The 144,179-nt window shown below is 46.6% G+C and overlaps 1 protein-coding gene across 1 annotated transcript; it reads right to left on the reverse strand.

The window, feature by feature from the left end:
• Positions 1-38,759: 38,759 nt before the first annotated feature.
• Positions 38,760-100,117, reverse strand: LRRC3C (leucine rich repeat containing 3C). Its single transcript, XM_078641458.1, has 2 exons — positions 98,372-100,117; positions 38,760-40,015 (listed from the first exon to the last, which is right to left on the reverse strand). Exon 2 carries the CDS (start codon positions 39,925-39,927, stop codon positions 39,145-39,147), a length of 783 nt encoding a protein of 260 aa, XP_078497584.1. The 5' UTR covers positions 39,928-40,015; positions 98,372-100,117; the 3' UTR covers positions 38,760-39,144.
• Between the last annotated feature and the right edge of the window lie 44,062 nt (positions 100,118-144,179).

Raw genomic sequence — 144,179 nt, forward strand, 5'->3', positions numbered from 1 at the left:
AACTGGATCCGCAGCTTCAAAGTCGTCCGATCTGGCCGTTAAGCCACACCCTCTTGAGGCATAGCCGGGCCACTCCTAGTAGTTGAGCACCGTATATTCAGCCCTTGTATTTTTGCACGCCAGTGACCTTTTTACTCTAGCTGCATGGGTTCGAATCCCACCTCAGCCACTTATTATTATTTTTTGTTGTTGCAGTTTTTATACTGCTTGACCTCGACCCCAAGATATCGGAGCGCTTTACATGAGCGCCAGTTGCATTATGGAAAGACACATTCATGTGTTTTTTAGGCACGGGTAGATTAAGTGGTTTGCCCAGAATCACACTGATGTTGAGCCTCTAGCCAGACTCGAACCTGGATCCGCAGCTTCAAAGTCGGCCGATCTGGCCGTTAAGCCACACCCTCTTGAGGCATAGCCGGGCCACTCCTAGTAGCTGAGCACCGTATATTCAGCCCTTGTATTTTTGCACGCCAGTGACCTTTTTACTCTAGCTGCATGGGTTCGAATCCCACCTCAGCCACTTATTATCTTTTTTTGTTGTTGCAGTTTTTATACTGCTTGAACTCGACCCCAAGATATCGGAGCGCTTTACATGAGCGCCAGTTGCATTATGGAGGGACACATTCATGTGTTTTTTAGGCACGGGTAGAATAAGTGGTTTGCCCAGAATCACACTGATGTTGAGCCTCTAGCCAGACTCGAACCTGGATCCGCAGCTTCCAAGTCGGCCGATCTGACCGTTAAGCCACACCCTCTTGAGGCATAGCCGGGCCACTCCTAGTAGTTGAGCACCGTATATTCAGCCCTTGTATTTTTGCACGCCAGTGACCTTTTTACTCTAGCTGCATGGGTTCGAATCCCACCTCAGCCACTTATTATCTTTTTTTGTTGTTGCAGTTTTTATACTGCTTGAACTCGACCCCAAGATATCGGAGCGCTTTACATGAGCGCCAGTTGCATTATGGAGGGACACATTCATGTGTTTTTTAGGCACGGCTAGAATAAGTGGTTTGCCCAGAATCACACTGATGTTGAGCCTCTAGCCAGACTCGAACCTGGATCCGCAGCTTCCAAGTCGGCCGATCTGACCGTTAAGCCACACCCTCTTGAGGCATAGCCGGGCCACTCCTAGTAGTTGAGCACCGTATATTCAGCCCTTGTATTTTTGCACGCCAGTGACCTTTTTACTCTAGCTGCATGGGTTCGAAACCCACCTCAGCCACTTATTATCTTTTTTTGTTTTTGCAGTTTTTATACTGCTTGAACTCGACCCCAAGATATCGGAGCGCTTTACATGAGCGCCAGTTGCATTATGGAAAGACACATTCATGTGTTTTTTAGGCACGGGTAGAGTATTTTGTGGTCGCCTTTACATAGTGCATTACACAGTGAGTTACAGCCCTCAGTTCACGACAGGCGACACTGTTTCAAGCTGTTTTCAAGCTTTCAAGCTTCATTACAAATCACAAAAAATATGTTAATATTTCACTTCTGTTCTTGGATTTTCGTCACAATAAAAAACACTGAATATAATCTTCACAAAAGTTATTTACAAAAGTTTAAGCAATTGCCATTACAAATTAAATAAATTATTTAACAATTAATTTAACAAAAAAAATAAAAGCCATTGTTATTTGTAATATTAATACATCTAAGTCACGTAAATAAAAAACATGTTGCATTACAAATGCTATAGGTGTCACATTTGCGAAAGTTATAACTATTGGCACTGTAAATGACAGAGCTATTAATTTAGCTATTTTAACAAACATAAATAAATAAAAAATTAATTTATAAGACCAATAGCTCAAACTTTCCTAATGCGAGACCTATTGCATTTCCAATGCTTGTTTATATTTTTCGTGGGATTGGAACTGGTCTTCGTGTTGTTTTTTGGTGCCTTTGACAGATCAAGATTTGTAGGCGTTGTGTTGTTCCCAGATAGCTGTTGACAAAAGGATTTGAGTTTGCTCTGAAGAGCAGGGTCCTTTTGTTCTTCGTATTTAGTGGTGGCTGGTTTTCCCAAGCACACACGTGTATGTCCCCTTTTGCTGGAAGTTTGATTTGATGTTATTTCTTCCCCTGGGATTTTGGGTGTTCTTGTCTCTCCCCCAGATTGGGGGGTAGTTTGCTTTGCCGCAATAACTTGCCCAAAAAGTTGTGTAAATCCTTCAAATTTTGAGCAAAGTTTATATTTCCTGCCTTTGCGTTTTTTTGCTCGCCTCTGTTTGGCGTTCATTTTTAGATCTGTATTGTCTTCGTTCCCAGTGTCCGTGAGTAAAGGGACCGTTGGTCCAATTTCGTTGGCCTCGATCCTTTTTGATAAGTCATTATTTTTTTTAGGATGACATTGTGTGCCTGTGCCCGGCAGTTCAGTGTTTCTTGCGGTTTCTAGTTCTACGCCAGATGTTCCTATTTCGATAACCTCAGTTTGTTTGGAGGGAATGGTATTTGTGTTGTTTGTTTTTAGATTTCCTTGTGTGTACACGCCTGGCATACGGCTTTGCTGAGCGGGTTTTTTGAGCTGTGTGCTCAGGCCCGTCAGTAATGTCGGAACGGTAGATAATTTATCAACAATTGGGCCACATCCGCATCCACTGTTGGTGATCTTGTTTACGTCTTGAAGATGATCAAATTTGCTTTGGAGAAGCGTGTTTAGTGTGCCCAGCTTCCCATCTATGGCAACCACAAACACTGCTAGTGTATCTAATAGCGTTAATTGAACATCCATTTTCTCCGATTGGTAGTGAAGGGCTTCCACCAGGAGTTGTACTGTGTTTAGGAGGCTAGGCCAGGCGCTCTCCTGCCTGGTAGGTTTTAGGGTTTTTTCTTGACTTTCTGGTGGACCCTTGCAGTTTTGTTCTCCTCTAGTGTGACTGCTTCCTCTGGATGTTCCTTGCGGCCATCAGTTGTCGTGGTCCGTATGTCTGAGGCCGTCCTACTTCTACTTTGGTCCTGGGAATATGCAGCGATGAGGTCTTCCCATTCCTCCTTCCCCAGATAAGAGGATATTTCTATCACCTCTGAAACTGGGCTTGCTTGCCTGACTGTTTTATTTTCAATCTTCGCCGTCCACTTTTCTTCTTTCTCTTGTTCTATGTCAGAAGTGCCAATGGTTACCAGGGATAGATCCTTATTTTCTTCACCCTCCTTGTTATTGGTTTCTCTGGGACAACCTGTGGCCTCAGGGCTTCTTTCTTTAATCATGCTATTGTTCTCGGCGTAGTCGCAGGTTTTGTTGTTACTAACGTCTAGTGTTCCTGATAGCATATCTTTTGCATTGTTTGGCCAATGTACTTGGATTAGATTGGTTTCAACAATCAATTTCCTTCCGGCTGTGGATCCTGCCGATGCAATAGTTTCCCCTGTCCGGCAATTTTTGCTCTGGGGAGTTGATGTTGTTTGAGGTGAGATTTTAGATATAGAGCTGGGGTTTGCATTGCTGTTATCATTAGCCTTTGAGGGCTGTGTGCCGCTGAACTGATAAGGCTGTGAGAGTTGAAATGGTTCGAGGGGTGATTGTAGGGAGAGGTGTGGCGCCGCGGCCAGGGCGACTGACGCTGGAATCTGGGGATCAGGGTTCGATCCCCGGCTCCGGCGGCAGGTTAGCCCAGCACCATGTGACTCTGGGCAATAGCTCGCTTAATCTTCCCGACGGCCCCCGGCGCCTAGAGACCCTTACGGGTGATTGTGCGCTTTACAAAATGTGGATTATTATTATTGTAAACCCAATACTTCTTTGATCTTTGAGAATAGGGTATCCCCCGCGTTTTTTAGGAAGCAGAACTTTATATAGATTTTAGGTTGAAACGAGGTTTGGCAGGTTTTTGTTTTATTGCACCTTTCTGTTTTGGCCATATTGTGTGAGTTGTTTGGAGCGGATTTGTCCAATGATGTGTTGATTAGAGAGCTCTGTGTCGTAAGCTTGAGTCTAGCTGGCGTAACCTCTTTACTTTCCTCAAGCGGCTTTGCTGTTTGTTTGCGTTTTTTTTATTCCTCCTTTGCTCGTTGGGCCTCCTCTGACCCGTCCTGACCTCATTTTGAGCCCGTCAGGCCCTGAGTTTGCAAGGTTTGGAGGATTGACGAGAGGATGGCAAGCGAAATTGAATGGACTACGGCCTTAATTACCTTAATGCGAACTATTAGCGCTGTTAGCGCAGTTTCCCAGCTGTGATCCCTGTGGTCCCCGTGTGACTGGCAATGCAGGCAGTCGCACGGTCACACAGAAGGTACGGCTGGGGTGGGACTGATGAGTGGTCCTTGTAGCTGTTTCCCTTGACACAACAATAGGCCCCCGTAGAGAGGAGAGATGCCTCAGCTTGCCTTCCGGGCTTGGGTGTCGCCACAAGGGGTTACAGATAGCTATTATAGCTCAAAGTTTCCTCTAATGCATTAATGCGTTGGTACTTTAATGGTCTCCGTCCCCTGGCTTGCCGGATGCCCAGCTCCCCAGCCTGTCTGCCCTCTCCCCTTCCTCTCCCCGCCCTGCCCTTCCCAGCTCACAAGCGCCGGGAGAACGCCAGGAGCCCCCCTGCCGCCAGCGCGTAGTGCCGCAGCAGTTGGAACAGGGCAGCAAGGCGGGCAGCGAGCAGGCAAGGCGGGCAAGTGGATGGGAGCAGTGACAGCAGCCGTCAGGGGGTTAGCCGGTTAACAAGCGGTTAAAGCGGAATGATGGCGGAGACAAGATCCAGGTGTCAGCAGTGGATTCTGCGATAGGCTCTACAGTAATTGAGCTCACCTCAGGCTGGCTGGCTGGCGATGAAGATGATGAAGACGATGCAGGCTGTTAGCTCTCAGCCCCTCTCAGGCCCCACTCCCCGCTGTTGTACTCCGCGGGTGCTGTGCTGCAAGTCAGAGGCGGGGTCATGGGCGAGCTTCTTTACAACTCTGGCTGCTTTGCCGCTTTGTTCCCCGCTTCCTAGCCCAGCCGCTTGTCTTCCCGGTTGCGCCACAACCTGTTTCCGCTGAGCGGGGAGATGGCTAACGAGATGGTTTTCAGCGGTCTCGGCGGCAGCGGGCGGCGGGCGGGCGGCGGCGGCTCGCGGATCAACTGACCAGCAGGCTCTCGGCGATAGGCAAAACACGAAACGGACCTCTCCTTCTGTTCTGGAGGCTGTCGACAATACCAGAGCGAGATAAGAATAGCATAATACGTATTGCAGTCCAGAATTATACAAAAAAGTGATGAATGGACTGCTTGAATAAATTTCAGTCACTGGTAATTACTCGGGCCGCATCCTAAACCATCATTATATTGCATGCAAGCCACCTTAGCTTGAACCCAGCTACATGCAAATCAGTCTTGACCTTGCTCCAATGAGCACAGTCCAGCCCAAAACGCTAGGCCAGGTCCTCCTTGAACCTGAATACAAGCAACCCAGGACCAGTTTCGCTCCAGTTAGGCCTCATCGGCCAGGTATAGCTTGTTTCAATTGACAGTGTGCACGGGAACCTCGTTTGGGTATACCCGTCCCACTTAGGGTGATACTAAAGTATACAAAAAAGTGATGGATGGAGTGCTTGAATTCATCTCAGTCACTGGTAATTATTCAGGCACTTCCCACTCCATCTTTATTTTGTACAACATGCCAGCTCAGTGTGAACCCAGCCATATGCAAGTTCAAGTTCAAGTTCGGAAATTTGTATAGCGCGCGACTCACCCAGAGGGTCTCAAGGCGCTTGAGGGAGGGGGGGTGCTTTACTTATCGAATCAGACTTGACACCGCTCAAATGGGAGATGTCCAGCCTGAATTGCCAGGCCAGGTACACAAGTCCACAGGAGGCTTTTAGCTTTCCAGGCAATAGTTATATTTCTGCACCATAGACTGTGCCCTTATCAGGAGGTTAAATGTGCCAAACTTGATTCAAGCCAATTTGACATGTTTTAGGCGTCAGTGCACATACACTGGGCACTCGATAGCAGTGTCTCAATTTTGGAGTTCAAGATTACCGGTAGGTGAATCCCAAAAAAATGAAGAACTGAGGGTGTCTATGCAAAATGTGGTCAGTTTGCAACATACCTCCCACCCACACAGATTAAAGCTGATGAGCAACTAGACAACACCTTGGTAGTTCTGATCATCTTAGCGGAAAAACCTGGAAAGGCCATTTGTAATGGCGTGCTCATTCCCAAGCCTGTGTTCCACTCTGAAGTCTATACCCTGTGGGGTAAAGGACCACCTCAACAATTTTGGGTTCTTTCCGTTCATTTATATTAGCCACCTAAGAGGTCTGTGGTCAGTCTGAACAAAGAAATGAGTCCCAAACAAGTGACCACAACAAAGGCCTCCGTGTCAATGGTACTATAGCTTTGCTCTTTGGGAATGAAGTGTCGGCCAATAAATGCGACTGGTTGATCATGACCCTCTTCATTCAGCTGTGACTGGACAGTCCCTAGACAATGCTCTGAAACACAGCCACGACCGGTAGTGGGAGTAACGACTGGGTGGTGACGTGGGGAGGGGGAGGGGCAGGGTGGGGGGTAGTAATGTATGGATTACGGACTTTAAAAGGTCAGTAAACCTAAAAATAAATAAAACGAATTTCGTTGCACACACTGGTAGTGTGTGCAACGAAATTCATTTTATTTATTTTTAGGTTTACTGACCTTTTAAAGTCCGTAATCCATACATTATCACCCCCCACTCTGCCCCTCCCCCTCCCCACATCACCACCCGGCCGGTACGCCCACTACCGGCCGCGGCTGCTGAAACTGAAGTAGTTCAGTTTAGTTCATTAAACTTTATTCTGTTTTTGATAAAATCATAAAAGTATACATCTGATCTAGCTGCAGCAATGTATCAAAATAAGTAATCATCAGTTAAAACACACTGAATAAAAGTTTAGATAAAATTAAAAATATGATAAATACTAAAACTACAATCTTAATCCTTGAAGAGCTGGTTCCTAACATTTCATCTATCTGGAGTAGAAACTCTTTGCTGAAATCTGGTGCCTTGAGTACTGGTTCTGTGCACAATGCCTCTTCCAGGACATCAATGGTCTTTTAGGCTCTAGGTCCATATGAACGTTTTGTGCTCCTTCCTGGATGTTATCTCAGTCAAGGGGTTGACTATGCTGCCATATCTCTTGACAAACCTATGATATCCTGTGAAGTCTAAGGCCCTCAAGCTGAGTCTGAGTCTTAAGATGCTCTCAGGCAATAGTGGTTTGGATTTTGGGCTGGAGAAGCTGCACATGTCCCCTATTAACGTGGTGCCCCAGGTACACAACAAAAGCTTGCCTATCTGGCAATTACCTGGTTTGATAGTCAGACCTGCTTGCTACACTTCATGCAGGCGAGTCAGGTGGTCTTGCAAGGAGGAGCTAAAGACAGCAATATCATCAAGCTATTTTGCACTAAAATTCTGAGAGGTCACGGTTGACCTACCTTTGAAAGGGAGCAGGTACATTCCTAAGGCCAACGACCATCATAGTATACTGAAAATGGCCCTTTAGCATGGAGAATGCTGAAATCTTCTTAGTCACCACAGTTAAGGCAATTAGCCAGTAATCTGACATCAAGTCATAATTCATATACTTGGCAGCCCCCAACTGATCAATTAGCTCATCTGCTCTAGACATGGGGGGTGCATCAATTTTCAGGACAGCACTGAGCCCCTTGTAGTCCACACAAAACCTTGTTTCTGGTGTCCCACCCTGTGGAGTGGCTTTGGGGACTGGCACCACAGGACTGGCCCATGAGTTGCTGGAAGGTTTAATCACTCCAGAAATATCATCTTGCAAACCTCAATCTTGATGCAGGACCTCACCTTATCTGACAGTAAGAGTATATTTCACTCTTGATAGGCAAGTTATCACCAGTGTCTATGCCATGGGCACACCACTAAATTAACCCAGGTGTCAGAGAAAAGAGCCCTGGAAACTGTCCTAGTACCTTGCCACAGGCCCTCAGCTGCTGGTCTGTCAGTGTAGGGGAGAGCACTGCTCCCTCTACCAAGCCATGTTGGGCTTTGTGGGCCAGGAGGTCTGGAAGGGGCTCATTCTCTTCCTCCTTGCCTCCATCAGTCACCATCAACATGATCATGTCAGCCCAGTCATAATGAGGTTTCAGTAAGTTTACATGATTCAGCCGGTAGAGGGATCGGGGTGTACCAAGGTGTACCAAGTAGGTGACCTCTCCCATCCATTTCATGTATGGGATATGACCTAGTCCACTTGTCCTGGAGGGGCCTGGGTACCACATACTCAAGCACCCAATTTTTCTGGTGCTTGACCAGGGTTGTCTTCAGATCATATCACTTTTTTACCAGTTCCTGGCTGAACTCCGCAAGTTTTGTTGGTCTTCTTCATGTACTCTGCCACCCAGGAGTGAAGGGCTACCACATAATCAAAAATGCCCTGTTCAGGTTCCTTTAAAGGTTTCTCCAACCTTCCTGGACCAGACTCAATGGACCTCTCACAGCATGCCCATACAGACATTCAAAGCATCTGAAGCCCACTCCCTTCTGTGGTACTTCCTTGGACAAGACATCCCACTTCTGTCTGAGCATCTCATTGAAGCATGTGATCATTCCTTTTAAAATCTTGTTGAATCTCTGCAACTAAAGCAGTGGTTGTTGACCTGTAGTACGTGGTCAGTGAAGCCTACTCAGGGGGCTTAGAAAATGTGATAGAATTATCAGATTAATGAAGTGTATAAAAATAATGTAGAAAATGTACAATTAAAAAACTTTCTATAAATGTAAAGGAATTTAAAATTGGGTGATATAAATTAAATTAGCATCCTCAGATCAATTCGTGGGAGCACATGCATCAAATAGAATATAGTATAGATGATTAGTGCCCTAAATCGAAAAGCTCCAACCTTCCTATTAAAATTAAAATGTAGATCTTTTAAATATTTGGCTGTGAATTAAATCAAATGTTTCAACATTTGTCTATTTGTTTGATGAATGCCTATTTCTGGATTCTTTGCATATTCATTTGCAGTTCAAATAGTCGAAAATGCTTAGGGTGGGGCCTCCAGCTTACAGTAACGACTCTGTGGCGGTCCCCAGATTCCAATAAAGATTCAGTGAGGGTCCCCTAGTTGTGTATATTATGTATGCGTAAATGGATGTCTTGGATTACTTGGGGCTGTACTGAGTTCTGGATTGGGTCTCCAAAATCCCCTCTGGACAGATGTAACGAAACAGATGCCTTGCAGGAGGGGTGTGGGCACTCACTTCCCGTCATGTTCAGTTTTATGGAGGTGACTCTCTTCCCAGGAGCTACGTTTTTTGGTGAGCTCATTCAGTGGTGCCTGACAGAAGTGGATGTCCTCGTCCCTGAGACCTCCTTTGCCATAATAAAACTCCTTACCCCACCCCGAGCTCCAGTGTGACACCTTGGTGTTATGCTGTTATGTTGTAAGAACTCCCTCAGGGGGGATTAGTAAGTGCTTCCATTTCTTTTGCGCAATACCCAAGACCCGTTAGCCTTCAAGAAACTTTTAAAAACCTACCTCTTCCCCTAGTGACAGTTAGGTAAACCCTCTAGGACCCGCGCCGGGACATTCCTTGGAGTAGCTGTGCGCGTTATAAGAGTATGTAACATAACAACATTGTATGGGCTTCCCCCAGGTTATAACTCAACCTGCCAGAGAGGGGGGGGTCTCTTGGCGGAGAGAGGACCAAGGCAACCCTATCTTGAATTCCATTTAATCTCCATGAGGTAGGGCTGTCTGAGCTGGGGCTGTAAATCGTGCTCGGTTTTGTACTACAATGTATCCTTACTTGATTTAGTATTCACTATCAAGTGTCTTGAACTCGTGTTGGGTTTAGAAATATAGAGTATTTGCTTCCAGAGACCTGTTGTCCGTGTTTATCCTGCATTTGTTGATCCTGGGCCAGTTTAAGGGAAACTCCCTTGGCAGTGGGTGTCTGGTCAGTGGTGTAGCATGGATGCAATGGTTCCTTGCACAAGCAAGGACAATAGGTCCCCTGTCTCCTGGTTTGATAGTAAAACAATTAGAGTGAGGTGGGTGCCTCAGACCCTTGGGGCCTAGTGCCACTGCACCTGCTGCACTAAGGATAGCTCTGCCCGGTGATTTCAATGGCTGGTTTCGTAGAGCATTTCTCATGGGTGTCTGCGTCACAATGTCCTTATGGCATCATTTATGAAAAGTGTTGCATCGCTGCGAGAAAACAGTGATGCAACACTTTTCAGTGCACCCTCCTTGTGACACCTTGGATGCACTGTATTTACTGTACAAAAAACACAGTTGATGGACAGAATGTAGAACAATGTCATACATTCACCCCAGTACAAGGATCTGGGCCTAAATCCATCGTTTTTTTGCACTCCACACCACCCTGGGTTAGACACTGGCTATATGCAAATCAGCTCTGACCCTGTGCCTCATGGGAACAGTCCAGTCCGAACTACCAAGCCATGTCTTTCCCAGACCGGAATCAAGCATCCAAGGACCGGTTTCTGGCTATCAGCCTTCATCAGCCTGGATAGCTTGACTCCAGTGGTGTGGAGAGCCTGGGACTCACGTCTGAGCATACCCAGCCCACTCGGGGTGAAAATTGCAAAAAACACAGTTGATGGACAGAATGTAGAACAATGTCATACATTCACCCCAGTACAAGGATCTGGGCCTAAATCCATCGTTTTTTTGCACTCCACACCACCCTGGGTTAGACACTGGCTATATGCAAATCAGCTCTGACCCTGTGCCTCATGGGAACAGTCCAGTCCGAACTACCAAGCCATGTCTTTCCCAGACCGGAATCAAGCATCCAAGGACCGGTTTCTGGCTATCAGCCTTCATCAGCCTGGATAGCTTGACTCCAGTGGTGTGGAGAGCCTGGGACTCACGTCTGAGCATACCCAGCCCACTCGGGGTGAAAATTGCAAAAAACACAGTTGATGGACAGAATGTAGAACAATGTCATACATTCACCCCAGTACAAGGATCTGGGCCTAAATCCATCGTTTTTTTGCACTCCACACCACCCTGGGTTAGACACTGGCTATATGCAAATCAGCTCTGACCCTGTGCCTCATGGGAACAGTCCAGTCCGAACTACCAAGCCATGTCTATCCCAGACCGGAATCAAGCATCCAAGGACCGGTTTCTGGCTATCAGCCTTCATCAGCCTGGATAGCTTGACTCCAGTGGTGTGGAGAGCCTGGGACTCACGTCTGAGCATACCCAGCCCACTCGGGGTGAAAATTGCAAAATACACAGTTGATGGACAGAATGTAGAACAATGTCATACATTCACCCCAGTACAAGGATCTGGGCCTAAAACCATCGTTTTTTTGCACTCCACACCACCCTGGGTTAGACACTGGCTATATGCAAATCAGTTCTGACCCTGTGCCTCATGGGAACAGTCCAGTCCGAACTACCAAGCCATGTCTTTCCCAGACCGGAATCAAGCATCCAAGGACCGGTTTCTGGCTATCAGCCTTCATCAGCCTGGATAGCTTGACTCCAGTGGTGTGGAGAGCCTGGGACTCACGTCTGAGCATACCCAGCCCACTCGGGGTGAAAATTGCAAAAAACACAGTTGATGGACAGAATGTAGAACAATGTCATACATTCACCCCAGTACAAGGATCTGGGCCTAAATCCATCGTTTTTTTGCACTCCACACCACCCTGGGTTAGACACTGGCTATATGCAAATCAGCTCTGACCCTGTGCCTCATGGGAACAGTCCAGTCCGAACTACCAAGCCATGTCTTTCCCAGACCGGAATCAAGCATCCAAGGACCGGTTTCTGGCTATCAGCCTTCATCAGCCTGGATAGCTTGACTCCAGTGGTGTGGAGAGCCTGGGACTCACGTCTGAGCATACCCAGCCCACTCGAGGTGAAAATTGCAAAAAACACAGTAGTAGTGGGTGTAGCCCGACCATCGGCAGTCCCCTTGGAGGCCATTCAAGAGGCCACGGCTCAAGATGCCATTCTCCAGAAAGTAGTACGCCAACTGTGCACACATCGTTGGAGGCATGATAGTGAGGATGAAAAGAGTGATCCTCAAAGTCGGCAGGAAATGCAAGCTTTCAAGCATGTAAGTGAAGAGCTATCTGCCACCTCAGAGGGGCTCCTACTGAGGGACCATTGGATTGTCATCCCGAGGCAGTTACGTCAAGGTGTCATCAACTTAGCACATGAGGGTCATCGGGGAGTTGTGGCAACAAAAAGAGCGCTCCGGGAGCGTGTATGGTTTCCATTACTTGATCAAATGGTGGAATTAACTTTGAAAGATTGCCCCCAATGTCAACTGGTGAGGTCAGGGGATCCTCCAGCTCCCCTTCAAATGACCAAACTGCCCAGTGGGGTGTGGCAGGAAATTGCCATGGACTTTTATGGACCTCTTCAGTCAGGCAAATATGTGGTGGCTATCATGGATGAGTATTCAAGGTTCCCAATAGCTCAGTTTGTGTCTTCCACAAATGCGTCCAGCACGATCGCCGTATTGGATGAGGTGTTTGCTGCCTGGGGCGTTCCCAAGGAGCTTAAAACAGACAATGGTCCTCCTTTCAACGGACATGAATTCAGTGAATTTGCAAAACATCTGAACTTTCGACATCGTAAAGTCTCACCTTTATGGCCACAAGCAAATGGCACCATTGACCGGTTTATGGCCACTCTAAAGCGGACATTTCAACAAGCCACTGTGGAGAAAAAAGACTTCCAAGTGGCTCTCAATGAGGTCCTAAGGGCCTATCGGACAACACCCCATGCCACTACTGGAAAGTGCCCTGCCACACTCATGCTAGAGCGACCCATCCGGACAAGGATCCCGACCTGGGAAGGGGTGCTACGACCGGTGTCTCCAACACGCATCCATCAGGAACTAGTGGCGACTGATCAGGCTAGCAAGAACAAAATGAAGGTGTATGCAGACGCTAGACGGAGAGCAAAGTCTCCCTCTCTGGAAACTGGAGACTGTGTAGTAGTCAAACAAGAACAATCAAAGAAGACAGACTGCAGATTTAAAGATGAACCTTTAACTGTCACTCAACAGAAAGGTACCATGATTACCGCAGAATCTGAGAATCGACGAGTCACTCGGAACGTATCCCATTTTCAGAAATGTACCCCAGCTATGAAAGAGGCTCTTGACAGAGTCCCTGATCAACAAAATGCAGAAGGGTTTGGCCAAGTGGAAACAATACAGAAACCTGATCACCAACAGGCAGTTGTGGTTGCAGACAGTGGAGTGGATCTCCGACCCCGAAGAGACATCCGCAAGCCTAAAAGACTAATTGAAGAAGTATAAACATTCTAGTTGCGTTGTTTTGTTAACAAAGGGGGAGATGTAGGAATGTGAGCAGTCTAGTAGATGGGATGGGCGGAGTCGGGGGGTTGGAGGAAGGGGAATGGCCAGGACAGGAAGGGGGCAGTTAGAGTAGGGACAGAGACCAGATAAGACATAGTAAATAAAGCTCCTGATTATACACATACTCGTGTCTGTCATTATTCGAATTGAGACACGACACAGTGCAATTACTGTTTCTGGTTCCCCTGGTTCCGAAAGAGAAGGGGGATTGACCAAGCGTCTCTCTTACATTGTGAGGGGCAGATTTACAAGCCCCTTGCGCCACTTTTGCGTCACTTTTCACATGAAAAAAGTGAAGCAAAAGTGGCGCAAGGGGCTTGTAAATCTGCCCCAGAGTCTTTGCTCTTGAAGTAGTCTCCAATGTATTCTTATTGCTTCCGTAAAGCAGACGTTAAGTGCCGTTCACTATGCGCAACTGTAGGTGCCGTTTATCTCCACCAATCAGACTTAAATGCAGCGCGCCTCTCTAGACTAAATTACGGTAACACCGTCTCCCTGGCCCCTGCAGATAAAATTCTTCCGTGCTTCCGGTTTGAACAGAATGCAGCCCCCACCTGCCAGGCAGGTGCTACAGAGCAGCAGAAAATCACTGTATTCGTTATCCATTCGACAGTCATTATTAAATATATAGGGGCAGATTTATGTTGCCTGACGCATCTCTGCAAATCGGCAGAGATGCACCAGGAAAGATACGGCATGCAAGTTTATCCTTGTGCCACCCATGATGTGCCGCATTTACAATGCACCATGGCGCAGGAATAAACAGATGCGTGTCGCATCTAGGGCATGAAGTTAGCGCAGTGCTGAAGTTGTGTTGCGTGCGGCACACAACTCCAGCACTATTCCAACTTGCCCTATCTCTAACGTGGTGCGTCAAGCCTTACACATACTTCAAGCAGGCGCAGGGTTTTGACGCATCACGTTGAGAAAGTGACTCAGTGAAATCTTGTAGATTTCACTGAGTCACTTTTCAGGGGCGTTTCTGCGACGGAACGCCCCCCCTGCGTGGAAACGCCCACATGAAACCTGATGCAGGTTTCATGTGGCGCAGGGCTTTACACCGTGACGCATCTCCATAGATGCGTCACAATGTAAGTATGTCGCAACGTGGCGCAGGGTTTACGCCGCCGCTGCATCACAGAAGTGCCGCAACGGCGGCGCAAAAGTGCCGCAAGCCCGACATAAATCTGCCCCATATTATCCAACGAACTATAAACACACTCTAGCCATGTTGTCTCGAAATTCCAGTGGTACAAACCTGTCAGAATCAGATATTTGCAATTTACAAACCAGTTTACCTACAAGTTCCCAAATCCAAACGTTCTACCTTTAGTGACAGAGCGTTTTTGGAGTGGCTGCACCGCGAATGTGGAATATCTTCCTTTGCCTTTACATTCAGAACTTGGCCTTCTGGTGTTTGGGAAAATGCTGAAAGCCTGATTTTGAATGAACAATAATTTTAGTTCGTTTCGGCCAGTCCACTTTATCCCCACAGCAGAGTCTAAAGTCTGACTTGTTAGTTGGTCCTATAGCGCCACGAGGCACTGCTCACAGCTGGCACGGACATGGTAGGTGCATTGCTCAGTCTCTGCCCAGTGCAGTAGCTGAAGCTTCATCTTAAATCCAGCAACATGCTTTGTGTGGACGGATTTACACGACCCATCTGGAGGACATGAGGATCTGTAACTGCAGCCAGGTAAAGTTGAGCTACTTCCGGCTGTTCCAGCTGCACGCCAACATGGATGTCTCTCTGATTCCCTAGCTCCGGGTGGTGAGCGCAGCCCTACAGAAGTTTATTTCCAATTCGATACTCAGATGCACTGGGTAGAGGAGCACGCTGAAATATAGACTAGACTGGAAAGCATCTTTTGCAACATCATAGACTCCAAAACATAGGATAAATGTTGACCATAAGCATCTCCTTACACAGATAGTGACACAGCCCTCTGTGGCTATCAGGCACTACCCCCAGGTGCGCCACTGTGGAGATAGAATAGTCATTCAAGAGTTCTGGGATATCTGACATTTTCCTGTTAGAGCCAGATTAGCTGCCATGACGCAACGATGCCCCCACTCTGGTCTCTCCCTCCTGCAGTGTAGGCCTGGCTTTATCATTTTTGTCAGGGATGATTGGGGTTTCTAGTCTGTGCCTGTATGTGGAAAGTGTGTTTGGGCGGATTTAAGAAGGAAATACAGGTTGAAGTTTTTGCAGGAAGAAGGTGGTTTGGAAATATATATTTTGACATCTATAGGTCTTATTTAGAATTTGACTGAGAGGATACGTACCTAGTCTGTCAGACTCCCGGTTCTCCCGCTTTATTTAAAGTCCAGCAATCCATTATGTTTCATTGGAGGATCCCCTGCATGCTATGCCAGTGGAAACCTATGCCCAACAGTCTGACTAGCATCAGACCAATTGTCAAAGTCCCTCAAATTAATCCTGGGCGTAGCGGGGCTATGCGCAGGTCCACAGAGTTGCGAACAAACTCCGTGGAACTCCGCTTCACTCCGCACCGTCACCCGCCTTCACCCCCTATTAACAATTAATTCTACATTTAATTAAAAGTAAATTAAAAACCACTCCTGTGAATCGACCGACTGTTGCCGAGGGCTTTGACTGACCCGTTTTTGCATTACACCTTGCGGTACCCGCTTCGCGGGTCCCGCTGCGCACCTTCATCGCCCAGGAAGCTTGGACTCTGCTGCGTGTGCTGGACCAGGGCTGCGAGCGAGCGGGGCCGGACTTCAAAGACCAGAAGCCGCGGCTACCCGCGCCTCACGCCACCTGGCCGCTCTCCCTGTCCACCACGCCCCGCCTGCACTCCTGAAAAGGCTTGGGAAGAGAAAACGCCGTGGGACACTCCTGTGAATCGACCGACTGTTGCCGAGGGCTTTGACTGACCTGTTTTTGCATTACACCTTGCGGTACCCGCTTCGCGGGTCCCGCTGCGCACCTTCATCGCCCAGGAAGCTTGGACTCTGCTGCGTGTGCTGGACCAGGGCTGCGAGCGAGCGGGGCCGGACTTCAAAGACCAGAAGCCTCGGCTACCCGCGCCTCACGCCACCTGGCCGCTCTCCCTGTCCACCACGCCCCGCCTGCACTCCTGAAAAGGCTTGGGAAGAGAAAACGCCGTGGGACACTCCTGTGAATCGACCGACTGTTGCCGAGGGCTTTGACTGACCCGTTTTTGCATTACACCTTGCGGTACCCGCTTCGCGGGTCCCGCTGCGCACCTTCATCACCCAGGAACGCCTGAGCAAGAACCCTCCCACCAGCACAACCAACCCCAGCCAAGCAGCCACCAACCTCACGAAATGGATCAGCGACTGCGCAGACGACCTCGCCCCGCTGAAGACCCCGCCGAGCAGACCCGGCAGCAAGAAAGCCCCATGGTTTAACGACGAACTCAAGAGCTCCAAGAAGAACTGCAGAGCACTTGAGAAAACCTGGCGCAGAGACCCAACACCGGACAACATGACTGCCCTCAAGCTCGCCACCCGAAAACACCACCAGCTGATCCACGCCACCAAGAAACCCGTATTCAAGGAACGACTGGACAACAACGCACACAACAGCAAGGAACTCTTCAACATCGTGAAAGAGCTCTCCAACCCCAACGCCGGAAACAACGACATCACCCCGTCGCAAGACCTCTGCAACTCCCTCGCCTCCTACTTCCACAACAAGATCGCGGACATACACAACAGCTTCAGCACTCAACCGACGCACGCCACGACCGAACCACCGCCCCCCACCACCACCCTCCGCGCCTGGACCCCGATCAGCACCGAAGACACCATCCGCACGATGAACTCCATCCACTCCGGATCTCCGACAGACCCCTGCCCTCACCACGTCTTCAACAAGGCCGACGCTGTCATCGCACCCCACCTGCGGGACATCATCAACACCTCCTTCGACATCGCCACCTTCCCGGAGAGCTGGAAGCACGCCGAACTCAGCGCTCTACTCAAGAAACCATCAGCAGACCCAACCGACCTCAAGAACTACCGCCCCACCTCGCTGCTCCCGTTTCCGGCAAAAGTAATCGAGAAGACCGTCAACAAGCAACTGGCCGCCTTCCTCGAGACGAACGGCTCCCTCGACCTCTCGCAGTCTGGCTACCGGGCCAACCACAGCAACGAGACCGCCCTGATCGCAGCTACCGATGACATCCGAGCCCTGCTTGACAATGGAGAAACAGCGGCCCTCATCCTCCTGGACCTCTCCGCGGCCTTCGACACTGTCTGCCACCGTACCCTAGTACAGCGCCTCAGCAACGTCGGAATCCAGGAGAAGGCACTGGAGTGGATCACCTCCTTCCTCGCCGGAAGGACACAGAGAGTCCGCCTCCCCCCGTTCAGATCGGAGGCCACCAAAGTCATCTGCGGCGTTCCTCAAGGCTCCTCGCTCAGCCCAACACTCTTCAACGTATACATGAGCCCCCTCGCAGCCATCGCACGCCAGCACAACCTGAACATCATCTCCTACGCCGACGACACCCAGCTGATCCTCTCCCTCACTAACGACCCCGCCACCGCCAGAGCCAACCTGCACGAAGGGATGACAGACGTAGCCACATGGATGTCGACCAGCCGCCTGAAACTGAACTCGGACAAGACGAAAGTCCTCATCCTGGGATCCTCACCCTCCGCCTGGGACGACTCCTGGTGGCCCCCCGCCCTGGGCAGCGCACCCAAACTAACAGACCACGCACGCAACCTGGGCTTCATCCTGGACTCCTCCCTCTCCATGACCAGACAAGTCAACGCCATCTCCTCGTCGTGCTTCAACATCCTGCGCATGCTACGTAAGATCTTCCGATGGATCCCCACCGAGACCAGGAAGACGGTCACCCAGGCCCTCGTCACCAGCCGTCTGGACTATGGCAACTCCCTCTACGCCGGAACCACCGCCAAACTCCAGAAGAGACTCCAGCGGATCCATAACACCTCAGCACGACTCATCCTGGACATCCCCCGCCGCAGCCACATCTCCGGACACCTGAGAGACCTGCACTGGCTCCCGGTCAACAAGAGAATCACCTTCCGGCTCCTCACCCACGCACACAAAGCCCTACACAACCAAGGACCAGGATACCTCAACAGCCGCCTCAACTTCTACGCTCCCAAACGCCAGCTTCGATCGACCAGCCACGCCCTCGCCGCCGTCCCCCGCATCCGAAGAGCCACCACAGGAGGAAGGTCCTTCTCCTACCTGGCCGCCAAGACTTGGAACTCCCTTCCTACCCACCTCCGCCTGACCCAGGACCACCTCGCCTTCAGGAAGCAGCTCAAGACCTGGCTGTTCGAGCAGTAGCGGACCCCCTCCCCCCAGCGCCTTGAGACCCTCCGGGTGAGTAGTGCTCTATATAAATGCATTGATTGATTGATTGATTGAGGAAGCTTGGACTCTGCTGCGTGTGCTGGACCAGGGCTGCGAGCGGGTCCGGACTTCAAAGACCAGAAGCCTCGGCTACCCGCGCCTCACGCCACCTGGCCGCTCTCCCTGTCCACCACGCCCCGCCTGCACTCCTGAAAAGGCTTGGGAAGAGAAAACGCCGTGGGACACTCCTGTGAATCGACCGATTGTTGCCGAGGGCTTTGACTGACCCGTTTTTGCATTACACCTTGCGGTACCCGCTTCGCGGGTCCCGCTGCGCGGGTCCCGCTGCGCACCTTCATCGCCCAGGAAGCTTGGACTCTGCTGCGTGTGCTGGACCAGGGCTGCGAGCGAGCGGGGCCGGACTTCAAAGACCAGAAGCCTCGGCTACCCGCGCCTCACGCCACCTGGCCGCTCTCCCTGTCCACCACGCCCCGCCTGCACTCCTGAAAAGGCTTGGGAAGAGAAAACGCGGTGGGACACTCCTGTGAATCGACCGACTGTTGCCGAGGGCTTTGACTGACCCGTTTTTGCATTACATCTTGCGGTATCCGCTTCGCGGGTCCCGCTGCGCACCTTCATCGCCCAGGAAGCTTGGACTCTGCTGCGTGTGCTGGACCAGGGCTGCGAGCGAGCGGGGCCGGACTTCAAAGACCAGAAGCCTCGGCTACCCGCGCCTCACGCCACCTGGCCGCTCTCCCTGTCCACCACGCCCCGCCTGCACTCCTGAAAAGGCTTGGGAAGAGAAAACGCCGTGGGACACTCCTGTGAATCGACCGACTGTTGCCGTGGGCTTTGACTGACCCGTTTTTGCATTACACCTTGCGGTACCCGCTTCGCGGGTCCCGCTGCGCACCTTCATCGCCCAGGAAGCTTGGACTCTGCTGCGTGTGCTGGACCAGGGCTGCGAGCGAGCGGGGCCGGACTTCAAAGACCAGAAGCCTCGGCTACCCGCGCCTCACGCCACCTGGCCGCTCTCACTGTCCACCACGCCCCGCCTGCAAACCTTGGGTCCACCTATTTAAGTGGAGGTCTCCGCCCGCGGCGCGGGAGCGTCCCGGGAGAAGCCCGGGACAAGGGCGGGACCGTCTGTGGCCGTCAGGGGCCGAGGGAGGCCGGGCTGGTCCCACCCTCTTTCGGCCGCACTTTCTTGACTGCAGTTGGACTACGGAATAGGATACGGTCATGCCCTTACCAGCCCTATGTGAAACTCCAGTAAGGGCGGGGGGAGGCAACACTGGGACTTTGGACAATTACTTCAAATCGGCTAAGGGTGAAGGGGGAAAGGAAAGCTCCTTAGAGAAGCGCAGGGTAGAGCGTCGTCGCTCCATAGAAATTATGAAAAACAGACCTCTTAGCGAGAATTCCTTATCCCATCTCTCAAGAGGAAAGCACCCTTAACGGCAGTCAGGATCTATCAACCCAAGAAGGGGTCCCCCTACTATTACGGGATAGCATTCTCAACCCCGGCACGTTGCCCGAGCAGACTATGGAGGCTACCCCACTCCCAATCCCCACCAGTTTGTCTGTTGATTTGATTACCCAAACACCCCCGTAGCCAAAGCCAAGAAAAATAAGGCCAAGCAAATTGTTGTGGTGGAGGTGCATGGCCCTCCACCCAACAAGCGCAGAAGGAAGACGAGGGGGGGGCAAGGGAAAACCAAGATACCCCACTCAGACTTTGGCAAAAATCACAAGCCTGTACTCATCCCCGATAGGTCCAGAGAGAATGAGCACACCGCCACTCCCCCTAAGGGTATGAACACTATTACCGCTGCTGCCAACAGTGATCTAGGGGTTAAACCGCTTAACACAGCACCCCCTGTTACATCTCTGGGGAACATAGAATTCCTACTCAGATCATTACTGCTGCCCATCAGTGAGAGTCTGAAAAAAGTAGAGATCAGGCTTACCATCTTAGAGGCAACCCTAACCTGTCTGAACACCATGGCTAGTAAGCAGACAAGAACAATCGGACCCAATCCAGCTACAGGAACCCTCCCCAACATACAAAACCCTCCCTTTAATGCAGGAGCCTTACAGGGCGCCGCTGCTGTTCCCCCTTTGCAGCCACTCATGGCTAATCCAGTCACAATTCCACCCAATATTCCAAACATCATGCCTCCCCAGTTAGTAGCCCCAGCTCACCGTTCAGTTCCAGCCATAAATCTCGGGGACCCAGCCAATGCTAGTATTCCTTTTCCTCCCTCCGGCAAGCCCGCTCCGAGACCACGGAGACCGGACTTGCCACCGGAAGCTAATAGCCTTATGGTGGTGCTGGCAGGTGCCCCCCCTCTTGAAATGGGTGAAAATGAAAATGTCCAATCTCTCAAGAGGAAAGTCATCAAATGGCTGAATTGGAACAGACCTTTACCACCCTATTTTAATAATGAGATCATTATGGTCAGAAGGGTGCCATGGTTGGGGAAGACGAGGAAAACAATAATAGGGGACTGCATTATGGTGACTTTCCGAGACCCCGCTACTGTCTTACACATTTGCGCCGGGGCAAATAGATCATTGGACTCCACCATACAGACTCTGCCAGTCTCCTTCTTCTTTCCACCCATCCGTATGCATCATGACCCGCCACAAGGCAACTGGACAAGGGTAGAACGGAGACCCAGACAGAAGGAATATGTTGCACGCCCACTTTACCAACCACCTGATACACCCTATTTCCACTACAATCGTTTTAACTGTTTGAGCGGGCTGGATGGGGTTGATTGACTGTTCTCAAACAACCCTGCGACCTCGGACAATGGTCCCTGTGATCTCCCTGAGCCAACTGGATTTACCGCTGATAGCGTTCTCGATGTAGCAGTGGGTGTAGTATCTGGCATTGTCTCCCCCCAAACCTCTAACTCTGTAACCCCTCCTACTGAGCACTTGAGACTAATCTGGTGGAATGTGGCCGGACTAGCTAATAAGTTGGTCACTCAAGACTGGGTAACTTACATTGAGACTGGGGACGTTTGTATGTTCCAGGAGACCTGGGCAAGGGAAGAACATAGGCACCAGGGTTACCCGTCATTTTCCATCCCGGCCAGGTGGGAGGGCAAAGGTCGCCCCTCAGGTGGACTCACTACCTGGGTGGCATCCCACCTAGGTTGCGAGGCGTTACGTTTAAAGGTGCCATCTGACGATATCCTTGTGGTTCTACTGACCTGGCCGAATCAAGCGAAACTCGCCCTGATAAACATCTACTCCAGGCCAGTGGGAGTCGCTAGGGAATCGCCCACCATAGATGAACTTTCAGACTACTTAGCTGAAATACCAAGAGATCTACCCTATGTAGTGGGAGGGGATCTAAACTCCCATTTTGAGCCACTGCCCGGCCTTCTAGAAGGCTTCTCAATGGAAGAAGAGGTCAGGTGGTCAGTACCTTCGGTAGAAGCTCCTCCCCCAAAGGCATGGACTCCCGTAGCATTGCAGATCACAGCTCTCACCCTAAAATTTGGAATCAGAGCCTGTAATGGGCGCATTAATTCCGATGTACCTAGCAGAACCACCTATAACAGAGCGGGAAGAGAATCTCGCTTGGACTATGTCTTGGTACAGATAATGAACTGGCCAGCTATCCAGGATTTTAGGGTTACTGAAAGACTAGATAGCGATCACAATGCCCTTGAACTTGATTTCATTCACCCCGGCGTTCAAACCTCTATAACACCTGGGGAGGAGAACAAACCTGAACTTCTACTGGGTAACAACAGGAGAAGAATCAGGTGGGAAAAACTGGCCTCGAGCCAAGAGAAACTCCCGAGGCTTTATGCAGGGCTAATCCCTATTTTGGAGACTGTGGGAGATCTAGCCATTGGGGTGGGCAATAATGATTCCCATGACAAATTATACCAGGCCCATGAGGACCTCATAAAGGGTGCTGCCCCCAACCTTTTTAGTAATGTAAAGAATTCAAGGAGAGGGCAGCAATACAAATCCCCATGGTATAATACAGCCTGCAGAAAGGAAAAGGGAGAACTTCTTAGAAACATCAAGGAGGGCCTAGGTGGAGAGAAGCTAAGAGAAAGCAGACGGGCATACAAAAAACTAATTGCCCACGCCAAAATTTAATGGGAGGAGAACCAATGGGAGGAGCTCACTAATTCCCTCGCAGTAAGAGATCACCGAATGTTCTGGAGAGTAGTAAACGGGGGGTCGGGGAGTCTCCACTCGGCAATTGAGCCTAACATCGCAGCAGGGGTGTGGCAGGTACACTTTCAATCCCTTTATAGCTCAGAGTTGGGAGAAACCACGAATGACACTGGTATTGGTTGGCCTGATTATGAGGGGGATCTAATAACAGTGGGGGAGGTTAAGGCTGCAATAGCAGGACTCACATCGGGAAAGGCGCCAGGATTGGATGGCCTACCCGGGGACCTGTTTAAACAGGAACCAGACGTCTGGGCCCCCTACCTTGCTGTTCTGTTTAATGGAGTTTTGAGCGGCATGGAAATCCCGAGTACTTGGCTGGGTGCGGAGGTGGTTCCCATATTTAAAAAGGGTTCGCCCCTCCTCCCAGCCAACTACAGACCAATTAGTCTGATTGATGTGTCACAGAAGCTGTTCGTCGGATATTGTTGAACCGGCTTCAGGACTGGGTAGAAGAGATGGGTGTCCTCAGTCCGTACCAGGCGGGCTTTAGGAAGGGAGTTTCTACAGTGGATCAGGTCTTTCGATTGAATATCATCTATTGGAGGGCAGCGATATTCGAAGGCGGCAGCTTATACACAATATTTGTGGACCTGAGGGCCGCCTTCGACCTGGTGCCCAGAGGGAAACTCTGGAGTGTTCTGGCCGAGATGGGCGTCCCCCCGGATATCCTGATAATCCTACAGAGATTGCACCATAACAACTATGCTCGAGTGAGGTGCGGGAAACTTGTGGCACTGACGGACAGATTCCCCGTTGACAGGGGGGTTAGACAGGGTTGTGTGTTGGCACCGACCCTGTTCTGCCTCTTTGTCAACGGGGTAATCGCCCACCTAAATGCCACTGAATATACTGACGCCCCAGGCGGCAGGGTGCCTGCAATCATGTTTGCAGACGACACCCTGCTGCTGTCCAAAACCCCTATCCAAATCCAGAGGATCCTTGACTCATTTGTGGCCTTTTGCACTGACAGGGGATTAGAAATCAACGCTGCAAAAACCAAGTTTATGGTCCTGAACCCAAGTCAAAAACTGCGTCCAAACCCACTACTGGGAGGGTCACGGCTAGAGAGAGTTTCAACCTTCGAATATCTTGGTGTAACCCTTAATGAAACCATGCTCTGGGGACCACACCAGACCAGGGCCAACCTCAAACTAGTACAGATCACAGGGGGTATCGCTCGGATGATGAAGGGCTCCACATACCGTCCGTTGTGGCCGCTCATCCAGATCTATAAGGCACAGGCTAGGGGTGCCACCATGTATGGGGCGGAATTGTGGGGCCATACATCTTCCCGTAGCCTGTCTATAACTGAGAACAACTTTATTAGACAGAAAGTTGCACTTCCGCCCAACACCCCGCTCCTTCCCCTGAGGATGGATCTGGGTCTGAGACCAATAGCTGACGAACTAGGTCTCAGACCCATAGTCTTCTGGCGAAGGCTATGGAGTAGCGAAGAACTTTCTGCCTACAGGGCGGAACTGAGGGAGCTTTTGACCCATCCTAAAGCGTTACAGATCCCCTGGATAAAATATATACAAAAATCCTGTGCGAGACTGGGGTTCCCTGATCTCTGGTCCGATCCTGCTAATGCCTCATTAAATATCTCACGGAGAGCTTTGGCCAATGTCTATCACGAACAGAAACTAGCCATGGCCTTGGATTCCCAGGGTGAGGGGTCACTTACATCTGTATTTGCGAAAAGCAAGGACTCATATAGGCTGGAGAGGGTTTTGGACACTATGTCCCCTGTGCTGGCCAGGAAGCTGTTTCTCCAATGGAGATATGGCACATTGCCTTTGCGATCTTTTACCAGCTCCTGGTCAACACCGCCCTCCACCAAGCTGTGCCCGGCCTGTACTGGTGCTGAGGAAAGCGATCTACATGTGGTCCTGTTTTGCCCAATTTACAAGGCAGCGAGGAAATATTGGCTCCTTCCACTTATTAGAAACCTTGGTTGTAGGGAGTATCTCCCGATGTACAGAATCTTAAAAACCGATGTTTCAAGCCCAATTGTGTTTGCACTAGCAAAATTTCTTACCAATGTCTGGCACACTCGCACCCGTATTCTGAAGTTGCAGGTTCCCATCTAATTTTAAGTCTACAATTTCAAATGCAAATCTATTAGCATGAAATTCCTAGAATGGAACGATTTCATATTGTATAAGTATGTATTGATTGTTTACCAGGATGATTTTATTATGGTTGTATATGTTTTTACTGTATATCTTTTATGGCCATACGGCCGAAATAAAGATTGATAATAAAAAAAACACTTACCTGTACTGCGGCGTCCCCAGGCTGCCCTCCTCTTCCTCGCCGTCTCTGGTGATCCTTGAGAAAACAGCACATGCGCCAGTGCACACGCGTTTTTTGTGAGAAATGAGCGGGCGCGCACACGCGCAGTTTTCGCAATGATTACCCAGACCTCGAAGAAGAGGAGGAGGTCAGCCTGGGGATGCAGCAGTACAGGTAAGTGGTTTTTAATTTACTTTTAATTAATGTAGACTTAATTGTTAATAGGTGGAGGCGGGGGCTGGCCAACTCCGCTCCGCTGCTGAGTGTGCAGAGATTTGCCTTCTCTGTAGAACAAATCTCCACACACTCCGTGGGTGGACCGGAGTTCTCTGCCCCGACGCTACCTCAAACCATCCGCCCCATTTAAGGTGCACATTCTGAATTTTTTTTCTCATGTTTGTAAGAACAGCAAACTAATGCCCCCCACATTGGGACCAAATTCTCAGCGAATCAGAGACATTTGTGTTTTGTTTTTCAAAAACAACTTCCTGCTTTGGGAGTTTATTTTGTAAAGCCTTGCTGTGTGCAGGCCCGAACTTGCTCCAGCACCGCAAAGCTTCAGTGCCTTCTGAGGTACTGCTGTGCAGCGGCTTCTCTGGAGAAACAGAGATCCCCCCCCCCTTCCCAGCCCGCCAAGGGATACACAGGGCCGGCTTTAAGGCACTGCGACTAGCAAGGCCACACTGGCCGCTGACCTGGGGAGGGGGCGATGACCTGCGGGGGATGGAGGGGGGGAGGGCACTGTGTTAAGCAATAACTTACCATTTAAAACCACTGTCAGCAGAGTTCTTTGTGCATCCAGTGTTCAGGCAGCAATAAAAATGTCAAGATAACGCTTGTGATTAATATTCCTGCTAGAGCAAAAGATCAGAGCTTTGTCTAGGGGCAGTTTTTTGACTCACAATAAAGTAGTAGAGAGGGTTATTATGCCTGCCGTGTACGTGCAGGTCACGGATCTGTATTTTATGTGGATAGCAGAGTGAATTACTGCTTTTGTCACAGACATCCTTTTGTTACCGCAGTTCATAAGATACAACCCTGATATAAAACAATAACTGCTAAGAGCTGTCAGCAAAGAGCTGCATGCAAACTGAATACAATAGGTTAGAACGTTATGTTTTTTCCCAGTCTTTCATTATCTATTCCTATTGTTGCTTAAAAGGGTTTGCTTGGGTAGATATACATTCTTATTACTAAAGCCAGCCTTTACCATTTCTTTAAAATAAATTAATAATCCACATTCACTCCTAAGGGTCTCTGGCGCTGGGGGCTGTCAGGAAGATTAAGCAAGCTATTGCCCAGAGTCACATGGTGCTGGGCTAATCTGCCGCCGGTGCCAGGGATCGAACAGTGATCCCCCAGATTCCGGAGTCAGTCGCCCTAGCCACGGCGCCACACCTCTCAATGTATGTGCAAGAGGGCCTATGGTATGGAGAGATGAGGGGCACTTTTGCCTGGTGGCAGGGCCGGCCTAAGGCATGTGCAAGCTGTGCACCTGCACAGGGCCACCAAACCCCAGGGGCCACCACACCAATATATATCCTTAGATACATATTTGCGTGGCGGCCCCTGGCAGGGATTTGGCGGCCTCGGGCCCCCTACCTACACTCCCTGCTCAGGGTCTCCGTGAGCCTAGAGCCGGCCCTGCTGGTGGAGGAGGAGGTCACGGGTTGGGCGAAAATAATTGTCACACTAGGCGTCAACAGGTCTAAAGGCGGCCCTGATTAATCCCCTATGTTTTTGCAGAGTGGGTTTCTGTAGCCTAGTCTTTCCCATGAAACCTCGGGGTGTCTCGTTGATCCCAGGGCGCCCTCCGGGTACCAGCACAGACCGGAACCTCGGTGCAGTCCGAGCAGCATCCTTCAAGAAGAGGTCGTCCACCAGCCTCCTCCTCCACCCGCACCTGCCCCCACCCCTGTCCGACCCCCAGCCCTTCCACAGCTCCAGTTCCCAAATGAAACGTGTAACCCGAGGCAGAACTGCAGGGCCTGTTCTTGGTAAAGTACACACGGTGCCACAGCGCCGCGAGGACAATACCGATGCGATTGTGTTACAGGCGCTTTGTGTTCCGGAGGCTGTCCTGTCAGACGATCCCTCGCCTCTTCCGCTGCAGGGATCTATAATTTATCTACAGAAGGGATCCCGGAGGCTTTCCTTACCAGGTCACTGTAGGCCGCGGGCTGTATTTCAGTAAGATAGACGAGGGCTGCCCCGTGGTTGGCCATGCCAGGCTTTCTCTGAGCTGTTCCTCGTGCCCTTTAAGACACACGATCCCTTTAACCACAAATTGACAGCCAGCTCCTCTGCCGATTAAAATGCAGAACCGAGATTCAGCAACTTTGCCAAGGTCACTGCGTGTGATCTTGGTACAGTCACGTTCGCTCCTTTACCATATATGAACAGAGTCAGGCATTCTAGCACCCTCCGAAGGGCCAGCTTGAAAGGGGCAGTGTCCTAGCCTGGAGGACCAACAATAATGGTCCCGGACACTGCGGGGCAGATTTACAATAACTGACGCATCCCTGGACATCAGCAGGGATGCGCCAGTTATTGTGCGCCGCGGTTCCGCCACCATGGATGTGCCGCATTGTGGGCAAAAACGGCACAGATGCGTGACGCATCTGTGCCGTAAAGGCGGCGCATTGCTGGAGTTGCGTCGCAAGAGCAGCACAGCTCCTGCAATGCTCTAGGGGGTCTTATCTGTACAATGCTGCGTCAATCCTTACGCCTGCTTCAAGCAGGCGCAGGGTTTTGACACAGCATGGACTCAAAAGTGACTAGGTGAAATCTTGTAGATTTCACTCAGTCACTTTTAGGAGGCGTTCCTGCGCCGGAACGCCCCCGCACAGGAACGCCTACTTCTGGCGCAGGGCTTTACAACGTGACACATCTCCCAGATGCGTCACATTGTAAATACCCTGCACCATGGTGCTTCTTTTGCGCAGCCGCTGCGTTACAAAAGTGATGCAACGGCAGCGTAAAAGAGGCGCAAGGGGCTTGTAAATCTACCCCAGCATCTTTCAAGCTGGCCCCTCTGGTAGAACTAGAGTGACCCACAGGACAGACAAGCACTGTATATATGGGCAGAGGTGCGCTTTTGAAACTGAATTCTCCCAAGAGGCTTTCCAACGGTTAGTACCTGGTTTTGCAGAGACTGTGTCCAGGGCCTCTGAACAGCATTATAGCCTCCACCGCAAATCAGTGCATTGGGCCCTGCCTACACAACCACTCACAGGAATAAAAATTTAAATTATCAATAAAAGAAACTTATATTTATTGGTACTGCCAACAAAATCAGTGGTTCTGGTCCGTGCATAGATTAGCATGGCAACTGCCCTGCGTGCCCATGCGTTAAGACGACACTGGCTGTGTCCCCTCAATCTCTGCCAGGTACAGCTGGACCAAAGTCCCCCCTCTATGAGTCACGGCACTGGCTGCAGTTTTTGGAGATTGCAAGCCCTTGATTCAGACGCTCAGTGCCTGGAGCAGCTTCAAACCTCTCCTCTGCCCCTTTCATGCAAAACCCACTGCATTTCATACTGTGGCAAGATCAGTCGAGCATTGGCAGCACGTGCCGGGCGCACTCCTGCTTCTGAACTTACTCTACCCTTTGGTGGGAGCAACAAGCAGAGGCTTAATGTTAAGAGTGCTGCGCGTGACGGCTCTGTGTTACTGTATACATCAGTGGTCTTCAAACTTTTTAATACCACGGCCCCAGTAAAAAAACAAATTGGGGCCTCCCCCATAATTTTACACATGCCACTGGAGTCAAGCTATCCCGGCTGAAGAGGGGTGAAACCCTGAAACCGGTCCTAGGATGCTTGTTTCCAGTCCAAGGAGGACCTGGCCTGGCAGTTCGGGCTGGACTGTTCCCATTGGGCACAGGGTCAAGACAGATTTGCATATGGCTGGGTCCAAACTGGAATGGCATGGTGAACAAAAAAACTATGGATTTAGGCCCAGATCTCTGTACTGGGGGGAATGTATGACATTGTTCTGCATTCTGTCCATCAATTTTTTTTTTTTGTGCATTTGTCACCCCGATTGGGATGGGTATGCCCAGACGTGGATCCTGTGCTCTCCATGCCACTGGAGTCAAGTTATCCTGGCTGAAGAGGGGCAAAACCGCGAAACCTATCCTAGGATGCTTGTTTCTAGTCCATGGAGGCCCTGGCCTCGCAGTTTGGGCTGGACTGTTCCCATTGGGCACAGGGTCAAGACTGATTTGCATATGGCTGGGTCCAAACTGGAATGGCATGGTGAGCAAAAAAACAATGGATTTAGGCCCAGATCTCTGTACTGGGGCGGTCCTAGGATGCTTGTTTCCAGTCCAGGGAGCACCTTGCCTGGCAGTTCGGGCTGGACTGTTCCCACATAGGGTGCAGGGTCAAGACTGATTTGCATATGTCTGGGTCTAAACTGGAATGGCATGGTGAGCAAAAAAACGATGGTTTTAGGCCCAGGTCTTTGTACTGGGGTGAATGTATGACATTGTTTTGCATTCTGGCTATCAATTGTTCTTTTTGCATTTGTGCCCCAAGTGGACCCGTGCTCTCTATGCCATTGGAGTCAAGCTATGCTGGCTGAAGAGGGGTGTAACCCCGAAACCGGTCCTAGGATGCTTGTTTCTAGTCCAGGGAGAACCTGGCCTGACAGTTCGGGCTGGACTATTCCCATTGGGCACAGGGTCAAGACTGATTTGCATATGGCGGGGTCCAAACTGGAATGGCATGGTGAACAAAAAAAATGATGGATTAAGGCCCAGATCTCTGTACTGGGGTGAATATATGACATTGTTCTGCATCCTGTCCATCAATTGTTCTTTTTGCGAATGTTGCAGGAAAGCATGTCGTGCTTGCAGTAGGAGAAACTCATTAAAGAAAATATTACGTACAGACTAAAAAAATACATACAGAGTAACAACTGAAGTAAATGTACGAGTCCTCATGGAAAGTTACAAATGAAGAGAAGGCGGTACTAAGGAGACTAACAAGCCTTTTAACAAATCAGAAGCCAGCATTTACGAAGGACAATGACACAAGCCAATGACAAATATGGGCAGAGAGTGGGCGGGGCTTCTATTCCATACTGCAATACAGCAGGCCACAGAGCAGCGCATGCACTGCTCAGGCTCGACCTAAAATGGAACCAGGGTTGGCTAGGCCTGCAAAATGGCCTTTTGCCTACAAAAGTGTCTACTCAGGCCACTGTGGTTTTCCATGTACCTTTTACCGATCTCAGTATTAGTGGCCTAGGAGGAGCGAAATAGTATCAATCCAGCCTTAACAATACAAGAGCCTGAGTGACCTGTAAAGATTGCACAAGTAGTGTCTATGGGCAGTTTCAGCTTCGCAAAACATACAGCAGTGATTGCTGGATGTTCAGACATGGGTGTGGAGGGCACCAAATAAGACTCATAAGGACAAGGGAACATGCGGGCGGGTTTCAGGGTGGGGGAAGTGAAGAGAGGAATCTGTTAGTAAAAAGAGCTGGAAGCTTTCTACTAGGTAGTCTGCTTTCTCTATCCATCATTAGAAACCCAATTGTATGTTATTGAGACATGCCCAGTGACAGGACACCCACCATCAGGGGCTCTTATAAAGACGGTCCATCTGGGATGGCCAGAAACTTGTTACAGTTTGTGTGTCGAGCTGAGATATCCATGTTTCTGCAATTAAGCAGGGTGGTGATACACTTCCGTTTCTCTGATTTGGGAGTGAGCCCGGTAACATGCTTGTTTCTTGATCAACAGAGTACGCCTTAGTTGTTTTGGAGTGAGGGAGTGTCCTTTGTTCCCCTTTCAAGTTTCTTTGTCTGGCACTATGGCCCTGCTCCATCCCTTCTTCCTGCTGCCGGACCTTAATAAGCACTGGAGATGGCTGAGTCATTGTGGGATACACAACAACTCAGGAACAGCCTCAAACCAGCTCCAGAGAGGGCTCTGATTGGTGGAAACAAACAACCACTGGCCAGTTCAAGAATGGAAACTGGGCAGAAGCTCTGCTCAGGGTGGCAGGGGTTCTCCCGACCAGGGATAGGAGACACACAACATTGCGTTAAAAAAATCAACTAGGTGCCAGAGCCAGTGTCTTTGATTCCGGTCTCTCTTCCAAGTTGGTACCAAACATTGCATAAGTGACCTTCAAGGAGGATTGTGGACTGCCTGGAGAAAGGAGTGCTAACAGCTGAGGAATAGGGATTGCTTTTTTATTTTATTTTTAAAGTTTTGTATAGCGCTAGCTAGACCCGTAGGTATCAGAGCGCTTCACATACATATTGTGCAAAGCCGGAGGGCCTTACATTACCTAGAAGGCTGACAGTAAGTAAGCAAACCACGGATAAAGAATACAGTATGAGCAATAAGTAACTGTGCAGCGGAGGGGGAGGGGAAGAAAAAAAGAAAAACAAGATTAGCATAGTCCGTTCACCAACAATCTTTAAATGGGAGTCAACTCGGGGTATTGAGGTCTAGGTTAGTTGACGTTATTCAGGAAAGTATTTGTTAATGAGATGGAGTTTGAGGTCTCTTTTGAAACAGGGGAAGGAGGGGTTGCATCTGACGACTCCCGGGAGAGCGTTCCATATCCTGGGAGCGTTGCCGGAAAACGATCGGTATTGGGTGGTTTTCTTTTTCATTTTTGGAGGAATGAGAAGGAGTGAGTTGGAGCTTCTCAGTGTTCTGGTTTGACCTGCTCTTACCAGTTTGTTGTTCAGGTAGATGGGAGCCGGAGAGTGGAAGGTTTTGTGTGTGATGCAGGCCAGCTTGTAAATACATCTCCCTTCCATGGGAAGCCATTTGTGGGAGTTGAGAGCTGGAGTGATGTGAGCAAATCTTTTTACTCCAGATACAAGTCGAGCGGCCATGTTCAGCACTGCCCTTAGAGGGGCTAGGTGAGCTTTTGGAGTTCCTGTAAGGATGGCGTTCCCGTAGTCGATTTTAGAGAGAACCAGGGATTGAACTACTGTCTTGAGGTCATCATGGGGAAGAAAAGGTTTCAATTTCTTGAGGTGTTTTAGAGAGAAAAGAGCACTTTTAGCAGAGTTTCTGATGTGGGCCTCCATTGACAGGTTCTTGTCCAGGGTGATGCCTAGAGACTTAACTGAGTCGGATAGAACGAGGGGGCAGTTTAGGGCAACCAGATTCTTGAGCCACTCTTGGATAGGACGATGGTTACTTTTTGGAGAGAATAGGATCAGTTCCGTTTTATCTGGGTTGAGCTTTAAATGATTGCGTTGAACCAAGTTTGGATCTCCGTTAGAGTGGTATTGAGGTGTTGGATGTCATCGGGGGACTTTATTTTGAAATAGATTTGGGTGTCGTCCGCATAAAGGTGGTAACTCACTCCAGCTTTTTTCAAGATGATTGTGAAGGGCTCCATGAAGAGATTGAAGAAGGACGGGGAGAGGATTGAGCCTTGTGGCACCCCAAGTGTGACTTTTGTCGGCTTCGATAGACAGGATTTGATTTTAATTTGTTGCGAGCGATGCTGGAGGAAAGAGGTGAACCATTTGAGTACAGTACCATTTATGCCGGAGTGCTTCGACAAGGTCTCTAGAAGAGCTGGATGATGAACTGTGTCGAATGGCGCAGATAGGTCAATAAGGATGAGTAGGCAGGCATCACCATCATCTAGGGTTTTGCGAATGTCGTCCGAGACGTTGAGTATGGCTCTTTCAGTGCTACAGCCTTTCCTGAATCCTGATTGAAAGGTGTCAAGGAGGTTGAACTCATTAATGTGTTTATTAAGTTGGTGGAGAACCCATGACTCCAATGTTTTTGCAAGGAATGGGAGGTGTGAGATAGGTCTGAGGTTGTTCAGATCATTAGGGTCGGCCCCTGGTTTCTTGAGAATGGGTGTGATTTGTCCTAGGTGAAGGGAGTCTGGGACACAGCCTGAGGTGAGAGAGGCGATGATGATTTTTGTCCAGAAAGGGGAAATGGTGTGGTTGAGTTCTTTTATGATTGTGGAAGGGAGGGGGTCCATGGTGTGGGAGAAAGGTTTTAGATTAGAAATTATCTTGAAGACCTCGTTTTCGGCCATTTGCTCAAAGTCTGACCAGTGCGGATTGTTTTTTAGCTGGAGGCCAGTCTGATTGTCCTTGTACAGAACTCATTCTGTGTTGTCGGGGGAAGTAGAAGGGGGGCAGGTAATGAGGGAAGGAGTGTTTGCGGTTTGAATGAAGGATTGATCAATTTTCAAGACTTTATTGGTGAAAAAGGTGGCAATTTCTTCACATCGCTCATTTGTGGCTTCGATATCTTGAGAGGGGTGCCGTTAGTTTGGCTTTTGACATGCTGAAGAGTTCTCTCGGTCTGTTTTTCGCCAGATCTAGTTGGCTGCGGAAAAAGGACGCCTTTTCCCTGAAAATGTGTTTTTTGTATGCCTGCCAAGCAGATCTAAGTTCTGTTAGGTGTAAGGTCGAGGGGTTAAGCCTACAGGCCCTTTCCGTTTGTCTGAGTTGGTGCCGTTCATCGTTTAGCTCCACGTTGAACGAGGGTTTCGATTTGTTTTGCCTCTGTTGTTTGAATTTGAGGGGAGCGACTTGGTTTAAAGCCTCTGTCATTTTTGAGTTGAAGTGTGTAGTGAGGTCATCAGCCGTCCATGATGAGGGGTGGAGTTGGAGATGAGGATGAATCATGGATTCAAGTTCGGATAAAGGGATTTTTTTGATGTTTCTGGTCAAGAGTTTAGGTTTTACGTCACAAATAGGTTGGTGGCTGACAGGTGTGTCAATCCTGAATAGAATGAGGTGGTGGTCGGACCAGTCAATGGGAGAAATCTCTCTCAGAGAGACCAGTTCGTTGTTGGTAATGATCGCATCGAGTGTTGCACCTTTGATGTGTGTTGGCTTATTGCAGAGTTGTTTGAGGTTATGATAGGTTCAGGACAGTGGAGTCTTTTGGGTCGTTCCAGTGGATATTGAGGTCACCCAGGATCACGTCTTTGGTATCTGTCAAGGAGAACCGTGTTATTAGGTCTGTTAGTTCTTCAGGAAAAAGAGTACATTCTCCAGGCGGATGGTAGATGGTGTGGAATTTGATGGATGAGGTGCCCTTAATGGTGAGTTCGACACCCAGGTATTCAAACGATAGGTATTCTGCAGGTTTGTTTTATGGAGTTACTAGCCTAGCTGCCCCTTGACTAAGACACTGTACAAGGGAACCCTGGAGCCTGCTGGGCAGGGATGTTGGAAGAATGCCTATACAGAAGGAAGATGTCTAGAAAAAAAAACACTGTTGTGCAGAAGGGCACAGAACTGTACAACCTATCCTCTATATACTCTGTGCCACTGAGGTGGAGGATCAGCTCTACAAAACAACCCTGTGAGGAGTCCCCTCTGCCGCCTAGCGTCATTGTGCGCCCCAATGGACTCCAACAGGACCTCACCCTCTCTGCTGGCCTTGAGTTATTAGGTGTGGCTGTGATGAAGACATTCCCACAAAATGTATGACAATCAGTGGAGCGATATTGAGTTATAGTGAGATATTCTTCTTTGAACCTCTGACTTGTTTTGAGTCCCTTCTGCCCCCAACTCTGTGGGTCCCGGGTTTGTGGGTAAAATCAAGCAGCTCAAGCGATCTCCATTTTAAAAAGTTACCGCCATTATAACAGTTGTAACACAGGGTTCCTAGTGCACAGCCACAGGTAGCATCTCTAATACCTAAACGACTCCCCTTCAGGTCCCCTTATGGTGTCCTGGTCACTCTATGCGGAGGTTTAGCTGGGGCGGGCTTCTATACTCTGGGAACTCAGCCACTCATGGTGCCTGTGCAGTCTCTTCAGAAAGACCATGCAACAGGATTATCATACCACCTGCCTCTGTCAGTTGTGGCTGAAAGGAAAAAAAATGTCTAGTCAAGTGAATGAATCATGGGAAGGCGAGGTATACGTATATGGCCTCTCTCCCAAGGGCAAAGTACGCCATGAATCACAGAACATCACCTACACCACCCAGTAGGGGAAGGTTTTTTTTCTCTACCCGCCTATCATGTTAAAACCCCCAGTATCTAATTTATTGTACATGACAACATTAAAGTCCTCTCCTGCGATTGTCACCTTGGCCGAGCCTCAGTGAGGAATCCCATAAGGCTTGTTAGGAGTGGGTGAGACATTGATCATTATACAGAACCCCCCACCCCCCATCAGCCTGATACCACCACAAATCACCCAAGCTTATCTTTGTGTACCTTGGAGACCAAGTAGGAAGTATTTATGAAGCATAATAACCACTTGTAATCCTCTCATGACTACCAAATGGACGACACAAAAGTATCCATAGCATCCCAGGAAACTAGAGTTTGTGCCCATTCCAATGGATGCATTCTACAAAGGAACTCGGCCTTCTGGCTCATTCCTCTATATGGTCATGGAACTCCGTGGAAACCTAAAATATCCTTATAATATACGTCAGTGGGTACTTTATCCCACATGTATTTTAGGCTTTGAGGTTATTTTTATTTGTAGGAAAAGCCTTCCAAAACCCCTCTTAATAATATATATATATATATATATATATATATTCACGCTCCAAGGTTGTCCACCTTATGAGTAGCACGCGAGCAGCAGCTTTATTTATGTGTAGGTGAGGACGGGGATCCACTTGGGGAGTCCATACAGGACTTGATTGTGTGCTTTCCGTACTACACTTCCCAGAAATCTCACTGGAGCCTCCCATCGACGGGCGAGTTATATAATTGGAGAAGTGTAGCGGGTGCGCACACCGCTTCCGTTAAAGCCCCTGAAGAGAAGCAGATGGAGCTTCGAAACGCGTCGGGCAGATCCATTACGGAGCGGCGTCTACAAGCGGATCCCCGTCCTCACCTACACATAAATAAAGCTGCTGCTCGCGTGCTACTCACATGGTGGACAACCTTGGAGCGTGAATCTATATGCGGCAGTCCAGCCGCAGAGTATGCACCACCCCGTTAACGTGGGGGTCACGGCAGTGAAGTAGCAGCCGTACATGGAATCGAGGACGGGCCCACTTGTGGAGTCCATACAGGACTTGATTGTGTGCTTTCCGTACTACACTTCCCAGAAGTCTCACTGGAGCCTCCCATCGACGGGCGAGTTATATAATTGGAGAAGTGTAGCGGGTGCGCACACCGCTTCCGTTAAAGCCCCTGAAGAGAAGCAGATGGAGCTTCGAAACGCGTCGGGCAGATCCATTACGGAGCGGCGTCTACAAGCGGATCCCCGTCCTCACCTACACATAAATAAAGCTGCTGCTCGCGTGCTACTCACATGGTGGACAACCTTGGAGCGTGAATATATATATATATATATATATATATATATATACGAGTTGTTTTTTAGGTGTTATATCCCCAACCCCTCTTTCGTTGTATGTTTATACTGCATATCCCTTCTCTCTCTCGCTACACACACACACACTCTGACATCCACTGCAGCAACCTTCATGAGGTAAAAGCCGGATCGGCAGGTGGATCCAGTTTATAGCATGCTGGACGCGTTTTGTGCTCATTGCACTCTTCAGCGGCACGACAGTCATTTCCGAGTGGTGCATCTCCGCGGCTGGGAGGCCACGTATAAATCAAAGCTCCAAGGTTCCCACCTGTTGGAGACGCACTCTGACATCCACTGTTTCATTGAATCGAAGATGTTTTGGGACAACAATGTTATTGTAAAAGATATTTCTGAAAATTAATTTTGCAAAAGATATTTTGGAAAATTATGTTATTGCATCCTATCGCCCTGCGCACCCTACAAATCATTCCACTTTCTAGGAACATTTGACTGGAACGCCCTTCCATTGACCATTAGGACCAGGACAAAAGTACAATACTAAAACGCACCTCATCAGACTTCAAGGTAGTGGAGGTTAACTTGCACATATACTGCCTGTCTATCAGTCACTATGCCAGGTGTAGTGTATGTACTTTGTGTTTTACTGTATTTAGAGGCTTGTCATTGCTGTTCGTGCTCCCATACAACAGCTTACTTAAAGCGTACCAATTACAACTATGCAACCTTACCTGTGCAGTGTCCTAATGTACAACATCTCTGATTGAAATATGCTGCTACAATTTCCCAAAATAAACAAAATAAGGTGCTTTATGTATTTAGGCTTACGTGTTTATAGTTTCAACCTACCTGGACAGCAACATAGAGCTGAACAAGGGAATGAGTCCTGGGTGATGAACCATTACAATGAAACAGGATGTTCGCGAGTGGTGAATCCTACCATATGGAGGTGTAGTGCTCTACGCAGAACTGGCTCTCTAGGTCTAAAATAACTGAAAAGTTGGATGATCTTGTAATTGTTATTTAGAAGGTGGAGGTGGTGTATTCCTGTGGGAGTTTTCAGATTTTTCCACATTGTGGATTGCCTGTTTGAGGGCCACGGGGACCAGTTGCGTGTTTCACTACAGTGCACATAGGGCCAGTTGTAGGCTGCCTTGCTTTCTGGGTGCCTAGAATGGGGAAATGAGTCATGCAACCTTCAGGAGCACAGGTGTGGAGTTGGTTGGTTATGCGGGTATGTTGGTTAATGGAGTGGTATTCAACCGTTATAACGAAAACCCTATATGGTGAATGCCAGACTTACAAAAGTAGGCTGACAAAGCTCTGTTTTGGACTAGTGTTCCAAGAAAATGCAAAAATGTTTGTGGCAAAGTTGTAACCGGGCCACATCTGAATTCTCGATTCAGTATATACAATATTATACATATTCAGACAAGTCTTAAGATTATAAGAACTGGAGGAATAAATATATGAAAAAAGAGAGGTAAAAAAGAAAATGTGTAAAACACAAATGAAAGGCACGGTGGGCAACTGAGTGAGGGGAAGGAGGAGGAAAAAGCTCGGGTTAAAAAGCGGAGCGAGGCAAAAACAAAAAAAAAAAGAAAAGTTTGGGCCAGAAAGTGAAAAAAAAAAATATTGGTTAAAATATTTTCACAAAGAAAGAAATTCACCAAGTTGGTTTCATCAGGTGAAAAATTCTTGGAAACAGGTTTGACAGAAAAAGATCCTCTTTTTTATCAGAAACGCAGCGAACCAATGGGACAGAGACAGACTACATGGCCCCTAAGGACATGGATTCCTCTACCAGTGAGATTAGAAGGTGGTTGAGTCAACTGACGGCCTTGTGTGAAATTCGCTGGATCTGGAAAGTTAAGGTAAGCATTCGTTTGGAGTTGTGGCTCTTAGAATGGACGGGCAAGGCAGGAGCAGGTGTAGCCCTTGCTGTGCCTTTTAGGGCTTGAGCTGTAAATAAACTGCTGACTGGTGAAGTAGGCAAATCGAGCAGAGTAGTGTGGATTAAAAAAACATTTGAACTACTGTGATGTCTTGTTCTTGAAACCATCTGGTGAGCGAGAGGTGTCAACATCAGTACACGGAGCTGTGCACAAACCTAGAGTGCCCTTACCATAGGACTTGCCAAGTTCTGGCAAAACTCATTCAGCAGTCGGAGCCCTCCTTTGTGAGTTTGATTCTGTTTTCATTAGCCAAGAATCATAACATAAATAGATAAGTGTGAATTGACTTTTAAACCCACAAGGAGAGTCAACAACATATTTATCTGTGCAAGTAAAAAAGTCAAACTCACAACTCGCGCATCACCCAAATCACAAATGTAGGAAAGAAACACTCATGTACTTCGTTTTCAAGCAGAACCAGTATAATTTTCATATAAAAAAGTAACAGCTGATCCAGTCAGACAGGGCTCTTCTAGGAGCTCCTTGAGGTGAAAGCTCCCTGAGGCCTTTACCTCAAGGAGTTTGATGAGATGAGTTCACCTGAAAGGAGAGCCATAAACAAACCTCCCTGAGGCCTTCACCTCCACGTGTTTGCCATGGAACCTCTCCAAGGCCTTCGGCTTGAGGAGTTTAACAGGGAGAGGTTGCCTAAGATGCAAGTTTCCTGGGTGCAACCCCCTGAGGGCTTCACCTTGAGCGCGTAAACTGATAGTTTCCCTGCAATGGACGCCCCAGCAGCGCCACTTCGGTTTGCACCTGATCCTTCAGACGGAGGTTCTTCGGCATCACACTACAGTACTAATAGTAGACGACTCCTCTGACCTGCTCTGTTTACTGGGCAGAGACTTAAGGTACTCCAAGTGCCGCCGAGCATCCTCCTGATTCTGTCGGACGTAGTGGATGAGGTACGAGATCACCATGGCGAACCAGCCAAACATGGTGACCAGCATGGCCACGTCCGTGGTCTTCTTGTAGAGGTTGCACAAGTCCACATCTTTCACAACCTGCAGGAAAGGCTTGTTGGCGTACTCCTCCTGAACGGCAGTATTGCACACAATCCCACTCGAGGAGGCGGGGTCCAGCTCCACCTGCCGGATCAGCTCCTGCAGCATGCAGTCACAGAGCCAGGGGTTGCCTGAAAGGTTCATGCGGGCCTTTAGGCTACTGAAGACCTCCGAGTTGACGGTCACCAGCCTGTTGGAGGACAAGTCCAAGGAATGCAAGCTTTCAGACAGGCTCTGGAAGGCACCAATCTCTATTCTGGCGATGGCGTTGTGCGACAGGTCCAGCTCCATTAAGGCAGGCAGGCTGCGGAAGGCATCACTGGGGATGAAGGTGATCTGGTTAAAGTCTAGGAAGAGCTTGTTTGTGTCGTTGGGGATATCTTTGGGGATCTCGGTGAGCTGCGCACTGCTGCAGCGGAAGGTTTTGTAGCCGTCCTCCTCGGCATGGTAGCATCCTTTGGGGAAAGTGGTGGCCGAGTGGAAACACAGGGCTATCAGCACAAAGCTGTGCAGCAGCAGCCACATAGCAATGGAGTGGCGCAGGAACCAGTTCGCGAGAGGCATGATGCGTCGCAGGCATGCTCATGTGCTCATCAGAAGTCCTCGCTGCTGTCATGCAGACTCCCAGGTCCTGGCGAAAATCACAGCGAGTCTGTAAAGAAGAGAAAGAGGAAGACAGGCATCAAAAGAGGATCCAACAATGTCTACATGGCTTTGGTGGTAGTGCGGTACAGGACACACTATTAGAAGCCTCCCTAATGCACAGAAACATGCACAGCAGAGTCTTACACATTGAGCACCTTGCTTGTCAACAGTTGTCCACTTTTGAAGACATTGCTCCAGAAAAACCCTCACTGAGCACCTTGAGACCCTCACGGGTAAATAGTGCGCTTTACAAATACTGTAATTGATTGATTGATTGACTGAGGTTATTCTGATTAATATAATACAGTGTCTACTATAGATTTTTAATGAACCAGAGGTACAGCCTAAATTCCCATTCATCACATGAGCACCCATGCAAACTTCAGTGACTGATAGCCTAGATGTAAGGGGCTAGAAAATGTGTCTGATGAGAGCCTGGCTCGCTTACACCACATGCTTCAGCCACAAGATGGCCGTGGTTATATTGGATGTATCACCTCCAAAGCCCTCTCCAACAAACAACCGGTCTATCTTCAATGCAGACGCAACAGTTTGAGGGGGATCTCATCTCACAAGAAAATAAGGTGCACTCACCCTGGAGTTAAAAATAGGAGTAGGTCAGTCATTCTCTGAGTTTGTCTCAACACTTTGGAACTCTAGCCTGGAGGCAGTCATCCCTCCTTCTCCAAGGACACCTACTTCCAATGTTAACACTACTTAGTTCTCGTTCTGTAGTTGTGAGTTTGTTATACCGTATAACAAGGATGTCTAATGTTGGTCCAAGAGGGCTAGATTAATGACATACTTCCGGGATGGTCACTGAGTTTTGTAAATGCTGGTATTTAGTGAACGCAGATTTAGCCTGTGTAGACAACCCCCTTGGACTTAAATCGGGTATACAGCTGAATACGGCGCCAGTTTGTCCTTTTGCCTCTGTGGTGTGGTAGGCACTACAGAAATCATAAGAGCGAATAGATAAATCTTTGGGGCGGGCCCAATAGACTTAAAGAACAAATAAAACGCTATGCTTCTAGCAGACCACTGAGATGGCTCTTTTTAGGTCGAAGCCTACCAGACAGCACTGCTGTCTGGTTGCAAAGACATATTGAGGACATGCGGAAAGCTTCACACTCTATGCCACTCCACAATACTCTACTCCACTGCACTCTACAACACTCTACTCCATGACGCTCTACTCTACTCCACTCGACATCAGTCGACTCGACGCCTCTTCATTCTATACACTCTACTTCATGAAACTCTCCTCTACGCCACTCCACTTCACTCTATAACACTCTACTTCACTCCACTCTACAACCCCACTCTGACACTCTATCACACTCCACTCCACAACACTCTCCTCTGCGCCACTAACTTTTAGACTTGCTGAACAGCAGTTACGCTGTTGTACAACATGGCTAAAATACATTGGCAAAGCTGGTAGCGCTCGCATAGACGAGACCTATTGGCTTTGCCACTGATTGTTTGTGAATTAGCCAATGTGAAAAAATAACCTCATGCTCTCAGTGGACCCAAATCTAGACAGCCCAGAAGAATATGTATCTGCATTTGCAGCTTAGGAATTTTATTAACGATATCCGGTTCATGAGGCGAATGTGTCACTAACAAAGCTCTCCTTTGGAGCAGATAAGTGCTGTGACCTTGAAAGCCCCAATCTCTCTTTCCTTCTACATTACTCCGGCTTCCAGGTAAATGTACCGATTGAGAAGAGAGAGGAGAGACAAGAAAAGCAGTTGTGCACACACTCATGAGAAAGAGAAGACGTCAATGCCATCCCTTCCTACCACGCCCCACCCCAATTTCTACCAGGAATGGTTTGTCTCTCATTAATTGTCTTTAACTCTCAATATCTCACTGGCATCCACTGCATTCTCACTCAGCTCCTGCCCTGCTGGCGAGGTCTACTCAGTGCCAGTCAAAGAGTTGCGTTTAGGTAACAGTCACCAACAGAATATCTATTACCGGCCCAGTGACCTGTACTTACTACCAACATGTTCATTTCTTATACACTTCATGGCTGTTCCCTTGTATCCTTCCAGCACCCTTCTCCTGTGCCACGCATTTTATTTCTGTCCACATTTTTGTTCTCATGTCTCTTCCCACCTCAATGGGCTCTCCAAGATCCCCTATTCATTAGGTTCTCTCTCCCGGTCTATGCATTGGAAGTCTCCTCTTCCCTGTTCTCCTGTGTCTCCAATCTTTACTTCTGCCACCGTTCTCAGTGTGCACTGCAATGGTCTCTGGATAATGTACTTTGCGACCAACATGACCCAGGTTACTGACATTCCCCTTCTAGTTCAATCAGTACAATCAACCCAAAAGAGTGTGTATTGTACCTGAACACCTGCTCGCTCCCATCAGCCTCTGCAGAAGACAGATCCCAGCTTAATGCCCCAATCACTACAGAGGAAATCCACTCGGCCATTAAATCCCTTGTGCCAGGTAAGGTTCCAGGCCGTGATGGGTACTCAGTGACTTTCTACTAAACATTCCTCACTCTACTATCAAAACCTCTACTAGCCCAGTTCCACTTGTATGCTTCCACAGGCTGTGTCACTGCCTCGGCCTCTAACGCAACAATAGTTGTAATACCGAAAGAAGGCATGGATGTATTGGACGTCAAAAACTACCAGCAGATATCTTTAATCAATATTGACTGTAAAATATACGCTAAAATCTTGGCAGAAAGACTAGAGAAAGTGACACTAAAACTCGGCGCCCCAACCCAAACTGGAGTTTTGAAAGGTAGGCTAGCCGCTGACAACATTGCGTCTTCTGCCATGCTCTCGAAAAAGCTCAGTCTTATCCCTCTCCCACCGCAGTGATGGCTCTTGAAGCAGAAAAAGCCTTTGACAAGCTCTCCTGAACCTTCCTGTACCAGGCACTGCACAAATTCCAACTAGGCGAGATCTTCATTTGAATGGTGATGGCTCTCTACGCAGCACCAGTGGCGAAGGTCAGGATAAATGGCTGCTTGTCCAACTCATTCCCATTATCCCAAGGCACCAGAAAGGGATACCCCCTCTCTCCACTCATATTCCTATTAGTTATTGAACCCCTCTTATGCTCCCTAATAGCGAACGATGACATCAAAGGCGTCCAATTCCAATAAGGCAGCCAACTTGTTGCAGCTTACATGGACGACATTCTAATTTTCACTGAAGATGCAGGCAAAGCTATTCCCACATTATATCCAAAATCATTAACTCCTCTAATCCCTTCCGTGCTCTCGTCAGCCAACAGCCGTCGCGAGCACTACCTGGCTAGTGCTGCGCACGTCAGTTGGCTGATGCGGCCCCGCCCACTCATTGAAACCGCCGCACCGCTGCGGAATTCACACAGCAATTAAGCGGGTAAGGTATCTGGCTACACCCTTAACCGCACCAAAACGAAGATCTTCCCCATGAATATTCACTGCACCCCCACAATTCTCGGCGACTCGGTCCTGAAATGGCAACCTGCGGGCGCTCAAATATTTAGGCATCTTGTTTGTGAAATACCTTCATGCCTGCATCTCAATCAATGAAAGTAAAAACACTTTCCAAAATTAAAGACCTATTAAACCGCTGGTCTCCCAAACACCCAACATGGTGGGGCAGGGCTGACACAATGAAAATGATTATAGCGCCCCTAGTCAATTTTCTCTCCAGCATGCTTCCCATAAACCTCTCCAATCTCTTCTTTAACGCAGTGGACAAGGCTATCTCGAATTTCATATGGAAGGGTAAGAGAGTTAGGATCCCTGGTCCCACCCAAAAAAAACTCAGCAAATTCAGGCAGGCCTAAACATACCTGACTTCCATAGATACCAAAAGGGGTTCCTGGCCGCCTAGAGTGGTGGGTGTTTTAATAAGACCACTGACCTCCCCTCCCACATGGCTCAAAATGTAATTCCAGCTACTCTCCCATGTCTTGCTCAACTCCACTCTGACCATTCACAGCCTCCAAAAACTACCCGTGGTCCATTCATTTCCCATAAGAGCAGAGGAGGTATCAGCCCTTCTACATGTTAAAACACTGACCAACCATCTCGCCGACTCTACCATGGCTTCTCTATGGCATAGCCACAAAATTAAACTAGGAGGCAGAACCCTATTCTGGAAAAAATGGGCAGAAAGAGGTGTTAACTCATTTAGAGACATAGGCACAACACTAAACCCCATCCCATTTGATGACTTGAGCTCACAACATGACCTCACCCGATTAGATTCTACAACTTCTTAAAACTCAACAGAACCATTAGGAGGTTCCCAAAGCAACACAATCCTGACCTTCTCGGCGTTCTGAAAAAACTCAACAGAATAGGTCATGCCACATCTCACTTCTTCAAGCTATTAGACCCTCCTAGGCTACACTGCCTCAAAAACCTAAAAAAGAAATGGTCTTCTCATATTCCAGAAGACCTAGTCTCACACTTCTCAGACATTGCCTGGCATAGAATCTATACTCTCCTTTCCTGGCTAAAACTACATCTGCATTCACACAATCCAGATTTTGGTTGATACATAAATCCTATTAGACTCCATCCAGGCTACACAAACTGGGGATACTACATTCAGACAAATGCTGACGCTGTGAGAAAACTCTTGGCTCACTTGAACATATGTTCTTCCATGGCAAATTGGTCTAACCGCTATGGTCCAAAATACAACAAACCATTGAAGAAATCTCTCAAATTAAATTCACTTCAACTCTTCTGACCTCTACACTTGGCCTCACGGCACACCATCCTACCATCAACCTAGCCACGCATGACTTGCTTCTACTCAACCTTATGCTAGCCCCAGAAACAAAAATAGTTCTACTAGAATGGAAATCCACTACAAAAACCCCTTTAAGAAATGCTGAAACATTTTACGTGCCACCGATGACTTTATGTACAAAAAAGTATGCATGCGTGGCCTATGGAATGCACTCGGACTATAGCTTCGAAAACCGCATCCTCCAAAGCCTCAAATCTCAGTCTGACAATCATGTCCACTCACCTTACACCTTGTCGACCTGCCTTAACCACACAACAGTGGACCTTACCCTCCTCCCTATCTCCACCCCTGTATTTTCTCTTTTTCTATCGCTCCTATCTTTCTCTTCTTTCTTTTCTGCCTCAACTTCATGCACACGCAGAAATTTCAATTCCTGCCCCATATAGGGTGGATTTGCTTTCCTTTTCTTCACCATTGGGGTAACCCAGCTGGGTTCTACCACATTTGCTCCCTCTTCCCATTTGCTACTGGCAACCCCGAAATCATCTCTCCTCTCATTGTATACTCCTTCCAACATACTACACTTTGTTTATTTCATAACTGCCTAGCAACAGAGTTATATGTTGTTCTATATCACAGTGTGAATATGCTTTCCACTATGTAACAGCTTTTTCTATGCTAATAAAAAAAATGGTTGAACAAACAAAACAAAAAAAAGATCATTGCCAAAGTGCTGACCACCCGCTTGCTTGGAGTGACTGGATCACCGGTGCACCCGGACCAATGCAGCTTTATTGCAGGTCGCTCCACGCCTCACAATATCGAGTGCCTGCAAAAGACCCTGGCTTTCTTGAGTCAACTAGAGGGTACTCTGGCTCTCTTACTGGTGAACACTGGCTCTCTTACTGGTGAACCTTGAGAATGTGTTTGACTTGTTAAGAGTGGGACTACTTCTTTGAGTTATTGGAGAATCTCTACTTTGGGCCCATATTCCTAGGTTATGTTTGTCTCTTCTACACAGATTTCGTTACAGTCGGGTTACATAAGGGAACTAGATAGGGGTGCCTACTATACCTGGTACTTTTCTCAACTAGTACTGAGCCCGATGGTGAATTGGATCTAAATTGACACTCTCCTGCGGGGATGTGAATGGGCTCCTGGCGTGGTAAACATGATCTCTTTCAATTCAGAAGGATTCCTACTGTTCCTTCAGAAGCCAGATAGACTAGGGTTTGCACCTAACCTTGGCAGCAACCATTGAGACTGGAGACACCAAACCACCAGTGACAGCTGGCTTGACGATTGCCTCAGAGGGGTCTGATATCTGGATGTTCACATTGCCAGCAACGAAACTTGGGCACAGGAGCACAATCTGGTTCCCCTGATTGTGAGGCCACAGAGTGCCTAGGCCTTTTGGTCGCCACTTCTGCTATAATTGATGGGACGTGCTACCATGTTTAAAATAGGTGACTTACTACAGCTGCAGAACTACTAATACGGTTAGCCAAGCCCCTTCTTTAACCATATCAGCACAATGGTCCGATTCTTCTTGTGGGCGGGAAAGCCTCCACACATCGCTCTGTCCAAATGCTATAAGTCATTCTATGATGGTGGCTTAGGGGCATCCGATGTAATGACATAGTATCATGCAGAACATTGTAACCGAATGGCCGTGCTACGTGCTGGAGATACGTACCCCTTACACATACTAGGGAGAAGATATTACATTTACCACCCACCACAACCACTATTATTAACCTATGGCGAGGAGGCTGAGAGATATATCGTGGCACATCCGACTCACCAAAGAAACGCAGCTTTGGGTGGGAACAGTCCTTGGAGATGTCAGCGTCCTTGAGGGGTTTCATGGTTTGGACGATACTGGCATATCGGTATTGGAGGTTGTCATAAAATGCAGGATGCAATGTGCTCCTTCGCGTACCTTCAATCCACATACAACGTGCAAAAACACCAATTTTATAAAAACCTTCAATTAACATGAAGGATCTTATGTGCTGGTTCATGCACCTTCAATGCACATACAACATGCACAAACACCAATTCTATAAATACCCACAAATAAGACACGCCTTGTTTCCACACATTTAAGACATGATGGACCTCTCAACTTTAAACCACTGGAAGCAAAGCTCCTATTGGGAGACATGGGTGCACATAAGATATCCCAGCTGTACCACTCATTGGTAAACCATGCCTGACATCTTTGACCCCATTAGGCTGGTATGGGAAAAGATGTTGGTGCAGTCTCTGATGAGGACTGTTAGAAGGCCAGTATGGCATCAAGTGGAGTAGCGAATGCCACCTAATACTGGATGATTCAGCTGAAGCACAGGGGTTATCACTTGTCAAAAGATTGTGGTAGAAAATTGGAAATAATGATATTGCACAACAGTGGCAGAACAACGGTTCCCCATCGCAGAGGTTTGGCATAATGATTTGGATCCCAAGCAACCCATCACATGGCTCCCAGCAGAAACATGAAAAGGTTTGGGGGGCACTGAATGGATCTAATCATCACACTTTACATTTGCTATCAAATAAATACAGAAAGAAATAATGCGTAAACTCTTTCTTTTACACATGAAGCTTTTTTTTTAAATGTTGCACTGAGGACTTAGGACTTAATATGCTAGCCAGAGCTATTGGTTTTTACTAATGCTTGTTTAAAACCAGATTTCTCTCTTAACTAATTTTTCTACATGGAAATAAATATATATTGGTATTTCTTCAAAAACTTCTTCTGCATTCCAACTCAGATCCTTATGCTAGGCCTAACTACCAGAAAGCTAGCAAGCTGGTTACTCGAGGACTTGGGTCCTTCGGGATGGATGGGACAATGCTTCCCTGTCTCCAGTCTTCCCTACATGCTTTGTAATCAGCCTCCTTGTGTTTGCTTTGCTTGCCCTAAGTTGGCAGGGTATGCCCAGATATGGGTCCCCTGCTCACTTTGCCACTGGATTCAAGCTAGCCTGGCTGATGAAGGGTGTTACCCAGAAACTGGTCCCAGAATGCTTGTTTCCTGTTCAGGGAAGACCTGGCTTGGCAGTTCGGGCTGGACTGTTCCCATGAGGCACAGGGTCAAAAATTATTTGCTTATAGCTGGGTCAGAACTGAGGTGGTGAAGTGAGCTAAAGAATGATGATGGATTCAATCCAGGTCTGTGACTGGGGGTGAGTGTCTGAAAGCTCTCAGCGCTCCGTCCATCATCTTCTTGTGTTTGCTTTGTTCGCCCTAAGTTGGCAGGGTATGCTCAGACGTGGGTCACTTGCTCACTTTGCCAGTGGATTCAAGCTAGCCTGGCTGATGAAGGGTGTTACCCAGAAACAGTCCCAGAATGCTTGTTTCAGGTTCAGGGAAGACCTTGCTTGGCAGTTCGGTCTGGACTGTTCCCATGAGGCACAGGGTCACAACTGATTTTCATATAGCTGGGTCTAAACTGAGGTGGCAAAGTGAGCTAAAGAATGATGATAGATTCAACCCAGATCTGTGCCTGGGGGTGAGTGTCCAAAAAGTGTCAGCGCTCCGTCCATCATCTTCTTGTGTTTGCTTTGTTCGCCCTAAGTTGGCAGGGTATGCCCAGACGTGGGTCCCTTGCTCACTTTGCCACTGGATTCAAGCTAGCCTGGCTGATGAAGGGTGTTACCCAGAAAACGGTCCCAGGATGCTTCTTTCCGGTTTAGGAAAGACCTGGCTTGGCAGTTCGGGCTGGACTGTTCCAATGAGGCACAGGGTCAAGACTGATTTTCATATAGCTGGGTCTGAACTGAGGTTGTGAAGTGAGAAAGAATGATGATGGATTCAACCTAAATCTGTGACTAGGGGTGAGTGTCTGAAAAGTTTCAGTGCTCCGTCCTTCATTTCCTTGTAACAGCCTATACCACCCCAGAGGAGTAGGCAGAAGACCATCCTCCAGAGATCCTTTGCTGTGCATCCCTAATTTCTACTGATAGTTGTTACAAAGAAACCAATGTAAACATGGTATATCCCCTTTGCCCAATTACCATTCAGCATTTATCACAGCCTCTTAGAAATTGTCTTGTTTCCAGGCTTTGACGCAGATGATCCCTACTGTCTGCTTCAACCGGCTTTTTCTTTAGCTGTATTGCTTTGCTGTGATTACAGTTGCTTCTGTTTACTTCTGCTTACTTTCCCTTCACCTTCTGTTGCAGCTGGTTTCATTTTGCTCTGATTGTAATCTCTGATTCCACTTGTTTCAGCTCCGGTGGCCTTCAGACCCTGAACCAGCTTGTCTTCTTGCTTGTGTAATAGTACATTCTGCCTCTTTTCCTCCCTGCCTTGTTTTCTTGTTCTGAACTCGTTACTTGGAAAGGGTTATTTCTTGTCCTCACACATAACTCTTTGTAATCGAAGAGCGGAGATTGTTCCTGGAATCCCAGGAGACAGTCTCTTCCCCATCCGGTTTCTTGTTTTGTTGTTAGTAACAGGAGACTTTGTAGTGTTGTTAATGGTGATGGGGCATGTGCAGGATTTCAACTGTGACGCTGTGTGTCAGGTCAAGAGCAGTGCATTGGGGGTTGTGTCGCTTAAGATAACTACAGCACCACAATACTTTTTTAGTTTCCATTGATTGATCTATTGCCAAAAGGCATTAATTATCCAATGTAGGCGTGTCACATACGTAAGCACCACATTTGTACCTTGGGATCTAGAAATCCAGAATCTGATTTTACTGAACTCTCACTAAGCAAGAAGAATAAGTATATGTCAGTAATATGGCACTAAGGGTTGAGTAAGTAATATAGCACTAAGGCATTGAATTAAGTGTCAATAAATTAGTACTAAGCATTGAATAATTATCTGTCATTAATATAGCACAAAGCATTGAATAAGTATCTGTCAGTAATATAGCACTGAGCATTGAATGAGTATCAGTTAGTAATACAGCACTAAGCATCGAATAAGTATCTATTAGTAATATAGCACTAATAATTGAATAAATATATGTTAGTAATATAAAAGTAAAGTAAAGTCCACATTTGTAAAGCGCACAATCACCCGTAAGGGTCTCTAGGCGCTGGGGGGCCGTCGGGAAGATTAAGCGAGCTATTGCCCAGAGTCACATGGTGCTGGGCTAACCTGCCGCCGGAGCCGGGGATCGAACCGTGGTCCCCAGATTCCAGCGTCAGTCGCCCTGGCCGCGGCGCCACACCTCTCCCTAGCACTGAGGCATTTCATAAGTATCTGCCAGTACTATAGCTCTATGGCATTGAATAAGTATCTGTCAGTACTACATAACTAAGGCATTGAATAAGTATTTGTAAGTACTATAGCACTAAGGGATTGAATAACTATCTTTCAGTACTATAGCACTAAGGCATTGAATATGTATCTGGTCCTCAACCTGCCAAAACACTGCCACATCTCCCAGCACCTGCGCACACTCCACTGGCTCCCCGTCGAGGCGAGAATCACCTTTAAGATGCTCACCCACGCACACAAGGCCCTCCACACACTGGACCAGCATACCTGAACAGCCGACTCAAATTCCACGCACCCCAAAGGACCCTACGATCAGCCCAGCTTTCCTACGCTGTGGTCCCCCGCACCAGAAAGACCAGATCGGGAGGCCGCTCCTTCTCCTTCCTCGCGGCCAAAGCATGGAACGCCCTTCCGCTCCACCTCAGACAGACAACATCGCTCCCCATCTTCGCAAGAAACCTCAAAACCTGGCTCTTCGACAGACCCCCTCCTTGATGGAATGGAACCTGCACCCCCCCAACCCCCCCCACCCCTAGCGCCTTGAGACCCTTACGGGTGAGTAGTCGCGCTTTAACAAACTCCTGATTGATTGATCAGTACTATAGAACTAAGGCATTAAATAAGTATCTGTAAGTACTATAGCACTAAGCACTGAATAAGTATCTTTCAGTAATATAGCACTAAGGATTGAATAAGTAATATAGCACTAAGGCATAGCATTGAGTGTAAGTAAGTAATGTTTATTGTTTAGTTAATTAAAACCATAACAATTTAAAAAACAGTACCAAAACGCAGATAAAGACAATATTATAAAAAAAGTTAAAAGAAGAATTTAAACATACAATCATTTCATCTCTACATAGAGTTTCTAAAATGTCCATAGTTAATAAAAAATCAGTGCCGTGAATCAGCCCTCATTTGGCCATGCTTCTGACCCTTTTAGGAAAGCTTTGTAAATGCTTTAAGAAATTTAATCAGTCTGGCATTCAATGGGGGATCAGAGGGGTTTAGGCACACCATTATTGCAGCTCTGCAGGATCTAATGCCTCTCTCATTGAAGCATGTTTTTAGAAAGATCACTTGTTCCTCCTGCAGTTTCTTGCATGTGCAAATTACGTGGATAAAATCTTCTTTGTAGAAATTGCACAGCCAACATGATTTGGGGCCTGTATGCAACCAAGCGGGCTGGTCAGCCAAGGATGGTAGAGTTCCAAAACGTAGTGCCATAAGTTGCAATTTTACATTAATTGAAAATGTTTTCCTCAGGTATGCCGCCGGTGCAAGGGACTTATAGTGGTTTATCACCATCCAGGCATGCGACCTTGATCTGAAGATATTTTTATCCAATAGAGATGAATGGATTTTTGAAACCTTATTTACAGCTTGCATAAAAGATTGGTACGGCAAATTTTTGATTGAGTGTCAATGAATTGGTACTAAGCATTGAATAAATAACTGTCAATAATATAACCCTGAGCATTGAATAACTATGTGTCAGTAATATAGCATTGAGGCTTTTAATACGTAAATGTCAGTAATTAAGGCATTGAATAAGTATCTGTAAGTAATATTGCACTAAGCTTTGAAGAAGTAATTATCTGTCAGTAATATAGCACTAAGCATTGAATAAGTATCTGTCAGTAATATAGCACCTATCATTGAATACGTATCTGTCAGTACTATAGAACGAAGGCACTTTGAATAAGTATCTGTCAGTAATATAGCACTGTGGCATTTAATAGGTATCTGTTAGTAATATAGCACTAAGAATTGAATAAGTATCTGTCAGTAATACAGCATTAAGGATTTGAATAAGTATCTGTCAGTAATACAGCGCTAACGCATTGAATAATTATCTGTCAGTATTATAGTACTAAGGCATTGAATAATTATCTGTCAGTAATATAGTACTAAGGCATTGAGCTTTCTTTGTTCCATAAGAACCATGAAACCCACTGTGTGTTCTCCACGTATGGCCAACAAATGTCTGGGCAGGCGTTTTTTGCCAGCTTTTCAGAATAACCACATGCGGAGTGATTGTCTGAATATCTCCAATGGAAATTTTTGTGGGACCCTCAACAGTTATGTTCTGCCTGCGGCATGTTTTCTCACTGACGTACTGATGACTGATAGTATCCTCATCGGGTCTGTTCTCCACCAGGAGGTCATGTCTCTCACACCAGAGACCGTTTGGAATCCATGACATAGAGACTGGGTATAAAATTGCATCCTACCTCCAAAGACTACGACTTTATTAAAAAATGGTGCTAGTGGCTAGGTTAAAAAGAAAGAGGCTGTGTGTGGAGAGGGGTTAGGTATTCTCTGCATCTATACAAAACATATGGTCAACATGTTTCAACCTACTGGTGTCAGTGGCTTTCATCAGTACCGTGGGTTATTTTTGGATCCCTTTTATAAACCAGATAGGACATTTCCCCTAGTTAAAGTAGCGTTCTTTAAATGGAGAACATTGGAGGATTTCATTTCCTCTCCTTGAGCGCTCCCTTGTGCGGCTTCATATGAGGGAGGTGGATTATTGCACGCCGCAGATCAGTTTTTCTGTCCTGAGAACAGTCCCTACCGACCTGCATATGCATGAAAGTGACCCATCTGGTTTAAAAAAGGAATCTGAAAGTAACCAGTGGTCCTGATGAAAACCACTGACCCCAGCTGGTGCAAGTAGGCTGAAACATGTTGACCATATGTTTTAATTAGATGTGCAGGATAGCTAACCCCTCCCCAAAAACATCCTTTTTCTTTTTAGCCTGGACACTACTCCAAATTTTAATAAATTCATAGTACATCGGTGAGAAAACATGACACTGACAGAACATAACCGTTGAGGGTCCCACAAAAGTTTCCGTTGGAGATCCCTTGATGTGACACTGTGTTTTCTCAATCCTCTTGATTCTTATTGATACTCTTTGGGAAGCCGATTGGGATGACACGGTCCTTAGCTACTCTCTCCCCCATTGATTTTTTGGTGTCCAGAATATCTGGCATGGATCCGGCCCTGTTGGACCCCCCGTTCGATACATCTGACACATGTCCATAGGAGAAACCTGCATGCTCCTCTTTGTATATAGCCCTCATCCATTTGCAGTGTCAGTTATCGTCTTTCTCAGGCTGCTTACCCTTGAACTGTTACTCAGGGTCATGCCCACCTTTCTGGCCTTGTCTTCTGTTGCCTTTTCCTATCCTTTGGTGCCACCTGAGTCCAGTGAATGTTGCCAGACCTGCCCCCCCCTAGTCCTGTCTTGTAGCAGTACTGAGCTTTCTCATTCCTCTAAAGTATCTTCAGAGTAGACTTTCACTCATAATTTGAATTATTCATTCTCAACCTTGGCTGATGCTGCTTGTTATGAATAATGGCTTCATTACTGGGGGAATTTTTCACACTGACATGTTGGGTCTGAGCAAATGGACCAAGAGAGCTTTATTAGTGACGAGGCACAGGAAACCCACACTACTCTGTAAATGACCTCTTCTATCTGGGAATGGCCTGCAGTCTCTTCGGAGATCGGCTTCTGCTTCCACCCGATTCGGTCTCCACTCTCAAGAGACCAGCTTCTACTTCGGCTTCTGCTTGGTGTGGCTTCCACTTTTCGGAGATCGGTTTCTACTTCCACCTGGTTTGACCTCCATTCTTACCTGAGACCTGCCTCCTTTATCCCCTGCAACAGCCTCCACTTGCGTCTGAGACCGGCCCCATGTACCTTCAACCAGCCTCCTTTTCCACCTCTATACAGCCACCAATTATAACTGTAACCAGCCTCCAAGTTCATCTGGGACCAGCCTCTTGTTATATCTGAGGCTACCCTCAATCTCTCCTAGAGACCAGCCTCCATTTACGCATGCCAAAGGCGCCCTCTTACAGTTGCGGCCGGCTTCCACTTCTACTTACGAGATGTTCCTACAATGCTATATCTGAGGTTTTAGTTACATTTACAAAATCCCTGACCTTCAGCCTGATAGTTTATTGGTTCGCCAAAGTCAATATATGGCACTGAAGAACCAAAATGCACAGATACTTACAAGATAAGCAACATATCAGGAATTTTTAAACCTGTCGATCAGGATCTTAATGGGGCAGCCAAATGGCTTGTGTAGTAAGCTCAATCCATTTTAAGTCATAAAGCTGCAGCATTAGAAGCAGGTGGTGTGGAGTCACATCAGTGTAAAATGTTGATTGCCAAAGGGAAATATGCCAGTTTCAGTGTAAAGCTTGTAAAACCATCCTTTGCTGCAGAAACAATGCATGTCGCCTGCATGCAGAAATGTTTTAAGGTGGTGTATGGTTCACTCCAAACACCTTTACAGGGTGCACCGCAAACACCTTTACAGGGTGCACCGCAAACACCTTTACAGGGTGCACTGCAAACACATTTACAGCGTGCACATCAAGCATCCTTACAGGGTGCACTGCAAACACCTTTACATGGTGCACCGCAAACACCTTTACAGGGTGCACTGCAAACACCTTTACAGGGTGCACCGCAAACACCTTTACAGGGTGCACCGCAAACAGCTTTACAGGGTGCACTGCAAACACATTTACAGCGTGCACATCAAGCATCCTTACAGGGTGCACTGCAAACACCTTTACATGGTGCACCGCAAACACCTTTACAGGGTGCACTGCAAACACCTTTACAGGGTGCACCGCAAACACCTTTACAGGGTGCACCGCAAACACCTTTACAGGGTGCACTGCAAACACCTTTACAGGGTGCACCGCAAACACCTTTACAGAGTGCACTGCAAACACCTTTACAGGGTGCACTGCAAACACCTTTACAGGGTGCACATCAAGCATCCTTACAGGGTGCACTGCAAACACCTTTACATGGTGCACCGCAAACACCTTTTCAGGGTGCACTGCAAACACCTTTACAGGGTGCACATCAAGCATCCTTACAGGGTGCACTGCAAACACCTTTACAGGGTGCAATGTGAAACACCTTTACAGGGTGCAATGCAAACACCTACACTTTTCTTCCTAGATATTCCTATTTCTGTTTCCAGCCATATTATAGTACACTGTAGCAAGATTTAGCAATGGGCAGCCACATCAACTCCACACTGAAACCGGATGAACATGTCCACTGATGCTACACCTGATAGATTTATCAATAATAATGGCCGAAGCTGCCTCGTTGGGGCTTTGGAGTCAGGTACATCGCATTGCAGAAATGAGTTCAAATATCACTCTGTTAGAAAAAAGGAATAATATAAACAATATATGCACAGACACACAGAACCGTTTGGGGTGGTTCTTTTTCAGTGCCCTCTCAGGCCGTTCTCCAGACACAGCCTTTATGGAGAGTGATGCTCCTCACAACAGCAGAGTATCAAGCACGGAGTAGCCACAAAAAAGGCACAACGAGGTGTGAGTGCTTGGCACCTATCAACAGCCACACTGACAATGGTAAGAAAAAGACAAAAGGTTGGCTCCACTATAAGGACCCTTCACACTCTGACTCAGGGTGGATCCTTCACCTCCAACATCTACCAACAGACAGTGCTGCAGGAAAACTAGTCACCAGCCCTATCAGCCAAAGGTCGATTTGAGATTCTAAAGGAGCTTTGTCTCCCTGTCCCCCACTTGCGTCTAGGTCTCCTCCCTCCAGCTTAAGGAGGTCAGGAATACACTTCCACTGTCTGGTAAACAACCTCACCAACATTGTGTGCTGAGGAACAGGTCAGGGGCTTCCAAAATGGAACTCAAAGGTCACTCGTACACACATGATGCATTTATCACATACACAAACACATAACATACACATAAGATCTTAATGCTAGGTACCTTTTGTGTCCACAGCTGCTCTGCTGTAGTAGCAACTTCAAATAGGATTAGGTAACAAATCCATCTGCTTGTAGGCGAGATGCTCTCAGCCAGTGCCAAATAACACATTTTTAGTGAGTGATACAATATTTGAATGCAGTGATATTAGGATAACAAGGGAAGATCATCAAATGAGACCTTTTCCTAGCAGAGGAGTCTGTGCCACCTCCTTTTGTGCAGTACACAGACCCTATGCCGAGCTTAGCATACTCCAGACTAAGACTGCTGCTAAAGGCTTGTCACACAGCATGTTTTGGCTCTCAAAGTTTCTTGCACACTTAAGCAGTCTGCCAGATACACAGACCACTGCATAATGTTGATTTTTCTACAGCTTTACGTCCACAGATTGCATGCTGTCCGAAAAAGCCTCCTCCGACTGTATTGCAAAAATCCTGCATGAAAAATTGGCCTGGATTTACAACCTTCGATTTCTTCCTATCATCCATTCCTCAGAGTTACTTTTTTCTTCCATCCTCTGCAAGCCTCTGCTCGCAGAGTAGAGCCTTCTCTCACTTACATCTCTGTCTGCCTTAATCTGTGTTATTGAATTTCTGCATTATAGATATTCCTGAGTTGCTTGTCCCAAAAAAATGGAAATACACTTTTTAAAATCTCTAATACATTTGATCCCATTTGACAAAACTGCACCAAAGTTTCTGAAAAAAGTAAGCGTAAATTTTACAGCCACAGAAATGTGATCCGCAGGATGTGCACAACTTTAATAAGTCCCCTTCCCACGCCTTTCCTTACTTGTAGATCACACCATAGTAGTGCAGATCAGCCTGAGAGCACTCTGTAGAATTGAATGTTTTTGTCAAATATACCAGCCCTAGTAAACCTGCTCCCAAATGAAGTTGGATCCCACAGCAGTCTGACAGGAATACTTTATTGTTCTCAGTAATCCATCAACGAATCGTGAGAGTTATTAAGATTTTTTTTAATCAGAAGCAATCTTACCTAACCCCTCCCAATAAAAACAAACGTAGAAAGGTTCAGTTTAGCTACTTTGCAGCGCTATGAAGAATCATTTGGGTGCAATACAAGCACGCACAAAGAGGGACTTGAAAATTTCCGGAAGCTTTTTTTTTTTTACAGTTTGTAGATATTCTAGTTCATTCCCATTGCTTCTTTCGGCCACCCAGTTTAGCCTTTGGAATACCTGCTTCCGGTCCCTCCTAGGCCATCTCTGACATACTTCCGGCCCCTCCTGGGCCCTCTCTGACCTACTGCTCCACGTGGCCTACAATGTTAGACACGTGCCTGTTACCTGGCCCTTCCGCCGCTGGCACCACTCACCTGCAAGACAGCACAGTTCCCTCCCACGAAGAGCTGACAGAACTTCTCAGAGAGGGTAACCCGAGCACGTCTCTGGGGGCTGCTTCTGTCGGCGCAGTCCCACTATAGCTCGCGAGTCGCGCTCGTGCCCTCAAAGGGCCGGCCACGTGCCACGCGCTGAAGGCGAGATTCCTTTACTGAGGCATCAGAGAAGGGGGAATGAATGAGCCCGTCATCAGCCTCCTCAGTTCTTGGATGACCATTACTGCCGGCAGGGGCTTAGCTTCAGGGGGTGGTGTTTGGGGTGTGACACCCCCCCAGATAAATACATTCTTGCACTGGCATACCAAAACTTGAGGGGGCCCCCTGCAAGGTACATGGTGGGTCCACTGCTACGGATTTAATCAGGAGCTCTCGGGCCAGAGTACTGTGCTGAGGGGGGGGCCCTGCAGCTCAGGCCTCCCCTCCACACACTGCAGGGACTGTGGGGGTCTGTGTTACATACCTGGCTGGGTAGTTGGGTCTGGGGGCCATGAGTAGTGTCTGATATGTCTGTGTCTGCTTTTCTTGTCACCCTAATTTTGCTCACAGCTTTTACCTTGTCATTTTTAGGTCTCGCATGAGACAGCGCATGCACTACTTCTTCGAGACATTTAGTAAGTGGCTTTTAAAAGTGCCACCAGAGGCTTTTGCTGGCTTACAGCTTGCATTCACGAGCTCATGCACATGCACAGCTGCCATCTGTGTTTTTATTGCTGTAATCAGGCTCCTCTGCTTGCACTACCCCCTCCATTTTCCCCCTTCCTCTTCGTCAGTTTCATTTGTGTCTTCTGTCACTGTGAATGCTCCTGCTTCCACCAGGTACACACACCACCAGCCGTCAGTGCACGCTTCCACCAGGCAAACACACCACCAGCCTTCAGTGCACACTTCCACCAGGCACACATACCACCAGCCGTCAGTGCACGGTTCCACCAGACACACATCCCACCAGCCGTCAGTGCACGCTTCCACCAGGACTACACACCACCAGCCGTCAGTGCACGCTTCCACCAGGCATACACACCACCAGCCGTCAGTGCACGCTTCCACCAGGCACACACCACCAGCCATCAGTGCAATCTAACACCAGGCACACACCACCAGCCGTCAGTGCATGCTTCCACCTGGCATTCACACCACCAGCCGTCAGTGAATGCTTCCACCAGGCATACACACCACCAGCCATCAGTGCACGCTTCCACCAGGCATACACACTACCAGCCGTCAGTGCACACTTTCACCAGGCACACACACACTACCAGCTGTCGCTGCACGCTTCCACCAGGCACACACCACGAGCCATCAGTGCACACTTTCACCAGGCACACACACACCACCAGCCGTCGGTGCACGCTTTCACCGGGCACACGCACCACCAGCCGTCAGTGCACGCTTCCACTAGGCACACGCACCATTAGCCGTCAGTGCACGCTTATACCAGGCACACACACCACCAGCCGTCAGTCCACGCTTCCACCGGGCACACACATCACCAGCCGTCGCTGCACGCTTCCACTGGGCACACACGCCACCAGCCGTCAGTGCACGCTTCCACGGGCACACACACCACCAGCCGTCAGTGCACGCTTCCACCAGGCACACACACCACCAGCCGTCAGTGCACGCTTCCACCAGGCATACACACCACCAGCCATCAGTGCACGCTTCCACCGGGCACACACATCACCAGCCGTCAGTGCACGCTTCCACCAGGCACACACACCACCAGCCGCCAGTGCACGGTTCCACCAGGAACAAACACTACCAGCCGTCACACACTTCGAGCCGTCGGTGCATGCTTCCACCAGGCACACACCACCAGCCGTCAGTGCACGCTTTCACCAGGCACACACACACCACCAGCCATCGGAGCACGCTTTCACCGGGCACACACACCACCAGCCGTCAGTGCACGCTTCCACCAGGCACACACACCACCAGCCGTCAGTGCACGCTTCCACCAGGCATACACACCACCAGCCGTCAGTGCACGCTTCCACCGGGCACACACATCACCAGCCGTCAGTGCACGCTTCCACCAGGCACACACACCACCAGCCGCCAGTGCACGGTTCCACCAGGAACAAACACTACCAGCCGTCACACACTTCGAGCCGTCGGTGCATGCTTCCACCAGGCACACACCACCAGCTGTCAGTGCACGCTTTCACCAGGCACACACACACCACCAGCCATCGGAGCACGCTTTCACCGGGCACACACACCACCAGCCGTCAGTGCACGCTTTCACCAGGCACACACACCACCAGCCATCAGTGCATGCTTCCACCAGGCACATACACCACCAGCCATCAGTGCACACTTCCACCAGGAATACACACCACCAGCCATCAGTACACACTTTCACCAGGCGCACACACCACCAGCCGTCAGTGCACGCTTCCACCAGCACACACACCACCAGCCGTCAGTGCACGATTCCAGCAGGCACACACACCACCAGCCGTCAGTGCACGCTTCCACCGGGCACACACACCACATGCCGTCAGTGCACGCTTCCACCGGGCACACACACCACCAGCCGTCAGTGCACGCTTCCACCGGGCACACACACCACCAGTTGTCAGTGCATGCTTCCACCAGGCACACACACCACCAGCCGTCAGTGCACGCTTTTACCAGGCACACACACCACCAGCCGTCAGTGCACGCTTTCACTGGGCACACACACCACCAGCCGACAGTGCATGCTTTCACTGGGAACACACATCACCAGTCATCAGTGCACGCTTCTACCAAGCACAGACACCACCAGCCATCAGTGCACACTTTCACCAGACACACACACTACCAGCCATCACACACTACCAGCAGTCGGTGCATGCTTCACCAGGCACACACCACCAGCCGTCAGTGCACGCTTTCACCAGGCACACACACACCACCAGCCGTCGGTGCACGCTTTCATCAGGCACACACATCACCAGCCATCAGTGCACGCTTTCACCAGGCACACACACCACCAGCCGTCAGTGCAAGCTTCCACCAGGCACACACACCACCAGCCGTCAGTGCACGCTTCCACCAGGCACACACACCACCAGCTATCAGTGCACGCTTTCACCTGGCACACACACCACCAGCCGTCAGTGCACGCTTCCACCAGGCACACACACCACCAGCCGTCAGTGCACGCTTTCACCTGGCACACACACCACCAGCCGTCAGTGCAGCAGGCAGGCTCTTCTCAGAGTTTCTTGGTAAATATGTGTTCGATGCCTGGGAGGGAGTGGGTCGAGTTTCCTTAAACCATGCTGAGTATGCAGGTGCAGGGCATGAACTCCTGTATGAGTGAGTCATGCTGCCTGGGGCTCACTCATTCCACACTTGTACATTACGCCTGCACCAGGCTTTTTCTCATTTGCAAAGTTCAGTGCATGCGCACAGCTAGGCAGTCCTCACACCCCCGGGAATGACTGCTTCCTACAACCAGAATGGAAACAACATTCAGAGCAATAAAAACAAGTTCATTTGATGCAAAGAACTGTTAACAAAAACCATGTCCAGCTATTGTAGATCTGGCAACTTAAACAAAACAGCAACAAAAAACAAACAAGCATTGGCATTTACTTTTTGGACCCTATAAGTATTTAGTTATGCAGCAGAATATCCTTGGTGCAACAACACCAACTGTTGCATGGCTAAAGACTTATAAGTTCCCAAATGCGAGACCTATTGGCTATGCCATTGCTTGTTTAAACAGAATCTTAAATATATTTACGCCTAGATTTCCCAAAATTTTGCTTTGGAGGTTGGATCATTTTGTTGACGGAGCCCAGATGCAAAATCCTTTTTGGTATTTACGAAGCCAGGCAAATATAGATTTGCGTGGCTTTCTAAGAAAAAATAAAGCAACGCATTGCATTACTTAGCATTAGACGGGCACCCCAATGGTGGTATATGGGTGTTCCCGTCCATCTAACAATGCATTTTGACGCAAACCCATATTTACATAGACCAAGATTTATGAAGATTTTGCGTTTAGGTTTATCACTTTTTGAGGCAACCTGATGCAAAGTCCTTCTTGGTATTTAGAAACCCATAGAAATGTTTATTTGTGTGGCTTTGTAAGAAGAAGCAACGTAACACAGCACATTCTGCTGCTTGTGTTGCTTTGCATTAGGTAGGCTTCCCATGGGTGGTGCATGGTCGTGCATCCGACCATGGATTCTGATGCAAACCCATGTCTACAAAGAGTTGTACACAAGGGTTTGTGCCAAACTGCTGCACCTGCCTAAGGCTGGAGTAATGCAGAGAAATATCTTTATTTCTCCTAGTTATTTCCTCCTGCTATGTGTCCTGCATTGTACAGCACATATACAAAGAGGAAAAAGCCTCCAAGGATAGCTTTGGTGCAGGAAGGTGCCGCTTCCTGCACAAAAACTATCATGACAATAACTCAAACACCCTTGCACTACAACGCAAGAGTGCATGCATAGGTGCAAGGCAGCCCAAAATGAGCCAGAACATGGAGAAAGCAGGACAAAGCCATTTATTTGAAGATAGTGCACAGTTCTGCTGTCTTCAGGTGATGCAACTCAGAGCAGCAACTTTTCTCGCCTCACTGCATTATTCCACTACTTTGTAAATATGCCACTTAGTGACTGATTTATCCAAAAAATAGCAAACCGTCACCCATAGAAGTACTCCTTGAATGGATGCAAATATACTGCTTTATAAAATTCACATACTGTGGCAGTAGTAGGCTTGGAAATCTACGCCTGTCTCAGGTTTACAGGCACACTACTGGCAATCAAACACCCAAAAGGTGATTGGTGGAATGCTTGGAAATAGTCTAACCACTGGCAATACATTGGGTAGCATTCCAAACTACTGTTTTGTGTCAACTGTGCTATTCAAGACAGAGGGCCTGATTTAGCAGATGGAGTAAAGGCAGAAGGGATGGCCAAGGAGTGAACTTTCTTTACTCCACCTGCCATATTGAGATGTCTGCCAGCCAAGTGGACATCTCTACAGATTGACAGGATCTGACATCAAGGTGGTTCTTGTTAATGTAGGAAAAGTTTAATGGACGGCTGGCCTCTGCACCATTTAAATATCTCTGTTGCTACTCATCATTGTGTGTCTGCTTGCACTGTCCCCCTCCCGCTTTGTTGTCTGACCGGGATGCCCATTTCCTCCCTCCTCCCCCACTCTGCCATTGCTGGCCCGCCCCTCCTCCTGCATTGTTACCCTATTGTCGTTCATTGCCCCACCTCTCACCCCCCTTCTGTGTTGTGGATTCAGCCCGCCCCGTGTCCTTTCTCCTCCCCCTGTTGTTGCTTTCCCCATCCCGCAGCACATTTCTCCCATCACAGACTCCTGGACAACAACTAGACGGAAACCTGCCGTCTCCCTGGCAGACGGTACAATATAAGGCAGTGCTCCTTGCCTCAACTCTCTGCTGGAGTCCCACTCCCTCCGTGGCACACATAGCCATCTAAGGCAAAACCCATCACCCCCATCTATCTGTGGGAGTCCCAACGGCTCTCTTGTAGGCGGGAAATATTGCACTACGGTCCCGCATTCTCCCACTTGCCGACTTGAAGCCGATACGAGCTTGGGCAGATTACCCACTACCCACCAGCTTCCTTCTAACGCTTAGGCAGGGGAACATCGACTTCCCTCCAGCTTCTCGCGGACACTGTATGATCTTGTTTCTGAAGTACTTCTTTAATTCTGGTGGTTTCTTCATTTGCAAAAAGATTCAAGATTGCTTTAGGACAACAAAGATCTCAGAGAGGCGCCACCCTTTTCTAGACACATTATTAATTTCATTTTTACAACAAGCATTGGCAATGCAATAGGTCTCGCAGTTACGTAACTTTGAGCTATTGACATTGTAAATGAAAATGCCTTTTATTTTTGTTTTCGTTTTTAAAACACAAATAAAAGGCATTCTCATTTACAATGCCAATAGCTTAAACTTGTGTAAATGCGAGACGTATTTTATTGCAAATGCTTGTTTAAACTGCTTGTGTGTGCATCCTGAACTGTTTTTTCAGTTTTTAACCTTTATAACATTACATGTATAGGAGTTAGGTATTCTTACTTTTTTACAAAAATGCTACTGTTCAGTGTTTCCACCCACCAATCACCCACTGTGACCAGAGGCGCAAGTAGAGCCAAATTTCGGGGGGAGGGGGATGAGAGGGGGGCTACTAAAGGTTTCGGTGAGGGGGGGGCTGATTTTTCCAGCAATATGCAGAGTGGAGATGCAGGGGCTCTAACAAGGGGTGAAATTACAAGAAAGCCTCTTTCACAAGTAAATGGTATTTTAAAGACCTGTGAAGTACTCGGGTGGGGCTGTGTGTGTGCCCGGAAAGCTGTCTCAGCCCCGGCTGACACACACGACGGGGGGATTAAAGCCCTTTGAGCCCAATGTTACTTGTATTATACATGGAATTTATGGTCTGACTGCTGTACCAGAATTTTGACTGTATACTATCAAGTCTTTGATTTATCTGTTCTCTGTCCACCTCCTTCCAATTATGCTATTACTACACCACAAGACTCTTCTTGTATACCTTTTCAGGTGTTCCCAGTCTGGCAGGTCAGCCAGTCTCTAAACTATAATGTTCTATGTAAGCAATCCATCTTCCCTTGCGATTTGTATTTTTGGGCAGTAAGCTATTTCAAAGCAGGCCATTTATAACCGCTAAAGACAGCTCAACCCGTTTGTTGTGTTCCATCCATAAGTGAATAGAGAACACAAGCTTACAATGGCTATCTGCTGTGCGAAAGCTCGCCTCTTTTGAATAAAAGGGAGCAGACTGTGGATTTGGAAGCCGATCTGGCACTTTGTATCTGAAGACCCACCCTCCTGTGTGCTGCTGTGTATATGCATATTGCTGTGTAAACCACTGCTGTACATTTGTGAACCCACAGCAGCTATTCTATACCCTGCTGCAGGGAGGGGGGGCTCCCTGAGCCTATGTGGTGAGTGCCCTGTTGGATAGCACTTTTGAAAGGCTCACACGCAAAAGTACATCTTACGTGGTTAATATGTCATGTTTTTAACGTTCAATGTCGTGCTATCTCGGAGCACTCCGAAAGGGGTTTCAAGTCATCATGTTTGTATGAAAAATCACAACAAACAAAAAGAACACTACATGCGCTATTTTAGGTTCACTGCAGTTTATATACACAAACGTTTGTGGATTTATTGTGAAAGCTATATGTATGTAGGTTAACATTTCAACATAAATGACATTCCGCAGAGCCGCCCAAATATTTTATTATACGAGGAAGGAGGTGTGGCATTAAACCACCAGACTACAGGCAGCTATTATTAAGGCACAGCGATACAACTGCAAACACACACAAGCACAGAGGGCGATACATTAGACACGCTGCTACCCAGAGAATCGCACAACTAAACACGAAATCACAGACACACAAACCCACACAGTGAGTCATGAAAACACTCTAATGCATACAGGGGGTCACAGATACACACAAACAAATGCACCGGGGACGTCACAGAAGCATAGCTACACACCGGAAATGGCAGCTACACAAAAGCAAGGACACGCTGGTAATCGAAAGCACACACACGCGTGTGCTGAGCATAGACACACAAACACACATGTGACATGGAGAGGCAAGGCACAAAAGATACACAACTGCACACACACAATGTGTATTACCAGACAGCACACACAGGTGCAGGCAGAGTCACAACCATAGAGAGGAGCAGTCACACAAACACAGAGGTGAACTCGATCACTGAAGAGATGAACAGCCACAGAGTCACAGTGACAACAAGCTGTCACCATTACGCCAACGCAGCCGCTTGTTTATTTTTGGATCACTCATTCACTTCAAGTTAAAGCACGATGCAAAAATAAACATGCACGGAGCAGGCACCGATGGAATAATTAGGCACTATAACTAAGATTCAGAAACTTACCTCCCACACATAAACAAAATACTGAACACCATGTGTCTGTCTTGTGTGAAATCGCAGCGCCGCAGTTTGTGAAAGTGGTATGAAAATATAGATGTAAGCATATTTGGCAGGAACGAATGCCATAAGTGCTATATTTTAAAATGTTGTGCCAGTGGCGAGACGCAGCAAAATATGGGGCCCTCGAGTTGTGAAACTGAAAGCGATAAACATGACACCTAATTAACCAAGCCCGCGAGCAAAAGAGACGCTGTGCACGTGCACAATCTCCAGTCCGGGCAGGCGAGGCAAACAAGAGACAGGGAGGTAACAAACATCCCTCTGTTGCAATGAAAAGCGGGTGTTTGTGACGCACGCCAACCAAAAGCATGGGTGGAGCTTCCACCCCACGTCCAAAGCAAACCTGAAGACAATAGATCTCGCAAGCGAGCAGCGCATGCGCTGAAATGCTAGGCGAGACCTAAAAAGGATCCTTTAAAAAAACCAGCTTTTGTTTGTAAGTCAGGTTTTGAGAAGTTGCCTTAGCTCTTAGCGGAGGATGGGGGTATGATAAACTTCTCTGTGCACTGGGCTGGGGAGGTGTGTATGACTGAAAACATAAGCTTTCTTTGAAAGGCGGAGGTTTGTGTGTTTAACTTGCTTGATGCGAGCATTGTAATACTAGAGACAAAATGAACACAAGAAGCTGAGAGAAACCACGTTCAAAATTCAATTTAAGAATAAATGTCCATCAATGACTTCTGTGTTGACAAATATTTATTGTGAAAAATACTAATACTTATAGTGAACTTTGGGCAAGTACATGGCTTACTATTGCTTGGCTTACTTGAAACTCTTTGGTTGCTTATTATTCAGTAGATTTCTTTTCCTTTCTTTGAAGCACCGGTTCTTTACCATACTTTTTATGTGGATTACTTGTATCCATTTACTGCTCACATTCAGTGCACTATTTTTTAGGTCAAGCCTACCACACAGTGTAAGCTGTCGGGTTGGAAATAAAAACTATTTTGGGCTTACCAAGAAAGTACAGGGGTGTATAGCCACCTCCCCGCCTTACCTACCATTGGTGGGGTTTATTGTCGTTCTCGTTTACGTGCATCTTTTACAGAGGCTTTCCTTGTCCATAATTTGTTTGTTCCTCACCTGGCGCATTGTCCCTTTACCTTCTCTCTGACTGGCTGGCTTCCAATCTTCCATTGCTCACTTATAGAAACACTTTTTTCTTTATGATTAACCACTCCTCTCTCCCTCATGTGCGTTCCCCACATGTCAAATACCTGCCTCTACTCTTCGTGTTGCAATCTCCCTTGTATTACCAGCTCTCGCTCGCTCGTGTTTCTCCCTGTCAAACTCCCTTTCTTCCCCAGGGTTGCTATCTCACTCATGTGCTTCTCCACCAATGTTGTGTTGCTCTCCCACATGTGCTGATTCATCCCCATTTGCTCCTCTAGTGCCCCCATGCCCACAGTCTTTTTAAAAATCATTTTTTGGGGCAGGAGGGAGGACCAGACAGCAAACTGCTGCCAGCCCCTCTGCCTTAAAATAAAAGCACAGGAGCTGTACATGTTAAGCCTAAAAGCTAGGTACTTCAAAAAAGTTATTTTATTAAATGTCAAAACATGAACTTTTCACGTTATTTAGGGCATACTCAGTTTGCTCCCGATCATGAAGTTAAAGTATTTGAGCACATGTAATGTTGCATCAGGATCAGTTTATCAGTGCTGTACATATAAACCAACTCACTACAACTATTGTTTTGTATCTGGTTCCTGGAAAAAGACTGTTTTTGCGAGATCAGAGTTCTCTTTCCCACCAAGTTTCTATCCAATAACACTCTCCCAAGCTCTCTCTTTCGTCCATTCTGCTCTAGTCTCTTCCTCGCAAACTCAGAACCTCCCTTTATTTCCCACTCTCTCTCATATTCCCTCTCCCATGCCCCATTCTTCTCTAACCATTCCTTTCTCTCTGTCTCTTATGCACACTTTTCTCTAAAACCTCTTTTGCTCTCTCTGTCTCTCACACACATATCCTGCTCTGGTATCAAGCTCTCACCCATCATACATTATCCCTGACCCTTTACAGCAACTCCTTCTCTATCTTTTCAAAACCTCTTTCCATTCTTGTCATTTATTTTCTACTCCCCATAAACTATTTCCTGTTTTCTGTTTCTCCAGAACCACAAGGTCATACAAATGCCAATAGCGCTATGCGTATATAATCACTCCATTGCAAAAAACAAATCACAAGTAAAAAACATTGTCATTTACAACTGTATTGCAAATTATTGTTCTTTTTTTTTTTACTGTCACCACAAAGATATACCTGTTGGTAATGGACAGTTAAAAAAAAGATATGTATAAGCTGTGGGGAGTTGGGGGTAGGGGTCAGTCAGATGGCTTGCTTCTGATGGCACCTAGTCCGTCAGGCCATCAAAGAAAGTTTTACACTGGCAGTAAAGTTTGCTCTATTGGCATAAAACGTGCAGTCCGCGCTACTCAGAATCAGGCTGGTGGACCGTGAGTTTGGTAGAAAGGGTATTCCATCGCCATTGCAACAGGGTACCTGTCCGCCAAACAATAAATCAGCCCCAGAGGCCCACAAATTAGTGCTGACCCTGCACCTCACACAAAGAGTCCATCCTGAACCTTGGTCATCACACACATTCACCCTGTGACCCACTGCCTTTTTAGTTGGTAAATTTGAGATTCAAACCCCTCCGAATCTCAGCGACTAAGCTACACCCCTGACAGGCTGCAATGGCTTCTACAGCACCCCCAAAACCACAATCAGCACTCCGTCAGTCAGTCCCAGTCCAGCACCAATCAGCTGCTATCAGCCTGCACCTGACCTAAGACCTCAATGAGTTCATGCCACTGAATCACAGCCCACAATCTCAGCAGCCTGCCAACACCCCCTCTCTCACTAAGCATGCATGAGCTCAACCCTACCATCTACTATTCAGTCCCAGCCCATCCAGAGACATTTAAAGGCACGGGCAGATGGGATAACTGCCCAGGGGTACCACCTCCTAAGGTCCCCTGGTAAAGTGAGTGGGCAGACAAAACTCCTGCCAAAATAATGCTCCTCATAAAAAACAGGTTATTTTTTTAAATCTAACATCCCACCATGCTTTACAGAAACTGAGGACAACATTTACTAACAAATGCACGGAGAACAATCCACGCAAAGCAATGCAAAGGGGTTCTATTTAAGCATTATGCAGCAATGGGCTAATTCGCGTCAGGAGAGCATTTACTTGGGTGGATTAGTGCAAGCACCCATTAGCCCAGATATAAAAAGATTTAGCACAGAGTTTGCATGTCAAAAGTGATGAAAACCTGCACAAAATACTTTGGGGAGATTTACTTTCTGGTGCAAAACTTGGTTTCCTCTAGAAAGTTGCCTCAAAGTAATACAAAGCGCTGCTCTGCATTACTCTGCATCAAGAGGGTGTTCCATGAATGGATTCTAATGCAAAAAGCTATTTATTAACAATAGTGGACAGAGTTTTGCCCCATTCAATACCACCACTTTGAAGCAGTACAAAAAGGAGAAATGCTTTCATTTCTCCTACCTTTTCCCACTTTGCATTTGTATTAGAACACAGTCGAAGTGGGACAAGTCTTAAAGTTAGTTTAACCATAGTATTTTGTATTGGGAGAGTACCCTACTAGTACAAAATCTATGCTAGGCATGTCGAAGACACTGTTCCTCTCAATTTTGGTTGCTCCGCTGCGTTGAGTAACTCCTTAGTAAATTTGAGTCATAGATCTTCTTTTATTTAAGGAAGTCTGATCTACTCAAGATAACCAGACCAGGCTTTGAGTCAAAGAATAGCACCTCCATGATGCTGGTGCTAACATAGCATTTTCATTCCCGCAACCATAGCAAATATTGTCTGGACTACACAGCACATATACAATGTGTGGAATGTTTATGTACTTCTCTAGGCATAGAAGTTTGTACTGGAAGAGTACAAATCTTATGCTAGACAGTAAATACACCCCTATGCACCCTGGCGCAAAGGTTGTATGCTCGCATAGGGGTAGTGAGCAGTGGCAGGCCATTTTTAATAATATGGTTCTGTGCCACTTTCTCCCTTTGCACAATTCAGCTCAGGAACATTGGCTGCTACTCTGCATTGTGCCAAGAAATAAATCTGGCTCTTTGTATGCATGCTGGGCCTGCCCAGTCTTAACCCTTACACTCTCAGGCAGTTGGAAGCTGTTCTCAGGCTCTGTCCTTACTTTACCTCATCTCACCTCCCTGAACCCTGTCTCTTAAACCGCTCTTTATCTCCACTTCTCAATGTACCTTCATCCTCTCTCTATATCTCAAATCTCCCTCCCTTACCTTTGTCTACCTTACCTCTCTTCCAATACACACAAACACCTCACTTACCTTCATCTCTTTTTCTCAGCACCTTGACCCTCTCTCTATCACTCTTTGTGATTATACCCTTGATCCCCTTTCTTTCCTTAGCTGTCTCTCTCTTTCTCAACCCTTTCTTTCTACCTCACTGCACGTTTTCCATATGACCTTCATATACCTTTCCTCCATCTACTTCACTTCTCAGGCAACCTCATTTCCATCTTTAACTCAGCTATCTCGGGCTCTATTTTATGTTACTTTACCTCACTCTACCTCTCACTCAGTCTTTTCGCTACCTCACCACTCCACTCCACCCCACATCTCCATCTCAATTCTCCCACTACCTCATATCTCTTTCAATACTTCCCCTCTCTATACCCCAATGCTCTCAATCACTACCTAAGCTAGCAATTTTCCTCACCGTTGGTTAACTACCCCACCCCTCCTCCTCCCTTTTCTCTCCTTCTACCTCTGATCCTTTCCTTATCTTTCTAAATATCAAACACTTCTCTGGCTGCACCTATTTCTTTACCTCTTTGTTTCTATTATAACTCCATAACTTCACCCAAACACACAACATATATCTCGCTCTTGACCTCCTTCTCTATTTCAACTCACCCCTCCAACTCAAGTAGCCCTCTCAACTACTTTCTTTTTTTATCACTTTATTAATCTTTATCTGCAAAGGTAGAGGCATTTTACTCACATAATAAAACAAAAAAGAAAACTCAAACCATACATGAATCTCGTTACTGCTGTTATCGCCTAGTCACAAACATTGCATTACTTCCTGGTGTCCCCGTATTTACCACTCTCCCCATCCTAGTGTTCACTCCACCCGTGTGGATAACTATGGGCTGGCACTGTAAGCCGAGTCCGGAGACTCTAGAATGTCTCTATGGAGACCTGCCATGCGGATGAGTTTGGGTGGGCGAATAGCCAGACAATCCACCCCCAATTCCTTGTCATGTAAATCTTGAATGCTTTCCAGACTTTGTCAAATTTCACCTGTTTGTCATGTATTACGGATGAGAATTTTTCCGTGGCATAAATGGACCAGATCTTACTCCACCACAAATATATGGGCAAGGTTGTGTGCCATTTTCAAACCTGCGCTAATACCAATCTAGCTGCTATAAGAAGCTGAGAGACCAGCTTACTGATGGAGTTGTTAGTGGGAAAATGGAGTGGTCACCTGGGTCATCTAGCAGTATAACGAGGGGATCAAGAGGGAGATAAGTGCCGATGATTTAGTGAATAGGTGTCAAAATCTACCCCCAAAATGTCTGAATAGGCGTGCATGTCCACCACATTTGTATACAAGTGCCCCTCTCTCCACAACCCTACCAGCAAAGCCCCGAGCTCCCCATGATGGCGTGTAGCCATGTTGGAGAGAGGTACCAAACTGTCAGCAATTTGAATGCATTCTTTTTACATTCTGCTAATTGAGGCTTTCGCAGCTCTGCGCCAAACATTGAATAAATCTCCTCCGAAATCTCTTTCCCTAAGTCTCACTACATTTGTGTAAAATATTTGTGATTGTGGGTCCAGTAAGGAGCAGTGGAGCCAAGTGATGCCTTTGTGTAGTATTTCGTTCACCAATAAGACTCCACTATTTTTCTCCCCCTCCCCACCAATGGCGCTACCCCCCGGGAACTTGCCCAGTGTAACAGTTGTGTGAGTCGGTAGTAGTCCAGTCTGTCAAGATTCCAATTCTCCCCAAGTTCCTCACTTGTGACGATTCTCCCCTCCATGTGTACCTCTTTCAGTGTTTGTGAGTGAGTGGTTTCCCGTTGCTGTAAATCTGGGGTCCTGACGGTCTGATGGGAAATATGGGTTATGAGTGATAGGGAACATTGGGAAGGGAAAGGTTGAAGGATGTCCAAAAAAATCATTAAAATGTTATTAGACCCACAGGTCGAGTAACTTGAATAATCTACTCAACCTAACTGTAATGTACTTGGTCCGTAAACTGGTCTTAATTGTGTTAATATTGGCAAATATTTCATTTTACAGAGCCGCCTTTTTCTTCATTCTCACATGAGTGCACCTTTAAATATGCGAGTACAGCATTTCTGCTGTACAAAACAAAACTCTTTTGTTTGATTAAATACACTAAACGTTTGCTCCATGTGTAATAAGAACCTAGTCCACATAAAGGGTACACATGATCCCTGACGTGCCTCTCAGTTTACTAACAGCATTGCCATCAGGGCAGGGGCAGATGTGTTTCTCAAATCATGTTTAAACACTCACTTTTAATAAATATATTAATAAAGCATGATGTGGTAGCCCTCTGATATTTACAGGGAGTAAATTCCAAGAAATGTACAAAAACCTTCCCACTACCTTTCCAGCTTTCCTGATAAAACTACATAATGTATTAACAAAAATATGTAAAAATTGGGTTTCAGAAAACATACTTATCTGCACATCACTAAGTAAAGTGTTACGGTTTGTTTTTCGTCCTTTTAAAAATATTTTTTTTCACAGCATAGAAATACAAAAACTGGGCTTTCACAACTACTGAAATATAGTGTGACATGTTTGTACAGTTTACCTGTTAGCTATTTAAATGTGTGTTAGGAAAAACCTGATATCCCACAGCCTTTCGTTTCACACTTTGTACAGCTGGTCAGCCAGTTGTTTGAACTCTGCAGCCAGAGAAGGGAAAGTGATTGTAAACTGACTTCTAGCCTCTATCTCTGAACACAGAGTAAATGTGACAAGATAGAAACAAGATTTAAAGGAGTCTTTATTGCTCCTTCACTTTCTGACTGAATCGAACACCTGTTCTTTGTCAACTCGCTCCTAAATATAGCTCAACCTGATAAAATCTGACTTCCCATAGTGAGGGGGGAGTAGATTTTTTGAGGCCTCGTTGTAGACCACCTGCTGCCAGTATCCTTAAATTACTGCTGTGGAGGGGTCTGGTCACCTGCCCTCGAGGGGGCCACTGCAGGCTGCGAAGGGGCATTTTCGGGAAGGTCTTTTCTACATGAATCCATCCCTTTTGTCAGTGGGTATAATTCAATTCCAATAAAGGGCACATCTGGGTCGCTTGGACACATGTTTTAATATTGAGGAGACCCAATCCTCCCTGGGCAACAGGCTTCAATGGTGTGGCTCGTTGGACTAGGGCAGTGTTTCTTCCACACAAATGTAAGCAGTTTCTTTTGTAAGTAGTCTGGCATGGAGTCCTGCAAATGGGAGGTACAGTGCAATGTATGGGATGTTGGGTAAGACATTCATTTTAATACATGGCATTCTTCCAAGCCAGAACATTTCAAGCTTACCCCACCTATAAAGGTTCTTGAATAATGTCAGCAAAGCCGGAGGGACGTTGGCTCTATATAGCTGTGTCGATTTGTTCGTTAGGTGAATGCCTAGGTATTGGAGGGGATCACTAGACCACGCAAAGCCATTATGCTCGAGCACTGCTTGGGCTTCCTGATGTTGCCCAGCTACGCTGATTCCATTAGACTCCATAAGTTTACCTTGAACCCTGAAGCAGCCGAAAAAGCAGGCAGCTCCCCTTTGAGGGCTGATAAGGAAAGTGTGGGGTCTTTTAAAAAGCACAGAATATCGTCCACATAGATGGTCACTTTAAACTCTTGAGTGCCCACCTTTATCCCTCATATAGTAGGGTTACTCTGGAGTCTCTGTGCCAGAGGTTACATTGAAAGAGCAAATATTGACAGGGAAAGCGGGCACCCCTGACCTGTACACCGACATAATTGTATTTGCGATGACTGTTCGCCGTTTATCCTTATCCTAGTCTCAGGCAATTTATAATTAGCCATAATCCATTTAGATACTTTTGGGTCCAGTGGAGTTCTTTTAAGGGTTTTGAACATAAATGCCCTTTTAACTCTACTGAAGGCCTTCTAAGCATCCAGCGAGAGAAGCACCATCGGTTGCTTTTGTCATTCGGCTGCTTCAATCAGGAGGGCAGCTAGTTTGGTGTTACCCCTAGCTTGTCGCACCTTTACAAACCCATTCTGTTGTTGTGAAATAATCTTGGGCCATAGCTCTTGCATTCTGGTCAGTAGGATTGTTGTGAATATTCCCACGTCAGTTTTCAATTAAGTGACTGGCCTATACAAGAAGCATAGCAGGCGATCCTTAACTCGTTTTTACGATAAGTGTCAGCCTGGATTCTTACATTGACTGTGTAACCGTGCTGATGTGAAGACTATAGTTAAAGACTGTGGCCATCGGCATTGCCAAAAGACTCATGTAGGTCTTGTAAAAAGATGCTGGGTAACCATCTTGTCTTGGCGCCTTCTGGCCTGGTAAGCGTTTCATCGCATTTAATATCTCCTCCTCTGATATATTCTCCTCCATCTCCAAGCAATCACCCCTCCATAAAGGGCACTCAAAACCCACCAGGTATTCAATATGGATATCAGGGTTCTGTAAACCGAGATCATTAGCATGCCGTGAAAACAGAATGGCAGTTTATCCTGGGTTTTAGTGTGTATCCTCCCTTTCTCATCTTTTATTGCTTTAAGTTGATTTCAAGTAGTAGTTGTTTGAGCTTGTAGGCCAACAGCAAGTCAGCTTTGTTGCCTTTCTCGTGATACTTCTGTTTAATGCACAAGAGTTTCTTGGCCGCCTCTTGCATCACTACTTGACCAGGCTCCCCTTGGCTTTCCTGAGGGCCCTATATGTTCTAAGGGAAATGTTGAATTTGTGTTGGGGCTCAGGTCTTTTTATTTCAATCTCTAATTCTCTTTTTTTTCTGCTAGCTCATCTGTTCAAATGTGGCGTGTGGACAATCAACTCTCCCCTTATGATTGGTTTAGCAGCATCCCAAATTGTATCCCATCTGACCTTGGGTGTGGTATTTTCCTGAAAGTAATGTGTTATGTCATTCTGGATTTTATCCCGCACCACATGGTCTGTAAGTGCCACCTCACTAACCTGATATTGTCTATTAATGGGCGGTTGTGTGATCGCTACTGTGAGTTCAATCTCACTGCTCTGTGATCTGACAATATTTGGGGCTCTCTGTCAGAGGCTTGGCACACCGCTAGTAAGTTACGTGATGTCAGGAAATAGTCTATTCATGTGTACACCCTGTGGACGTGGAAGAAGAACATGAAGCTGTGTTTACCTGGGTGGTGGTATCGCCACACATTTATCAGGTCCAAATCTGCTATTCCCTGTAGTAGGGAGGATGGAAGTGTGGGGCAGGTATGTTGCAATGGGGCTCTAGCCTCTGCCACGTCGAGGATCGCATTAAAGTTGCTTCCAATTAGGAGGTATCCACTAGAAAAGTGGGCTATTGTAGGCACTGGGTATGCAAAAATTGTTTCTTGCCTTTATTTAGGGCGTAAATAGCAATTGGCGTAATTGATAGGAGCCCAAAACATAATTGTAGCCCTATATATCTGCCCTCTCTGTCCCGGACATCAGCCCCCTGCAGAAAAGAATACCCACTACTCTTGTTTTAGTTCTATAAGTAGCATGAAAATGGGACGTGCATCAGAATTATTTTAGGTGGTGTGTGTCTTTTTGCACTAAGTGCATTTCTTGTAACATCACTACATCAATATCCTTGCCTTTTAGCCACTGGAACAGGGCCCGTCTTTTGATGGGGGACTTAAGGCCTTGGGTGTTTACGGTAATTATGGTCAGGGTTTGGAGGTCTTATAGCATCAAAGTTGCTCCCTCTCCCCCACGAGTCCAGGGGGCAGTGATGCAGTAATGTTAGGTCAAGCCAAGGAATTCCTAGGGACCTGACCCTCGTCTATCATGTATTGCTGCGTTGCTATGGGAGATGTGTCGTACGGAGGTATAACAGTGTAAAACAAACAAAACTGTGACCATATTTGGTATCTGGTCATAAAGTGATGTAAGGTCAACATGCAAGGCAGAACAAAAACGCAATTAAGCAACCAAAGAAAGAGAAAGAATGGGAAAAAAGCAAGAATGAGAGAAAGTCTCCAAGATGCAGTGAGACCGGCTGCGGCAAGGGCTAAGTCGGCGAGCCCCCAACAGTTTCTGATGGTCTCTCTCTGTAAATCCAGGAAACAGCAAAGGACAAATGACCCCCATCCGGGTCTAGGAAGCTCTCCAAATGTAGCGTTTAGTTTTCCTGCAGCAGGAGATATGGGTGCGGGCAGGGCCCACCCCGCCACCAGTCCAAGCAACAAGTCTTGGGGAGCGCCCACCCTGTCTCAGTCTCTGGGAATGAGGGTGAACATTCCTCTCGGTCCTGCTGGTGTCACAGACATCTCTTGTCAGTACCAGACTTGTTGGTTCTCTGGTTGTGCCATGCCCCCGCTCACTAGTCGTTGCCTGCGAGCCATCCGGGAAATGCTGGTCCGCATCTGTGGATAGCTACAGTACCTGTTACGCCGGATGTATGGCGTTACAACGCATACTTTTACAACGCCTACCTTTACATCGCAAGTTTTACAACGCATACCATTACAACGCATAGTGCTTTGGGGCACTGGATAGTGAATAGTTTAATTTACTATTCCAACTCCAGTCCCCGTGGATAGTAGGGAAGGTGTTGGATAGTACATTAAACCTATTCCCTATCCTAGAGCGCCCCCCAGCGCAATGCATTGTAATGGTTTGCATTGTAAAAGTTGTGTCGTAAAGGCACTGCGTGGTAAAAGTTGCGTTGTAAAGGATGTTTACCGTTACGCCTCCTAGATCTCCCTTTCCTTGTGTGGAGTTCCTTTATATGTGAAGCATAAGCGGAAAGGATGTCCCCATCGACATTGTATTCCCCCTTTTTTGAGGTGGGACGTAATGTCTTTGAACTCTCTTCACTGTGCCAGTGTTTGCGCTGAGAGATCCTGGAAAAGAGTTACCGAGCTACCCATGAACGCGACAGGCTTTCGTCAATGGGCAGCTGACACAGTGGCCTCCTTGTACTGGAAAAAATTAACCTGAGTGAGGTCATCTGGACTTAAATTGATTTTTGATGGAAAGTCGAAAATAACCTTTTGCGTAATAAGAGCTTCTAATGTTCAATTAAAATCATTGCGAGATACTATTATTAGTTTTGTAATAATGACTGCATCAGACAAGATTACATTAGTGGCCACCATATGCCAGATTACCAGCACTGCCCACTTCGCTGCATCAGGCAGAGTTGCCAGTAATAATGAAAAAAAGCATGTGCAATGCAATCGGTCTCGCCTTTGGGACCTTATATGTATTTAGCTATGCAGCACATTAGCCTGGGTGCTGAAACATCTACTGTTCTTTAACATGCAAGGAAAGTAAGCACCAAAATGCGTGACACGCCAGGTATCGGAACACATGGAGAGAAATATTGCCTTTCAGCGGGAAATGGTATAGTCCAAGGCTCTGTTTTTGATATAAAATCAGGGCCTTCAGTGGTCATATCACTGAAAATACAAGATTTGAAAAAAATATTATTGTTTACGGGTGCTTGTGGAAGATAATTTCTATGGACTGAAATCTAGAGAATGCTAAAGCGATTCTGGTATTTTTCTGACCTCTGCTGGTCGTTTTCTATGAAGAAAGTTAAATAGAGGCAGTTGCCGGAAAAATTAAAAAAAGAAAGTCCCTCAGCAGAAAGCAACTCTGGTATTTTACTGACCTCTACTGGTCGTTTTCTATCAAGACAGTTAAATAGAGGCAGTTGAACAAGCAGATAACAATTCTGGTATGTTAATGACCTCTACTGGTTATTTTCTATTAAGACAGTTGTATAGAGGAAGTTGAACAGAAAAAAGTCCCTAAGCAGAAGCAGACAAGTCCTAGGGCTGATCGCCAGAGCCGACAAAGTACATACACATACTAAAGTATATACAAGAGGTCTCGAATGCTCGACTTAAAAAGGGATGCCTCTACGTAGGCTATACATGCCAGCCACAGCACAGTGTCCCTGGCACAAACACAATAACATTAGCTATAAGTCTTCTCACGTGATTTATCACTAAAAGAATCAGCTTTAAATATGTTTTGGGAATTCAGCCATTTTTCTCCAAACATCAGCTTCTGAATTCGGAAAAGACACACATTTTTGTATTGAATAGACAATTTTGGCAAACATATATTACTTTTACCAAGCAAACGTTTGCAATTTAGTAGGCTGGGATAGACACAGGACAGCTACTTGCAGTTAGCTGGAGAGCTACCAGTAGTTCAAAAGGTACTCGTTGGAGAAGCCTGATCTATGTGTTCAATCCAGGTGTAGTCTATCTGGAATGTTTTCCAGCAGCAAATACTTAAATAGATCCAGAACAAAGCCATCTAAGTCTCGGTTCTCAATCTCCATTGGAATACCACATATGTGGAAGTTGTTTACCCTTGAATGGTTTTCCATGTCTTCCAACTTATCCAGCATTTCTTTTTGCTTTGATTGCAGTTGGTCCACCGTTCAAGATATTGTGTTCCCAGGTCGTGGTAGCCATGTCAGCCTCTACCTGCTCCAGTCGCACTTCTATTTGTTGCACTTGTGTGTCAATGTTCCTCAGTTCCTTAGTAATATCTTGTTTCCACAACGAGAACTCCTTGCCGAACTCCGCAGCAGAGTGAGGGTATCGCCTTTTGTAGCCGGTGCCTGCAGCATCAGTTCATCCTCGTGTTGGGGACCCACGGCAAGCAATCCGGGAGGCTCTCCCTCCACGCCTCTATCTTTTCATTGCTTGTGGAGCATGTCCTTAATGCTTGAGGTCTTGGTAGGTTTACCTTTTGCCGAGGACATTCTGGTCCAAAGTCACTGTGGCATGTGGGGCACAGTTACCTGAGGCCTGTCCACCACTTTATAATGGGATTCCCTGAAGAGAGGGGTTACTCGTGCGACCACATCTGCCGCGCTGGTCGACATAAAGATGGGAACTCAGTACGGCTATTTCACAAATTCTCTGTCCAGGGGTTTAGGCTTCCCATCTCTAGAACACTGTTCCAGGATTCCCCATCCTCAGTCAGCCATTTCTCCTCCTCAACCTCAGCAATAAGAGGCCCCACACTACGCCCAGTTCAAAACCCCTGGGCCCATCAGGGCGAGGTGCGCAATCCACCGCATGCAGCCAGCGGTTTGGTTTCTCCTGTTTACAGCAGCTCCTGCCCACTCATGGCCACTAGCAGGCCCTGGGAGCTGCTCCCGCCTCCTCCAGGGCAACGAGCCACTGCCGCCTCCCAGGCGCAAGCCAACCCTCAACCAAGCCTATTGACCTCCCAGACGCAGTACAAAAGGGGGTGGTGATGAACGGAGCATCTGAATCAATCAAACACTCACACCCAGTCAAAAGATCTGGGTTTAATCCATCACCGTTCTTTAGCCCACTCTGCCACCCCAGTTCAGACATGGCTATATGCAAATCAGTCTGACCCTGTGCCTCATGGGAACAGTCCAGCCCGAACTGCCAAGCCATGCCTTCCCTGGACCGGAAACAAGCTTCCCGGCTTGCTTGAATCCAGTGGCAAAGTGAGCAAGGGACTCACGTCTGAGCATACCCTGCCACACTTATGGCGGCCAAAAGCGGTACAAAAGGGGGTGGTGATGGACGGAGCATCTGAATCAATCAAACACTCACACCCAGTCAAAAGATCTGGGTTTAATCCATAACCGTTCTTCAGCCCACTCTGCCACCCCAGTTCAGACATGGCTATATGCAAATCAGTCTGACCCGGTGCCTCATGGGAACAGTCCAGCCCGAACTGCCAAGCCATGCCTTCTCTGTACCGGAAACAAGCTTCCGAAGACCGGTTTCTGGCATTCCAGCCGTCTTCAGCCCGGCTTGCTTGAATCCAGTGGCAAAGTGAGCAAGGGACTCACGCCTGAGCATACCCTGCCACACTTATGGCGGCCAAAAGCGGTACACCCCCTTTTGTACCTCCCAGACGCAAGCAGCAGTCCTCACCTGTGTACCTCTTTGGGCCGTCCCAGTCCTCATCTGGGACCTGCAGTTAGGCGTGGGAAACATTCAGTCCCCGCCGATGGCACCCATAGTTAAGCAGGGGCATAGGTAAGTCCTCCTTCGGGGATGAAGTGATAGCTGCAGGCCTCTCCCATCAGCAACGTGCTGCGACATCCATTTTAAATTTCGGTCGCCCCGTCCATAAAGGCATGACTGTCTGTCTCGCACATCAAGGGGTCGCCTCGGTCTCCTCTGGCATCACCACAAACTCCCAGAATGGTCTGCTGCTGGACTCACTACTCCATGTCTTGGAAGACAGGTCCTGAAAGCTGTCGGTTAGAGTTTGGCATGTGAGCTCCTGGAAGGTTCATGCCATGGCCATGTCCCCCCCCCCCCCCCCACCACTTTCTTTACATATTGCTCTACCTCACCATCACTCTCTCTATTTCTATCTCACAACTCTCTACCTCTGTATAAGCCTCACCTCTTTCTCTATTTCACGTCTCTCAACTTCTCTGTCTATATCTACCTCTTACTGCCTTTCCCTAATTTTAATTCTCCTTTTTCTACATTACCTCTCCCTCACCCTTGGAAGTACCGTACTCTTCTGCCTCGCTCTACATTTCCTTTTCCCTATCGCTGTCTCTACCTCTCTACCACGCTCTAAAAACGGCCATTACCGGTCTTTCTCTCTCTCTCTAGATCTTCCTCTTTCTAGCTATCCTTATCTTTCCTTCTGACTGCCTCATCTTTCTTTAATTACTTCACTTCCCTCCCAACCTCATATATATCTCTGCAGCATCTGTATCTCTACCCCTTCACCCTCCACCACATGCCTTTGACTATATTGTTCTCTACTGTCTTGTGGGCCCTGCTCGGTTCCATTTCTTTTAGTCATTAGGGTCACGGGTGACTGTCTAGCTAGAGAATTGCTCACATAAAAGGTGAAGGGGGACAAGGCAGAGGAAGAGAAACTAGGAGAAGCCTTTGGATTTTTACCAATTGAATCCCCAAAGCAGCACTTTGATTTTAACTGCTGCAGCAAGAACACCATTGGTGAAGAGGGATATTTGTGATTACAAATATTTGGCAATTGAAATTATAATTTCAAGTAGTCTGTCCATATGTCTTACTTAAGTATAATGCACTAGTCCACTAAACATCTAACAAGTCACCCTTAGTGAGATTTTCCTACAATGAGGGTAACAAGCATGTTACACACAGAATTCCACATAAGATGTTGTTGCAAGTCAAACAAATCTACCTGCAAACTAAAAAAGAAACTGATTTATCAGTACTTGTTCAAGATGTCTTTTGATAGTGTTGGACTGATGGGCACCAGGCAGCTCGAGCTTTTGCCTCCTCATCCTCACCCCCAATTTCTGAACATATATTTTAATATTGTTTGGCATCACAAAGCTTCGAATTAGCTGAAAATAGTTAATACATTCAAAGTTGCTCCAAACAGGGGCCCACAATTAAATCTTGCCCAGGGACCCACAAATCCTTAAGATCTTCCTCAGCCCGCCACCAGTAGTTCATGCCAATCCTTCACAATAAGACCATCTCAGCCAATCAGCAGCCTGCCTGAGCTCACCCCGCCATCCACGAAGCATGCACATCCCACCCCGCATCTATTGCCCCCCACTGAGGGTAAAGGTAGTGTTCTTTACCTTCTTTTCAAATACACCCAAGCTTGAGATCTGCAAGATGGCTGTATGGGCACCTATACATGTAAGTGGAACACATAACATATATTGTGCCACTGAGGACTTTCAGAACCTCTGCAGCTACTTGGGAGTGACAGAATAGTGCATATTGAAGACTATGTCTGTGCTGTGCCTATTGTGTCCCAGGGCGGGCGATTTAGAGCTAATGGGACATAACGTTTTGTGGTACACCCAATACACAAACATTTAATTTTTCAAATGATAGCAAATCTACTGGGCAAACCAGCACGCTGAATGGAGTGACTTCTGTGAACATGTGAAACATGACTTCGTTCTGTTCAGTTGTGTTTGTGCCACCTGCAAACAAACTGAAGGACAGTCCACTTCCCAAGGCCAGTGGGCAATGTGAGCAATGCACTAGTTATTTGTACACGGCTCCTGAAATCTGCTGATGAACAGTCTTAAAATAAACAGTGACGCCATGTGAGCAGGAGGAATACAGGCGTGGGGGTTTCTATGAACTGGGAACAGACACCCTGTGCCTGCCCGGGCAGCCATCAGTACAACAGACTCCTAATACTGGGCGGCGGCGGGTCAGGGCCCAGAGGAAATGTCATGGTGCCCAGCAGGCTTCCTTTTTTCCATGTCAGCCATAGCAAGGTGCGGTTTCCCTGTGTGAGCGGGTGCAGCTTACCTCCTGTCAGACCCCCCGCCCTCACTGTGCGCTGGCATCGTGCACTTCGAAGGGTGGCACAAAGCGAGCTGGTGACAGCAGGGAACAGTCTGAGGCACAAGCAGGAAATGCAGGTCATGGAACAATCTGAGCCAATGGAAACAAACAAAGGGCACTGAACAATCAAAGGCAGGGGCAACAAACACAGAGAACTGAACAATCCCAGGTAGGGGCGACAAACACAGGGCACTGAACAATCCCAGGCTGGGGCAACAAACACAGAGAACTGAACAATCCCAGGCAGGGGCAACAAACACATGGCACTGAACAATCCCAGGCAGGGGCAACAAACACAGGGCACTGAACAATCCCAGGCAGGGGCAACAAACACAGAGAACTAAACAATCCCAGGCAGGGGCGACTAACACAGGGCACTGAAAATTCCCATCTAGAGCCAACAAACACAGGGCACTGAAAAATCCCATCTAGAGACAACAAACACAGGGCACTGACCAATCCCATCTAGAGACAACAAAAACAGACCACTGAACAATCCCAGGCAGGGGAGACAAACACAGAGCCCTCGACAATCACAGGCAGGGGCGACAAACACAGAGAACTCGACAATCCCAGACAGGGGCAACAAACACAGGGCACTGAAAAATCCCATCATAGGACAACAAAAACAGACCACTGAACAATTCCAGGCAGGGGCGACAAACACAGAGCCCTCGACAATCCCAGCCAGGGACAACAAAGACAGGGCACTGACCAATCCCATCTAGAGACAACAAAACAGACTACTGAACAATCCCAGGCAGTGGAGACAAACACAGAGCCCTCGAAAATCCCAGCCAGGGCAACAAACACAGGCCACTGAACAATCCCAGGCAGGGGCGACAAAAACAGGCAATTGAAAAATCCCATCTAGAGACAACAAACCCAGGGCACTGACCAATCCCATCTAGGGACAACAAAAACAGACCACTGAACAATCTCAGGCAAGGGAGACAAACACAGAGAACTCGACAATCCCAGGCAGGGGTGACAAACACAGGGCACTGAACAATCCCAGGCAGGGGTGACATAAGCAGGGCACTGATAATCCCATCCAGATATAAAAACACAGACATCTGAACAATCCCATCTAAGGACAACAAACCCAGGGCACTGAATAATCCCATCTAGGGACAACAAAAACAGACCACTGAACAATCCCAGGCAGGGGCGACAAACCCAGGGCACTGAATAATCCCATCTAGGGACAACAAACACAGACCACTGAGCAATCTCATCTAGGGACAACAAACACAGGACACTGAACAATACCAGGCATGGGCGACAAAAAAGGCCACTGAAAAATCTCATCCAGGGACAACAAACACAGACCACTGAGCAATCTCATCTAGGGACAACAAACACAGGACACTGAACAATACCAGGCATGGGCGACAAAAACAGGCCACTGAAAAATCCCATCTAGGGACAACAAGCACAGACCACTGAACAATCCCATCTAGGGACAATAAACACAGGGCAACGGATACCAGCCAGGGGCAATTAACACAGTGCACTTGATCCCAACCAGGAGCAACAAACACAGGGCACTGGAAAATCCCTGCCAGGGGCGTCAAACATAGGGCACTCAATTATTCCAGTAAGGTGCAACAAGCACAGGACAGTGAACAATCCAAACCAGGGACAACAAACACAGGGCATTAAACAATCCCAGCCATGGACAACAAACACAGGGTCAACAATAAAAGTCATATGCAACAAACACAGGGTACTGAACAATCCCAGCTAGGGGCCTCAAACATAAGGTACTCAATAATTCCAGTAAGGTGCAACAAGCACAGGGCACTGAACAATCCCAGACAGGGACAACAAACACGGGGCACTAAACCAATCCCAGTGAAGGGCAACAAACGTGATTACCAGTGGCTGAGATTAATTCAAGCATTCCATCCATCACTTTTTTGTATACTTTAGTGTGTAGTCCTAAGTGAGACAGGTATGCCCAGAACAATCTCAGACAGGGACAACAAAAACAGTGCACTGAAAATCCCAGCTAGGAACAACAAACACAGGCCACTAAACAGTCCTAGTCAAGGGCAAATGGCACATGTCACTGAACAATGTCAAGCATGGGTAACAAACACACGCCACTGAACAATCCTAGCCAAGGGCAACAAACACACCTGGCACTGATAAATAAAGGTCCAGGCAGCTAACACACAAGATTAAATCAACAAAGCCTGGGGAAACAAACACATGGCACTAAACCATCCAAGCCACGGCCAGAGAACGCAGGGCATGGAATTATGTGAGCTGAGGACAGCTAGCACAGAGCATGATACAATTCCAACCAAGGACAACAAACGCTGGGCACTGAACTATCCAATGCAAGGGCATTTAACACAGGAGATGAAACAGCCCCAGATTGCATTAAAACACACAACATAGGGACAGCTAAGAGCAGCAATAACAGGTCATGGAAAGATGCCAGCTAGGGCCAGCGAGCACATGGCGTGGGACAAACCTAGCCGAGGACAGCTAACACAGAGCTTGAGACAATGACAGCCTGGGGCAGCTAACACACGGCATGTAACAATTCCAGCCAGAGGAAACTACCACAGAAGATGGAACAACCCCAGCAAGGGATATCACACACATGACATGGGGTAGTTAGGGTAAGCTATTAACAGGGCAGGAACCATCTCAGCCAGGGACAGTAAATACATGGCATACATATCAGCTAATGACAACTAACATGGGGCACGCGACAATACGTGCTAAGGACAGCAAACACTGGGAGTGGAACAATCCAAGCCAACACGGAAAGTGGTGTAGGAATGGAAATTCTTGAGGCAATACTTTTTAACAGCAGAAACGATTTCTGAATATCATTCCATTCCATTGGTATTTAGCTTATCTGTACCATTACTGAAATTGACCAATTAACTGGAAGAGATTTTCCAGTGGGATGCTGAAATGTGGGTGTGTTTGCTGCTTTAGAGAACAAAAACGTCCCTAGGCTCTGCAGCAGACCCTTAAGGTAAACCGGTATATGTCTTGTAATTTCGTCTCATGGGACTCCACCTTGTGGCCAACTGAGCTAGAACCAACACCAGAAAGCTGTGGATCACCCTGAACAACAAGCTCAACATGAGGACACAAGGCAATGCAGTGAGCACTCCCTGACTCCACATCCTATGAATGTTCCGAAAGATCTTCAAATGGCTGCCACAAAACACCAGATGAACTGTCACGCACGCCCTCATCATGAGCAGACTCGACTATGGCTATGCACTCTGCGCTGGATTCTCTGCACAGGATTCTCTGCACAACTCACCCACAGGATCCAGACCATCCAGAATGCCACCGTAAGACTCATCCTTACCCTCCCATGCTGCATCCACCTCTCACCTCAGAGAGATCCGCTGGCTCCCTGTTCACAAACACAGCCAGTTCAAATTCCTAATGCACACATTCAAACCCTTACACAACACCGGTCCTGCATACCTGAACAGCCACATACACTTCCACCAGCCCGCGAGACACCTACACTCAGCCTCACTCTCATTCGGGTACACCCCCGCATTCGCAAAGGCACAGCCGAAGGGTGCCCGTTCTCCTACATAGCACCCAAAACTAGGAACAAACTCCCTCAGCACATCAGAGCCTCCTCCTGAGTATGGAGGTCCACAAGAAACTGCTATTCGAATAACCTTACTGGGATCTCTCGCTTTACTCCTGATAAAGTGCCTGGATACTCTTATAGCTGATTGGCGCACTCTACTAATCGACATAACATGTTAAATCTTTTACAGCAAAAATCTGCCACTGGGATGACCTTGTAGCGACTTGGGGTTTGTGGCTCGAATATTTACTTCTGATCTGGATATACGGTAGACATGTATTATTAAATGCTATGTGTAGCACTAAGGGGCCTGTCCTCTGGGCTCACGTTAGAGCATCCCAAGGAACACATTCATTTTACAAAGGCTTTCTGAAGCCAAAATTTGCTGGAAGTATTCGAGCCATTCCTTCTTAACCAGTGGGGATTCTATAAGTGGCATTTCAATCATCTGGTTATTTTTGCACCCAAGAGGCCTTCTCTGCAGACAGAGCTTTTCAAGAAAACTCTGGATTGTTTGTGGTATTCAGGACAGACTGTCACTGTCACTGGTGGTGCTGTTTCTCATTAGACATGACCAAACAGACTGCACTTTGCTAGGTGAAGGACTGTCCCACACCTTCTAGTCCAACCTTTGTGCTGTTTCATAAACTGGGACACTTACAATGTGTCTGACCCTGCCCTAGCCCTTTCGGCCTGTCAAGACGTGGCCCACCTGACATGCGGGTGGCTCTGCCCCAGCCCTCTCGGCTATTCGGGGGCAGGCACACCTGGCATGTCAAGTCTGTCCCAGCCCTCTCTCAGCCTGTCAGACCTTGATATGGCCAGGCTGAAACCAGGCATAAAAACTTATGCAGTGCACTCGACTCACGTTTTACTTCATCTTGCAGGCCCTAAAAGTATTTTCTTTTTCCAGGTGTGTTTCTTTAGTTTTTCATGCAACATAGGACTTTAGTGAGGTGCACACTGTGACCTGAGTGGCTATAGTTGCCATTTCTAGTTTTCGAGGGGTGCTAATGATGGGGTACTATATAAAGCATAGCAGTTGAGTATGTAACAGTGCACATCTCTCACAGTTATTGTCAGTGGGTCTCAAGGGTGTTCAGGCTTCATGTTAATCCAATCCTTGGCCTTTCTTCAGAATGCACAGAGCAGTGGTCACATATGTGCCAATTGTAATCACCATTGTATGTGAGTGCAAAGGAGGTATACAGAGTTCTTAAAAGACGGACAGTGCCAAGGTAAACAAAAATGCTGTGTTTGCAGGTGAGGAGTGAGCAGGAGTATGTTTGGGAGAGAGACAGCGAGCAAAAGAAGAAAAAAAAGAAATGCACTTACTGATTCGATCCTAAATGAATTACCAATGTATTTTTTCTCTCTGGGGCTTTGGGGGGCACATAAGTGGGGTGACGCTTCTCCGCTCCAATGGAGGAGCCACCCCTGCAGTGAGGGTATAGTAAAGGTGAGGTGACACAAGGAAGTACATGCCGGACAGAGTGAAAGGACAGTGATGAAAAGGAGACGACTCGAGAGATATTCAGATGGGGGATTCAGAAGAAGCGAGGAGTCAGGTGCATGTTTGTAGTGTGGTATGTCTGGATGCAGTAACAGAAAACTCACAGAGATGCACCCAAATACCGCTTAGGTGGCCCGCTGTGTAAAGCACAGGATTTAGGGTCAAGTTTTGAGCCACGCCTTTATCACACAGGCACTGTCTCTTGGAAACTGTCCTAGTTACGCTTCTTTGCCTGCAGCCATTTTAGAGACCCCCTGAACCACACCTTTTCATCCCACTTAAAGCACTAGACATAGCTGACACTGTCCAAACACCACCCATCTTTCAGCTGCACCTGACCGAACCAGGTGACCGGTGTCTTGGATTTGATGGGACAGTCGCAATTCATCACCACATTTGTCCCAGATAAATTCAGTAAACTCACCACATGCCTTGGTCTTCACAGAGGGTCGGCTGAACCTGGCGAGTTTTCATTTTGCTGGACTGAAGCACTAGCTGCCACTAGCAGGAATCCATTTTGTAGCCACAGATGACACTGTGTGTGGAAGTTCCATTTAATTGCTTTAGGGTCTATGTTTGAGGCTTTCAGTTAAGCCATTCTATGCCCCTTGGTGCTAGCAGAATTGTTGTCCTACTTCTATGTTTGCGAAATGCCCAAGTTTTTGGTTTTCAAAATCTGGTCACCGTACACCTGCCTGATTGTGCCTCAGCCCTACCAACTGACACAGGTCAGACTCTGCTGAACTCTACCGGCGTGGCACGTGTTCCAGCCGGGGCCTCCCGGGGCCCCCAGCGGCAGCGCCCCGGTTCATGGAAACCTTCTCCCCTGAGGTATTTTTTCCGCTCGTTTGTGCGCGGTGTGCGTTTCCCTTCGTCATTAATAAGGGCCAGGCCTGGTCCCAAGGGGGCTCGACATTGCGAGAGCTGGGGTGAGTGGGAGGGGTGTTCACCGTGACGTAAAAATTAACCGTAGACGAATAACCTTAAACTAGTGCTTTAAATGGGCCGGTACTCACCGGTACCGAGTACCGGCACTTCTACATTTTCTGCGCTTGAGTACCGGAACTTCTTCTAGTTCAAAGAGAGTACCGGTACTCATGGGGCAGCAAGCCAACACAGCGCAATTTAGTATTTAAAAAAAAAAAAAAAAGAAGCGTGACACACAGCCGACGAGTCAGTCCCTTTCTGTGAAGCACTCGTGCTAATCTCCCTTTACCATCTGCTAATGGAGCAACGCCGCTCGCATCGCCTGCCCTCCCCTCCTGCCCTCCCCTCACCACCACCACCCGTGGTGCTCTCTAACCCTGGGCTGCTGCAGCCTCCTGGACACACGGGATTCTTTCAGCAGACTGCACGCTGGGCTATTGTGATTTGTTGGCCATCCAAATATTTTTGAAAAGCAGAGGAAACTCTGTTTTTATTTTTACATTTCTTGTGCCCCCTGCAGTCGAGGTCTCTTCAACCGATTTGCAAGGCGTAAAAGACTTGTTGTGGGACAGATGAAAGGCCCAATTTGCATCTCGCCCCTCTCCCTACAGATACATTGTCAGAGCTTAACTTATAAAAATATTATACATACCTTCCCTTCACAATGTGATTAAACAAGAAAGTTAGTGATATTGCGTAAAGTATGTTTGATTTCCACAGCACTTTCCAATGCTTGTGGGGCCCAAGGCACTATTACACTGGAAACAATTAAAGAAGGGGTTTACATTCAATTAAAAGTAAAATATTTATGACATTAGAAAATAAATGTTAGTGAACTTTTTTCCTAGTGCATTTGAAGCAATTTCAAACATAAAGCGCCAATGAAACAAAATCTTAAATGAAGAGGTGCATTCGGTCATGAGGTTTATTAATGATTCGAATTAATGGCCAGCCCTCCACGTTCATCGTTCATCCACTTGTTCCAGGTAATTATTGCTTTTAGCACAGTTTATTGTGGGTGCACATGAACTAAATACCCTATCTGCATGCACAAGTGCTTCAATGTCCCTGTCTGTGTGTGTTCTTGTATGAGTGAGTGTTGTCTGCAGTATGCACATCTGCATACCAATTAAATCTCAATTAAATTAAACTTGTGCCTCTGGACCGGTCCCTTAGCACTATCTGTAGCCACGCCCTCCATAGCTCCACCCATAGCCTTACCCACCCCTAACCCCGCCCCCTAGCCCACATCTCAATTTTGTGAGTACCTGCACTTATTTTTTTCCATTTAAAGCACTGCCTTAAACTATGAATAAACCTTTGGAACAGTAAAGCCTGTGTTACGCCGCCGCCCACTTGGTTCTGAAGATGCGACGCAGAGGTTGCAGGCGAACATCTGCAGAAAGTTCACGTGTCTACTGAGCTACTTCCTTTTTTAGGGCAGAGGATCGTCGACCACCAGTAAATACAACCATAACAAAACGGGGTTTAAACCCGTTTTATTATCCTTTCAATTACCTGGACCCTCCCCAGGACTCGATGAGTCTAGGGGGCGGGTACAGGAGATGACATTGCTGTCAGGGGGGCCCTCTCGGCCCTCCATGTGTTCTGGACTGTTCTCAGTGGGTTTATGGCACGCTAAACCCCAAGACAGTGACCTGCCTGGACCAGGTTTACTAAAAATTGCACAGCGCTGTGTCAAAATGTGCAGCAGTGAGCTTTACTCGCGGGGAAACATTCTCAGGCATGTATACATAGAGTGAGGAACCGATGATGTAACTGGCTCCACTTATGGAAAAGAATTCCATTTCTGCAGGAGAGTGTTATACCCTGGCTCAAAAGTGTGCAATTTGTATCTTGAGTCAGATTCATACTCGAGGTTCACTCTGCAGTACACATTTGTGCAAGATCACAACTCGGAAAGGGTAGGCTGTGTTAAAAATGTGTAGCAGAAATTACATATTAGATATGGGAATATAATAGATGGGAATCTTGCAACTACTGTATAAAAGCCCTTCTCTAACTTGTTTTATGATAGGTGGCTTGTGACGTCCATATTCCCTTGTAATAAGGAAATGACGTAGCCACTAAACTGTAAGAATTTATTACAGGCATTACAGCTGGGTTCTATCCTCGCAGTGCCTGCACCCAGAAGTAGGAGTGAGGGGAAAGGCAGATAGATCACAGAGCATAATTCAAGATGCACTTTAAAAAAAATGAAATCTGGCTTTTCTTCTTTTGTTCTGTTTTTCTAGCTGAGCAGTGATACGCAGAAAGGAGATGTTTATGGGCACATGCTTGTGTTTTCCATAGTTAAGGGAATTATTAGCAAGATAGAATCTCTGCATGTTTCTACAAATTCAAGCTACAGCATTTTTTTGAAAACGGACATACTGGTTTTAATATATTTTTGCAATAAATCTCTAACTGCTGTTTGATGTGTTTAGTTTTGCACTAGAGAATCTACTTGTATTCTTCGTGTTTAAAAATATCCTACCTCTTTCATATAAAAGAACACCACACCAACGATATGTGTGGTTTATTGGAAGGGTTATGTTATGACCATGCATTTAAAGCAGGACCACTAAAATTGTGGCAGGGGAGGATCAAATTATGTGGCAAAGCTGACTAAATTATGCAGAAAGAAAATGCAAATTATGTGGTTTAATGTGCACATTTTCTGAAAGTATTACTTATTTTGGCATTTTATACATACTAACACTGTATGTTATGGGCAAAGGTTTCAGCTCATTAGTACAAGTTGAACCCTAAAATAAAGATATAAGCAAAAGAATGGTGACCAGCCAAACTTTGAAAAAGGCCTTCCTCCTCTTGCCAACTCAGGATGCAGCGTTTTAGTAACTTTTGATCCGTTTAAGCTACAACACACTTTTTTTATTTAAAATCTGCAGATAATGGAGCAGATGTACTACGTGGCAAATCCATAGCTATGCAGAAAACGCCACAGCATCAAAATCGCATAATTCCATTGGTCCTGATCAGTGCTTTAAATGGGCCGGTACTCACCGGTACTGAGTACCAGCACTTCTTTTTTTAAGCACTCTGAGTACCAGCACTTCTCTACTGCCAAGGAGAGTACCGGTTCTCATAAACAGTAGGGGCATTGGCTGCTTGTGCTGTTGACCTGTCTCTGACAGCCAGGCACTTCTGTAGCCGTGACTGGTGAGCTGAGCCCTCTCTGAACTATTCAGCGGGGGCTCATTTGCATAACGTCCGGTGTTCACCATCCTGCTGTGTTGCAAACACAGAATCGAGGCAGTGCGTGTGTGTGTGTGTGCGCGCGCGCGCACGCTCTCGAGAATATATTGTGTTGTGCCAACAGCAAATAACAGTATGGAAGCTGCAAATATTATATAACAAGGAAATGTTAAAACATCACCGCGTTTGGCTATCGTTATTGTGTAATGAATTAACCTGTTTTATTTATAGAAACACATTTGACGTGTTTTGGTATGTGCTGCCACTAGTATTAAAGTCAATAGGTATCAGCGTGTCTTGTTCTTAGCCCCGCCCACTCACCCCATTTAAATGAGTACCTGCACTATTTTTTCCCCATTTAAAGCACTAGTCCTGATTATAGGAATAACGAACCAATTCGATGTTATATGGGAACAAGGACAAAGGCTGAGTTACTCAGAATGTCACGGAACTACTCGTGACTTTCAATATCTTTTTTGTACAACAGGGGGCACTTTATCTCATATAACACACGATATTTCTTTTACCCCTTGTTTGCACCTGGTTCCATCTAGGGCTAGCATAATAGGTGGAGCCAGCTCAGGCCAGTTTAGTTGACATAGCTCTGCGTGGAATCCTAGGGGTGTTTGCGCTCTTCACCGCCAGTTAAGCTCCTTTTTGCATACATTAGCCAGGGTCAGGGGCTGCGTGAAGCAGAGGGATTTGGAGATGCCATTACGTCAACTTTCGGCACAAGAATAACTTGTGCAGATGTAACGTGATCGGCGCTCGTGTAAAACATGCTTAACCTCGAGACTGTGCCTTTCTCTTCGCCGCCGGCAGAGGGCAGAGTACCCGCTTTTAAAATAGCTCGCAGAACAAATCCATCTCAAGGTGAAAGGCAGTAAACAAGGAGGGAATCCCCACCCCGCCCCCGCAGGCTCTCCCTCCCCGAGCGGGGACTCTCTTGTCCCTCCGCTGGGGCGTCCCCCGCCTAAAGCAAACGACTGCACATAGCACCGCCCGGAGCATGTATTTTCGCATAGAGGCGGGTGCGCGTGGGAGGCGATTTACACTCCTCAACAGCTTCTTTCCGCCTCAGGCTTCCCGCTCACTGGTACGGCCAGACACAGCAGAACTACCCTTTAAACGGACAACAGAGCTATCCCAATTAAGAAGCTAGGATCGGCCCATGGACAGCAGAGCTATCCCTGTTAAGCAGCTAGGCTCGGCCCGTGGACAGCAGAGCTACCCATGTTAAGCAGCTGGGCTCGGCCCGTGGACAGCAAAGCTATCCCTGTTAAGTATCTAAGCTCGGCTCATGGACAGCAGAGCTATCTCCCTCATACAGTGAGACTCGGCCCGCCGACAGGCGAGCTATTCCACTCAAATAGCTGGACTCCCTATAAACAGCCGAGCTACATTCCTCAAACAGCAGACACTGTCTCCACGGAGAGCAGAGCTATCCCCATTAAGCAGCTAGGCTCGGCCCGTGGACAGCAGAGCTATCCTTATTAAGTATCTAAGCTCGGCTCATGGACAACAACGCTATCTCCCTCATACTGTTAGACTCGGCCCACGGACAGGCGAGCTATTCCTCTCAAATAGCTAGACACGCCCTATAAACAGCAGTGCTACCCTCCTTAAACAGGAGGCACGCTCCATAGACCCCCTTAAGCAGCTAGGTTTGGGCCACAGGCAAAACAGAGCTATCCGTGTGGGAACCAGCTCAGAGCAGAGGCCCTCAGGCACTTTGAGATTGAGCATCTTTTTGGTGAACAGAAACATACCTCACCCCGGTTGCTTCCCTCCCGCCCTAAGCACGACACAGCCACCCCAACATCACAGCTTATCAGAACAGCGCCAAGCCCCTCACAAGAGTGCACAGATGTAGGTGGAGAGGTGAATGGAGCGCTTAGAACAGGGTGGAGGGGTCTGGGAGCATGAGCCTTTCGTGCTCAGATAGCGCCCTGGGCGGGAATAATGTTGGCTCCCTCCGCGCTGGTGCCAGTGAATAAAATGAGGCAGCAGGGGGCTGTGCGTTCTCTGCTCCGTCCCTGGCTGCTCACCCCTGCCAGAAGCCGGCCTGGGCTGAGCCCAGCTGTCCGAAGAAGGCCCTCGTGGAATAAGGGATAGCACGCACCCAAAATACACCTGCAGCTGCCTTCATACAGCTGCAGCGGTCCCAACAAAGACGCGGCCGCCGCTCCGGGAAAGTTGCAGATGCGCTGAAAACCAATGACATCTGCCGTACTCGTAAAAGTGACTGCAATGGCCCTAAGAAAGCTCCAGCGGATGTAGAAGAACTGCAGCTGCTCTGAACACTGCAGGCGTGTACAAAAACTGCAACTGCTCTAAGAACACAGCAGCCGGTGTACAAAAACTACATCTGCCTAAGAACACTGCAGGCCGTGTACAACACCTGCAGCTGCTCTAAGAACACTGCAGGCAGTGTACAAAACCCGCAGCTGCTCTAAGAACACTGCAGGCAGTGAACAAAAACTGCATCTGCTCTACGAACACTACAAGCCATGTACAAAAACTACATCTGCTCTAAGAACACTTCAAGCCATGTACAAAACCTGCAGCTGCTCTAAGAACACTGCAGGCCGTGTACAAAAACTGTATCTGCTCTAAGAACACTACAAGCCATGTACAAAAACTGCATCTGCTCTAAGAACACTACAAGCCATGTACAAAACCTGCAGCTGCTCTAAGAACACTACAAGCCATGTACAAAACCTGCAGCTGCTCTAAGAACACTGCAGGCCGTGTACAAAACCTGCAGCTGCTCTAAGAACACAGCAGCCGGTGTACAAAAACTGCATCTGCTCTAAGAACACTGCAGGCAGTGTACAAAAACTGCAACTGCTCTAAGAACACAGCAGCCGGTGTACAAAAACGGCATCTGCTCTAAGAACACTACAAGCCGTGTACGAAAACTGCACCTGCTCTAAGAACACTGCAGGCCGTGTACAAAAACAGCAACTGCTCTAATAACACTACAGGCAGTGTACAAAACCTGAAAATGCTCTAATAACACTGCAGGCAGTGTACAAAACCTGAAAATGCTCTAAGAACACTGCAGATCGTGTACAAAACCTGCAACTGTTCTAAGAGCACAGCAGCAGGTGTACAACAACTAGCTCTGCTCTAAGAACACTACAGGCTGTGTACAAGGCCTGCAGCTGCTCTAAGAGCCCTGCAGCTTTTGTACAATACCTGAAAATGCTCTAAGAACACTGCAGGCTGTGTACAAGACCTGCGGCTGCTCTAAGAGCCCCGCAGCTTTTGTACAATACCTGAAAATGCTCTAAGAACACTGCAGGCCGTGTATAAAACCTGCAGCTGGTCTAAGAACACTGCAGGCCCTATACAAAACCTGCAGCTGGTCTAAGAGCACTGCAGCCGGCATACAAAAACTGCAGCTGCTCTAAGAACACTGAAGACTGTGTATAAAAACTGTAGCTCCACTAAAAACACAGCAGGCCGTGTACAAAACCTACAGCTGCTCTAAGAACACTGCAGACCCCGTACAAAACCTGCAACTGGTCTAAGAGCACTGCAGCCGGCGTACAAAACCTGCAGCTGGTCTAACAGCACTGCAGCCGGTGTACAAAAACTGCAGCTCCTCTAAGAACACAGCAGGCAGTGTACAAAACCTGCAGCTGCTCTAAGAACAATGCAGACCAAGAACACTTCAGGCCCTGTGCAACAACTGGATCTGCTCTAAGAACACTACAGGCCGTGTACAAAACCTTCAGCTGCTCTAGGAGCACTGCAAGTCATGTACAAAACCTGCAGCTGGTCTAATAGACCTGCAGCTTGTGTACAAATCCTGAAAATGCTCTAAGAACACTGCAGTCCGTGTATAAAACCTGCAGCTTGTCTAAGAGCACTGCAGCCGGTGTACAAACACTGCAGCTGCTCTAAGAACACTGAAGGTTGTGTATAAAAACTGCAGCTCCTCTAAGAACACAGCAGGCCGTGTACAAAACCTGCAGCTGCTCTAAGAACACTGCAGGCCATGTACAAAACTGCATCTGGTTTAAGAACACTGCAGGCCCCGTACAAAACCTTCAACTGGTCTAAGAGCACTGCAGCCGGCGTACAAAAACTGCAGCTGCTGTTAGCACACTGCAATCCGTGTACAAATCTGCAGCTGCTCTAAGAATACTGCAGCCGGTGTTCAAAAACTGCATCTCCTCAAAGAACACTGCAACCGGTGTATAAAAACTACAACTCCTCTAAGAACACTGTAGGGTGTGTACAAAACCTGCACCTGATCTAATAACACTGCAGGGCATGTGCAAAACCTGCTGCTGGTCTAAGAGCACGGCAGCCAGTGTACAAAACCTGAAGCTGCTCTAAGTACACTGCAGCCCATGTACAACAACTGCAGCTGCTCTAAGAACACTGCAGCTGGCGTACAAAAACTGTAGCTGCTCTAAGAACACTGCAGCTGGCGTACAAAATCTACAGCTGCTCCAAGAACACTGCATGCCGTGTACAAAAACTGCTGCTGCTCTAAGAACACTACAGCCGGCGTACAAAAACTACAGCTGCTCCAAGAACACTGCAAGCCAAGTACAAAAACTCCAGCTGCTCTAAGAACACTGCAGCTGGACTAAGAACACTGCAGCCCGGGTACAAAACTGCAGCTGGTCTAAACACTGCAGGCCGTGTACAAAAACAGCTGCTCTAAGAACACTGCAGCCCATGTACAAAAACTGTAGCTGCTCTAAGTACACTGCAGCCGGCGTACAAAAACTGTAGCTCCTCCAAGAGCCATGCAGCTGGTGTAGAAAAAAACTGCAGCTACTGTCAGAATATTGTAGCTGTTCCACCAAAACTGCAACTAGTGTAAGACACTGCATCTGGTCTACGAAAATTGCAAGAACCCTACGGGGCAGCTGGTGTATAAAGACTGGAGCTTGTTTACAAAATCTGCAGCCACCATGAATGTTACAGGTGGTCCACCACAACTACAGTGACCCTAAAAACACTGCAGCTTGTCTTAGAAAACTGCAGCAAACCTATGAACACTGCATAAAGTGTACACAAATTAGAGCTATCACTGCAGCGATACAACGACAAGTGAGGCTTGCTTCAGTAAATTTCCACCTACCAGAGAACAAAAGAGGCAGCCAGCATAAGAAAACTGCAATCGATATCAGCCCCTGGAGCATAGGCAAGCCTAGGCGTGGGGAGTCTCTGGCGGGGTGGTCCCTGGGCATCGAAAGCAGACTCACTCACATCTGATTGTTTGTTTAGATGCATTGCATACAACCATGTGCCATACTCTGGATCACAGGCGCTGGAAGAAGGCGTGCTACAGCACCCCCAAAGTAACCAGGCTGGAGTTCAGAAGGCGAACGAGCAATAAAGATGCCTTTGAATTTCATGTTCATGTTATCACATTTGTTGTGCATTCAAAGACAGAGGTTGAATAGCAGGCTATGTATTCTGACAAACTGCTGCTTATTCTTTTAACATTCAATCAAACATTTATAAAAGCGCAGAAAATCACCCGCGAGGGTCTCGAGATCGTTTAGATTGGTGTTTACTTTTCTTACTCTGACTGCAAAGTGAGAGGATTTTCTAAAGTGAACTGTGTGATGATCTTGCTGGTGTGAAAATAAAGACTATAGGATCTATTTTTTCCTAAAACAACATAATTTAAATATTTGTAAATGTCCTGTACCAATATTTCACTATAGATCCACAGTTAGGGAAGGCACAAATAAAACACCTTTTTTATACTTCTGAATTGAGACATATATTTTAATAGGTTCCAATCAAGACACTTTACTTGGTGACGAGCAAATGATAAATATTCACTGAAGCCCGATTTCCACACAATATAATGTTTGCTATGTGGTTTTTATCAGTAAAACTGTACATCTGTGAAAAATCAGTGGCCATTAGAATGGGAAATGTGCTGGCTGTGAATGACAGTGGGCTACCACACCATGCTTTAGTAACATATTTGTCAGAGTGTGCTCCAAAATACAACAACAGCTACACACTACACCCTTGCCACATGGCGTGGGGCATTTGCAATATTTGTTCTTTATGCAATGCTTGGATTTTTTACAATCCCTATGACTTCAGTGACTGAGCACTGATGGCCGAACCCCCACTCTGAAAATTGTTCCAGCTTCACTGCTTGGGATAAGTTTCATATGCAAAATACAGAACAAATTCATGTAAATCAGAAGGTATACAGGGCAGCGAAGAGCTTGTGAGTATTTCCGGAGGTGGGGTAGCAGAAACCCTTCTTCCGGGGCACTAACATACCAGTAAAATGGACTGGGGGCCACACTAGGGAGCTTGCTTGTCAAACATAGTATGGCAGCCTTGTGGCCCTCTTTTTTCTTTTTTTTCAATTTTATATAGCCCTAACTCTACCCGAAGGTATTGGAGCGCTTTACATGAGCACCGGTTACTTTACACAAGGACGCATTCATTTTTTGGTAGGCACGGGGAGAATAAGTGATTTGCCCAGAATCAATAGATGTTTAGCCAACGCCGAGACTCGAACCTGGTTCCCCAGCTTCACAGTCTGCGGCTCTGGCCCTTGCGCCACATCCCCTCTTCACTCTTGGTCTCCGGCTGGGCCCCTTGCACCCTCCAACTCTGTCATCGGCCATTGCTACCCTATACGTTTCCATCCACAGCACAGCATTTACCAACTGAAGGTCTGTATTTTGCTTACTAATCATGACCATTGTGAGGGGTGAAAGTATTTTGCGGGCCAATCACGTCTCGATTAGGCTAGGCATGGCACCTGTGCTATTTCCCCACTGACTGTGATACACATCAGCAATTTAAAAGTAGAAAGTGCGAGATTTTGACTAAAAAATTGAGGAACTGTCTTTTCCCCCTTTATCAAACATTGAAGTAAGACAATTTTAGGCAGGAGAAAGCTAAAAGTAAGCAATTTTTTGCTTCTAAAATCGGTACCTGTTGGCAAGCCTGGTGTTGAGAACAGGGCTGATGCTGCAGCAGAACTACCCGCCCCCCCCGTCCCCACCCTGGAACAACAAAATATGATCATAAATGAACCGGCCCCACCCAGGAAGACATGATGTGAATCGCAGGGCGCGCCCCGTGCCTTCTTCCCTGTCCTTTCGGTTTCAGATCTGGACAGGGAATTACATGCACACAGACAGACAGGCATCTGGAGACAGACAGGGGCGCAATGCCATGGAAGGGACTCGAGGCCTGGAACCCATTATGAGCCAATTCTGGGTCCAGAGACCCCCCCATCATTCGGCACTTCAAATTTCACACACTTTCTCCTGAATCAAGCCTCATGGGCCCCAGTGCCCAACTGTGGCAGGTCTAGATGTGCTCTTTAAGATTCCTTCAGATATTGGTGCAACCCCACAACCGTACATCTTTCGGTCACCCACCCCACACTGGTGTCACCCATCTCATAAAGACTTTACCTTGCATCTTTTGGCATCTTGCGGTGTCTCTCTAGGGGTTGTCAGGTCCTTGATCAGGTAGGCCTCAGAGCCATGTACTTGGTACTTCTGTACTAGGCTGCAGTAAATGGGGTGGTCCTCTTGGGCAGTCTTGGTAGTTTTGTATTAAGTGCTCCTCTTGGGCAGTCTTGTGTTAGGTAGTGTTATTTGATAGTCTTTAATCAAGTGATCCACTTGCAGAGTCTTGGCAGGCTTGTATCAAGTGGTCAATCTGGGCTGCCTTGTGTTGAGGTCTCTTTTCGGGTAGTCTTGTATCAAGCAGTCCACTTGGGCAGTCTTGTGTTGGATGGTGCTCTTGTATCAAGTAGTCAGTTTGTAGAGTCTTGTGTTGGGTGGTGTTCTCTGGTAGTCTTGTATCAATTAGTCAGTTTGTAGAGTCTTGTGTTGTGTGGTGTTCTCTGGTATTCTTATATCAAGTGGTCCACTTGGGCTGGCTTTTGATGGGTGGTCTTCTCTGATAGGCTTGTATCGAGTGGTCCGCTTGGGCTGTCTTGTGTTGAGTGGTCTTCTCGGGTAGTAGTGTATCAAGTTGTCCTATTGGGCAGTCTTGTGTTGTGGGGTGTTCCTGGGTAGTATTGGTTCGAGTGGTCCACTTGGGCAGTCTTGTGTTGTGGGGTGTTCCTGGGTAGTATTGGTTCAAGTGGTCCGGTTGGGCAGTTTTAGGCACTTTGATATGAGATTACTGTGTATAATGTTGGGTGGTCTACTTGGTCAGCCATGTGTTGGGTGGCCTTCTCTTGTGGTCCTATGGCATGCTCCCCTCTCTGATCCTCCTGTGTCTTGTATTCGTGTGGGGTGGTTCTGATGGCTCGGAGGTGGTAGGCGGCGTCTTTTTTTGGGTGGTCCGATTTCGGATGCCCCTGTGTCAGGTACCTCTCGGCAGTTTCTTACATAGTCTTTTCGGGCAGCCCTGTATATAGAGGTCCAGCGGAGGGATGCTGTCGGGCCGTCAGTCCTATAAGGCTTGTCCCCCTCGGCAGCCCTGCATCGGATGGTCCTCCTCCTATAGAGTGGTATATCTTCCCTTTAGAGTCTTACTTTCGTCTCAGCCAGTTATCTTGGGTGGTTTTATACTGATGCTCCTCTCAAACCTTACAGGTGCCGCTGTTCGCGGAAAACGCCACAGCTGGGTTATGTCCTCCTCATCCCTGGAATCTGGAGCCCGCAGCTGAAGTAAGAATGTGCCCAGGAGAAACCTGAGAGTCCGCAGCCGCGCTGCTCACTGTCTTTATCATTATTAATATGTATCGAGGCAGAGCGCTTAGGGCTTGAGCCGTGTCACTCCCCAGCCAGGCGGCTCTAGGGACCGCGTTCACTGCCAGCAGTCTCTCCCTCTGTGACTGCAGCTGTGGCACTCTCTCTCTCTGTCTGTTGCTGCAGATTAGAAGCTGCTCTCTCTGCTGGAGCGCTCTATTGCTGCGCATGCACCAGTCTCCGTATTGCTGTCTCACTCTCTCTGGCTGTAAGTGCAGTAGCGCCCCTCTCTGCTGCAGCAGTCTCCCGTGTAGACTGCAGGTGCAGCAGCAGTCTCCGTCTGGGTGGAGGATCAGCAGTCTCTTCTCCCGGCTGCCGAGACAGCTCGCTCTCTCCGTCCCTGGCTGCCGGTGCAGCGGCTCGGACCCCAGGTGCAGCAGTCTGCAGCACAGCAGCCGTCTCTGATCCGGGATCCCGGGGACGGTCTCTCTCTGACGCTCACTTGCCGGCTGTGTGTGTGTTTCTCTGCTCGCGGAGTGATCGCCCTCCTCCGGGGACTCAAACCCCGCCTCGAGAGAGAGAGAGAGAGGGGAAGCCCGGTCTCCGCGTAACCAGGACAGCGCCAGGAGCAGAGGGCAGGGGAGAGAGGGCGGGGGGAGGGGAGAGGCGAGCCGGGCTGCCCCAGCCGCCCTCTAACCTCCTTACAACACACTCGCTTCCCCTTTCCTGGCACTGGCTGTGGGATCGGGCTCTGTCTGCTGATCATACATTGCATGCCATACACGCGATTCAGGCGGGAGACTCCCTATTGTTGAAGACAAACATGGCTTTATTTTAGGTGTCCCTCGCCTAAACTTCCCTCTGCTTCAACGTACGCCAATGGGGGCAATACACCCCACCCCCTCCGATTTCATTTTCAAAACCGCCCATTTCACACTTTGTAAATGTTGGCATGTATGTTCATGCTTCTGTAGTCTACTCCATTAGCCTGAATTGTGTTCAATGCTCCTATTTTTGCTCCTGTATTCTTCCCTCTCATCCTGGCTTGTGTTCAATGCTCCTGTTTACGCTTCCGTATTGTTCTCGCTGATCCTGAACTGTGTTCAATGCCCCTGTTTCCGCTCCTGTATTCTCGTCTCTTATCCTGAATTGTGTTCAGTGCTCCTATTTCCGCTCATGTATTCTCTTCTCTGATCAATCAATCAATCAATCAAAAGATTTGTAAAGCGCGCTACTCACCCGCAGGGGTTTCAAGGCGCTGGGGGTAGTTGGGATGGGGGGTGTCGCTACTGCTCGAATAGCCAGGTCTTGAGTTATTTCCTGAAGGAGAGATGGTCCAGGGTCAGCCGTAGGTGAGTGGGGAGGGAGTTCCATGTCTTGGCCGCCAGGTAGGAGAAGGATCTTCCTCCGGCGGTGGATCTGCGGATTCGTGGGACCGAAGCGAGGGCGAGGCTAGTGGATCGGAGCTGGCGGGTGGGTGTGTAGAATGTGAGGCGGCTGTTGAGGTAATTCGGGCCCATGTCGTGGAGAACCTTGTGTGCGTGGGTGAGGAGTCTGAACGTGATCCTCTTGCTGACGGGGAGCCAGTGCAGGTCTTTCAGATGTGCGGAAATGTGGCTGTGGCGAGGGATGTCCAGGATGAGTCGTGCAGAAGCGTTCTGTATGCGCTGGAGTGTTTTCTGGAGTTTGACTGTGGTTCCAGCATAGAGGGTGTTTCCGTAGTCCAGACAGCTGGTGACGAGTGCCTGGGTGACCGTCTTCCTGGTTTTGGGGGGATCCATCGGAAGATCTTCCGGAGCATGCGCAGGGTGTTGAAGCAGGAGGACGAGACGGCGTTGACTTGCTTGGTCATCGTGAGGGAGGAGTCCAGGATGAAGCCCAGGTTGCGTACATGGCCAGTTGGCTTGGGTGCGGTGCCCAGGGCGGGGGGCCACCAGGAGTCGTCCCAGGCAGAGGGGGATGGTCCCTGGATGAGGACTTCCGTTTTGTCTGAGTTCAGTTTCAGATGGCTGAGCTTCATCCATTCCGCGACGTCTTTCATTCCTTCCTGGAGGCAGGCTCTGGCGGTGGCGGGGTCGTTAGTGAGGGAGATGATGTTAAGGTTGTGTTGGCGTGCGATGGCTGCGAGAGGGCTCATGTAGACGTTGAAGAGGGTGGGGCTGAGTGAGGATCCATGCGGGACGCCGCAGATGAGTTCGGTGGCCGCGGATCGGGGGGAGGCGGACTCTCTGGGTTCTTCCGGCGAGGAACGAGATGATCCACTTCAGGGCCGCTCCTCGGATTCCGGTGTTGCTGAGGCGCTGTATCAGGGTGCGGTGGCATACGGTGTCGAAGGCTGCTGAGAGGTCTAGGAGGATGAGGGCAGCTGTTTCCCCGTTGTCGAGCAGGGACCTGATGTCGTCGGTAGCTGCGATGAGGGCGGTGCTGTGGTTTGCTCGGAAACCGGACTGTCAGGGGTCGAGGGATCCGTTGGTCTCGAGGAAGGCGGAAAGTTGTCTGTTGACGGTCTTCTCGCTGAATTTGGCAGGAAAATGGAGGAGCGAGATGGGGCGGAAGTTCTTGAGGTCCGTGTGGTCCGCGGTGGGTTTCTTCAGGAGGGCGCTCAGCTCGGCATGTTTCCAGCTCTCCGGGAAGGTGGCGGATGCGAAGGAGCTGTTGATGATGTTCCGGAGTTGGGGTGCGATGATGGAGTCGGCTTTTTTGAAGATGTGGTGTGGGCAGCGGTTGGTTGGGGAGTTGGAGTGGATGGAGTTCATCAGGCGGGTGGTGTCTTCGGTGCTGACAGGGGTCCAGGTGCAGAGGGTGGTGGTGGGGGGTGCTGGTTCAGTGGTTGGGTGCGTGGTCTGCGCGACGAAGCTGTTGTGTATGTCGGCGATCTTGCGGTGAAAGAACGAGGCGAGTGAGTCGCAGAGGTCTTGCGAGGGTGTGATGTCGTTGTTGCAGGCGCTGGGGTTGGAGAGCTCTTTAACGATGCTGAAGAGTTCCTTGCTGTTGTGGGCGTTGTTGTTCAGTTGTTCTTTGAATATAGTCCTTTTGGTGGTGCGGATCAGCTGGTGGTGTTTGCGGGTGGCGTTCTTGAGGGCTGTCATGTTTTCTGTTGTCTGGTTGTGGCGCCAGGCTTTCTCGAGGGTGCGGCAGGTTTTCTTGGAGTTTTTGAGGTCGTTGGTGAACCACGAGGCTTTCCTGCTGCCGGGTCTGCTGGGAGGATTCTTCAGTGGTGTAAGGTCGTCGGCGCAGTTGGTGAGCCACTGTGTGAGGTTGCGGGCTGCTTTGTTGGGGTCCGTCGTGTTGGTGGGCGGGTTCTGGCTGAGGGCGGTGGTGAGCTGGTCGGCGGTGATCTTGCTCCAGCTTCTACGGGGAGCCTGTTGCGGGTGGTGGTGGGTGGTGGTTCTCCTGAAGTTGAAGTGGACGCAGCTGTGATCTGTCCAGTGTAGTCCGGTGGAGTGGCTGAAGGAGATTTGCTTGCTGGAGGAGAAGACGGGGTCAAGCGTGTGGCTGGCGTAGTGGGTGGGGGTGTTCACCAGTTGCTTGAGTCCGAGGTTGGCGAGGTTGTCCAGCAGGGCGGCGGTGTTGCAGTCCTTAATCCTGAATTGTGTTCACTGCTCCTGTATTCTTCTCTCTTATCCTGAACTGTGTTCAATGCTCCTGTTTCCACTCCTGTATTCTCGTCTCTTACCCTGAATTGTGGTCAATGCTCCTGTTTCCGCTCCTGTATTTTTCTGTCTGAACCAGAATTGTGTTCAATGCTCCTGTTTCCGCTCCTGTACTCTCATCTCTTATCCTGAATTGTGTTCAATGCTCATGTTTCCCCTCCTGCATTCTCGTCTCTTATCCTCAATTGTGTTCAATGCTTCTTTTTCCGCTCCTGTATTCTATTCCCTGATCCTGAATTGTGTTCACTGCTCCTGTTTTCGCTCCTGTATTCTCCTCTCTGATCCTGAATTGAGTTCACTGCTCCTGTTTTCGCTCCTGTATTCTTCTCTCTTATCCTGAACTGTGTTCACTGCCCCTGTTTAAGCTCCTTTATTTTTGTCTGAAATGAATGAAATGAAAAGATCATTTGTATAGCGCGGGAGCTACCCTGAGGCATCCTAGCGTAGTCTCGGATCCTAAATTTTGTTCACTGCTCCGTTATGCTTCTATCTTATCCTGACTTGTGTTCAATGCTCCTGTTTCCGCTTCTGTATTCTCTCTGCTCCTGAATTGTGTTCATTGCTCCTGTTTCCGCTCCTGTATTCTTCTCTCTTATCCTGAACTGTGTTCAATGCTCCTGTTTCCACTTCTGTATTGTTCTCCCTGATCCGGAATTGTGTTCAATGCTCCTGTTTCCGCTTCTGTATTATTCTTTCTTATCCTGACTTGTGTTCAATGCTCCTGATTCCGCTCCTGTCTTCTTCTCTCATATCCTGAACTGTGTTCAATGCTCCTGTTTCCGCTCCTGTCTTTTTCTCTCATATCCTGAACTGTGTTCAATGCTCCTGTTTCCGCTCCTGTATTCTTCTCTCTTATCCTGAACTGTGTTCACTGCTCTTGTTTCAGCTCCTGTATTCTCCCTTATCCTGAATTGTATTCAATGCTCCTGTTTCCGCTCCTGTATTCTCTTTTCTTATTCTTACTTTTGTTCAATGCTCCTGCTTCTTCTCCTGTATTCTTCTATCTTCTCCTGACTTGTGTTCAATACTCCTGTTTCTGCTCCTGTATTGTTGTCTCTTACCCTGCATTGTGTTCAATGCTCCTGTTTCCGCTCTTGTATTCTCGTCTCTTATCCTGACTTGTGTTCATGTGTTCAATGCTCCTGTTTCCGCTCTTGTATTCTCGTCTCTGATCCTGAATTGTGTTCAATGCTCCTGTTTCCGCTCCTGTATTTTTCTGTCTGAACCAGAATTGTGTTCAATGCTCCTGTTTCCGCTCCTGTATTCTCATCTCTTATCATCAATTGTGTTCAATGCTTCTTTTTCCGCTCCTGTATTCTCTTCCCTTATCCTGAATTGTGTTCACTGCTCCTGTTTTCGCTCCTGTATGCTCCTCTCTGATCCTGAATTGTGTTCAATGCTCCTGTTTTCTCTCTTGTATTCTTCTCTCTTATCCTGAACTGTGTTCACTGCTCCTGTTTCAGCTCTTGTATTCTTGTCTGAAATGAATGAAATGAAAAGATCATTTGTATAGCGCGGGAGCTACCCTGAGGAGTCCTAGCGCAGTTTCTGATCCTAAATTGTGTTCACTGCTCCTTTATGTTTGTATCTTATCCTGACTTGTGTTCAATGCTCCTGATTTTGCTCCTGTATGCTTCTATCTTATCCTGACTTGTATTCAATGCTCCTGTTTTTGCTCCTGTATTCTTCTATCTTATCCTGAACTGTGTTCACTGCTCTTGTTTCCGCTCCTATATTCTTCTCTCTTATCCTGAACTGTGTTCAATGCTCCTGTTTCCGCTCCTGTATTCTTCTCATTAATCCTGAACTGTGTTCACTGCTCTTGTTTCCGCTCCTATATTCTTCTCTCTTATCCTGAACTGTGTTCACTGCTCTTGTTTCCGCTCCTATATTCTTCTCCCTGATCCTGAATTGTGTTCAATGCTCCTGTTTCTGCTTCTGTATTCTCTCTGCTTCTGAATTGTGTTCATTGCTCCTGTTTCCGCTCCTGTATTCTTCTCTCTTATCATGAACTGTGTTCACTGCTCTTGTTTCCACTCCTATATTCTTCGCCCTGATCCTGAATTGTGTTCAATGCTCCTGTTTCCGCTTCTGTATTCTTCTATCTAATCCTGACTTGTGTTCAATGCTCCTGTTTCCGCTCCTGTATTCTTCTCTCTTATCCTGAACTGTGTTCAATGCTCCTGTTTCCACTTCTGTATTGTTCTCCCTGATCCGGAATTGTGTTCAATGCTCCTGTTTCCGCTTCTGTATTATTCTTTCTTATCCTGACTTGTGTTCAATGCTCCTGATTCCGCTCCTGTCTTCTTCTCTCATATCCTGAACTGTGTTCAATGCTCCTGTTTCCGCTCCTGTCTTTTTCTCTCATATCCTGAACTGTGTTCAATGCTCCTGTTTCCGCTCCTGTATTCTTCTCTCTTATCCTGAACTGTGTTCACTGCTCTTGTTTCAGCTCCTGTATTCTCCCTTATCCTGAATTGTATTCAATGCTCCTGTTTCCGCTCCTGTATTCTCTTTTCTTATTCTTACTTTTGTTCAATGCTCCTGCTTCTTCTCCTGTATTCTTCTATCTTCTCCTGACTTGTGTTCAATACTCCTGTTTCTGCTCCTGTATTGTTGTCTCTTACCCTGCATTGTGTTCAATGCTCCTGTTTCCGCTCTTGTATTCTCGTCTCTTATCCTGACTTGTGTTCATGTGTTCAATGCTCCTGTTTCCGCTCTTGTATTCTCGTCTCTGATCCTGAATTGTGTTCAATGCTCCTGTTTCCGCTCCTGTATTTTTCTGTCTGAACCAGAATTGTGTTCAATGCTCCTGTTTCCGCTCCTGTATTCTCATCTCTTATCATCAATTGTGTTCAATGCTTCTTTTTCCGCTCCTGTATTCTCTTCCCTTATCCTGAATTGTGTTCACTGCTCCTGTTTTAGCTCCTGTATGCTCCTCTCTGATCCTGAATTGTGTTCAATGCTCCTGTTTTCTCTCTTGTATTCTTCTCTCTTATCCTGAACTGTGTTCACTGCTCCTGTTTCAGCTCTTGTATTCTTGTCTGAAATGAATGAAATGAAAAGATCATTTGTATAGCGCGGGAGCTACCCTGAGGAGTCCTAGCGCAGTTTCTGATCCTAAATTGTGTTCACTGCTCCTTTATGTTTGTATCTTATCCTGACTTGTGTTCAATGCTCCTGATTTTGCTCCTGTATGCTTCTATCTTATCCTGACTTGTATTCAATGCTCCTGTTTTTGCTCCTGTATTCTTCTCTCTTATCCTGAACTGTGTTCACTGCTCTTGTTTCCGCTCCTATATTCTTCTCTCTTATCCTGAACTGTGTTCAATGCTCCTGTTTCCGCTCCTGTATTCTTCTCTCTTATCCTGAACTGTGTTCACTGCTCTTGTTTCCGCTCCTATATTCTTCTCTCTTATCCTGAACTGTGTTCACTGCTCTTGTTTCCGCTCCTATATTCTTCTCCCTGATCCTGAATTGTGTTCAATGCTCCTGTTTCCGCTTCTGTATTCTCTCTGCTTCTGAATTGTGTTCATTGCTCCTGTTTCCGCTCCTGTATTCTTCTCTCTTATCATGAACTGTGTTCACTGCTCTTGTTTCCACTCCTATAATCTTCTCCCTGATCCTGAATTGTGTTCAATGCTCCTGTTTCCGCTTCTGTATTCTCTCTGCTCCTAAATTGAGTTCATTGCTCCTGTTTCCGCTCCTGTATTCTTCTCTCTTATCCTGAACTGTGTTCAATGCTCCTGTTTCCGCTACTGTATTCTCTCTGCTCCTGAATTGTGTTCATTGCTCCTGTTTCCGCTTCTGTATTCTTCTCTCTGATCCTGAAATGTGTTCACTGCTCCTGTTTCCGCTTCTGTATTCTTCTCTCTGATCCTGAAATGTGTTCACTGCTCCTGTTTCCGCTCCTGTATTCTTCTCTCTTATCATGAACTGTGTTCACTGCTCTTGTTTCCACTCCTATAATCTTCTCCCTGATCCTGAATTGTGTTCAATGCTCCTGTTTCCGCTTCTGTATTCTCTCTGCTCCTAAATTGAGTTCATTGCTCCTGTTTCCGCTCCTGTATTCTTCTCTCTTATCCTGAACTGTGTTCAATGCTCCTGTTTCCGCTACTGTATTCTCTCTGCTCCTGAATTGTGTTCATTGCTCCTGTTTCCGCTTCTGTATTCTTCTCCCTGATCCTGAAATGTGTTCACTGCTCCTGTTTCCGCTTCTGTATTTTTCTATCTTATCCTGACTTGTGTTCAATGCTCCTGATTCCGCTCCTGTCTTCTTCTCTCATATCCTGAACTGTGTTCACTGCTCTTGTTTCCGCTTCTGTATTCTCTCTGCTCCTGAATTGTGTTCATTGCTCCTGTTTCCGCTCCTGTATTCTTCTCTCTTATCCTGAACTGTGTTCACTGCTCTTGTTTCCGCTCCTATATTCTTCCCTCTTATCCTGAACTGTGTTCAATGCTCCTGATTCCGCTCCTGTTTTCTTCTCCCTGATCCTGACTTGTGTTCAATGCTCCTGTTTTCGCTTCTGTATACTCTTTGCTCCTGAATTGTGTTCATTGCTCCTGTTTCCGCTCCTGTATTCTTCTCTCTTATCCTGAACTGTGTTCATTGCTCCTGTTTCCGCTTCTGTATTCTTCTCCCTGTTCCTGAATTGTGTTCACTGCTCCTACTTCCGCTTCTGTATTTTTCTATCTTATCCTGACTTGTGTTCAATGCTCCTGATTCCGCTCCTGTCTTCTTCTCTCATATCCTGAACTGTGTTCACTGCTCTTGTTTCAGCTCCTGTATTCTCCCTTATCCTGAATTGTGTTCAATGCTCCTGTTTCCGCTCCTGTATTCTCTTTTCTTCTTACTTTTGTCCAATGCTTCTGCTTCTTCTCCTGTATTCTTCTATCTTCTCCTGACTTGTGTTCAATACTCCTGTTTCTGCTCCTGTATTCTTGTCTCTTACCCTGCATTGTGTTCAATGCTCCTGTTTCCGCTCTTGTATTCTCGTCTTTTATCCTGACTTGTGTTCAATGCTCCTGTTTCCGCTCCTGTATTCTCCTCTCTGAACCTGCATTGTGTTCAATGCTCCTGTTTCCACTCCTGTATTCTCGTCCCTTATCCTGACTTGTGTTCAATGCTCCTGTTTCCACTCCTGTATTCTCCTCTCTGAACCTGCATTGTGTTCAATGCTCCTGTTTCCACTCCTGTATTCTCGTCTCTTATCATGACTTGTGTTCAATGCTCCTGCTTCTTCTCCTGTATGCTTCTATCTTATCCTGCTTTGTGTTCAATACTCCTGTTTCTGCTCCTGTATTCTTGTATTTTACCCTGCATTTTGTTCAATGCTCCTGTTTCTGCTCTTTTATTTTTGTTTCTTATCCTGAATTGTGTTCAATGCTACTGTTTCTGCTCCTGTATTCTTGTTTCTTATCCTGAATTGTGTTCACTGCCCCTGTTTCCGCTCCTGGATTCTTGTCTCTTCTCCTGAACTGGGTTCAATGCTCCTGTTTCTGCTCCTGTATTCTTCTCTCGTATCCTGAATTGTGTTTACTGCTCCTGTATTTTGCTCTGTTAGCCAGTATTCCGTGCCTGGCTTTTGTGCAGAATGCGTCCATAGGTTAATTCTATATTCTGTATTCAGCCAGTCCTCTTATCCTGTATTAATTTATTTTATAGTATATTCAGATTATTGTCCCAGTATTTTGTTCATTGTATGTCTGCCCCTGATGTCGTATACCATCCTGTACCCTACCGTGCTCCTGTTAGAGTCCCCCCTCATGTTTTCCATTTTTATCCCCTCTAGGTTCCTCTGTGTGGCCCATACTTTTGTCTGGTGCTTCATGTTCTTGTAAGTTGCTCATTACCACTGTGCTTTTGAATCCCTGATTCTGTATGTCGTCCTTGCATCTTTATTCTGCCCACTTCTTCCTTATTATACCCCTGTACTCTGTACTCCTATATGCTGTACAGTGTACTGCAATGTAGTGTGAGTACTCTTTGATATCCTGTGAGAGACTGGAGTTGTGCTACTTGGCGTGTAGAGTAGTGAAAGGATTGAGGGACAGGCGGCTTACACTTATGACTAGTGAATGGAGAGAGAGAAATGAGTAGACGCAGTGCGACCAGAGTGTTTTGTTGTAGAGCATGTATGGCAGGTTGGTCATATGGGCCAGATGTAGGAGCCCTAATACCGGTCGGAAACGGCCGATTTCGGCCGTTTCCGACCGGTATTGGGGTTTTCAGATGTAGGGGGCTGAAAATTACAGAATCGGTATATTTACCGAATCTGTAATTCCAAATGTAGGTGGCACAGTTTACAGTGCCACAGGCCCTTAAGAGTCGGTATTTTACCACACAATCCTATTGTGTGGTAAAATACCGAATTCAGGTGTGCATGCACATCTGTGTATGCACACCTGTGCAATGTGACACACAGACATGCCCTTAGGGCATGTATGTGTGCCACATGTCACACAAGCCTGAACTTGTGGTGCTAGAGGGTGTCCAAGTGACACCCCCTGCACCCTTGCAGGATTCGGTATTTACCGATTCTGTAAATACAGAATCGGTATTTCCCATTGATTCCTATGGCCTTCAAAGCCCATAGGAATCAATGGGAAATACCGATTCTGTATTTACAGAATCGGTAAATACCGAATGTTACAGATTCGGTAATTATGAATTTAAAATTACCTACATCTGCCTCCTTCCTATTTACCTACTCTTAAATACCGAATCGGTAAAATTCGGTATTTAAGAGTAGGTAAATCGGAATTACCTACATCTAGCCCATGGGGTGGTAGATAATGTGTATATGTGTATATGCCGAGAGTGCAGCAAGGCAAAGTGGGGGATATCTATGCTTGTGATTGTGACTACCATCCCTTGGCTGATGTGTTTCAGGTTTTGGGTGGATATGTTCCTGAGTGCTGTTTTGCCAATCCCAGGGTGATTTGCTACAGTTGAGTATGTTCTTCAATGGTCTGTTGGCCATCCCAAGGTGATTCGCTTCAGTTCGGTATGTTCTTGAGTGGCTTGTTGCCAATCCCAGGGTGATTCACTCCAGTTGGGTATGTTCTTGAGTATTCTGTTTCCAATCCTAGAGTGATTTGTTCCAGTTGGGTATGTTCTTGAGTTGTCTGTTGCCAATCCCAGGGTGATTTATTCCAGTTTGGTATGTTCTCGAGTGGTCTCTTGCTAATCCCCAAGTTGGTTTGGTCCAGTTGGGTATGTTATTGAGTGCTGTGTTGCCAATTCTAGTATGATTTGTTCCAGTTTCATGTGGGTACGTTCTTGGATGCTGTGTCACTAACACCAAGGCAATTTGCTCCAGTTTTGGGTGGGTATGTTCCTGAATTCTGTGTCATCCATCCACTTCATGTGATGGCAGATGACTCTGTCTGGTCGGTGTGGCATCAGCATGGGAAGAGCCAGATCATCACTTCCAACCTGCATTCCAAGTAGTCTTAGAGGTTTCTTGTCCTTGCGAGAGTGTGTCCAAGGCTTGTACTGGCTTTCTATAGGGCATTCAGGCAGAGCCAGAAGAGCTGGTCTGACATGTCAGTGTGTGGGCAGTTTTTGTGGCTGTTTGTGGGCTTGTTTTATGGTTTGGTGGGTCAGTTTTTACAAACATTGCCGCAAACTAGTACAAGTGCATGCAGTCTCCCATACTTTGGAAAGCATCAATACAAAATGTCTTTACAAGAAAAAAATTGTCCAGATTTGCAAATATGGACCATCTTTTTAGCTATCTGATTTACTGATGAGCGCCTCTTTTATTTTGGTGCCTGGGTTTGGTTTCTGTCTCAGTCTGACAATTGTGTGTTACTGAGTTTTGCTGTTCTTACCGATGTGCTTGTCTTGTCTTCTCTAAGCAGTCAGTTTGGATGCCAGTCTACATTGAAGAGTAGGTTCCTCATATATGAATATCTTTGTAGCTTTCAGGGACGGCTCCTCGACTAGGGCGGAAACATAAAATGGTAACTTCCGATTATTACCATTTTATGTTTAATTGCGGGCGGGCGGGTCGGCGGGGCTGCTATGCGAGAAGGGGTAGAGTGGTGTGCCCACTCCTGAGGGCGCAATGACTGTTTGGTCGGCCCTCTGCAGACGCCCAAACCAGTCATGCGCACACTGCCCTTTCTCCATGAAGGCTGCAATGCCCCTGGCTGGGTGGCGTTCCGGCCAATAACAACGCTGCCATTGCAGCGTTGTGATTGCCTTAGAGGAGGTGAGGGAGGCTGTCTGCTTCCTGTTCCTGTTGGAGGCAGGAGAGCAGAGCAGGAGCCGTGAAGACACGGGACCCAGGACCCAGCCGGCGTAACAGTACGTTTAAAAGAAATTATTACTCCCCATGCGACCCCCCCTGCCCCCATATCCCCACCCGCGTGCCATGCCGGCTACGACTGGTAGCTTCTGTGTTACTTTTTGCTCCTGTCCCTTGTATACTGATCCCTGCTGGAATATTCTAATGTCTGGTCCTGTATTTGTGAGGGGCGTGACCTCCTTTGACCCCGGGTGTGCTGGCATTTACAAGAGACAAGGGGAGAGAAGCACTACTGCTCTGAAGCAGTGGGATGGAGCTAGTTTTTAGAGAATGGCATATTTGTGATCTACAGCACAAGAAGCACTGTTTAGAAAGGTAAAGCGAAAGATCAGAGTCCTTTCCATGTATATAGTTACAATAAGCATTTGCAATGCAATATGTCTTGCATTTATGAGAGTTTAAGCGATTGACATTGTAAACGATAATGCCTTTTATTTATGTGCTGTTTTTAAAACAGATAAATACAATGCCAATAGCTTAAACTCTCGCAAATGCAAGACCTATTGCATTGCAAATGGGTTCAGCGCCAGTGCTATAAACAATTTAAAAAAAGCATTAAGAGAGAGCATGTCCTCCTGTAACAGTAGGCAGGAAAACCCTTTTTGAGAAAATAGTGCTTGGAGTCTGCAATCAAAGCCTACTGAGTAACAACACACATAACAGGGGGTGTCGCCATGGGAGATTACAAAATGAGACAATGCGGTACTAAGGATGGACTTCTAAGCCTACTGACCTATGAACAGCCACAGTTTACGGTGGACAATGAAACATGCCAATGAAAAATATGGGCAGGGAGTGGCTGGAGCTTCAAGTCCCTACCTGAATACCCCATGCCTCGCAGAGCGGTGCATGCGCTGCCCAGGCTCGACCTAAAAGCATGTAAAATGAAAGTATGACTGCGCTTAAATTCCGACGCTGTTCAACTCCCTACTAATGAGAACCGTGACACCTAGTGGTGAGATCAGAAACAGTTTCCTAAATCTGTTCATCAAGCCCTTAGGCAGATGCCTCCATGCATGTGGACATACAAGGTCATGCCACTTCTATATGGGCAATTGTGCACACTCATCATTCATGCTTTTCCATAAATACATTTGCACTGCAAATTTGCCACTCTCTGGCTGAAGGTTTCGAAACTGAGTGCCCTTTCTTCTGGCTTGATAGAACATCTGCAACCATACCTAATGTGGTCATCAAAAAAGAGCTTGAAGAAGCACGACTGAGAAAGGGGGGGTTTGACCTGCCAAACGTTGATTTCCTTGAGAACAGAGTTTAATTGGGCAGAAGTTGTCTGCTTTCACTGAAGAAGAGTGCTTGTAATGCACTTTTTGCATCTCCAAAAATCTTATGCTCAACACAGCAGCACTGAAGTGGTTATGGTGAATGAAAACAAAATTGAATTATTGTTTGGGGCGGGTGACTACCTACTTCAAGAAATAATGACAACTCTTGTCAAGGTGCACCATCTAAATTACTAGATTAACCTGAGCTCAAGCAGAGCAGACAGACTTAAGGCAATGTGTAATGTATTTATGAAGTACCAAAGCAGTAATAAAGTCAAAATGCGAAACAATAGAAAATTCAAACAGCAAATAGCATAAAATTTAATAAACCAAATGACACAAAAATGACAAAAATCCATATGAGGGGAATCAGAGATATGAATTAAAAAATGTTTAGAGCCAGAAAGCAATGTCCCAACAATAGTCAATGGTCAAATTTCACCAGGATCTAGGAGCAATTTGAGGCTCATCAAGGAGTGTGGATCGGATACAACAACCAGAATCGTCCTGGTCAAATAATTTACCTTCTGACTTAGTTCTTTAGTCCCAATCCACCACAGGAGTACACTTTTAAAGCTTTCAGGACCTCAAGGGAGGAACTTAAGCAACTCACATTGTGCCAGGCAGAGGCCAACAGCAAAGTCCAGTCCAGTACAGGTCTAATTACCACTTATCAACTGGGTTCTTCCTGGATAATGCCTCTTGTAGCTTGTTGTATCCCTGTAGCTTGAGCAGGAGGTCAGCCTTATGACACTTGGAGCCCACATCTTTGTCGTGGGTACAAGAGGGGATAGGTCAAGTCCTTCAGGGCTTCTCGCAGGTCACAGATAGCAAGTACAGTTCTCTTCTGTTCTTCCTCAAGTCCAGCAGTGTTCTGAAATGGGTGCCTGGAAGTGCCACATTTATGGCTGGCGTGAGCTAGTGGGGAGTAATGGCTACAGGGCAAGCCCTAACCCATGGGGCAAAAGTTCTCAGGGCTAACCCTACCCACTTTAGGCATTTTGAAGATGAGGAAAGTCATCAGCTGCACTCAACTTTGCGCTGTAATCCTAGTGTCTTCCCATAATCTAACATAACATGAACACCCAGTTTGAGGCTGCCACTGTGGCCCCAATAAACCCAGAGACAGAAGTCTGGTAGTCTGGACAAAAGCAAGGTTTCCAGTAACCAGACAGTGGGTACACAAGAATTGTCTTGGCAGACTGTTTTCTTCCTTTCAAGTGTGCCTCAAGTGTTATATGTAAACCCCAGCAGACCTGTCAGGCTCGATTTAAAAATTCTGGAGAAACACGTCAATTGGCAACTGTCTTCCTTTGTGAAAACCCAGAATTTTCTTCATCCTTCCCGGTCTGGGTTTAGAGCTTGTTTCCCTACAGAATCCATCCTTTTGGGGGTTACGAGATGTTAAGGCACTATATGGATGAGGGGAAAACTGTGGCACTCATCCTATTAGACCTTAGCGCTGCCTTTGATATGGAGTCTCACCATATCCTCCTGGGGGAACTGCAGACACTGGGCCTTGATGGAATGGCCCTGGAATGGTTTTGCTCCTTTCTTAAGGAATGAACCTTCCAGGTTTCCTCTTCCTCTGCCAGGTCAAACTCCCACGCCTTTCCCTGCAGAGCCCCACAGGGCTTGGTGCTGAGCCCTATGCTATTTAACATATATATTCGTCCGCTCACAGAGGTGATCGAAAATACCGGGCTGTCTCTTTTTTCCTACACCCAGGATACCCAGATCATTTTCTCTCTTTCTCAGTTTGGGCTTGAAAAAGCTCTCTCTCTGGATGCAGAATAATTTGCTCAAACTCAACGGTGACAAAACTAATGTTATGATTCTAGGCGAAAGGTCCGATATTTGGGGACAGCAGCACTGGCCCTCTGAATTAGGAGCTCTTTCCACTTCTCTAGCAGTGATAAGAATCTGGGGTTCATTGTGGATGAGTCACTGTCCATGACACAACAAGTGGCTAAGGTTACGTCCACCTGTTTTGCAGTTCTTAAATGGTTAAAATAGATCCTGTGGCTGATTCCTTTCTCAGCACAGAGGACGGTGATCCAGGCCCTTGTGGTTTCTAGACTGGATTATGGTAACGTCCTGTACTTAGGAGCTGACAAATCCTCTATTCATAGACTGCAACTTGTGCAGAATGCAGCCGCCAAGCTTCTTTATCGAAATCGAAGTAATCTTTATTTCGGCCAACGGCCATAAAAGAGACACATATATACATTCATCAATTCATACACAATATATACGTGAAATCAATTGAGGCAATAATTACATTAATATGGTGTAAAATTAAATTCTCACCAATGAAATCAAAGACATAATTCATTCAGCGGGAAAATACAAATTTTTAGCAGCAAGATTCACTATTAAAATTTATCCATCTTCAAAGCACCTGTCCCATTTTCTTTCGGACAATAAACACTGAGTAAAGAAACCTACTGATACTAAATACAATAAACTGTGCAGTATTTGTTTTTAGGATCCTGTATGCTACAAAGCAAGATCTAGTTCCTAAAAGAGCACACATGGGTTTGAGCCATCTTTTCCGAGCTTTCAGATATGCTTTACATATGAACAACATATGGACCTCATTCTCTTTACATAAATCTGAGCACATAGGACATCTCTCACTTGTACTATTAGGACAATCCAGTTTTTTATTTGTCCAACGCTCAACGTTAGAGTTCAGCATGAGGTTCCCATACCTGAACTTCAGGAAGAGAGTTTTGGCTAGGGGCGGCTCTATTTCGTCCAAGAACAGTTCAAAACATGGTTCGCTTTTGAAGGTTAGGAAGTTTCTTGTTAGGGTGCCAATTCTACTGTCATGAGTGTGTCTATCATTCATAAAGCACCAATATGCTCTTTTCACAGTATTTTTAGCAAGAGTTGGTAAATTCTCTGGGTTTTCCCAAAATGAACTCAACCCCAAATTATAGAACCATTTTTTAACATGCCCGAACCACCGAAGGGAATTGAAAGTATCTAAATTTAATACTTCTTGAAGACCCTTTCTGTAATCTACCAGTTCCGGAGTGGACCAAGTCCTTATCCAGAACATTAGCGGTCTTAAGATAGCTAGGTGGTCGGTTCGTTTGAAGTTCAAATCGAGATGGAGAGGTATTAGTGGTGTGCTGGTTGGGACCCTTACAATTGATCTCATGAGTTTGTTATCGAGGCCTTGAAAGCTCTCCTTGGCCCAAGGTCCCCATATCTCAGCCCCATATAATGCTGCAGACTGAATCTTGAATTTAAAAAGTTCAAGTACAGGAGTTATACTTTTGCTTGTACTAGCATTCAATCTGCAGATTATAGGTTTTACATTATGGGCATATGACACCTTACTTTTTTCGATTTGAGCCTTCCATGTTAATTTAGAATCGAGTACTACCCCCAAATAAATAAAATTCTCCACAGTACCTAAAGTTTCCCCATTCAGGGTCAAGTTCCCTTTATCCGGTCTAATAGGGTTTAAAGCCATACATTTTGTTTTATCAACATTTATTTCTAGTCCTTTGGTCACACAGTAACTGCTAAAGGAGTTTAGGAGTGCCTGGAGGCCCTTCTTGGTTTGGGATATTAAGATGGTATCATCCGCGAAGAGCAACGCAGGCACTCTCTCTCCATTTAGTTGTGGCGAATCGTTATTGCAAGCATTAAGATAATCAGGCACATCATTAACAAAAATAGAAAACAAAGTGGGGGCCAGGACGCATCCCTGTCGGACACCACGCTTAATCGGGATGTCACGCGTCAATTCACCTTTCGGACCCCATCTGATGTTTGCGTGATTTCTAGCGTGCAATTCAATAATGTGGACCAATAGACTTGCTGGCAGACCGGCTGTGTTTAACGTTCTCCATAGTAGATTGCGAGGGACAAGGTCGAATGCCGCCCTTAGATCGATAAAGGCTACATACAAATGACCTTTCCGAATTTGGACGTACTTCCAAATCAGGCAACAAAATCTAAAGACCTGATCTAGCGTACTGGTCTTGGACCTAAAACCTGCCTGAAATTTGGAAAGTATGGCCGATTCCTCCAACCAGTCATTTATCCTAAATAGTAGGTGCTTGGCATAGAGTTTTTGCAGAATGTCCATTAAACTAATAGGTCTATAGTTTGAGGGTACAGATCTTTTTCCCTTTTTAAAAATCGGGACAACTTCTGCTGCACGCCAACTATCAGGATAATTACAACTTATGGACAAAGCATTAAACAAACGGTTAATATAGGGTGCCCAAACTTCAGGTACATGTTTATAGAGGTCACCCGATACTTTATCTGGTCCGGGGGCTTTATTATTTTTTAGTTCATTGATTGCTCTGTATGTTTCCTCCAGAGTGAAATCAAGACACACAGGTGGTGAAAGTGGACATGGGGGCTCCTCCTCGTTATCATTATCATATGGTTTATACAGATTTGAAAAGTGCGTTACCCATGTCATTTCATCAATATACGAATCCCTCACGGGTCTACTGGCGTGTCCCCCATTTGCAACCAACCTCCAAAAGCCGACATTGTCATTGTGTTTAGCAGCAAACAACATTTCAGCCCAGATTGACTCTTCCCATGTTTTTTGTGATACCCTTTGAACTCGCTTGTACTCCTCCCTAGCGAGTCTAACATCATCTTGGACTTTACTTCTAATTGCATATAAGAGCTTTCTCTTAGCCATTTTACAAGCGTGGTCGTACCACAGTTTTCCATGGCATCCCACGCGTACATTTTGGCGATTCTTCCTCGGCAATTTAGACATATGGACTCTTAGTTCATCAAAAAAGACAGTGTGTAGCTCAACAAAATAATCACAGTTATCAGTAGATAAAGGTTGTCCTACTAAGGGTGAAAAGGTCTTATCAAACAATGAATAAACTGCAGCCAGGGTCTTACCCTCACTTAAAAGATGTGGCCATTTTAGAGCACGTCTATTATTATTAATTATATGTGCCTGCTCACATTGGACATCAGCACCCACCTCACATGGTGCCGGACCAATAGTGTCACTAATTATATGCGGGTCAATAAAAAGTTCCAAGGGAAAGTGATCACTCTCTGCCCTCAGTGAGACTTTAAAATCAAGCATGAAATGCCAAATAATTAATGAAACAAAGATAAAATCTAATCTACTATTCGATTTCCCGAAGGTAGGTTGTTTTGTAAAATCTGAGGGAAGTCGACCATTACACGCTCTGAGGCCATGATCAACTGTTAGCCTCATTAATTGAACCGCCAGAGTGCTACAGGGGACATAGTTCAGGGTGTCAAGCTGGGGGATATTATATGCTTGGTCTTCCTCTTGAAATATATCTGAGATCCCATGAATCGGTTCAAAATTGCAGTTTAGATCGCCCCCTAGTATTACAGGAGTTTCGCCCACCACCCTTTTCATGAAAGTATCCAGGATTTCCAGGGTGGGCGAGACTCTAGAGTGCCCTATTGGTCTATTATAAACATTAATAATGTAATATTCACCCCCATTGGTAGATACAATTTTTAGAGCCAGAATATCTGGGGTTCCTGTATCTATAACCTCAGCTCTTATAGTTAAGGTGATTTTGAGCCATATGAGCAATCCCCCACAAGGCCTTCCCCTGCCGGACTGAGTGGCCTTGATACCAAAAGTTTTGTAACCCATCCTGTGCGGGATATCCAATGCCCAAGTTTCCTGCAATAGGCAGAAATCGCTGGTGTCAATGTAATCTGCCCATTCTGGGTCTTTCAGATTTTTGCCCACTCCAGCGATATTCCATGACAGGAAAATCAATTGAGGGGTTGGCTCAGTACTAGGAGGATCTGGTTCAGCATTAAAGACCGGTGGTACCAAGGGGGGAACTGCACTATCTTGCTGTGGGTCGACTATGAACGATACCTTGGGTGGGGGACTAGTCATAGCAACAGCGCATTCCTCAGCATTATCAATATGTGCTAATATCGGGTTTAGATAACTTTCCATGTGTCCGTGATTATAATCAGACATTACAAGGGGGCTTACAGGGGGCCCTGCCATCGGAGTTGCAGAGGCCATTAATTCTACATTAACCGTTGCTTGCCTTGTAAGTCAGTCTACCTCCTCAAGGCAGCTGAACCTATTCTGGGTGGGTAGACCATTCCAGCACATAGAAGAATCTTGGTAATTGGAGGAATAAGTCCTCCAAGGATTGCGCTGTACCAATGACCAACCATCATACAGGGGTTTTTTAGGGGGTGGAGGATAGAAAAAGGACAGAAGTCTAGGAATTACACAGGAACCTTCCCCATTGGGACAAGAGCAAATATAACGTGCTGTATGGGGGTCCTCGAAGGTCACCACTACACAATCTCCAACCACAGATTTCTTTGTAGGGCCCACCCAAGGAACACGTCGTACCATCAGCACTCTACTCTTCCTACCATTGGGAATTGCACGGTTTGCATTGAGCCAGTGCATTGTTTTGTTCTTCAAAGACCAATGGTTCTCGTGATGGCCATTTTCAAGCTCTGAAACGCCCGTCAAGACAACCACGTAGTCGTTTGCCTCTGGGGGAAGATCGATATACCCCCCTCTGAAATTATTCTTTTCAGATGTACCCCGGGGATACTGTTGATGAAATTCTGTCGGCCGTTGTTTAGGAGGGGGAACTACAGTAGGGTTTGAGGTAAGTTTAGTACAAGGACGGGAAGGGACAACAGGTTGAGGTGCAACAATTTGATTCACGCCCACTGATCGTGGTTTCGGAACTGGACGTTCAGGTGGAGGTATAGGTAAAGGAGAGTTAGATACCTGTGGAATCGGATCTTCTACCCCAATGCCCTGATTTTCTAGACTTCTCAAGCCAAGAGTAGCCAAGGCTATGATGCTTTTCTCCATTTCCAACAAACTGTTTTCGATGGAGGAGAGTCTATGTGCAAGGGGGGAGAGTAATTTCTTAAGTGTTTCCCAAACCATGCTTATGAATTCCCCGTCCTTCCCTTCCTTCCCTATCTGATCCTCAACAGTTAAACCCCCTTCCTGAGGGGTAATAAGGTTTTTAGCAGATAATGACACACCCTTGGCACCCTCTACGTGTATCTGTTCCTTAGAAATAATCCCTTCGATCGTTTTAGAGATTTGCGTAGGGGGCAGTTTTGGTTTTTGCACAGCTCTTGCCCTTTTTCCATAATAAGCATACCGGGAAATCTTTTTCCTTTTTAGGGAGGTGCCCAAATCTAGATTAGATCTTGAAGAATTAAAAATTACAGGGTCAGGGAAATTAGAACTATTGACCTGCGTGTCAGCAGAAGGTTTTACAATTGCTGGATTAAAAAAGTTAAAAGATACATTTTTCACGGGGGACAATACAGGTGGAATAGTGTCACCGGCATCTTCAATAGACTCTGCAGCCTGTGAAACAAGCTGTAGAGTTGGAACCTGGTGAACCTCTGCCTGCAGGACTAATGATTTAAGAGTGGCAGGTCTATCCGGGGTGACAGCAGTTGCAATATGCCCCAATGAAGATTTTTTCGAGGCAGTAATTACCTCTGATAATCTTCTTGCGGCTGCCAGTTCAAGAGAAACACGGGACTGTAACTTAAAGATTTCCTCATCAATTGCCTGATTAGTACGGGTGATAAAATCATCCATTGGGCCACTGATTGAAGTGTTTCCCTTGCCAGTCTTGCTACGGGTTATCCTAACTGACATGTTCATGAACAGTGAGAACCCAAATACAACCTTCTATGGATCAGAAAAATTTCTAACAACACCAACCACAGTTGAACAGTTTCCCCAGATAGGCGAAGGAGGGTAGGCCAGTCCAGTCCTCGGCCGTCCTCGAACGGCCTCAAACGGCCCAGTCTTTGCCCTGTCTTCGCCCGGGCTGCGTCCCGCGCTGCGGGAGGCGGAAGCTGTAATATAGGGGGAGTGGGGGGCGGGCCAGCAGGGAGAGCGGACCGGAAGCTCTCCGTCGGTCTAGCAGGGACTTCTGGGAAATGAAGTCCCTGCACGCTCGCAGCCCCGCTGACGCCTCGCGCCCTCAGCCGCCTTACCGCCACAGAAAGGTGCCCAGTTGGTCCGGTGTCCGCAGCCTGTGAAGCGGCACCCGCGGAGCGGGTGCGGCGAAGAGTGAGCTAAAAACGCTGGTAGAAGGTGAGGTGAGCTAAGACTCCGCCGTGCTCTGCTTTGTCAATTAAAAAGAAATGCTGCCGCTGGTTCAAGAATAATGTCCCATCTGAACCCTGTTGGAGATTCCTCTTAAGCACCTCAAGGGCGGGGGGCGGGGGGCGGGCCAGCAGGGAGAGCGGACCGGAAGCTCTCCGTCGGTCTAGCAGGGACTTCTGGGAAATGAAGTCCCTGCACGCTCGCAGCCCCGCTGACGCCTCGCGCCCTCAGCCGCCTTACCGCCACAGAAAGGTGCCCAGTTGGTCCGGTGTCCGCAGCCTGTGAAGCGGCACCCGCGGAGCGGGTGCGGCGAAGAGTGAGCTAAAAACGCTGGTAGAAGGTGAGGTGAGCTAAGACTCCGCCGTGCTCTGCTTTGTCAATTAAAAAGAAATGCTGCCGCTGGTTCAAGAATAATGTCCCATCTGAACCCTGTTGGAGATTCCTCTTAAGCACCTCAAGGGCGGGGGGCGGGGGGCGGGCCAGCAGGGAGAGCGGACCGGAAGCTCTCCGTCGGTCTAGCAGGGACTTCTGGGAAATGAAGTCCCTGCACGCTCGCAGCCCCGCTGACGCCTCGCGCCCTCAGCCGCCTTACCGCCACAGAAAGGTGCCCAGTTGGTCCGGTGTCCGCAGCCTGTGAAGCGGCACCCGCGGAGCGGGTGCGGCGAAGAGTGAGCTAAAAACGCTGGTAGAAGGTGAGGTGAGCTAAGACTCCGCCGTGCTCTGCTTTGTCAATTAAAAAGAAATGCTGCCGCTGGTTCAAGAATAATGTCCCATCTGAACCCTGTTGGAGATTCCTCTTAAGCACCTCAAGGGCGGGGGGCGGGGGGCGGGCCAGCAGGGAGAGCGGACCGGAAGCTCTCCGTCGGTCTAGCAGGGACTTCTGGGAAATGAAGTCCCTGCACGCTCGCAGCCCCGCTGACGCCTCGCGCCCTCAGCCGCCTTACCGCCACAGAAAGGTGCCCAGTTGGTCCGGTGTCCGCAGCCTGTGAAGCGGCACCCGCGGAGCGGGTGCGGCGAAGAGTGAGCTAAAAACGCTGGTAGAAGGTGAGGTGAGCTAAGACTCCGCCGTGCTCTGCTTTGTCAATTAAAAAGAAATGCTGCCGCTGGTTCAAGAATAAAGCTTCTTTATCACCAACCCAAGTTTTCCTCGGTCTCTAGGCTTCTTCGCAGTCTACACTGGCTGACTGTGTTGAACTGTATCAAGTTCAAAGCACTTTGCTAAATGTTTAGGGTCAAATGTGGATCTGTTCCTAAATACTTGCAAGATTTAGTCTACCTATACCATCCCTCCCGTCCCTTGAGATCCTCTCCGCAGACTTGGTTCATTGTACCAAAAACCCAACTGTCTCGTATGAAAGGCCGTTCTTTTTCCTACTTAGGGCCGCTAAATTGGAATTTTCTGTCAGCTCCCTTGAGAGATTTGACATCCCTTCTTGCTTTCTGTAAGTGTCTAAAAACCTGGCTTTTTCAACTCGTTATGCAGATCTCTTCTTCCTTTTCCCTACTCCCGCCCTGGGTCGGGAAGCGCCTCGTGGTAGCTGCGCTCATTATAAGTCTCCTAATAATAATAATTGATCAAGACTATGATGCGGGTGATATTAAACTTTACAAATACACATACCATAACATAATCTGTTTATTATGGAAAATAGGATAAAGGCAGTAAGTGTGACACGTTGTTTGCCAAAAGCATATGTTAAGGCAAATAGCTTTTAAAGATGGATTGTCATTACACTTTGTCAAAGCTTATATAAAGGTATTTTGTTACAAGAAATCTCACAGATTAGGTAAGGGTTTGTTTTAGCTAATTAATATCCACTAAACAGCAATGAAAATCAAATTAACATATCAGAAGGGGTTGCGGAGCCCTGGCTGCCAGTGGTGTCCCTTTCTGGTGTGTACCAAGGAAACTTTCACCCACAGGTACTATCTGCTCCCCCTTTCACTCCCTGCACACTATGCTGTCTGCTTGCACCTTACTCCTCGATGCCCTGTGCACCACAAGCCGCTCTTCACCATAATGCCAGCCATGTCTTTTGTCTAATGAAAAAGTGTTCAGTAAGCTCCATTAATATGCAACACAGATACATCTTTGCACATACTCGTCTACCGGTTTGTGACCCCGTCATCCTTCCCCTCTACTTTCATGCTGTGTTTCTCACCCTCCACCTCCTCTTTCCCTCTTTCTTTTGCTGTCTACTTTCCTGCCCCTACCCTCTCTCCCGTGAATCTCTCCCCGTGCCTGCTTTTTCCCTTACGCATATTTCCTTATTGTTTGTCTCGACCTAACATGTAACTATGTAGCTATGCTCCAACAACCTTTGTAATCGATGTATCTTATACTCATGTAAAGCGCTCTGATACCTCCGGGTCTAGCCAGGGCTATATAAAACCTTTCAAATAAATAAACATAAAGAACAGTTAGAGAACAGAAAGAAGCCACACAGTCACAGAAAAGAGATAACACGTCCAGTAGCACTGCAGGAGCCCCCCAAATATCAGAAATGAGTCATTACTGTTCTCCACGTGTTCCTACGGCTGTGTATTACTCAGGTGGGCAAACAACCTTTCACGGTCTAATGCAACACACTTTTTCCCACTTAAATTGACAATTGCACTCTCCACATAGACTTGTCCATTCATACTTGACTACACAAAACATGCCTTTAATGAATAACAGTACTATATCCACATAGCAATGTTAATATATTTTAACAATATTTTTTCTTAGATTTTATTCATGTGTTGCATCCGCTGCTTTTCCTGCATGTTTAATTAAAATAGCAATAAAACATTTAACACTGTGGCTTCCTTGCTATGATGCTTCCAGTGTAAGGTAACTGGAAGCATACTGCATAGCTGGATTCCAGAACAAGTGGACACTGTCAGTTGGTGTGGGGCTGTCAATGTGGTGACATGTACCTGCTTGCTCTAGAATAAAGGTTCTACTTTTCCATCTTTTGCCTTTTAGAAGCCCTTGAAGACTTAGATTCTCACTACCATCCCAAAGTACTTGTCGGTATAAATAGATGCACATTTTTTCAAAGAAAACAAATCAACTCTGAGTCAGTAGAAGACTGCGAATTTGGCACCTTACATGATACTTTTAGAAGAGACCAACTCGTTATGCACTCCAACAATTCTTCAATTCAGTAAAAGTTATGGGTGTGTGGGGATGCACCGTTAAATGAAGTTTGCGCCATCATAAAGAAAGCTGAGACGTCAAAAAGGTGCGCCAAAGTAGCTTTGAAAAATAATGAAGAGGGACTTGTTGTTAGTAAAATTACTCAGGGCTAAACAGAGGCAAAACAATATGATAAACGCACCATAGCAGAGTCTGGTAAGAAATACTAATCTTCCAAAAAAAGCAAATTGGAAAACAAAGGTTATAGTTGTTATAGATGTGGATACAATGGTCATTTTGCTAATGGCAAAAAGTGTCCAGCCATGAAAGCTAAATGAACGTATTGCGGAAAATGTGGCCATTGTACTAAAGTTTTCAGGAGAAGATTAAATAGAATCAACAAGAGAGTTGTTAGCTGTGTTGAAAATAAAACTATTGATGGTGATAATAATACTGACTCTTCTAGTGATGATGACATATTATGCATAGATGATCAGTGTGATCCTGATAGAGTGGTTTTAAATGTAAACGTAAAATCTAAAACAAAACCTGTGTGTGACATAACAATTGGTGGTGTACTGTTACAAATTGTATCTGATTCGGGTTCCCCCTATACCATCATTCAACGCACTGTGCCGGTGCCTTACACTGGAGAAAGAATTCCCTTTGTTGGATTAATTGAAGACACCTTCCATTGTAAGGACAGAAAAGCATTAGGCAAGTTATATGTTGCTGAAAAAGGACCTTCAGTTTTGGGTTGGGTTGACCAGGGAACATTAGGAATTATCCTCAATCCTAAAACTGAAGATCAAGTATTGCTCTTGGATGAAAGCGACAGGCAAATTGCTGACAGAATTATCAAACATTTTCCCACGTGTTTTTTCAGGTGAAGTAGTGAAGCTAGAAGGGTTCACACACAAGATAATTTTAAAAGACAATGCAGTTCCTGTTAGCCACAAACCTAGGAACATCCCTATTAGCGTAAGAGAAGGTGTTAAGTCGATAAAATGAGTACCATTGAGTTGGGTAACAATGAACATCTGTTATTCAGTGCCAAGAGACCGCTGGGTGAACGTGCGCTTTACAAATACACATGTTATGTTATGGCAGATCTGGATGCTTTAGAAAAGAAGGGCATAATTGAACCAATAGAGAGTGCCGAATGGTTGGCCCCGTTGGTCGTCGCACGCAAACAGGACGGCCGTTTGCGTCTATGTATTGAATTGAGGGACTTAATAAGAACATTCTGGTTGACAAATTCCCCTTACCAAGAATTGACGAACTCTTAGCCTAATCAAAAGGTATCAACTGGTTCTCTACAATAGATTTAACCTCTGCATATCACCAGATCAAACTACACGATTCTAGTAAAAATCGAACTGCCTTCATAACACCCTTTGGATGCTACTGTTTCATTAGAATGCGGTTCGGCTTAGCCTTGGCGGGCACGGTTTTCCAGAGGTTAATGCATAAACTATTCAAAAACCAAAAGGGGGTGACATATTTCCAAGATATTCTTATTATGGGACGGGATAAAAAAGAACATGCAGATCGCCTCACCAGGGTATTAAGCATCCTTACTAAGAAAGGACTTACCGTTGAACTTAAAAACTGTAAATTCGGATTCAAATCAGTCACTTATCTTGGACATAAAGTAGGTGGTGATGGAATTTATCCCAAAAAGAAATTGATCTCTGCAATCAGCAATTCCCCCATTCCAAAATCAAAGGATGATATAAGATTTTTCCTTGATCTTGCGGAGTTTTACTCTAAGTATGTACTGAATTTTGCTACAAAAACGTATAACCATAGACAATTACTCAAAGTAAGACAGGAGTTTTATTGGAACGCAGAACTTCAGAAAGATTTTGACATGATCAGAAATAAATTAGTTTCTGCCTTCCTGTTACAGGCGTTCAATAGTCGTGCCCACAGCATCATCACCACAGATGCCAGTGGCAAGGTGCTCGGAGCAGTCTTGTCTTAGATCAATGAAATAGGTGCAGAAGTGACTATTGCTTTTGCAACTCGTTCCCTATCTCTGGCTGAGGAGCAGAGGCAGCTCCTTCATTGGAGCGTGGGGGCGTCGCCCCACTGCTTTCATGCAGTGCGAGAAGGTAGAAACACAAAAGGGTAAAACTACCATTTTATGTTTCTGGCTCTCGCACTGCGAGAAAGCAGAAGTGCCTGGTTGAGGTCGGGCGGGTGGGTGGTCCTGCTCGAGGGCAGGGGGGAGTGGCTTGCCCACTGTTGTGTGTACTGATTGTTTGGTCTGCCCTGGGGCCGACCAAACAGTCAGTACACACAACAGTGGGAAAGCCAAGCCCCCCTGCCTCGAGCAGACCCGCCCACTCTCCCTCTACTCTATGCAGAGAAAATGGCCCAGCTGGGGCGCTCTCCGCTGTGCCTCCCCAATCGCACCAGGAGCAGCAGGAGCTGAGGCAGGGGCTGTGCGTGATGCAGTCATGGAACTGGAGGAAGGTACGTTTTTCTTTTTTTTATTTTATATAAAGAGATTACCGCAACAACCCCCACCCCCGCGAACTCACCCGCCCGTTTTGCTGGCCGCGACTGGCCTAGGCTAGGCCTAGTAAAGTTTCCCCAAGGATCCAAGCTCCAGCACGTACCAATGTCGGACTGGGATCTGAAGGCTGACGAGTTCTGATTCCAACTCAGGCCTCCCTTTTCTTCCAGCCTACACTTTCCCCTCTCCCATGTTACTATTGCACGTTCCTTTTCGTCCCAGCGTTCCCTTTAGTCACTAATTTCTTCTCTTTATCTTCCCAAGTTTACCTACTATTCTCTGATGCTCTGGGGGAGTTGTGGCCGATGGCAAGAAATACGCCCGGACCAAAAAAGAGTGGCAGCGCTAAGCGCCCACAGGTACAAATTAGACGCCATACATAGTTCACCCGTTTCTGGTATGAGGTGAACTTTCTCGTCACTGCTTTTCATTGGGTGGGCTCAGGTTCTGTAAGCTGCTAAATGTCGACATGCCACGCGAGGCGCCTTCCCATTTAGTAAACCACTCCAGTACTGGTACTGACAGCTTCGTCAGTGCATCTGCGTCCTGTCCAGGAGAGCCCCTTCCATTGCAGCACCGGGGCCCATGAAGAGCCCTGCTTGCCAGTCTCACTCCCTCCCGGTGCTTGAAGCTTGCACCGCAATGTAGGGAAATTAATTAGCAAAATGTACTAACCTGCGTGTATGTATAGATTTCATTGCATAAGAATGTGTTGTACCTGATAAACAAAAGTCTCTGCATTCGTTGACCCGGCTGCATTCGCTAAGCCGGCTGAAAAGTGGAGCTTTGTAATGCATTGATCTGCACTTGCATCGACAGTTGACATTGCATGTGCGTTCCACCTTCCTTGCCTCTCCTCAAGATATAGACAAACGCTTAGCGACTTCTCCCGGGTGGCAAGGCATGGAATACTTCCATACTACCGGAAGCAGGAGGGGACCATTTGCGAAGTGGAAGCTGTACATGGCTGACAGCTTCCAGAGAGAAAGAGGGACAGAGAAGAGAGAGAGAGAGAGAGAGAAAGGAAGAGGGAGAGCGAGAGAGAAAGAGCACGAGCGAGAGAGAACGAGAGAAAAAGGGAGGGAGAGAGAAAGAGTGAGAGAGAAAGAGAGAGCAAGAGAGAGAGATAAATAGAGAAAGGGAGCGAGAGAGACAGCGAAAGAGAGCGAGAGAGAGAAAGGTTGGAGAGAAAGAGAGTGAAAGGTGGAAGAGAAGGAGAGAGAAAGAAGGAGAGCGAGAAAGAGCAAGCGACAGAGAAAGGGAGAGAGAAAGAGAGGGGGAGAAAGAGAGAGAGCATGCAAGAGAGAAAGAGGGAGAGAAATAGAGACAAAGGGACAGAGTGAGTGAGAGTGAGAGAGAGAGAAAGAAGGAGAGAAAGAGGGAGGGAGGGAGAGAGATAGAGAGAGAGAGAGCCTGAAAGAAAGAGGTAGAGAGAGGGAATATAGAGGGCACGTGAGAGAGAGAGCATGCGCGCCCAATTCATTGACCTCTGAGAAAGGAGAAAGTAGTGACAGAAGTGTGTCTCATACCCGTCCTTCCCATGTCGCTCTCTTAATGCGCCACTAGGCATGGCCTTTAGTATGTTTTGTTGGAAATTATAAAACATAAGAAACTATATTTAGCTTATATAGGCAGTGTCTTGACTGACCTTTTCAAAAAAATGTATGCATGTCTCAGTCTCTCACCTCCCACCAATACAAGCATTTATGGCGCAAGTTTAGCTGCAGTAAAATGCTTACTTTTATCAAGCACTATAGTTTTTATGCATCTGATCGATTTATTTATTTATTTAATGTTTTATAGAGCGCGTACAAGACCCGTGAGGGTATCAGAGCGCTTTACAGTAGTATCAGGTGGGAGACAGAACAAAGGGGGGAGGAGTGTCCGGGATAAGGAAAAAATAAATAGAAACTGTTGGAACTGGGGTAACCAGTTCCCCGAGGGTAGCATGGCACGAGCGGGTAGGCATCAGAAAGCTTATGTGTAAAGCGACCATACAGCACACACAACCACTGAGACAGTAAAAATGGGCACGCAATGAGTGACGCCACTCCAATTAGTTTGTATAAAAATTAGATAACTTTTATAAATAGCAGAGTCAGGGAAATCAAGAATTACAGTATCAATATCTCTTTAGTTTTCCTTCAGAATACATAGGTTTCAACACTTTGTAACAAATACTCAGATGAATAAATATTGAATATCAGATAAATATTGAATATTAGATAATATTAAGTATAGATAACCACAGGCGCCTTGCTCCTTGTCAGCACCTGTAAGAAATACATTAAGGAAACAACCAAATGACATTGCATCTCATTGGTTCTGCAGGCATTTTACCCACTTCTCACCAAGCAAGGGTGAGCGTTTTACAGCACAAAACATGTAAATAAATAACTGAAGGCTTCCAGTAAATGCAGCACTAAGTGGGAGAAAATATTCCATTAAGATTAAACATCCCCTTGTGCAGGATTAACCATCTCCTTAATCAGGAATAACCACATTAGGAATCACTCCCAGTAGGACTAAGCATTTCCTAGATTAGGGCTACACATTTCCTTAGTTATAATACATCTCAGTAGACCAGAAAGAATATTCTCCTTAAGCAGATGAAGAACTTCCTATGACATTCAGAATTAGACCAGCTTTATGGAAAATAGTAACAGACCCCTATGCAGGGTTAAACATTTCAACAGGTAAGCATGAGCATAAAAGGCTTGGCTTTCGCATATAAAACCTTTCCTTATGTAAATAGAAACATCTCCTTTTGCAGGAGCACGAATATCCCATTAGGCCAGAATAAAACATTCAGCTGGGAATGAGGTAGGGATAATAAAATTCCCTTACTCAGGAGCCGACAGGGCATTAAGCTGACTGATTCAGCAGAGGCGGTCATTCCCTTGACCACATTAACCATTTACCCCAGGGGATATCCGTGGGCTTTCATAAACAGGTCAGTAACTTGAATAAACATTTCCATTTTAGTTGTTAAACAAACATTCTATCAGGTAAGTACTTCATAAAAAGGCACAACATTTCATGAGCAAGAATAGGCATCCCCTTAGGTAAACATCCCATTAGGTAGACATCCCATTGGGTCCGAATAACCATGACATTAGGCCGGAATGTAGAACACTTCCTTAAAGATCAGGCAACATGACATTATGCAAAAACCCACATTTCATTAGAGGCAAAGCATTTCCCTAATGTAAAACTTTTCATTAGGAATCAGGCAGTTTCACCTTAAATAAGAATAACCCTCTCATGGTGGAAGGCAACCATTTCACTGGGGCTAGGAACCCCATTTCCTCAGGCATGAGTAAAACCTTTCTTTAGGCAAAGGTAAAACATTTCATCAGCCATAAATAAACATTTTCTTAGACAAGGCGACCAGTTCATTAGGCCAGATTAATCATTTAAGTCAAATCATTAATGGAACACGAGCCAGGGGTTAACTCAGTGCCCAACTGTCCCCAATGGGCTTGGTCCCTGTTCCGGCCCAACTCCGGGGCCTTTTGTGTGTAAATAGGGCCCTGGCCCCTTCTCAGTGCCCGAAAGGGCCAATGAGGGCCAACGGGGCCCAACTACAACTTTTCCCCAGGAGAGGGGCGAACACGGGGCCTTCTGTGGCCTCCCGCCCTCCTCCCCGGGATTACCTTAATCTTCGGGCCGGCCGGGCCCCTTGCGGAGGTTTCCGAGGTGCTGGGGGAGGGCCCGTGCTCTTTTAAGGGCCCTCCGGTGAATTGTGGACTAGACCGGGGTGGCCCGCGCTACTACGGCGCTTTCCTCTGGGCCTCCCTCCAGCCCAGACGCTGCCCCAGTCTTCCGGGGCTTCTACTGGCAGGTGGGGGGGAGCTCGGACTCTCTCACAGAGCCCTCCCCGATGACCGGCTGTTCCCGGGCCTTCCGCAGCCTCCATGGCCCGGGAACCAGTCAGTATGCGGCTCCTGGGGGCGTGACACTGGCAGCCAATGGCTGCGCGGCTAATGACGCGGCCGGGGTGATGGAGCAAGGATTCGCATATTACGCGCCTTGCTTGAATTCATGACCCTCGATTAAATGTTAATCAAGTAACCTCATATGTTTGTCCTACTAATTTGCCTTTATTCTGACATTTGGGGTGTCCTAGTGACGCTTGCCTATGTGTTTACTAACTCAATAACGCTCGTAACTAAAATGGCCGCTGCTTGGCGGGGTTTTCCTTCTGCGCATGCGTTAGTCACACTCACGTGACGTGACGTACTTGCAGTTCTGGTGGGAATCTTTGCGCTTGCGCATTCAGCTTTAAAATGGCTGCTGTACGTCCTCACATGGCGAAGCTTGTGCTGATGTTTTTATGTCATTGTCTGTTGCATTAATCTCTAACGCCATAGTATATTTTTAAGTAAAGGGTTGTAGAGTAGCTATTCATGGTATACAGTGTATTCATTTATTTCCTGTGTTTTAATTTGTGTTCGCTTACTTTTCATGTATCGGGTTCCTGAGGGTCTGCGAGACACGCAGGAATCCATATTGAAGTACACCACTGCGCATGACTGTCTTCTGCCGGTGACATTGAATGGTTGCCAACCAGAGGTCGCGGCCAAGATGTGCCTGGGAAGATGCACCTTCACCCAGCCGTAGCAGCTAAATGTCCTATATTGTCCCAATTGTAATTCATCCATTGTATTCTGTAGAGCACGTCATGGGAACCCCAAAATTTGCTAGGCGGTCCCAGAATATGCAAAATAAGGCTTGTAGAAATTTAATGTGATTGGTGTGTTGACCTATCCTACTTGAGGACCAATCGAAATTGGGGATTCTGACACTTGCAACATTCGGGGGGTGGTACACTGACCCAAAAACAGTATAACTAACCTAGGTTTAGCTAGAGAAATTGTCCGACTTGTCTGAATAGCTGACCTGTCACTGACCCAACGCACTCAATAGGTGACTTGATACAGAGGGCTGCGGAGCACTCTGTCCGAAATTCCATAGACTCAAGGGTTTTGTTAAAGAAAACCTTAAGTACTGGCGGAGCACTTTGCTGGGGAAATCGATAACCCAATTGGGGTTCTGGCCGATAGCTGCAGAGAAGGTGGAGCGCAGGCGTTTCCTCCATACTGCGGGTGCTGGTCTTATCCTGGTGGTCCTGTCCTGATCCTAATCTGGGTTTCCTGTCCTGTCCTGGGGTGTCCATTCTGCACCTGCCGTCCTGCTGATGACGGGTTTCCTTTGGGGTCCCTCCTATTCTTAACTGACCTGTGGCCAGGGTTGGTCTTCACACCATTCTAGGTAAATATAGTGCTGAAACTATACTGCACCTTTCTATTTTTCTGTCTTTTGCTTCAATAAAGACATATCTTTGCATATATTGAATTTCCATGCTTTTCCGCAAACTACTGAATGAAAACTCATATGTTATTTCGTTTATTCTAGCATGTTCCATTTTTCTTACCCATCCTTAGTAAATTCTTTTTGAATTCATGATACATAAATGTTCTTTGTCCTTTCCATTTTTCAACTAGTTCCAAGTAATTCCACCTGTCTAATAGTATGGTCTGTTTGCATTTCATCTATAGTTTCTCTTTATGGGAAAAGATTTCATTGTAGCATTTTCATACGTCCTTATTGTCTCCTCATCTTTTAGTCTCTCCGTACTAAGTTTAAATTCGGAAACTGCTGCCTAGCATGTTCCCTGTTCTTACCTCCCTTTAGATTTATAAATGACTAGTTTAATGTTTTTCCTTTATGGATACGTGCTCTTTGTAATTTTGGTAATTGATTGTTTGATTGTAGTGAATCTCATGATTTCTGAACTGGATGAATACTAGACAAAGGTTTTCAAAACTTCTTGAGTTTGTGGTTATTAGAGTATAAACAGAGTACATAAAGTATAAGTATTTGGGTATTTTGCCTTTCCTTTACAGCTAGCTCCCTGATTCATCGTGGTCATTAGGTACCCGTGACGGTGGATTTGTAAGTCGGGTACAAAGAAATATATAGGAAGGAACTGGGTTACTGGTAGTAGAGTGTATGGTCACCCGATTAATAAAATAAGTGATTTGAAATATATGGGCCCGATACGTATATGGTAAAACTGTTGGTTGGGTGACCTGCGCGCTCTATCAGTAATTTTTCTGGTAGCAGAGCTATGGTTAGGGACTAGTTAAAGTAAGATAGGACTAGTTAAGGTAGCTAGGTAGGTCGGATGCTGCTAAATAGAGGTAAAACATTTTTGCTGCTAAAAAAACGTTTGAACGTATTTACAAATGTGTTTTTGCTTTGAAAATTATGAAATGTTTTAAATTGTTTTTCCTATTGTTATATTGATAAATGTATTAACCCACTCGTTAGTAATGGTTTAGTGTTTGTCTGGAATCCCCGGGGAATTGAATAGCGAGTGGTGAAGAGAATCCACTTCGCTCTGAGGTCAGTGGCTCGAGGAAAAATTAGTGCATGGTTAGGCAGAACTGGAAGCGCTAATTAGGGTTTCTGTATGAATAGTTGAATAAATGACAGCAACAAGTTCGCTAATGAAACTTCAGTTGTGATATAACCTAGTAAGGGTCACACGAGAGAGGAGTAGTAGGTTCATCGGAGCTTGGGTGACAGCAAAGGGGTTCGCTGGTGAAACTTTAGACTTAGTATATATCCCGAAAAGAAGTGGACGAGTCAAAGAAGTAGCAGGTTCCTTAATGCTTGAGTGAAGAGTAGGCAGAAGAGTTCTACTCGTAGTATTTGAAAAGTAAATGGAAGTAGTTTACTTGCAGTAAAAGTATCTTTTCTTTCTAGACACTCGAGTACGGTGGCGAATGTTTCTATGTTGTAAATTAAATAACGCACTTGCACTTTAAGAGAGAAATTAAGTTTCCGTTACCTTGTGAGGGAGGGAGTCAGTTGCGGAGCTGCTCTGACGTCACTCTGTGCCGCGCTGGTATTGGTCAAAACCGCGGGTGTGTAGCGGAGCTGGAACTGTAAAGGAGGGGTGAGTGCCGAAGCGTGAGAACCTGTCTCGCGAAAGGCCGCGCACCCATTGGTCGAGATTATTTGAACCCGTGCACTTGATTGGTTGCACGAAAATAAAAGACGCATTTGGATTGGGAGTGATTTGTAAACAAAGTTGCTCGCAAAAATTGTATGTGGCACACGTATAGACCGAATACTAGACCTGATCCACGACATTTAGGGTTTGAAAACGATCAGTGGAAGGGTCATAATACCAGCATTATGTACGGAAATAAGAGAAAATTGTCCCTTGTAAATAAAGTGAAGAATTATTTCAAAAAGGACAAACCTATTAAAACTAGAGAAGGTGTTGTCATACCGCCACCTAATACGCCCGCTTCTTTCATGATGTTTGATAAAGGGTACCACTCATGTGTGTGGTTGGAAAACTGGGCGGAGTACACGAAAGATGACGGAATTTTGGCTTTTCCGTTAGAAGGTACATTTAATGGTAGGATTCTATTTAATTTGAGAACCCGAATGAATGACTTGCATCCCAGACCTAGATTAACGCAGTAAGAAGCATTAGAGGAATGGGAGATCGAGGCTTTTGAGAGAGACAAGCCCCGATTGGATAAAGGATTAACAAAATTTTATTCGAAATTAAAGCAAGAGACCCGAGATAAAAAGATGAAACAGTGGAGACAGAATATGATTGTGGAAGGACTGTTTCCAATGATGGCAATGGGTGGTCCTGCGCGAGAGAAAAAGACAGAAAAGTGCAAACATTGGGTGTCCAGTGGGGATTCAGATGACGATTTATTGGATGACATGTTGATGAAAAATCCGCCTCCTTATAATGAAGGACCCAGATCCTCTAGTGTAGGGGATGCTTCTCAAAGACCCCATATGAGGAAGGGAATAGATCTGTAAACGTAAGAGACAGCTGTCAAATACCTCCTTATAATGAAGGCCTAGGACCCATAGGTGCCAGAGACCCCTGTCTAAGACCTCCATTTAGTGGAGAATCAAGATATTCAGGAGAGAGAGACTTTTGTCCAAGACCTCCTTATGAGGAAGGAGTGAGATCCTTAAACACAGGGAGCCTGTTCCCAAAACCCAATTATGGTGAAGGACCAAGTATGACGCATCCAACTGCCCCAACATTAAGTCCGCAAATAGTACCTGAAATAAGCCTGGAAAGAATGCTGCAGGAAAAGGAGCGAGAGGCTCTAGCCAAACAAAGAACAGAAATAATTCAGAAACTCTCCCAGTTAAATACAAGCCCCGAAGCCTTGGCAATCCCAGTAACTATTGGACCCGTTTCCCTTTGTATGGGGATAGACAAGGGAGCCCGAAGGCTCCGATCATTACCCCAACTGTAGTGCAGTCACGAAGAGAGCCCTTAATTGTAGATGATCAGACGAGTGAGTGTGAATCTGAAGCTTCTTTAATGGATTTACCAATTAGGAGCTCAGGGAGGAGTCTGCAGAAGCGACATAATCCTTTCAATACGAGAGAGATTCAAATGGAATCGACTTCGGGTACCAAGAGTGTCACATTGGTAACTCCTGAAGAGATTGAGAGATGGAGTTGAGAATTAGAGAAACAAACTCCTCAGACAAAACCATTAGATATTTATAAATTGAGAATTGAAATGGAAGAACTGACGGCCGGAAATGTGGGGTTAGACAGATTAAATACCTATTCTGAGGAAGAGCTGCTGTTTATCTGCAAGAGTCTTACCCGTAATACCCGAGTGCTCCATGAGAAATTAACATACACCGCAGCTAGTATGGGAATAGATATTTCCAAATCAAAGCCATTACAAAAGCCCTACAGAGCAGATTTCTCAGATAAAGATCGAGAGAATATGAATGTGTCAGGAAAAAAGGTTCAGATTAAAGAATTGTTGACCGTGTTGCAAAAATGGGGAGATGTAGAAAAATGGAAAGCCAGGTGGGCAAAGAAAAAGGAAGAGGTTAGGTCCAAACAGACGACTTCTGAGTTTGTTTTAAAAGAAGCAGACAAGCCAGAACAGTTATACCCCATGCGAGAAGTGCCAGGTGGGAAGTATGTGCACGTTCCATGGTCCAGACAGGATATTGTGTCATTTACCAATGACTTTCCTAAATTACGAGAAAAGCCTGTAGAATGGTACAGACAGGTAGAAAGGTTTGTAAAAGTGCAAAAATGCCTATGGAAAGACCTGGATGGGTTTTTAGTTGTTCCCGTAGATTTATGTACAGATTGTAAAATTGCCATTGGTTGGCCTAGTGAGGAATACCCGAGGGATCATGTGTCAGGAGCACCTTCTGATGAGGTAACGAAAAAATACCAGCAAGTGATGTTATACTTGAAGGGAAAGGTGCCTGCAAAGGAAACTGATTGGACCAGAATAGATAGAACTACACAGGAAAGGGATGAGACTGTGCATTCCTTTTATGAAAGACTGTTACAGGTGTTTAAAACATACAGCGGTATAGATAACATCGAGATGAAGGATATGACCCACTTCATTTACAGGTTTGTAAACGGGTTAAGACCTGAAATTTGTCAGTGGATCAAAGACAATAAAATCTGTTGGCAGTCAAAGAAGATTGATGAGGTCTTACGGTACGCAAAGTACTGTGAAGACGAGATGGCTGATAAACGAAAGGCTCTGAAAGAAAAGGTCATGTGGGCACAAGTAAAACTAGCGGAACAGCAGGAAAAGCAATTGGGTAAAATGAATAAGGATTCCCAAAATCAAGGTTCAGGGGGTGGAGGAAAGCCTAGAGTAAAAATGAGTCGAGAGGAAGCCAAAAAGAAGTTCCCCTGTCACCAGTGCGGAGAAATAGGGCACTGGAGAGACGAGTGTCCATACGCACAGCATAATAACCCTCAAACCCCTGATTTAAATCCACAGACGCAGCATGAAAAACAAAGAAAGACCCAGCAACAGGTAAAGGCGAGTCAGTTGCCTCGTGCACCTAAACCGAACTATAGGGGAAAGACACCACAAGGTGAAGACATAGAAATTTGGGGAGGCAAGGAGGATAGGAATGCAGCAACTTCGCAATTTTTATTGAATGATACTTTCCTCTGTGACGACCAATACTGACGGGGCCTGAGGGGGGAGGGGGAGGAGTGCGTACCTGGCGCCTCCTTGCCGGTAGACCAGTCAGGGCCATACATTGAAGGAAAGGTTGAAGGCAATGATGTCACCTTTCTGTTGGACACTGGTGCTACCCGTTCTACTGTGAGAACAGCAGACGTTCCAAACCTACCCCTCTCGGGAGAAGCAATCCAAGTAGTGGGTGTATCTAATAAATTGATTAGTACCCCAGTTACTGAGCCCATGGAGATTACAATAGGGAACTTCAAAGAAATGCATAGATTTGTAGTTTGTGACACCAGTCCTGTAAACTTATTAGGACGTGATTTGTTGTGTAAAATGAACTGTACCATCTTTTGCACACCAAAAGGCGTCGAAATTCAAACCCCAGACGAAGATGGAATATACAAATTAATGTTAATCAGACCTGACTCAGAAATTAAAACACTGACTATACAAGACTTACCTGAAGAACTCCAACAGACAGTGAAACCAGAAGTATGGGACTTTACTGGAAAGGATGTAGGCTTGATGGCAAACATTGACCCAATAAAAATAGTCATGAAAGAAAATGCAGTTTACCCTAATACTAAGCCTTACAAAATGAGTGCAGAAGTAAGGGCAGGAGTGGCTATTGAAATAAAAAGATTGCTAGAAGCAAACATCATACAAGAAGTGATGAGTAGCCCATGTAACTCACCCATAATTGGAATCAAGAAACCTAGTGGAAGGTACAGAGTAGTACAGGACCTGAGAAAGGCGAACAAAATCGTTGTTCCTTGCTGTCCTATTGTTCCGAACCCAGCAGTGATTCTGTATCAGATCCCCTGGGATGCTGAGTGGTTCACTGTGATTGACCTATGTCACGCATTCTTTTCGATCCCATTGCATCCAGATAGCAAATTTCTTTTCTCATTTGCTTTTGACAGTCACGTGTTCGTGTGGAATTGCGTCCCTCAGGGGTACACAGAAAGCCCCTCAATATTTAATCAGATTCTGAAAAAGTGCCTTGAATCTTTAGTCTTACCTAGAAACTCAGTTTTGGTGCAATATATAGACGACCTCTTGGTGGCGTCTAAAAATCAGAAAGACTGTGTTGTTGACACCATTGCCTTACTGAACCATCTATGTGAAGGAGGACATAAAGTATCACCTGATAAACTACAGTTCTGTACCAAATCAGTAAAATATCTGGGGCACCAGATAGAGAAAGGCATCAGGAAAGTTACTTCAGAAAGAATTAGAATAATTCGAAACATGCAGTTACCCAATACTCAGAAAGAAGTCAGAATGTTCCTTGGAGTTGTAGGTTACTGCAGGCAATGGATTGTGGGATTTGCAGTCCTAGCAAAACCTTTGATCAAAATGACAAAGAAAGGAGCAAAGGACCCAGTGGAGTGGGATGAGGAGATCCTGACAGCATTTACTAAATTACGAGAATGTCTGTGTACAGCCCCTGCTTTAGGCATGCCTGATTATTCTAAAGAATTCTCACTGTTTTGTGATACACGAGACAATTGCGCACTGTCAGTCCTAACCCTAGCCCATGGTTTGACTAGACGTCCAGTAGCATACTTTTCTGCTACCTTGGATCCAGTGGCTGCTGGATTACCGGGATGTCTAAAAGCAGTAGCTGCAACCTGCACGAGTCTTGAGCAAAGCGAGTCCATTGTTATGGGACATCCGGTAACTGTGTATGTTCCACATGCAGTTGTAATCCTACTAACCAGAGCGAAGACCCAGTATCTCACACCTAGTCGGCTGACTAAGTATGAAAGGATCCTAGTAGGCGCTGCAAATGTAGTCATTACTCGGTGTAACATATTGAACCCAGCAACCTTGTTGCCTGAGTCACTAATTACAGAAGCAAAGGAAGAGGTCGAGCATGACTGCATTGACCTAACTGAGTTCAGTACTAAACCACGCCCAGATATCAAAGAGATGCCCCTGCCTGTAGAAGATTGCGAGCTGTTTGTAGATGGCTCATGTCTGAGACACGAACTTGTAGGCCTAAGTGCTGCTTATGCTGTAGTCACGGTTTCACGCACTATAGAAGCATCCTGTCTATTTGGAGTAAAGTCTGCACAAGTAGCTGAATTGGTTGCATTGACAAGAGCCTGTAAAATTGTGAAAAACAAAAGAATAACCGTATATACTGACAGTCAGTACGGTTATGGGGTTGTGCATGACTTTGGCCAGTTGTGGCTGCAAAGGGAGTTTCTGACTTCTTCAGGAACTCCTATCAGAAATGGAAAAGTTGTACAAGAATTACTAGACGCAATCCAATTACCAAAAGCATTGGCAGTGGTCAAATGTGCTGCTCACAAATCTGGCACTGATCATGTGACAGTCGGAAATGACTATGCTTGCTGATCGAGTAGCCCAACATTGTGCCAGACATCGAATGTCTGTTAATATCAAATTGGGGGGATATGGAAACAGCTGCCAACTTATGGTGTTTGAGGATGTGCCTACATGGGAGGAAGTGAGAGATTGGCAGTATGCTGCACCACCAAAGGAAAAGGAAAAATGGAGAAAGCTTGGTTGTCGACAGAGAAGCGAGGATGGTATAATTGTGGGCCCTGACAGTATGCCTGTGTTGCCTAGACGCTTGCTTGCTTCTATGGCTAGACTGATACATGGAGATACACACATTGGTAGGGATGCCATGATTCGTGTTTTCCAACAGACATGGTACAATCCGAAGTTCAGGAAGGTAGCAGAGTCACTCTGCCAGAGGTGTTTGACATGTCAGCAGTTCAACGCTGGGAAGAGAACAGTAGTTGAAATGGGAAAAATTGGGAAGTCAGGAGGTCCCTTTGTAAGATTGCAGATTGACTTCATTCAGTTGCCCCTTTGTAAAGGAATGAGATATGTCCTCGTCATTGTCTGCCTGTTTTCAAAATGGGTGGAAGCTTACCCAGCCAAAAAGAATGACGCCATCACTGTAGCCAAGTTGTTACTACGAGAACTAATACCTAGGTACGGGGTTCCGGTCACAATTGAATCAGATAGAGGTGGGCATTTCCAGAATGAAGTAATTGATCAGCTCTGTAAAGCATTCAAGATTACCCAAAAGCTGCACTGTGCATACCGTCCAGAGGCTTCTGGAGTGGTGGAACAATTAAATGGCACTATCAAGTCAAGATTAGGGAAGATGTGTGAATCTACTGGCATGAACTGGATAGAGGCTTTACCTATTGTTCTGATGGGAATCCGAAGTATTCCAGACCGAAATACAGGCCTGAGTCCCCATGAGATCCTAATGGGAAGAGTGATGAGACAAGCATGGGTACCAGGATACAAACTGATAAGCATTTCTGATGATTTGGTACTTGAGTACTGCAAACAACTGGGTGACCAAGTGCGTTCTATCTCTCGCCAGATTGGGGAAGACGCCGTCGCCAGTCCAACAACTCCAGTCCATAAATTGGTTCCAGGCGACTGGGTTGTGCTCAAGAAACATACTCGGTCAAATTGCCTTGCACCGAAGTGGGGAAAACAACGCCAAGTGATACTGGTGACCACGACAGCGGTGAAGTGTGCCGGCGTTCCAAAGTGGATCCATGCCAGCCACACCAAGAAGGTAATAAGAGACGAAAAGAAGACTGACGCTGAAGATTGCCCAGCTGAGGAGTCTCCAGACGTGGGTTCCGAAGTAGCTGATGAAGAACAACCGAGCACCAGTCAAGACGAGTGGATACCCATAATTGACCTGACTGAAGATCCAATCAGAACAAGAAGCCAGACATATGCAGATAGAGAGTGGAATAGTGAGAAAGAGACAGGAATAGGAGAAGACAATCAGATTATCGAAATCCATGTCAAATCTGAAGGAGAAGAAAGGCAAATAGGGACAGAACAGGTGATCGACACACCTCCAAGAACTCCCGAGATTGAAAAAGGACAGACAGAAACTAGTGCGAAAGTTCAAGCAGAAGAAAATCAAGGGTTCGAAGTGCTTGAACAGGACCAGATAGAAGTAGACGAACGTGTTCAGGACACAGAAATTGAAGCGTCCAAAAGTCAAATTCCGTCTACACCTGAACAAGGCCAGCTTAGTAACCAGGCAGAAGAAACAGATATAAGACCTGGGACTAGTCAGACAGGAAGATAAGGAGAAGAAACAGAAGTGCCACAAACAAACGAGAATAAAAGAGCCTTAGAAGAAAGACAGACCACAGTGCCAGCCAAAAGACTCAAGAAGAAAAATAAAGAACCAAGGTTCATTAAAAGACTGAGACTGAGACTAAAAACAGTAGAAGAAAAACTTGAGCAAAGAAGGCAAAGTACACGTATAGCAGAGCAAACTGGAGGAAACTCCAAACGAAGGAGTGACCGCATAAAAAGACTGAACGAAAAGTATCGAGATCCTGAATGGACTTACCTGGTGTTGGAGGAATTTGAGGATCTTGATATAACTGACGAAAGTGACGAAGAACAGACAGCCGATCAGTCTGCCGAAGAAGACGAACCAACCTGAAGTTGCTCAGTGTAATCTATCTGTGCAAAGTTACAAAGAGGGGTTGGAAAACTTCTGTTAAGCAGAAATGTCTGATTCAAGTGTGAACGGAAGACCTAGACGTAGTTGTTGTAAAACATGCTGCTAAGTATGTTTATGTAGTGTAGCAATAGTACTGATCCTTTGGATAGGTCTGACTGTAACCCTTCCTTCTCTGATGAGTAAGAATCAAAGCCTGTACCCGAATAATAACTTACCTGACGACACTGCAGAAACACACACTAGGATTGCACCACAAAGAGTAGACAACTTGGAAAAACCAATTAGCCTGAAACAAAGACAATTAAATTTAGAAGCACCAGATGAGGAAGCATTACACTTTAACAAAATGAAGAACAAGACTCATTTAAACGTTTTCGCAAACCTGTTATTGCATTATGTAGAAACTATGGAAATATACAACTGTTATGTCTGCATGAAGCTACCTACCTCTGTAGCTGAAGGCGTGACTTATCATCACTTGCCCTTAACCTATGGAATTTCCTGTAGTGTACTGACTAGCTTATTTTACAAAAGAGGACCTTTACAGTATTACTATTCAAACTATGACGTGACATTTTCTGAACTTCCTGTTAGAAGAAACCTAAACCCTGTACAAACGACTAGAGATGTAGCTAAATACATGAGTGATTATTTTCTAACTGTAGGGAAAATTAATATAAATGATGCACATAAAAATAACCTGACCTGTTCTTTACATGAAAAGGAAAAGGGATTTCTGGACATGGTAGAGAAAAGAAGAGAGAGTTTCCAAAAGAAAGCCAAAGATAGGAACCATAAAGTTCCTAAATGGGCAGAAAGTATAGAGAGCACCTCAAATGGTGGAGCTACTGCTGCTATACTCCTTGATTTCGAAAAGAAGGGGAAGCTCTGTCTTAAAAGGGAAATGCCTAGTTATTATAACAATGTTTTCATCGGTTCCAGTGAATGTGAGCATAATTACAAGGTAATTGGAGGTTGGGGTTTCAAAGATGGGACAGAGCCTGTGTTTCCTGGGATTTATTTTATTTGTGGGAACAAGGCTTACTTCAAATTGCCCGACCATTGGTACGGGAGTTGCTATTTTGGTATTGTCTTCCCAAAGATATACCATGTGGGAAAAATCACTGGAAGCAATGAAGAAACTAACAAAGTAGTACGCAATAGAAGAGAAACTGCTGGTGAGATTGTAGGAGATATTTTTAGCGCAATAATACCTGCAGTGGGAGTGGTTCTGAACTCAAACAAAATTTGCAAATTGTCAACAGTGGTAGATCGGTTATCTACCGACCCTGCTGGAGGGTTTCTGATGGTCAATACCGAAATGGTTGCGATCAGATCAATGGTTTTACAGAACCGACTTGCCCTTGATACTCTATTAGCGAAAGAGGGCGGAGTCTGCAGAATGTTGAAAGCACAACATTGTTGCACTTACATACCTGATAAAAGCGTAGGAATTCAAAGGTATGTAAGGAACATTACAAATTTGGAAAAAGAACTTAAACCACTGGAGGTTGACAGTGCCTGGAAAAGACTGACTGATGGTCTCTCTGCTGTAGGTCATTGGTTTGCACAGTTAGGTAGAGGTTTGTTGTTTAAGGTACTGATGCCAATTGCCATAATAGGGTTTATTATATTCCTTATATTTGTCTGTTGCAAATGTCGCAAATACCAAAAGAAATATACTGTGAATAAAAGAGGTGTGAAACCGAGTGTGGATGAACTTGAATTAGAAGAACTGAATAATCAGATTTATAAAAGGGTGAAGAATTCACACCCTAATAAAGAAACTAAGGAGAAACTGAATCGAATGTTAGAAGAGATTGAAATGAACAAAGTGTGAGAGAAAAGTTGGCATCTGATTCCATTAGTTTGTGATGATAGTAAATATCATCAAAGAGGGTATTGATGAAGCAAGGATTCGCATATTACGCGCCTTGCTTGAATTCATGACCCTCGATTAAATGTTAATCAAGTAACCTCATATGTTTGTCTTACTAATTTGCCTTTATTCTGACATTTGGGGTGTCTTAGTGACGCTTGCCTATGTGTTTACTAACTCAATAACGCTCGTAACTAAAATGGCCGCTGCTTGGCGGGGTTTTCCTTCTGCGCATGCGTTAGTCACACTCACGTGACGTGCGTACTTGCAGTTCTGGTGGGAATCTTTGCGCTTGCGCATTCGGCTTTAAAATGGCTGCTGTACGTCCTCACATGGCGAAGCTTGTGCTGATGTTTTCATGTCATTGTCTGTTGCATTAATCTCTAACGCCATAGTATATTTTTAAGTAAAGGGTTGTAGAGTAGCTATTCATGGTATACAGTGTATTCATTTATTTCCTGTGTTTTAATTTGTTTTCGCTTACTTTTCATGTATCGGGTTCCTGAGGGTCTGCGAGACATGCAGGAATCCATATTGAAGTACACCACTGCGCATGACTGTCTTCTGCCGGTGACATTGAATGGTTGCCAACCAGAGGTCGCGGCCAAGATGTGCCTGGGAAGATGCACCTTCACCCAGCCGAAGCAGCTAAATGTTCTATATTGGCAACAATTGTAATTCATCCATTGTATTCTGTAGAGCACGTCATGGGAACCCCAAAATTTGCTAGGCGGTCCCAGAATATGCAAAATAAGGCTTGTAGAAATTTAATGCGATTGGTGTGTTGACCTATCCTACTTGAGGACCAATCGAAATTGGGGATTCTGACACTTGCAACATTCGGGGGGTGCTACACTGACCCAAAAACAGTATAACTAGCCTAGGTTTAGCTAGAGAAATTGTCCGACTTGTCCGAATAGCTGACCTGTCACTGACCCAACGCACTCAATAGGTGACTTGATACAGAGGGCTGCGGAGCACTCTGTCCGAAATTCCATAGACTCAAGGGTTTTGTTAAAGAAAACCTTAAGTACTGGCGGAGCACTTTGCTAGGGAAATCGTTAACCCAATCGGGGTTCTGGCCGATAGCTGCAGAGAGGGTGGAGCGCAGGCGTTTCCTCCATACTGCGGATGCTGGTCTTAT

This window comes from Lissotriton helveticus, chromosome 5_1 (assembly GCF_964261635.1).
Source record: "Lissotriton helveticus chromosome 5_1, aLisHel1.1, whole genome shotgun sequence".
NCBI lineage: Eukaryota > Metazoa > Chordata > Amphibia > Caudata > Salamandridae > Lissotriton > Lissotriton helveticus.

Coding starts and splice junctions, on each gene's coding strand:
- LRRC3C (XM_078641458.1), bottom strand. CDS start 39,927: ATGCCTCTCGCGAACTGGTTCCTGCGCCACTCCATTGCTATGTGGCTG.